Source organism: Glycine soja, chromosome 8 (genome assembly GCF_004193775.1).
Source record: "Glycine soja cultivar W05 chromosome 8, ASM419377v2, whole genome shotgun sequence".
Taxonomy (NCBI): Eukaryota; Viridiplantae; Streptophyta; class Magnoliopsida; order Fabales; family Fabaceae; genus Glycine; species Glycine soja.
In genome coordinates, this window is record NC_041009.1 from 1748199 (window position 1) to 1863816 (window position 115618).

The window sequence follows — 115618 nt, forward strand, 5'->3', positions numbered from 1 at the left end:
AACTCTCTTCTTTAACTTCTTCAATTAAAAAGATATATAAATTAAAATTCAATTCAAACTAGACCTTATTTTGAGTCTATTCATTTGCACGTATTACATTACAAACTAGTGAATGAAACTTTGAGTTAAGTTGAGTGGACTTAAATATAGTTTCACATGCCTATGAATCAGAACTATGACCAAAAGAAAAACTCTGTTTTGAATACAACAGAATGGCAGCATAACTGTAAAAGAAACAATCGTAGTTCATCAATATTAAAATAAATACAGTATAAAATTCCTACCGACGCATGGTTTATATTAGACCTTAGAATGATGCATGATTGGTCTCATCATCTTATGATTCACCAGAGGTGAGAGAAGAGACAATGAGATGAGTACGCGATGAGTTATTTATTAGTCAATACTTAGCCATTATTAGTAGAATGCTCAACCTGCAGATGGAGCCACGCAAGCACCTACCCCACAGGAGGATTGTAAAAGAATTTCCGTGCCTGTGATGAATTTCTCTAATAAAAATTTGAATTTTATTGTGATAATAAGTATTAATCTTTAATTTCATTTTATTGTATGAGTTTCAATTATTTTATTAAAAATATTAAAATTGTTACATTTAAATTTTATACCTTAAAAAAGATCAAACTTACATGATACTCTCGTATTAAACAATGTCATATAAACATTTTTTATATTTACATTTTACAACACAAACATAATAAAAAATATTTTATATTAAATTTTTTACAGATAATCTTTTGGTTTAGGAATTTAATGGTAAGGATATAGAAAAAGATTGATACAGATTTTTTTTTTAATAATCACGCGTTGCATTTATTGCCTCTTTGAATAAAAATAAAATTAATATATTTTTTTATTTCAAAATGAATAATTAAGTCATTATTATTATTTATTTTGTTAAACTAATTTTAAGTATTGTTGTAAGAAAAAAACCTATTTTGAGTATTTTATTAGGTTATAAAGCCATATGTCGAACGTGGGACCGTTCAATGATATTGCATTAAACAAACCATTACAACGGATTGTAGATTGAAGGTTGTAAAATCATATGATATGTTTGGTTTAGACTTTTATAGAAATAATCTCTAAAGCCAGCGTTAAAGAAACTCACATTAAAGCTTATCATTAAAAATTTATTTGTATTTAAAAACAGAGAAAAAAATATTCAGCTTCTTTAAGCTTTAGTCTCTTTGCAAATAAACACCATAAACTTTAATTTTATTCCATTTAATCCTTAAAGTTTATCACTTTGCAAATAAACACCATAAACTTTTATTTTGTTTCAAACAATCCTTAAATTTGACCTCTTTAACACCCAGGTACCTAAATTTTAATTTCATCTCAATTAAATTGAAGTTAAATTACTAATGAAAAAAAATATCAACTGATTATTTATTTAATCTCAACTATTTATTAATTTTATTTTTATAAATCACTTTTTTCAAACACTAAAAGATATATATATATTCTAAATTCATATTCCTTATTATATTTTAAATATGGAAAAACGAGTTGTACAAAATAAATGAATGATTAACATTTAAGATAAATTAAATAGAAGTTTTTTTTTTTTTGTAAAAGGGTAACTTTTATAGACAAATTAAAATAAAATTAAAATTTAAGCTGCCTATTTTTTTAAAAAACAAAGTTAAAAGTTTAAATTTCCATCATAATAAATATAAATTTTATGATGTCTATCTATAAAGGAGGTAAAGTTGAAGGATTAATTGGGACAAAATTAAAGTTCAGGCTAGGCTGTTTGTTTAAAAAAAAAAAATCCATCCATCTCTAAATAAGTATCACATTTAAAAAATTTATTTTAAAATATATTTTATCTTAATTTTTTAATGTAATATTAATAATCTTTTTTTACTAATACTTCTATTAAATTTCACTTTAATTTTTAAATTTAACACTAATATTATTCTCTTATGTCTATTTAATAATAATAGTTTTATAAAATTATTATTATTATTTTATCATATTATGAATATTAATTTTTCTTGATTTATGTAACTTAGGAGAATATTTATTTTGGAATAGAAAGAGTACAGTTTAGGAAAGTTTAATCTTCTTTTCCCAAAAACATATTTTGAGAATAATTTAAAAATAGACTTTATATATATATATATATATATATTTGAGAATTCAAATTCAGATTATAAGTGTTCGTCAAAGGAGTTTAGCATAATTGATTTATCAAAGTGTATGAATTATTATACATCTGTGATCTTATTTTTAATTCTCAGAAGTCAATTACAAAAAATTGGGATAACAAACTATAATGATTATATTTATCATTTTTTAAAGAAAAATTTAACTTTTCATTAACTTGAAGTTTTAATTTTTATAATCAAAATATAGGAATCATTATCAATAAATTTGAAAATTCAATTACAAATTCGAATTACACCGTCAAATGAAGAATTACTTTCGAGAGTGAAAGTATATGTGTCAATTATAGATAGGTTCAAATAACATGTGTTTTTTTTTTAAATATATAAATAACATTTTTTTTAGGTGAGAAATAACATGTGTTATTATATAGTGTTTTATAAACATTTGATTCAATTACAAACAAAATTTTTAATCATTATAATAATGTTATAAAAAAACATTACAATGATATTTTATTGGGTCACAAACCAAAATTTAATCACTATCAATACATTATAATGATAATAGTTACATTTGGCGTTTCGCAAATCTACAATTTTATTAATTTAGTTTCTATAACTGAAATTTTGGAAGCATTTATAATTATTTAAAAGAAATAACTCGGTTTTGTATTCTTTTTAATATTTTTATCCCAACTATTAGATCCCATTACATCATTTTATGTTAAAATAGATCACTACATAAAAAAAAAATTGTACATATACGGTTAATTTCCAATTTCAACCCAGACACAAAATGCCTATTTTGCACTGGTTAAGAATAAATTTGAGAATTTAAGCACGGAATCGAATTACACTTATCAAATCAAGTGTTGCTTTTAAGGATGGAAGTATACTTGTGTCAATTACACATGTGTGGATAACATGTGTCATTATACAGTGTTCTGTTCTGTGAGCATTTGTTTCAGTTACAAACCATAATCATTAATGATAACGATTAAATTTGTCCTTTCACAAACCTTCAATTTCAATTTCTGTAACTGAAATTCTTGAAATTAATGAGTTCTCAATAGCTTCCTTCAAATACATTTGAATGCATTAAAAAACATTTAAATGTTGAATTTTAAAATTATTTTCAAGTGAAATTTTAGTAAAAGACCAAATAATTTATTTGATTAGTTTAGATTTTAGTTTTTTATGTTTTAAAAAAAATCAAAATAATTATTTTGTGGGAACAATGAAACTAAGGGATTGATGATTAAAAAACACTAAAAAATATAAGTTTTTTTTTCTTCCCTTCATCTTCCTCTTCCCTCATTTCATCTCCAACTTAATAACATACAATAAAAATCTTCAAATTCATAATACCAATCACACTCACAATCCAAAACAAGAACACATAATTTAAAAAATAAGAATGAATGGTCTTAAAATGGTAAAAAATTAATTCAAAACAAAATTTTTAATTTTCTCAATTAGGATTCAATTTAATTTTTGACCTTATTCTTTGTCACTATTTTCTTTGTCGACAAGGTCCAACTCCTAATGTACTTAACATCCTTACACTCCCAATTGTATGCAAGGAGTACTTTAAACCCATAAAATCTTCCAAATGAAATGGGAGGAGAGAGAAAGACGAAGAAAAGAAAAGTGTGATCACACCTAAACTATATAATTGAAAGACAATGCTCAAATAGAGCATGAGAAAAATAAAATATGTAAGACAGTGTTCAAATAAACTATATAATTGAATTCAATTCTAACGACTGAGTTAAGTCTAAACTTAGAATTTAAAATTCTAAGATGATATGTGGAAAGAGAATTATTACTTTGATTTGGGTTTTTAAAATTTAGGATTATGATTTCTAGTGTGAGAATCTTCATGAAAGACATTGATGAATGTGAAAAATACCAGGTGGATGTTCTTAGTAAATTAATAATAAATTTTCTAAAAGATTGCTTCTTTTTCTTTTTCATCAACGTTTGCTTTTTTCTTTAATATAGATGCTCTTAGTAAATTAATAATAACTCAAAGTCTATTTATGAATGGTCCTAAATCGATAATTAAAAAACTGCGAAGTAACAGGTGGAGAATCTTGTCCTGTCGTCAAAACTTATTAGTATCAGTCGGTCAAATGGATCTACGAAGCAACAACAACAATGGACACTTTTCTTAGTTAGCCTCTTCATTTCATTTTATTTTTCTTTCCTCAAAAAGACTCAACACACCCCTGTTCCATGCTCACTTGTGTTTCTCTTCAAAAATGAGGATGGATTATTGGAAGCAAAAGTTTCCTTTCAACCACAGAAACCTCTTCCTCAAGTTGCTCCTCACAATCTTCTTCCTAGGCCTCGCTTTCCGTATTCTCTTTTTCCACTCCCTGTCCCCTCAGATTTCTTCTGTTTTGGAATCCCCGTTTCCTGAGAAAGTGACATTACCCGAAGAACCTCAGACTTCACCTGTTCCGGAAGAAGAACCTGTTCCCGTTGTTGGGTTCTTATCCCCCCCCCCCCCCCCCCCCCCCCATACACAAAAATATACCCACGTGCGTTTTAGATCTGTATTCCAGAAATGTTGTTGTGGATTTTGTTTCTCATCATAGGCTAAGTACCACATGAAGTTGAATGGTTTTCCATGTTACATAGATGAGCTTAATTTTTATGTACTTTAGTCTAATTTTAACTAATTATTACGCCAATTTAATATTAGATGGAAAAAAAGTCCATTTGACTGCTTGGATCATCTAGCATGAGGTTGTTCCATATTAAATTTGCGTTAAATATTTTGTGAGAAAGCTGCATTGCCCATATTAAATTATGCATAGATTAGTTGGATTGTGGGTTAGGAATGTGAATGTATGGTTCTGAGTTCTGACTCAATTGAATGCAGAGAAATGTGATTACTTTAATGGGGATTGGGTCCCGAATCCATCGGGTCCAGTTTACAATAATGACAGCTGTGACCTCATTGAATCTCATCAAAATTGCTTGAAGAATGGGAGGCCTGACAGAGACTTTCTGTATTGGAGGTGGGCTCCCAGGGAGTGTGATTTGCCTCAGTTTGATCCACACAGGTTTCTCAACTTGATGCGGAACAAAGCCTGGGCAGTCATTGGAGATTCCATTTCTCGCAACCATGCGCAATCGCTGGTCTGCATTCTTTCCAAGGTATGCCTTCACATGATATGAATGGTTCTCTGCTTGCTGACATGAAAAGTTCGTCATTTTTTTCATGATGAACAAAGCCGGTTGTTAGGCACAAATGTTGTTTTCCTTTCTGTAAGATCTTTGTGAATGTTTCTATGAGGATCAGACAACTGCCTTTTGTACTTATGTATTTGGACCAGATTTTGTTTTTGGTTTCAATGCCCAAACCTTGGGGGTTTATTTACTTTTAACAATATAGTCAAGAGTATGTTGCTGTTTGTGCGAGAAACCATTTGTTTAGATGCGCTTGTTTGTGTAAGCATATGACGGAGTAGGCCTACATACTTAGTTGTTATATGTTTATCAGGGTACAACTGTGTTTGTCACTTGATTTGTTTCCTTATCAAATTTAACAGTCACCACTGCAAAATTGTATGACAACATTTTGAAGCATAATGTATTTCAGAAATTATGATGGCCTACATATACTGTTGTTACTCTAAGGAACCATTGGAAGAGGAGTGATTCACTTGAATTATTTTTTCCTTCAGGTGGAAAAACCTGTCTTAGTCTACCATGACGAGGAATACAAGTGCAAAAGATGGAACTTTCCCTCATACAACTTCAGTTTGTCAGTTATTTGGTCACCATTCCTTGTGGAAGCTGCTATTTTTGAAGACATAAATGGTGTTTCGAGTTCTGAAGTGGATCTACATCTTGACAGACTGGATAGCAAATGGGCAGATCAGTACCTCGACTTTGATTACATTATTGTTTCAACTGGGAAATGGTTTCTCAAGTCTGCAATCTACTATGAGAATGAAACTATATTGGGTTGCCACTCCTGTCCTAAGAGGAACCTGACAGAGCTGGGTTTTAACTTTGCTTATCGGAAAGCCTTGAAATTAGTGATGAACTTCATAGTGACTTCCAATCACAAAGGGTTGATTTTTTTTAGGACATTCACACCGGATCATTTTGAGAACGGGGAATGGTTTAGTGGGGGAACCTGCAACAGAACAGCACCAATTAAAGAAGGTGAAATGGAAATGAAATATTTGAACAAGATGCTTCGTGAAATTGAGTTAGAGGAGTTTGGAAAGGCAGCTTCTGAAGCTTCAAAAAATGGGGTAAATTTTAAGCTTGTGGATTTTGCTTCACTTTCACAGTTGAGACCTGATGGGCATCCTGGTCCATATAGGCAATTTCATCCATTTGAAAAGGATCAAAATGCTAATGTTCAGAATGATTGTTTGCATTGGTGCTTACCTGGGCCAATAGACTCTTGGAATGATATAATAATGGAGATGGTTGTCAATGGGTAAGAAAAAGAAAATCAGTTATATGCCCCATACAGTTGTGAATATTGAGTGAAATTGTTACTCTCTGTATACCATGATTCTTGATATTCATATTCATACGGACGGACAATGGAGATTGGAGGCAAATAAATTAAATGTAGCAGAAAGGATTCTAAATATCAGTTTACAGCTAATTTTGATATGGAAATGCATGGGCTTGAAAATCTGTTTTTGGTGCGAGTGTAACCGGCCATCCATGGTTATTTAAGGCAACTATAGTCTATAGTTCTATCTTTTTCCATTTTCTTGCAATATATTTGAGAGTTGTGTTGTTGTCTTACACAGTTAAAAAAAAAAATTCAATTAGTTTTAAGGGTGGTTGGATAAGATAAAATGCCAGGGATTATTTATACTTAATTCAATGAATATGTTAAAATTATCCACTAGATGATTTTATGTTGGCTGGCAAATTTTGTGTGCAATTTTATTTTGTCTTGAGCCTGACACGAATGTTTGAGCATATATAGTTCAACATTCCAACAAGTGGAAATATTGCAAAAATAAAGGGGTCAATATGCTATAAATTTATCGTCGCATTTTCCTTACGTATAACCTTTACTATGTACGTGTTTGGTTTCGCCTGTAAGAGGAAAGCGTATACAAGGGACATAAAAATCAGAAGCTATTTTTACTTTATTTTTTGGATTAAGGAGGGTAGAAGACCAAAGAGATTATTACAAAAATCAGAAATTGTTTATATAAGCTTTTATGCTAAATGTGAAAATGGTGCAATTTTGAAATCAAAGGAAGATAGTTAAGGCATTGAAAGAATAAAGTTTTTTTTTTTAGTGTAAAAGTTAAAAAAAGGGTAAAAAATCAGAAAAAAAGATAATTTTATGTATCTTAATAAAAAAAATATTTTAATTTTTTTAACAGGTGTTTTTTTAAAATACTGATTAAGATTTGTCTGTATCTAAACACCCGCTGTATTTGAATGACTGTTACTCAATTTCTGACTCTTTGGAGAAGAAATTAACTTTGTTTTTATTTTATTTTTCTCTCTTAAACAGTGATGTACCGTTTTTTTATTATTATAACCATAACCGGTGACACAGTTGTGCTGAAGTAGCCAGAGAGGGGAAGGGGCAGCAGGAGAAAACCCCATCAACGAACGAGGGCAACATCTTAGCCTCATCTGATAAGGGACAAGTTCCGTCAAAGAAACAAGAAGACTCCAAAAAGCAGTAATCTTTCGAAAAAAAAATTGCTTGAGATGCAGGGAATGCTTCAGCAGATGCGGCGTCTTGAGAAGGAGAAGACTGAAGTGCTCTTGAAGGCCGAAGACGATGTTCTCAAGCAAAAGGATGAAGAGCTCAAAAACCGTGGGCGTGAGCAAGAGAATCTTCAGACTGAGCTGAAAAAATTGCAAAATTTGCAGGAGTTTAAACCTACCATGGTATTGGTGAGTTCACTTCATATTGCATATGGATGTTTTTGTTTTTATCATGCTTTTAAATTGTGTTGAGGGCAATTGGGGGCCTATGAACCTTGCTGACTATGCTACGCTCCGTTCGCATCACGTTCAGTTGCTTAAGAGCTAATGAATGCGGAGTAACAGTTGATTCTTACTCTAACAACTAAGTAAACTAAAACACCTTGGAATGCTCGTGCATCCTTACAAGATAAATCCGTAAAGGTCCAAGCAAGTTAGACATGCGTCCACAATTGTGTGGTTGTGTTTCCTTCTCTTTTTGTGTAGAATTTGCCTGTGTTAAAAGAGAATGAACAAAACAAGGATAAGAAGAAAAAAGGGTGCTCTACCTTACATTTTGTGGATGAAAGACCAATGGAATTAGGTAAAAGCTGGAAATGTCTGATTTTAGTTCCCCAGGTTTCAATTGTACCCATTGTGTTTCTCAGGTGTCACAATTGTGTGATTTTGTTCCTCTGTCAATTGGAACTTGTTGAAGTGACATTGACATGTCTGAGGGAGCTAAAATGGCACGCAATTGCGATACATGGAGGACTCAATTGATGCAATTGGAACCCAATGGACTAAAATTGCACTTTTGCGATACTTGGGGATCCAATTGGCACAATTGGAACTGACAGACTAAAATTGCACGATCCCAATAATCAAAAGTGTAATTAAGCCTATAATTAATAGTTTGATAAATCAATAGTAATAAATTGTTATTAATAAATGAAAGCCTATATATGCATCTGAAGCTAAAAAACAATGGTCTTCAATTCTTAATTAAACACTGTGAAATAACTGGTGGAGAATTTTGTCCTGTCATCCAAACTATTAATCAGTCGGTCACACGGATCTAGGAAGCAATGGACTACTTCACTTTACCCCGTCTTGTTAGCTTCTTCATTTTTTTGCTCAAAAAGACTCAACAACCCCGTTCCATGCTCAGTATTTCTGACTTGTGTTTGTCCAAGCACTGAGCCAGATACAGAACCAACCAAAAACAAAGAAAATGAGGATGGATTATTTGAAGCAAAAGTTTCCCTTCAACCACAAAAATTTCTTTCTCAAGTCGCTTCTCACAATCTTCTTCCTAGGCCTCGCTTTCTGCATCCTCTTCTATCACTCCCTGTCCCCCCTGATTTCCCCAGTTTTGGAATCCCCATTTCCTGAGAAAGTGACATTACCAGAACCTCAAAACCCACCTCAGACTTCAACTGTTCTAGAACATGTTCCCGAACTACTACCTGTTCCACAACACCCAACTATTCTGGAACATGCTCCCGAACTACTACCTGTTCCAGAACCCCCAACTATTCTGGAACATGCTCCCGAAACTGAAGATCAACTATCTCCCACAGACTCAAGTGAGTGTTGGGTTCTTACCTTTTAACCCCTTTATACAACAAAAATATATGCACATGCATTTGGCTCTGCAATCCTGCAATGCTGTTGTGGATTTTGTTTCTCAACATAGGTTGTAGTACTGTATGTAGCTGAATGGTTATGTATGTTACATAGATGAGTTTGAGTTTTTGTACTTGGAGCCTAATATCAGCTAATTAGAATTTTGATATATCTTTTAAAATAATTATTACATCAATTTATAATCAGATTAAATTGTACCACTGAGTGCATGAATCAATTGACATGTGGTTTGTAACAAAAAATTATATGAAAATGTACATTTTAGTTAAATTCTACGTAAATTAATTGTATTGTGGGTTAGGGATGTGAATGTAAGGTTCTAATTTGAACTTAATTGAATGCAGAGAAATGTGATTACTTTAGTGGGGATTGGGTCCCGAACCCTTCGGGTCCGGCTTACACTAATGAAAGCTGTGACCTCATTGTATCTCATCAAAATTGCTTGAAGAATGGGAGGCCTGATACAGAGTTTCTGTATTGGAGGTGGGCTCCAAGAGATTGTGATTTGCCTCAGTTTGATCCAGAAAGGTTTCTCAACATGATGTGGAACAGAGCCTGGGCACTTGTTGGTGATTCCATTTCACTCAACCATGTGCAATCGCTGCTCTGCATTCTTGCCAAGGTATGTCTTCAGTCTTCACACACAATGAATGGTTCTGCTTACTACTGACTTGAAAAGTTTGTTATTGTTTTCTTTATTCCATGATGGAGAAAGTCAGTCGTTAGGCACAAGTGTTGCTTCCCTTTTTGTCTGATCTTTGTGAATGTTTGTATGAGGTTCAGAGAAGTTGCCATTTTGTACTTATGTTTTCTTGCTGATTATGTGTTGGAGCAGATCTTGCTTTCTTGGTTCCAATGCCAAATGTTGGAGGTTGGTGTATTTACTTTGAACAATAAAATCATGTAGCTGTTCAAGTGAGAAAGCTTTTATTTAGCTGCACTTGTTTGTGTAAACAAATAATAGAATAGGCCAAAGTACTTGGTAGTTAGTTATATGTTTATCAATTACTCTCGGGAACCATTGGAAGAGGAGTGATTCACTTGAACTCTTTTGTCCTTCAGGTGGAACAACCTGTCTTATTCTACTATAACAAGGAAAACAGGTGCAAAAGCTGGCGTTTTCCCTCATACAACTTCAGTATGTCACTTATTTGGTCACCATTCCTTGTGGAAGCTGCTATTTTTGAAGACGAAAATGGTGTTTCAAGTTCTAATGTTGAGCTACATCTCGACAAACTGGATAGTAAATGGACTGATCAGTACCTTGACTTTGATTACATTATTTTTTCAACTGGGAAATGGTTTCTCAAATCTGCAATCTACTATGAGAATGACACCATATTGGGCTGCCACTTCTGTCCTAAGAGGAACCTGACAGAGCTGGGGTTTAACCTGGCTTATCGGAAAGCCTTGAAATTAGTGATGAACTTCATAGTGTCTTCAAATCACAAAGGGGTGATTTTTTTCCGGACATTCACACCTGATCATTTTGAAAATATGGAGTGGTTTAATGGGGGAACTTGCAATAGAACGGCACCAATTAAAGAAGGTGAGATGGAAATGAAATATTTGAGCAAGATGCTCCGTGACGTTGAGTTAGATGAGGTTGGAAAGGCAGCTTCTGAAGCTTCAAAAAATGGGGTGAATTTGAAGCTTGTGGATATTGCTCCACTTTCACTATTGAGACCTGATGGGCATCCTGGTCCATACAGGCAATTTCATCCATTTGAAGAGGACCAAAATGCTTCTAAAGTACAGAATGATTGTTTGCATTGGTGCTTACCTGGGCCTATTGACTCTTGGAATGATATAATAATGGATATGATTGTCAATGAGTAAGAAAAAAGATACTGTAATCAGTTAAATGCTCCATACAGTTGTGAATATTGAGTGCATTGTTACTCTATATACTGTGTGTGATTCTTGACATTCATATTCATACAGAAGGACAATGGAAATTGGAGGCAAATAAATTGAATGTATAAGTATTTTTTCTTCAATAAATAATAAGTTATCCTCGAGAGACGAGTTCAGTTGGTGGAATTTTATGTTGGCTGGCGTATTGCGTGTGCAATTGTTTTTTTTTACTACACGAACGACTGCTTGAGACTTGAGCCGTTGATCATTTATTTATTTATTTGATGACATCGGTTTAGCATTTAAGTGTAAAGCAGTTGACACACTGAATTTATGGAAAAATATTTGGATTCAATCCTCATATAATATACTCTTAAAAATAAGGAAAGAGCCATAGATGTGACCTCAAACTGAAAACATATGCAAGGAACATAAAATTAAAAAAGCTATTTGAGTTTTTACATTAAATGTGAAAATTTCAATCAAAGTGGCATGCTTCCGTCTCGACTCTCGATTATAAGAAAAAATATGTTTATGTTTTTATACCGAATATTTTTATGGTTATTAAAAAGTTAGTTAATACTATTTAATGACGTTAATCTCATTTAAGAAATATTTATATTTCTTAATAATCCTTCATCGTAACTTATATTAAAAATAGAAAAGGATGATTGGAAACACAACTTTAATTAAATGAAGAGTATTTATGAAATAATATATCAAATAAGATAAAATTTGCTTAAGATAAAAAAGAAGATGTGATTTATTTTAATGACTACTAATTTGTGTAGCAAAGAAATTCCCTTTGTTTTTTTTTCGTTAACAGCCCATTCATTTCAAAACCAAACAGTAATTAGTTTTTCATTTTTATTATTATTATTAGGCTTAAATATACTTTTGATTATGTAATATATATATTTTTATTAGGCTTATATTTTTTTCAAATGATCCTTATAAATTTTATTTTTCCTACTTTAAGAAAAAATATTTTATAATAAAATAACAAGGGCTAAAATAAAAGAAATAAATTTTACAAGAACTATTTTAAATAAATAATTTTATATGAAACAAAACATAAAAGTAGTATATTACATTAACCATAAATATATTTAAGCAATATTATTATTATTATTATTTTCCATAATGGTTCAAAATTACCCGTTAATGCTTACTAGTAATTCTGTGGATCTTCAGAAATTCAAAATCGCCTGTACATGGTAAAAAAAATGATCGTGTATCTCTTCTCAGTCTCACCAACGGTCAAATAATAAAAGAAGCCAAGAGTCGCACGCACCCCTCCCTCTTTCAAATTTAAAAAATCCGACCGTTGCTCCAATCTCCTATAAAAGGCTCCTCTTTTATACACAAACAAATACACACTGACTCACTGTTCTAATTCATTTCTGAAATAGAATTCCGTTATTCTCTCTCTCTCTCTCTTGTTTCATCGATGGGTGGCACAGTTGTTGCTGAAGTACCCACAAAGAGGGGAAGGGGCAGAAGGGCCCTGAAGGAGAAAACCCCATCAACGAACGATGCTAACATCATCATAGCCACACCAATTTCGCCATCATCCGAAAAGGCGGCACAAGTTGTTCCCTCAAAGAAAAAACAAGATTCAAAGAAGCAGCAATCTTTCGAAAAAGAATTGCTGGAGATGCAGGAAATGCTGCAGCAGATGCGCCTCGAGAAGGAGAAGACCGAAGAGCTCTTGAAGGTCAAGGACGAGGCTCTCAAGCTGAAGGAAGAAGAGCTTGAAAACCGTGGCCGGGAGCAAGAGAAGCTTCAGACCGAGCTCAAAAAATTGCAGAAGTTGAAGGAGTTTAAACCTACCATGGTGAGTTCACTTCATCTAGCTTATGGATCTTTTCAGTTTTATCATCGCGATCTTTGATATTGTGGAAAATAGGCAATTGGGGCCTATGGTCGCAGAGATCCCAAAAACCCTTGACCCAAATTGTGATTGTTTACTGTTTTTTAAAATCTTTTCTTTTAATCATTTTCTTGTGCTTTTATTTTTATTTATGTGGGTGTTTCTTTCTCTCTCTTTTTTTTGGTAGAATTTGCCTGTGTTGAAAGATAATGAAGAAAAGAAGGATAAGAAGAAGAAGGGGTGCTCTGAGAAGAAACGGCCTTCTCCACCTTACATTTTGTGGATGAAAGACCAATGGAATGAGGTAAAAACAGGAAATCATTTGGGATAATTCATTCAATTTTTCTTATTTTCTCTCTTTATTTTGTTGGTTTAAGCTCAATGTTTTTTATGTATTGATGGCTTGGTGCAGATCAAGAAAGCGAACCCAGAGGCTGAATTTAAGGAAATTTCAACCATGCTAGGTGCTAAATGGAAGACTGTTAGTGCAGAAGAGAAGAAGCCTTATGAGGGGATATACCATGCGGAGAAAGAAGCTTATTTGCAGGTGATTGCAAAGGAAAAACGTGAAACTGAGGCAATGAGGTTGTTGGAAGACGAGCAGAAGCAGAGGACTGCGATGGAATTGCTTGAACAGTACATGCAATTCAAACAAGAGGCAGAAAAAGATGGCAAGAAGAACAAGTAAGTTACATATACCTCCCTTTGGACCATTCTTCTTTCTTGTGTGGTTATTGATGTTTTTTATACATGTTCACAGGAAAGAGAAGGATCCATTGAAACCAAAGCACCCCATGTCAGCTTATTTCTTGTTCACTAATGATAGGCGAGCAGCTCTTGCTGCCGAGAACAAGAATTTCTTGGAGGTAATTGCGTGCCACCCTTGTTTGTGAATTGTGATCTTAGAGTTCATTAATCATGATTGAAGAACACATATAAAGGGTTGATTGTTTAAATTCAGGTTCCAAAAATCACATCCGAAGAGTGGAAAAACATGACAGAAGAACAAAAAAGACCCTATGAAGAGGTATGCTTCTTTGGTCTATCAATTATCATTGAGTCATTTAGAGGCATAACTTATTATGTAACTCTCAGATGGCAAAGAAAAATAAGGAGCAATATGCCCTAGAAATGGAGGCTTATAAACAGAAGAAAGATGAGGAGGCTGCCCATTTCATGAAGGAAGAGGAGGAGCAGATGAAACTTCAAAAACAAGAAGCATTGCAACTGCTTAAGAAGAAGGAGAAAACTGAAAATATAATCAAGGTTTTTTCTTCTCTATCAATTGTTCTAGTCCTTTTGTTTTACATTCCAGTACTTTAGTTGATGCTAATCCACCCAAGCAATGTTGCAGAAAACAAAACAGAACCGTCAGAAGAAGAAACAGAACAAGGATGACAAGAATTCTGATCCAAACAGGCCTAAGAAGCCTGCATCCTCATTCATCTTATTCAGGTGAATTTCAAATTAAGTAACATGAAATTGGAAGTATAGTGACAATCTAACAAGTCAAAGCTTTATTCCGTGCAGCAAAGAAGCAAGGAAAACTTTACAGGAGGAGCGACCAGGAATCAGCACCTCAACCCTTAATGCACTTGTTTCATTGAAGTGGAAGGTTAGTGTTGGTTGCATCTTTAACTTGTTGTTTTGCTTAATTCAACCATATTTCATCTTTAACTTGTGTGATGCAATTTGGCTATTAGGAACTGAGCGAGGAAGATAGACAATTCTGGAATGGCCAAGCATCAAAAGCAATGGATGCATACAAGAAGGAATTGGAGGAATACAACAAATCCCTTGCTGCAACTGCATGCCAGGAGCAGAAAACCGAATAATAATTAATTGAAAAGGAAGAAAAAAACCCCTTGTGCGCATGTTCAAAATTATATTGAATATGCTATCTTCAAAATTTAGTCCTCATTAATGGCTTTCATGTAGTTGTAATTTTTTACGCAAATTCTCTTCATGCAGTTTTTATTAATCTTGAATTTGGCCATTTTTTTTAGTCTTATCTCCTTCGTGTTGTTCAATGCCTGATTTTTATTTTTTTTTTCATTTTCATTTGTTAACTAACAGGGGGGGTCCCTGTGGCATCTCTCTGGTTTTAAAAAATAAAATATATTTGAATTTTTCAGGAAAAGAGAGTATATAAATTTTATTACTTAGGAGAAGAAAGAACATTATGAGAGTATAATTTTCTAAAAAGATGAGTTTTTTTTTTCATAATCAAAATTAATTAAAGGATAGATGTACAACAGAAAACAAGATAGACAAATTGATATGGTGGGCACATTAAAAAAAAAACTAAATAACAAAATGAAAAATATTACAAGACGAGAGTTAAATCATGTTAGTTTTTTTTTAAAAATGACTTTCTGACATATATATATATGGGATTATATAACTCAGGATTTATTGTTGTTCTAGTTTATTAAAAGGCAAAAGTGATTTAAATGTGATTTTTTTTTTGTTCAAGATGGTTATAATGTGTTTACAAACCCATCTATTGTACACATTAAACATTTTTTTTACAGACATTAAAATTATGTTTGGATAGATGACAAAGAAAAAATGATTATAAATAACAATAAAAAATATTGCGAGAAGAAGAATATCATTTCACGTATTGAAAAGGAGGAGGGAAGAAAACGACAATGGAATACTAGCAACATCTGTTTCTTATATTTTATTATAAACTCATACAAGACTATATTCCTGCATCCTCTTTAAAACTAATTAGCATTAATTACTTGTTCTTTGCTCTCTGACCACCCACGTGGAATACTTTTGTCAACGCAACTCATTTTGTGATAATGATAGACGACGACGGAGCCTAATAAATACAGTGTTACCTCATAAATGTAATCAATACAGTGCCTTAATTGGCTTTTATGGCGACCTTTTTTTTTTTTTTTTTTTTTTTTTAGGTCAAACTGGTGAGACATGTGTTAGAGCATCCCAGCTGAGATCTATTGGGCTGGGCCTAGCCAGAGGCCTAAATCCGGAACAACTTTGATCTCCTTGATTTATCTTTTAGGCTTATGAGTAGCCAGTAGTTGTTTGAGGAGTTGCTTCATTGTGGAATTCAAAGGTAATCAGATGCTGCATGTCTTAATTACGTAACATGAAACATGAAACATATGATATATCACTTAACCACCGCAATTGTTGGACCAACGATACTAACCCTGCCGTACGCGTTAAGGGTCATGTCGTCACCTTCTACTCTTACTTCCTCGTGTCCAAAGTGTGATTGATTACTATTACTATGCTAAAGCATGGTTACGTTCTTTACTTGCTTTGTGTCACCGCACAAACAATAATATTTTCTTGCTTTTTAAATTTCCTATTTTCAGTTCCACTTAAATTGTATGTCTCTCCTTTTCCTTAGCTTTTATGGAGCGTTTCTCTTTCTTCATTAACTCTCTTGTTCAATTCTTCTTCTTTTTTTATGAAAATTTCTTAGATTTTTTTATTTAAATAATTAGAGGCTTGTGACAAATTCGGAATGCAAAATGATTTTAAAGGTTCAAAGGTAGCAAGCAAATCTGCAAATGTGAGTAAATGTGAAAGATTTTATAGCAAGTGAGATTAAAGTTTCATAGATCGATAATTTTTTTTAAAAAACTTGTAATTTTGTGTGAAATATGATATTTTAATTGATAGTTTTATGTATAAAAGGTTAATTACACCTTTTCGTTTTGAAAATTTTCTTTTTATCAGATTTCTCTTCTTCTTTCTTATATGTCTTTCTTGATTTCCTCATCTCTTTTCTAATTTAAATTAATTTCCTACTCTATTTTTCAATCTCACTTGATTTTCTCTTATTTCTTTTTTTTTTAATGGTCTGAACTTTGAACCTAAAATCATACATACTCCTCTAAATCCTGACCACTAGGTCAACCCTAGTGGTTTTTTTTTATTTTCTCTAATTTCTTATGATAAATTATTCTTATCTTTTTTCATTATATATAAATTTATCTATTTTAACTCGTATACTGATTTAAATTATTTAAATAAACATTAAATTTTATTGAAACCATTTAATATATATTTACTTTATATGATATGGATAATTTTCACTTTTTATGATAAACAATTACAACTATAAGTTGGATTTGACGCATGTAATGTACGAGAGCAAAAATACTAGTGTTAAATAAATTTGTTTATGAAAAATTAATAGTTTTAATAGCATCTACATGATTACTTAAATGATTTAGTCTAAAATTTATGAGTCTTACAATGTCACAAATTTAAAAATTTTACAAAAAAATTTACTCCAAATGAATTAAGCAACACTTATTTATATAAATAACTCACTTGAGTAACACATTATCAAGTCATATTCTTCAATAGTAAAAATTTATTAAGTAACATTGCTTAATTTTAAGCCACTTATGAAAGACCCCTATTGGAGATGCTATGAGAGAATAACTGTTTTATAAAATAAAATAAAAAAGAGAGAAATAACTGTAATAATTGAAAATTAAAAAACTTAAATATAATAAGAAAAACTAAGAAACTAAATTTAAATAAAAAATCATTTAGAGACTGAAGTCGATATAAACTATAACAGCACCCAAAAGTTTAATCAAATCTTTTTATATTATTTATTTTTTGAAAACAATATATATTTTCAAACCAACTACCTTGGAATTGAGCTTGCTTCTATCTATTTAGTATTTTCTAAGGGCTTTTTCTTTTTCTTTTTTATTTGGCGCAGAAATTTCGGGCTTTATCTGCCTAATTTACTTTGATAACTTATGCTCACAAATTATATGTGGCCCATATTTGTGCACCAATCCTCATATTGTTTGGTAAGATATTTATCTTTTGGATCATATTGAAATTTTCATTGTTATAAAATTGACTTTTAAAAATAATTATTATATGTCTTTTACAATAATTTTGAATGTCTTTAAAATTATTATTGTGGACAGTTAAATTTTTTCACAATAATTTCAAAACTTTCTTAAAAAATATATTTTTAGGTGATTTTTCAAAAAAGTATCTTAAAATATTTACTTACTAATATGATTTTTGAAGAACTGTTTTAGAAAAGTTATAATCACAAGTATAAAATTATAAACGAATTTTGTTTCACAAATTTGTACATATATAAATTCTAATGAGATCACGCTTATATAGGTATCACATATGTGGAAAAATTTCTATACCTAAATATGTGTAATGACATCATGGACAAAATAAAAATTATAATGACATCGACTAAATTTTACATAAAGCATAAGAAATTTTGAATTCAGTAATAAAGTGGAAAATCAAGCTTATGCATGGCTAATAGACCCTGCTAATTAGCATACACTAATATTCAGAAGTTAACAAAACTCAAACAAATCAAGAGCCTGTTAGCTACGTACAAATTAAGAAGATCCCAGCTAGTATGACAAACTGCTACAATCAATTAGTTTTATATATTATTAATATTTAACATCAATGCTAATATTTTAATATAAATATAAATGTAAATTTTCTAACATCAATGCTAATATTTTAATATAAATATAAATGTAAATATTCTAACATGTGTTATCCTGTATTAGTAACTAATGTGTCTTCGAAACGCATTAGTTAATTCACCAAGTAGGAAAAAAATTAAACATTAATAAACAAGAGAAAGATCAAGAACAATATTTACATTACCTTCCGTTTTGTGCAACTTATTATTATAATACCTGTACTATTTTTATAAACAAAATTGATCAAAACAGATAGAGCAGACTGATTATCATGTCTTTTGTCGAAGAAAAATGTCAAAAGAGACAAGAGTGAAATATAAAATGTAATACCTGTAACAAAGTACGACATTTCCTTCTTTGGACCTGAATGAAAGAAGTAACAAGAAATTAAAATGTATGCCAAATTTGTTTAATAGAAATTACAAGAAAGTTCAATCACCAACACCACAAACAAAAAAAATCTAGTACTTTTAGGTATAGGAATCCCAAAACAATGTAGTATAGCAAAAACTTTGATAGAGTTGAAGAAATAACATTCATGAAAATCCCAACGATTTATGATAGTTGATAAAGATATACCCCAAAGAGGGAAAAAGGTATTCATAACTTCATAAATCATTGTTTATCTCACTTTTTTTTTTCTTTATCTACTAGTTTGAATTATAATCAGATTGATTAGAGAATCTCCAACTAACCCCGCCTATTTATATCATCCATTGTGATTTCTATTAATTAATGATACAAGAATTATAATTTCTTCTTCTAAAATATAAACTACAAATTGATTTATTTAATTTGCTTTACTCTTTGGAAATTATAATAACAAAAAAGAAACAATAAGAAGCAGTGAATACAAGTTATTCATTAAAGAATTGAGTTGTGGTGGGTGAACAAGAGTGAACTCAAATGTTTTTTTTAGCACATTTCAAAGCTTGAATTGCTAGAGTGAACAAGAGTTTCTCTCACTTATACCTGGACATTTTGCCACAACTTTTAAGAAAAATAATTGTATTAATATTCTCTTTTACGTCGGTTCTAAATCAAAGTGATTGTAGAAATAGACAAGGCTTCAAAGAGAATTACATATGTACTCTCACACTCTCTCTATTCCCACCAGTTAACTATCAATAACAAAAACTGACGCATGCCCTACATGTTTATATTTATCCTATTATGCTTAACATTCACCCGCTAATAATCTATTTGATTGAAATAAGTGAAAATCCTATCCTCCTCCTCACATATATAGAGGGCCATGATACACTGACACCATAAAATAAAGTCAGCAATAATGCTCATAAGCAACTTAAATTTAAATGTTTGATAAAAAAAGGCACTATAAAAAGCATATATTTTATTACTTATTACATCTTTATTATAACAATCATGACTATTCTATTATCATAATCTGTGAATCGACTAACGAATGTTCTTTTTTAATTTAACTTATGATATCAAATTCAAGTTTTAAGTATATAATTACATTAAATACTCTAAAAAAGTCTTACAGCCATGTAATGTGGTCTCCATAAAAAATATATTATTTTTTTTCTTTTAAATTAATTTTTTTCTCCACATGATTATTATTATGTTATGGTATTAATGGGCTTTAAACAGTTTCAAATAATATCAGGTCCAGTAAAGTCTGCGTTGGGTTACTTCTGGTTTCTACATGTCATACCTTCGTCTAGTGTAAAATCATACTTTCTCGTTTAAAATAAACTAAAGTTGAACTTGAATCTTCATTGGGGATTTTAGTTTATGATGTTGATGGTTGGTTAGAGCAAAGGGACTGTCACGTCTCGAACCTGGGACCGATAATGGTATTGCAACAAGCAAACCATTACACCAGGCTGTAGACAGCCATTAGGGATTTTAGTTTGAATATATTGTGAAACGTTTAGGATAAAACTTTTTGAATTTAAGATATTATGTCAATATATTATTTCAAGAGTAAAAGGTTATGCAATAAATAATAAGAATTACATATCTAATCACAACAACTCATTATGTAAGATAAATTTATTAATTTATAAAAAAATAATCCAAACGATGATTATAATTAATGGACGACTGTAAAATTATTTTACAGTGAATAGAAATTAAACTCTTATTTCAATTCTTTATTATTAGCCAACCTTAATGGATTATATTTCTAATTATGTTGTGATTACAAACTTTAATTAATGTTACCTCAATTAAAATGGAAAAAAATATGTTTAAGGCTTAAATAAAAAATTAAAACTAAATTAGAACAAGCTTGTCATATATAATTATTTGTAATTGAATGATAGTATTAAAAAAACCTATATAAATATACTTTTTTCACAAGTTTAATTTTGCTTGTTTTACATTCTCATTTAATAAAAATAAAATAAAATTGCCGGTTATATATGCACACAGTAGTATTTTAAGTCGTTAAAATCTGAAAAATCAATTTAATAAATAAAATTTAAATCGTGGTGACATTCTTTTAATTAACATATAATATCCAATAGTTAATTCTTGTCGTGGATCTTGTTTTGTCTTATATTATACAAACTTATCTAATCCCTAGTCAAACTTCCTATTAAAATTCCAATTTCACAGTTGTCCAGATTACCCATATATATATATACTTTTCCATGCATGGCATATTTATCACGAGTAGATCAGCCACTTCCAACTGTCTCTATCCGAAAAGTGCGAATGTGTACACCTGGAAACTCATAACTGCGTTTTGCATATCTTTCCACATGGTTTTAGGTTATTGCGTATTCTAGCTTCTTAAGTCGTTAACCTGTACATTTCAGGTTTCAATTCCACAAAACTGCTGGTAATCTTAATTAAAAAAAAGTAGAACGGTTATTAGTTTTTTTTGCAAGTCAAAAGATTTAATTAAAATTAAGTGAGAGCATGAAACGGTTATTAGTTAAAGTTTCTATATTAATTTTATGCATTTTTAGTTGATCAAAACTAAATAATTCAATGAAAGATCCAAAAAGTTAAGCAACGTATTAATTTTAAAGAAACTAAATTATTAATATTTATATATTAATTTTAATGCATTCAGAGACAAACTAATTTTAGCAAACAGTTCGAAGCAATTATCACACAGGTGTCGAACAGGTTGTGTTTCAAAACAACGAACAAAAGAAATATAACTATGGGAAACGCAAATACTTAAATTTGTCGAGGTTTTATATATTAGCAAGACAACCGCGTCCACACGATTATTTATTTATTTATTTATTTTTATAATTGAGTATTAATTTAATTAACTGGTGGATTAAGTTAACTCATTCCATTAATTAATCCATGGTTGAATATCATGGCACTTATAGCCAAGTATGTACTAGAACGTGTGAATGCGATATGACATGATTCAAGATTTTCAAGGGGCCGCTTTTATTCCACGTCCCGCTGTCCCACTACATTCTCATTTATTCATATCTATATTATTAATTGATTTCAATCCACTTAACTATTACGCCATCGTTTTTTTTTTTTTAACTTTTCTAGAATAGAAGCTTACCTGTAGTTTAATATATGATTATTGCCCAATGTAGAGCAGGTAACAGTGAAATTGAAAAAAATAAAATAAAAAGTATCCTCACGGATTTAATGGTAATGGGGTCAACATCCGCGAAACCCACTCTTTCCATGTCACAACCGCGTTTGATCCTTCACCAACCATCACATAAAAGTGGTCAAACGTCACTCTCTCTAAACCCTCTTCTCTATTTACTCATCTATATCTTCTATCCATCCCTCTCAAACCTCCTCCTATATACTACGTAGAATCCAACACAACACTCACGAAAATTAAGAAAACACTGCTATATTAATATCTTCACAACGTAACCTTGATCTCCACAACATGGAGAAATCGAGAGAAGAAAAGCTTAGCCAAGTTTGGGATTGTGGCAGCACCCTTTATGATTCCTACGAGCTCAACTCCTTCAAACGCCAATTAAACACGGCAATAGCGAATTCCCCGAGCAATAGAAGAACCCTTTCCATGTCTCATTTACCCGAACGTTGTCTCTCATCACTACAATCACAGCCACAGCCACCCATGTCCAACAACAACAAGTCTTTCAAGATCTCTCGAACCTTCCAGAAACTCCTTCGATTTGTTTTCAAGTCCAGCAACAAATTAAGGATTTCTAGCACCCGTAATACTACTAGTAACAATATTAGTACTTTCCAAGTGGCAGAGAAATATGCCAATGACCGTTTATACGTTGTTTATGATAAATCTGAACCGGTTCTCTCCACAATTCCCGAACTTCCAGAGTTTGAGGTGGGTGTGCTTTCGCCGGATATCACTTCCTTCGTCAGAAAGTCGTCGTCGGAGCGGTTTATGGCCACCACTGCTATCGGTATTTCGTGTGCTTAACACAATTGCCTCAGTCTTTAGATGATGATAATTATTATTATTTCACTGTCATAACGTAGAAATTAGCGTATGTGTATAGTTGGTTTATGCTTTTGTTATAAGTTTCAAATTGGATGATTCACGATGTAATTGTTTAACTTTTATTTTACAAGGCAGCGTTGAATCCTGGGATCGCGTACAACTTGGACGTTTATGTGAATTATCATTATTATTAATAAAAGCGAAAAAGATTTATAAGCGTACACTATAATTAGGATTCGAAGTCAACTACCTAGGAGACGCGTTTATTAAGTGTTTATACACATGCGCCTGCAAAAGAATTCAAAATCAAAAAGTTGTTAGTTTGTCATTTTGTTTTTTTTTTTCCTAAAGGTAGTTGATTTGAGAGAGTAATCTTCATATTTTTATAATGGCAATAGTTAGTGTTAAGAAATTGAATTTATGATTTTCGTACGAATGGTATTAGCTGAAAGCAAACCTGCCGCAAATAGAATTTTTTTATACTGATTACTGATTAGTATATGTTTTATTAAAGAATGCATTATCTTCTTAGATGTTTTTATTAAATTAAGAATGAACTGTGTTATTAATTTATTTATGAAATATTTTAAATGTATATCCCATTTTGCAATGTATGTAGGTAAAACCTAAAAGAAAGAGAAAGAGAGACTAGGCATCAAAAAAAGAGAAAGAGAGACTAAATTTTCAGGGCTGGAAAAAGGGCAAAATTCATATATTTTTAAAAGTTTGAGAATTAAATTTATCAATTTGAAAGTATATGAACCAAAATCAAGTTTGGTTAAGAGTTTAGGGAGAAAAAAAAAACATATTTTTTCTAAAAAAAGTAAACTAAAAAGGTGTGTTATTACTTTTCACAAAATCTTTTTTAAATGTGTTCGTGAATGAATTACATTATTGAAATATGCAAGCAATATCGGATTTTACATTTAAACCCGAAAAAGATGAAAATCAATGTGCAGCATGGGCCCTTGTGGCTTTGTCAATGGGACCCTTAACAATTATAAAAACTGGACCCAGAAAGCAATAGCACATGCATGCTAATTTTATGAAGAAAGATAAGGTGTGCCAATCAAGGGAGTCCGGTCCATCTTGTTGTAGGTTGAATCAAATATTCAAATGTGAGTTAATTTACAACAAGTCAAACAAAACTCGAAAACTGCCAATATTTAATGTAGTTTCCGGATTTGGAGTAGTATTTTGATTGCCCCGTTAGTTTACATTTTATTTAATTAAAAAACTAAAATAATGATTTATTTGATTAATTTATATTTAAGCAACTTTCTAAATCAATATTTATATTGTAAGCAAATTAGTAATTATAATATTTTAGATTTGCAGCATGTAATCTAATCAACCAGCATTCTAAATAATTGTAACCTTTTTCAAATGAAGGATAGCCCAATAGAGCAGTTAGTAAATGGGCCAGCCCGTTTGGATAACAGGTTGAGAAGTTGAACGGTCCCAATGTTGCATGCATCAAGCAGAAGCAAGAGATGATGAGATAGAATAGAAGAGAGTTGAGTTTGAGTGAACAAGCCTTCCCCTCGTGTCCCTCCAACAACAAGATTTCTGCATCATCATTGACTCCCAGAGCATCGCTCCTCAGCTCTTCGCCTTTTCCTTGTTTCCCTACATGGGATTCTTGTACTTCATTACCAAGTCCAAGACTGCTCCAAACCTCACCATCTTCGGCTTCTCCTTTTGGTTGCCTTTGTTGGAGCCACTAGTCACTCTCTCTATCTCTTTGCTCCATTTATTTTTATCACTTGCTTTAACTTATAAACGTTGCTGATTTTCTGTGTTTTGAACCTTGTACAATTAAACAGTACCAGCTGGAATTTATGGTGAGTTAATTTGTTGAAAATGATGTTTAATTTGATGATAAATTTAAAGAAGATGGATGGATGTTTGATTTTTGTTTTTATGTTACACAGCGAAGGTGCATTATGGGACTTCTTTGTCCAACGTGGTGGGGCTGAGTCACTCCTCACTCTCACTAACTTGTTCATTGTCTTGGGTCTCAGAGAGGCTCTCAGAAAAGCTCAAAATTCACAAGATCAAAATGCTTCCACTCCTAACTCAGTCTTGGACGAGTAGAACAACAACAACAAGAATCCTAGGATGCAGATTTCATGTTACAAGCCATTCTATTGTCACTTTGTCACTATCATTATATATTTGTATCATTTCAGGCTCTGGGGCTGCTGTAAATAAATATGGATATTTGTGTAACTAAGTCATCAATTGGAATGAAATTACAGAGTTTTGGCCAGCGTATCCAATTTTGATGTGTAATTTTTTATCTGCTCCCTTTAATGCCCTTCTACTAAAGACGTGTCTTGTAGGTTGTACCAATGCAAATTTGCAGAAACTATTTTATTTGAAAGTGCATACTGCTAATTGCTAACACGGAGCCAAAATTGCAATTCTGATATTGACTACAAGGACGTTCATAAGTGCTGCAGTTGCTCATTCTTTATTCTACAATTCTACTGCTGTCTGAAATTGTCCCGTTTTATGAAGACTACATTCTTATAGTATTCCATTTATAGTGCAATCAGCACAAAAATCCTGGGGTATTGAAAGGGAAATTTGGATCAATTTCCACCGGATCAAGTGAGAAATTGAAATCAGGAATTGGAGAATTGGTTGCTGATGTGTTGGTGGAAATGATCTCATTGATATCGGATTTCGAATGTGACCTGTTGTAGATCCCATCAAACTCATTCATCTGGAAAGTTGGAGATGGGAAATAATTTGATTCTGGTGTTGTTGGGGATAACAGGTGTGTTTGGTATAGGTCGCTTAAGAAGGAGTCATTCTCCAGGGCCAAAGGAATCAAGCTGTGGTTGTCTTGTTTCATGCATCCAAATGAAGTGGAAGGGAAAGTGAAAGCATATGCCATATCTCCATTGTCCAGATTATCTGTGTTGACAGACAAGATACTTCTGAACTTTGCAAGGCTTTCTTGTGATGCCTGTGCATGGTGAATGTCAATGTTATGACTGTGTGCTGGTTTCTCATGTTTTTCTGGTGACTTGGGTGGCAGAACGGCATTGTTTCCCTGAGAACAGGTATGATTTCCTCTGTAAGTTATGTCAAACATTGTGGGATCTTCATCTGATCTCTGCACTTGCTTTGTTGCCCAACAGCCCTGAGTGCTGCGGAAGGTGCACCTATAGTAACTTCTGCAAATTGTCACAATGAGTCGTTAATTAGAAGCTGGCCAAGGTGAAGGCAATTTTATCCTTAAGAAAACTTGTAATTCTTTTTAAAGCAGGACCGAGGGAAGTTCTCTCACCTGGGATATTTGGCTCCAAGGATGTCTTTCTGACCATATTTTCTCCAGTTGTAACCATCTTCATGTGGTCCTTCAAGACCACTCTCACAGCTCACTCTTACACGATCCATCCATTTGGGCGTTATCTTTCTGAAAGCAATTAAAAAAGAAACACAAATACAAGTTAGGAGCTATAGTATAACCAGTTACCAGACATAGCTGATGTTTATGTGCCAGGAAACAGCTACCAAGTCTGTTCAGTAATATTCACCTTTTCTTTGAATTATGGTGATCCTTGATGGCCCCATGAACGTCCTCGCGCAGAGGACTTCCATGGACAGATAATGGGGACTCGGGTAGCAAAGTTGGTGTTGCTTGATTCATGCCCTGCAACTCGGAAGTTGATGCATTGCTGCATCTTAGAATCAGTAGAGCCTTTTCGTAAGAAGATAATATCCTCTGCAGAAGCAGATCTCTTGTGTCAACTGAATACGGCAACTTCAAGTCAGCCTTCAACTTCCTTGCTACCTCCATCCCCTGAATTAGCTCATTGATGAGTGTGTTCCGCTCCCAGCTCAAGTCACTCTCCATTTTTGTCTTGTTTTATAATATTGCCAAAATGGTCGTAGATGATGCTCTTCTCTGGAAGCAATAGTTTCGTTTTCTGCTGAAGAAAATTACGAGAACCTTGGAGTGGTGAGGTATAGTAAACAATGAACATGGACTTAGCCAGAACGAGACTTGAAATTTCAAATGGATTTCTTAGGATTGAGTGGTTTGTGGTAGAAGAGAGCGAATTAGGCTAGTGAAAGGTAAGGTGTGTTTTTTGCTGAATGAAGGCCATGTATTTAAAGGGTGGCAAATGAGGAGTTAGTGTTGGAGGGTTGAAAGTCCAAGTTTGACTGAGATGTGCGAGTTTTTCAGCTAAGACCGGTATTTGATGAGTGAATAGTGTGATGAATAAGAAAGCTGACCGAGTCCACTTCAAATGATAGGGTCCATGATCCTGCGAGGCATCATTTAATTTGAAGGCTTCAAATGAATTTTCAAACCTCACTCCGCGTGATCGCTTTGGTCCCTTAAGAGAAAGAGAAACCAAGAAACATAGAAGACTGCTTACGTGACATTGTTCTTTTCATCTACCCAATTTCTTCGTTCATCTTCGCCTAAGTGGCCAAGTCAACTTAAAATAAATAGATAGTTCCATGCTCTCTACTGTTTCTCACCTTGGAGGGTTGTCGCCTTCTGCACTCTTCATATCTGAGGAAAGTTAAGTCTGAAAAACAACATTTGACGGATGAGTTATTTTAACAGACATTTAATTTCTTTTAAATACTACTAAAACAATACTGTTTTTAGAAGTGTGTTAGTACACATATACACACCACAATAAATAAATAAAGCACTCTGATTTATTCATGAACTGTATTATTATTCTCTTAAAAAATTAATTGTATTATTATTGAAAATCATTGACTTGTATTATAATTACTTTAAAAAATTATATCATGAGCATTAATTAATAGATAGAGTAAATTTTTATTCGGATTATGTATCAAAATTAAACTCTCGCTATATACGATTTGACATAAATAATGGTAAAATGAGTAACCTTTGATGAGAAAATTAATTGTTTATATGAATTATTCACTGTAAGAAGGAGTCTAGTATATAGGGAGGAAGTGGGAGATTTCTCTTTACATACAGTACTCTAGTTCTCTTAGTTGTGTTAACCCTTTTGAGTGCTCTCCCAAAGAGTTTGGTTTTTGTTTTTGTATTAAAAAAACACAACTATTTGATTAATCAATATCTAATAATTTAAAAATGACTCAAATCATTTATGCTCTTATCTTAAAATTGGACAAGAATCTAAAACAGAGGTGACTGATCCAAATCTCTGTTATCATGTAAGTAGGCTTAAAGCATGGTGGACAATTAGTTAGCATGAATTTCAACTAAACGGACAACGATTAACATAATTTACTTCGAGTGCACTGCGTTTCAAGTTTTTTTTGGGTATTTAATTTTATTGTTAAATTTTCGAAACTTACTGCTGTTTTCACACCAATGCCTTTTTTTATATATAGCCAATGCATTATTTCTTTCTTTGTGTTACCAAAAGTCAACATTTGAATGCTTCATTATAATTGTCTTCTTTGAATAAAAGGAGATATTTTAGCCGCCAAACTCATCATTGCTTTTCCACCTTGGCTTTACTTTTATTTTGAAGGAAGAAACTTATATTATATCAAGATGGATAATAGGGTCAGTACAAGAGTTAGGATATCTTCGTCAGCTATTTCTAAAATTTTATTTAATATAAAAGCCGCAGTTATGTACACATATCAAAATTTGAGCCATTGGAAACTGCCGGGGATCTCTACTCTCCACTTTAATATATACGTAGCTGTAGATGCATGATCCATCATCGTGATACACAATTATGTAAAAAGGAAAGAAACTTTATAATGCTAGTTATCACTAAGGTGGAAACCTATCACGAAAAAAGAAACACTAAGGTGGAAATAGATTAGACAATTTGGTACAGGTTGACAGTCTAATTTACATATGTTCTGATTTGGCTCTTAACTTGTTTATTATATAAAACCACTTTCTAAAAAGTATGATTAAGTCTGTAAAAAAAAGGTTTGCTACAAGTAGATTAGATTTAGACTTCATCTTTTTAATGAAAATCAGACTTATCATAATCTAACTTGATTTAACTTAATTTTATTCTTATCCAACAACATCGAATGATTAATATAAGAGTAATTACATCATGACTCGTCCATCTCATAAATTATAGTTGAGTATATCAACTCATTAAGTGTGTGCATGTTTGGATGAATTTGTAAATAATTTTGAATAAAATTATTTTTAAAAAATTGGTTTTGGTTAAACTTTATTTTGAAATTAACTTATTTATGTTCATATATTTTTTTGTAAAAGCAATTTCGTTGTAATTTTTTATTTAACACAATTTATTTTTCAACATTTTCAACCAAACTAAAGATATATTGGAAGCAAAATCTAACAATAATTAAAAAAATCGTGTCATCAATTTTGATATTTCCCTCGTTGCAAACGCAGATTCCAATATTCATTTCCTTTTATAAAGAATCAGAAAATACAATAAAAAGAAAATTTTAAAATATATTATGGATGCTCATCTCAATACTCTAGTCTATTTTGACGATCTTCTGAACGAAATTAATTTGGTATATATTCACTGGGCAAAAATGCCAAAAATAAAAAAAGAAGGTGATGACACTATAGAATATGATACAAAGATAATAGTGATATATACATATTCTTGGTTCCATTAAGAAAAAGGAGATTCCAAGTTTGTTGATTGATGGAACGGTAGTAAGTAGTAAGTCTCGTGTCTTATGAATGTCTTCCTATATATAAGGGCTTTCGTCTCAAACCTTGGAAACAAACTAAGCAACACACACACTTGAATTTATCAGCATGGCCTCCGTTCAGTGCCACAAAAGCTGCCAACAGAAAAGCCAGAACGCCTCGTTTGGGCAGAAGGTTTCAGACTTCTTCAAAGGGCATCGACATAATTAATAGCCACAGCTCCAATGATTCCACCAAAACCCACACCACACAAACCAAAGTGGTTTCCCAATCAGGGTCAAGCCACTTAACCACCAAAACTCGAACACAATGAATTGGGATAACTTCAATAACTGATCTAAATTTAGTTATACAACAACTAACAAATGACAACAGCTTTCCAAGTTGAAAATTTACTTTTGACTATATCTACAAGGTATTGAAAATCCTTAGGTCTTTCAATTTTATTCATAATGGAAACTCCAAAATATTTTCCTTAGGGAAAAGTTTTCCTTAAAGCCAAATATGAAACCAAAAATATGCTTTGTGGTAGAGTTAACATTTTTAGACTACACTATTGTGTTTGTCTTTTAGCTTTCAAAAATTATTTTATAAAATTACTTTCAAAAACTAATTTTTAGACTATAGAAGTGATGGAAAATGTGAAAGTGTAAGGGAAAACATGAATAGTAAAAATTTAAAATAGAAAGCTAAAACAACTTAAAATATGTTTTGATTTTCTGATTTTGTTGTCTTCTGGCCCAGAGATATCGTCGTGAGTTCACCCAAACTTAATGAGAACATATCATCAAATTAATCTAAAATATTTTACATTAACATGTGTCACAGTTAGAGAATGCAAAATAATCATACCCATAGTCGATAAATAACCAATGGAGTTGTAAACATATATCATGACTCATACATTAATTACTTTAATTTTGTTAGCTTTTCAACAATCGATTTTTTTTATATAAATTTATTTACAAGAAAGATCAAGCAAATAAGAGGCTTAGCTTCAATGTCAAAGTGATAAGAAGCCTAAAACAGAAAGATATGTTTAACGGCTTCTAATCAATAATGGAGATTATGATTCTAATAATACAAATAGAAAACTTACGGAGTCATTTTTAATTACAAAGTTTATAATTCTCAATATATTAGATGTATTTATAAACAACTTTTGAGATAACGAATACTTAACAGACGAGAGAAAAAAATAATAGCCAATATGCCATGAGTTGTTCACCAGAAACAAAAATGCCATCTCGGCTTTCCATAGCTTTTCTTTTTCTTAAATTCTTGGTCCACAAATTGAGTGGGAACTTAATCAGCATGTCTGTGCCATCTATGGTGCTAACGCCATGAAACTAGGTTCTCTCAATTTATTTTTTGATATGTTGTGGAAGGACGCAGAGAATAAGTTCCGTTTTCTGTTTCTTGATAAAATATGGTAAGACTACTTTTATTCAGACCATATTTCAAGAAAGCATAATTGAAATTGTTATTTTATTTCTCCACTACAGAGGGAGGGGAGGAGCCTCACCATGCCAATAAAAGGCCCTTAATAAGCTACCATGCATGCAGCTGCAAGGAAACAAACAAATCACAACTAAGCAACACAAACTATTGCAATGGCTTCTGTTCAGTGTGAGAAACCCAACACCACAGTTGAAGTTAGCCAACCAAAAAGCCATCACAAACCCAATACTGCAATTGAAGTATGCCAACCCAAAACCCAACACAGCTCGTTCGGCCAAAAATTATCTGAGATAACTAGCAAGGCTTTCAAAGGGCGTCATGGCAGCAACCAAAATCAACTTCAATACTATAGCCAAACTCAGGTTGAGTCCCAAGGCCACAATGGCACCAAAACAGAGGCTCACTACTATGGCCAAACTCAGACCCAAAATGACAAAAAACATGGGGTCTCCAAAACCCAGATCACAGTTACTGTCGTCCAAGCACAAATTACCCACACCGAGAAGAAGGACCCTTATCCTTATGATACCACTACAACATGCTTTGGGGCTCATGCAAAGAAGAATGGAGAGCTCAACAACAATAAGAAGGATATGAACTTGTTCCGGAGGATTAAGAATGGCTTATCCCGCCATAATAACAATGAAGGAGGCAACAGCAGCAGCAGTGATAGCGAAAGTGATGATGAGAAGTGCCCAAAGACAAAGGTAACTAAGGGCACTTATATGCACAGGAGTACAAGTCTATTTTTAAAAATCATCACATGGAAACGAAAATATTTTACATTAAATGCTTGCATGTTGGGTTAGAACAAGATTTTGTTTGTTTCATTGCTAAGTCTTGACTTCTCTGTTTACGTCTGCAGAAAGGAGGAAACTGCAAGCAGGACGCAACTAAGACAAAGCCAGTTTAACTGACGGAAAGAACATCGCCACAAAGTGTGTTTACGATTTCATCTGTTCTTGTACCCAAATAGTTGGGAAAAATAAATTCCAATATTTCACTTGGCTGTGAGTATCTTATGATAAATAATATATTTTGAAGTTTACCTACATTTACTGGTCTGTTCAACAACAGGATCTTATAGTACCTTTGTTGCCTAGTCTGTTTGGATTGAAGTTTGAAAAATTGTTTGAGTAAACTTGATTTTGCAAAATTGATTTTAGTTAAATTTTAAGTGAACCAATTTATGTTTAGGAAAATTTATCATTTAAAATAACACTTTTAAAAGTACAATTGTTAATATGGGTGCATAAATATTGTTTTAAGTTATAGAATAATATTCAATTATGAGGATATTTTTTATCAATGTACCTCCAACTGGATTTTTCTTCACTGCAAAAGCAACAAGAATATTGTTTTTGCGGTGAGACAACAGAACCTTGGTTTTCACTTTTCATGCAAAATCAATTTTGCTCCAAAATTACTTATAAAACTTCGTACCCCATTGCCCGGAGGCTCTTCGCTATGCGAAGGTATGGGGGAGGGATGTTGTACGCGGCCTTACCCTTGCATATGCAAAGAGACTGTTTCCGGATTCGAACCCATGAAACAAATTTCAAAGCACGGTCATGGCGTGAATTGTGATTCTCTAAGATGAAAATGCCTATCCAAACTGGCGCAAACACTGATATATAAAACTGCATTTAGTTAAACTAACAGTCATCGCCATATGTTAATCAATTCTGTCAGCAAGGAATTAATATATGTCTATTCCACTAAAAATCCCCAAAAGTATAGTTACCGCCTGCCAACAAGGCCAAGATTAACACCATGCAAGATACAACAATTCTTATATACAAACCTTGATACGCTAAAGAATTCAGGGGCATTTTTCATCCTTCAAGAGACCTGGAAATGAAAGCAGCAATAGCCAGCACAGCAACATCTTCAACTTCATCTTAGGTGGAATTGTTTGCTTGCAGGTGCTTCTTACCAATCTTGAAAGAGTGGTCACCACCATCGATGACATGCAGCTCATTGGGTGCTTTCATCTTCTTCCGAGTGGTTTCTAACTTCTCAAGTGGACAGAGACCATCCTTGCTGCCCTGCGCAAGACACACATAAACAAACACAAGGATAGAATTAAACACATAACACAAGCAATTTATGTGTTATTACCCATACTGATAGAATATGAAAAATTTGACAGGTCATTCAATATATCAAGAGTATGAAACGGCAGAATTGTGACTATAAGACTATACCTGCAATACCACAATGGTTAATGACAAATTAGAAAAGAAAAAACTACCTGTACAAACATTGTAGGAACTGTTAGCTGTAACAGTGTTTCATCTCTAACTGCACCATTGCTTCCCTGCAATATTGGCAACTAAAAGAATGTGATTCTTAGTTATTTAAAATTTGTACTTTAGTTGTAATGACATCTCTGTTTTACCAAAACACTCACAGGAAACCAATGCACCAAATATAATGTCTTAAATGTTGCATGCCAACAATGCTCAAACAGAAAACTGAGCATCACAAGTGCAGATGATACAGCCAGCCAGGAAGGAATGAAAAGGAAAATATTCAAAGGAGTGGCATAATAAAGTGGATTATTGGATTAAGATGATTAGTATCAAAATTATTATTGGATTCAGAGCTCCACACTAATTTATATTTCTCCTCATCAATTTTGTATAAATTCTTTCCAAGGACGACAACTTCATCAACTAAGTGGGCAAATTAAGATGGCCAGCGGAAGGCCAAAATAACAAAGGAAGCAAAATGCTTAAGAAGGGAGCACATTTAAAAAAGACTAGAAATTTGTGATTAAACTATAATCACTAACAAAAGGGATAAGTGGCTTTTGAATTATCGAGAAAATAAAAATTAGGCAAGGAGTATAGTATACCCTATGATAGGCAAATAGTTGGAAATCTTCTTCAGTACACCTACTACCCCAAGGTAAAAGGAGCAAAAAAAAAAACATATGCAATCAGTTTATCCCGTAGTTCAAAGATTGGCATGAAAATCAAACCTTTAATGGGTAGCCCAAGCATACTACAGCAGAAACATTAATGTCTTTCATGCTAGCCACCATGCAGCCAACTCTACAACAAAATAAACGCAAGATACATCATGTCATAAATATCTTGATACTAATAAACTGAATTAGGGCTTCCTCAGCGCAACATACATATGACCTGTTAGAATATCCAGAATATATTATAGAATATCTCTTATGATTAGTTTCCTTAATTTTTCTAGTTTTCATATTCCCTGATATATCATGATTTGTATCATTATTTGGTTAGGATTGATTACAACAAATAAGGCTTAGTGCTTTAGATTTTATGAACAACACCATCACATTGTAGCACATTACAGTACTCAAGTACATATTATCCAAAGTCTCTATTATCACCTTTGCCTCCTCAATTCATAAAACCCATAATTCCAACATATCCAAATATTAAAAAAAAAAAAGGAATGCCTACCTTGAACCCATTGATTTGCCTGCAAGTATCAGGGGATGACCAGGGTACTTAGTTGCAGTTTCCTTGACAAAATTTGAGTGAAACTCCACCAGTTTTTCCGCCTTAGGAGGGGCCTTCTTTTTCGCAGACATGTCTAGCGAATGACAAACCCATTAAATTCACTTCCGAGTTAAAACAACACAATTATCTCGAGGTTCACACAACTAGAGATCATGTACTTTTTAAAAAATAAAATGAAAATGAAAAATGGAATACAAGGGATATAGTTAGAAACAAACTCACAAGGATAGTCAAAAGTGACAACATCGACAGCGCGCAGTGCCTCCTTTATCATGTTCTTCCATCTATAAAAAAATAAAAAATAGAGACAATGAAGCCTATAACAAGATTTAACCCATTTTGTAGTTTTAAAATAAAATCCATGTAATTGTATGGATATTACCTTTGCATCCAATCAGAAGAGGAAGGAGCACCGGCACCGTGAGCGAAGATCACAACCGGTGACAACGTTGAAGCTTCAGTCTCGCCGTCTTTGCTCTCACGACGCCGTTTTGCAGGTGGTAACGAATCCATGCCTTCGGAATAGAGAAACCCCCCAATCAAAACCCTATCCCGCTAAATTTCGCTGCACACACTATTAAATTCTAATTTTCGCGCCAAATGTAGGGACAGACATGAGAATGCATTGTTCACCTTCTCTTTTTGGAATTTGGAATTTTTTTTAACAATATAAAATCAATTTAAATTAACTATATTAAACATGTACATTAAAAACATATTAAAATGTCCTATCATTTGAAATCGGATTGATTCAAATTTATTATAATTTTCTATCATATTTTTTTAAGTATTAAAATTAAGACGAGTTTAGGGTGAGAAAGGCAAACATGTTCCTCACCATGGATATTTTTAAAAAACCGTTAGATTTTTTTAGTTCTCATGATGGCTTAAATGTTTTTTCTTTTTTCCTTTACTTTAAGCACTTTTTTTTAAGAGTTTCAAAATTACATGTGATTGGTAAATAACTGTTTTTTCTCTTTTCATTAATTAAATTCAAAAACACACCTTCATTGGATTTTCTTTTTCTGTTTATAAAATATCGTGCTTAATGTATTTGTAAAAAAAAACACTGTAATTAATTTGAAATTCACGTGGCTTAAAACAAAAGCACTATAACAAAGTTGGAAATTGTTACTCCATCTATTCATTAAAATTAAGAAAAATAATTAATTTAGTTAATAACAATAAATTTATTTTAAATATATATATTTTTTCAATTATCCTTATAGTAATACTCTTTTTTTTAATTGTTTGTGAATACATTAATTTTTTTTACTGAGAGATATTTTATTTTAAAAATAATTAATACAACAAACATTTTAGATGAATCTTATAAATAAAAACTGAAAAAATAAATGGTATATGGATTGGTTGTTGATGAAGACTTGAAAATTAAATAGTCATGCAGAGTGATTTATGTCAATGCACACGGTTTCCCTTTTTTTAATTTATAATTTATATTTTTCCCGGGGATAAATCCAAAAAAATTATACCAAAGCATCCTATAATGAGTCCTTAGGGCTACCACGTTTCTGGTTCTGTACATGTTTTTTTTTTTGTGTGTGTGTGTGTGTCTTAGCGTTATTAATTAACCAAAGCGCATAAATTACACTTGAAATTAAGAAGACTTTGGAGACACTTGGACTTACGAAAGCAAGGGGCGAGCCATAAAGCAAAAGACAGGAAAAAGGGACAAGACACAAGGAATTAATGCATGCTAATGGGATTAAAGATAACGCTGAGATGCCATTGAGGCATGCAAGCTGCTATATTCGATCTGTGTTACTGCTCGATCTTCATGATTGCTAAAGGCCATCCTGTTAATTATTCTAACCAAGTCATCATGCTCGAGATCGACGGCGTGAATTATATCTTAAAAACATTTTTTTTAATTAGCCAAAAAAATATATTATTGATGTACAGTGAGATATAAGGTATATCACCTGCAGAAATCGAAAACCAGGCCAGTACCCCCGATAAGATATATATACATATGTACATGCATGCATGTTTTCTTTAATTTGTAAAATATATTTTTCCCCATGCGTCCAATTAATTTGAGCAATTGATATCGTAACCTCTACGATTTGGAGATCCTCTTGTGAAGCAATATCTTGCCACAAAACAAGATATGGAGACCCCACATAATAAAAGTCAACGACATTTTAAGGCAGCTTCTACTCTGTGCAGAGTGTATAAAAAGGGCTTGTGTTATATGGACCCTCTTCAAGGAATTAATTAACACAAGCCAAGCCAAATCAAGTGATAATCAATGAAGGGGTTGATTGTTCACTCTCCCTCAAGGGCTTCTCGCTTTAACATCCAAGAACAAGACTAGAGGCCCTTGGGGAGGAGTAAATAAGCTGTTCCTTATATATATATATATATATATATATAACACAAAGAAGTTCATCTTGTTTCTCACCTTCATAATCATTACCAAAGTTGGCTTCATTTCCAAACCCTTTTTTAGTTTCTTTCTGAGCCCAACGTTGGGTTTTTATGCGGCCAATTTTTAGCGTGCATTGCTGATCAATCACCCTTGGTGAGATTGGATACATAATGGGAGGTTGGGTTCATATCCATTTTGCCACGTTAAAAATCTGTCTCATATTTTAGTTTTCTCAATTTTTTAATTATGGATACTCAACAAAGTTGACCCGATGAGGTTAAGCGCGCTCTCTCTTGCTCAAACTTATTAGCCTAATTAACATCTAAGCTAATAAGAATATTGGTTTTTTTTATATTAACTTTCATTATATTTTTACAATTTTTTCTCTCTTCTTAATTCTTATCAAGTTATTTGACATTTTACAAACTATATAGAAGAGTATAAATTATGAAAAAAAATCATTTCAACTAAATATTATTTTATGAAATGAGTTATAAGGTTGATTTAATGTTAAAAAAACGAAAATAAACTTTGTGGATTTGAATTCTCAACTAACAAAAAAATAATAATTAATAATTAATATTTGATCGATAAAAAAAACATTATTCAATAGAAATAGTATAGTTAATTTTTCATATAATATTATGTATTATTTTTTAAAGATAATTTATTATCTTTTTCTATACAATATAGTAACTTGTTTTAGAAGACAAATCACAATATACTTATCTCTTTTCATTATGAGGTCTTACAATGAGTTCAAGATTTTTAGCTCAATTATATATGCTTCTATATAGCAGTGTTTACGGTTTGATTTTAAGAGACAAAAATTCAAATCAATGAAAATGAACTTAATTTTTTTTCAAATCCAAATTAAATCAAATCAATTAAGAGCATATTAGTTGGTTCCCTTAAAAAAACATAACTAGCTGGTTCAGATAATTTTATGTATTTTCATTTTAAAAAATTTGAAGAGTTAATTGATTTTGATAAACACCCTTTTTTTAAAAAGGATGTGCGCAAATCCGTCTTGTCCCAGTAACTCATCTCAGCTGTTCAAAGTTGATTCTAGCTAGTAGGTTTGTGTTTTAGAAATGAAGTTTGATTTATTAACCCAATCTATTTCATTTCTTTTTTTATCTGTTATTAGTTATTAATTTACTCTCTTTTTTTTGTTATTGTTAGTGATGGAAAGAGATTCAAATCAATGACTTTTTTTCTTTTTTCTCCCACTCAATTTTATAATTTCACCTAATCCATCTCTTGACTCGATGAGTTGACTCATTTGTTATTCTTATAATATGAACCTTGTTCTTCCACGAAACAAAAACATAGTTGCCTTGCATGGTGCCTCTCACATTCTCTCTTTCAGTTTGGCAGCTATTGGTTAGATTTTGTTTTCCATCGTTTTCTCCTAGTGTTGCGTGGTACTCACTGATTTTGACTCGTCAACGCTAGCTCTCTTTCAAGTCCCAGTTATGGTTTCCTCTTGACACATTGTTGTTGGTCTTTTACCATCTTGGGACTTTTGAGCCAATGAGTGGGTGTGATGGTTTCGCGTGCCTTTGAATTATTTTGGTTTGCAAATGAATTATTTTGATTATGAGCAATGATATATAAATATTTTATCATTTTAAACATTCTTTTAATATTTTTATTTTTATCTTTTTTTTCCTATCACATTATATAATATTTTGTTCTACGTATTAAATAATAAAATAAGTGTTCATGCAATATTTTGTTGATTATTAGTCATGAAATTAAATGCAATTCTCCTTTTAAGGCTAGGCCTAGCTGCACGCCCTTGTCCCCCTGGTGGATTGTACTTGCCACTTGCTATCTTTTGTGGGGAGGGATTACACGTGGCATGTTTGTGAGAGATGAAAGGGGGCCCTTCCAAGAGTGAATATTTGTGCAGCATTGAACCTGGAAAGAGGACCTACCCTTCAACTTTCTTGTTTGTCTATGAGATTTGAAGGCTGAGAAAAATAAAAATAAATATAAATCATGTTGTGATCCATGCATGTGAATGATCTAACCCGTAGTCGTAGTCCAGGCTTTGTTTCTGAACTTTGCTGAAAACAGGAAGCAAATTATGACACTAGGCCGTACTCTTTTTCTTACCATAACTAGCATTAGCAATATTGGTTGTGTACTTTTGGTGTTTCTGTTCGTTCGATACTACATGTCTTGTATTACCTCCCTACTATGAATGGAATTTGCGACTTTTGAAACATGCTAATTTGTGTAAAACAACACATAAAACGAATAAGAAGTGGAAGAATCTTATCATATTTTATTTGTTTTTTTATCCTTGATTTTTTTTTTATTCATCCCAGTTGTTCATATATTTTTTTAAATTATGATCTAACGGCCATCGTTATTTTGTAATAACTACTAAACATAAAGTTAATATTATATATGTTTGTTTAGCAAATGAGTGGCTGTGGCTCACATGCATATTCGTATGCAAAATGAAAGGCTGTGTTTTCTTAATTTTGACACACATCCGTAATAGAATGATAATACTCGGAGTTATAAGGTCGCAGCCAGGAGAGAGAAAAAAATTAGTGATTCAAATCTCTTTCATTAATAAAAACTAATAAACTAATAAAAAAATGATAACTTATTATGTTGATTTATCTCTCTCTCTCACACACACACACATATATATATATATATATATATTATTTGTTGAGAAAAAAAAATTAAAAACGGTAACACTTTCATGGAGGAAACAAAGGATATCCTTTTATTCGTAATTAAAGCAAACGCATGATATGTTTATTTTATCAATGCATCACAAGTAAATGATACAAGCAAATTTAACATCATATCTATGTGCGCAGCTTTTTCTTATTTACCTGATACTCAACTTATTTTTATTCCATATGCTAAAACCTACAATTTTATTAGTTGTTTTTCACCCACTTAGTGAACTATAGTGGCAAACTTATTTTCTTTTTTATGTTTCATTCCATTTTCAGCTCTCTAAATCCTTTACCTTTATTCAGTTAAACATCTCATTGCATCTAATTAATTTCATTCCATAATAATAATAATATTTATTATTATTATTATTATTATTTATTTTCGTTAAATAAATCCACTCCAGGTCTTGCATATACTGCTCACCGGCATGCAGAGTTGCAGACCTAAAAACATATACGCATAGACAGAAATAGAACAGAAAAAACGACGGATGGCAAATTTTTCCTGCTTGTGTATAATATATGTGGTGATATGATATGATGATGATGGGAAAAATTTTAAACTACACTTTTATAGGTCTGCGTGGTTTTGTATCAAAAGAAGTTGTATGTCTATATGATTACTCAAATGAAATCTATGAGCATGTGTATTTTTTATTTATTTTTTAAGAGACTTTATTGTTGTAGCATGACAGATTGACAGTAAAAATTAAAAATAACTTTATTACAATTATTATTTCGTTAGAGTATCTTAATATATTTGGGCACTGAAGGGCTCATTATATTGGCATTAGAAATGATATTAGAATCAAAAAGTTCAAACCCACTTTCTCCAAGATGCATGACTTTCTTTCGGAGGAAACAAATTTTGAAAGAAATAAAACTCCAATGATTAAATGGGTTTTCCGGTGAGATCCATAATTTATTTTCCTAGACAAGGTGGTCTTCCACCAGTTGATCACGTGTGTTGTAAATCTGATGTTTGCACAAGAGAAAGTTGTTCTCAAAGTATTCTGGCATAGATGATAATCACCAAACTTAGATTATGTGCGTCATCATGCTCAAGATAATATAGTTAAAAACAAAAACACATGATAATCAACACAAATCTACCTTGGTTTCCCTTAATACATTATACATCTTGCCTAGCGAGTTCGCATCTTCGTAGCAAATTACACATATGAGAAACTTCACGAGAACGAAAAGTTAATTAAACAAAATCATGGAAATTTTCTCCTCAAAACATTGGCCTGTTTGAAATATTATTCTATGCTACACTAGACTGGCACTTCATTTTTCTCCACAACCCTCACTCCTTTTGCAGATCTGAGCACATTGGCCTGTTTGAAAATGATTGCATCAAATTAAGACATAAAAGGCAAACATGAATATCGATGCCACATGAGTAATAAATAAATATAATGAGAAACAAGAAAAGAAAAGAATCATATGCATATTACTTGATCCTCGGTAATTTCGACTGCAAAAGCATCAACAATGACCAAAGAAGATGTCTTCTTGTAGGTTCCTGGCTCTAGGGCACTTGCTAAGAGTTCATCATGTTTTCTATCAAGGTACAAATCAAGCTCATGTGTCCCTCTCTCGGTTCTAGCAGCAATTAATAAATTAAAATGAGTACTAATTAATTAAGAAAATGGTATAATAAAACAAATTAAGGAGAACAGACCGATCAGCTCGAAGTCTCCCGTATTCAGGATCATAGTTCATGAAGACAAAGTACGACTCCATTTTTGTGCTCCCCATTAAGAAGAATGCCTCTTTTTCTTTCTTGTTGATTTGATTGGAAGATCTATTATTATCAATGGCAGTTTTCTGTTCCACTGTCTAGCTATTTATACAGCAAAAGGCTGAATGACTTTCCCAACAGAGAAACGATAATAAAGAAAAACAAAATGATAGCTAGGCCCACGTTGGTTTCAATTTTATGTAAGATCTAAGAGGTAACTTTTTCCGTTATGCCCACCGCCAAGGAATTTAATATTTGAACGGACTGATTGAAATTTATTGATTTGTAATTAATAGAAAAACCAAAGATTCTGATTTCGGTGGTGCGCCCCTTAAAGAGAATAGCAAGTTAATTACTTCTTAATACATACGTGCAACATGATGAATTGAAGCACCATGTTCACACTTAGTCATAATCTTGTAAGCGTGCATGGTATTAGTTATTGAAAGGATGAAATAATTAACATTGTGTTCATTGATAATTGTTTTTCCTAAGTAAATTTTGTAATTAAGTCACATATAAATTATCTGATTTTTCCTTTTTTATTGTTTCTTTTTATGGTTAACATTAGGATTTTAACATCATTTAACTTTTTATTGGTAGGTGCTTAAAACTGAAAAATTTATAATGTTTTGGTGGTGTATTTTGTTTTGTAGAAACACAGAAGAAGGCATGAAAGAGAGTTGTAGATCTGGAGAGTCTCGTTTAGCGCATCACACTCGTTCAGCATGCAACCCTCGTTTAGCGCAAAAACGCCACATAGAGAAGCCAAATGTCATGTGAAGGCGCGCTTAGCGCGTAGCCACTTACTCTTCGCTTAGCGCAGAACCTCACTTAGAGTGTAGAATCACAAAAAATAAGATTGTGTTGCGTTTTAAGTAAGGAAAAAGGGAGGGGATGTGGCATTCAGTCCTCCCCACTGAAGAACAGCTAGGGCTCGTCCAAGAAGAGGGAGAATCATCCATTGGGACCCATTTCACTTCCTCTCCACTTCCTTCCACTTTCTTCCACCATCTTCACCCTTTTTGTATTTGTAAGTCTTTCATGATAATGAGAGGTTAAACCACCTATTGTTGGGAGTTTATCAACAAAATACTCTTGATGTAATGATTCTTACTATCCATTTAATGTTATTTCAGTTTCATTGTTTCTTTTCTATGCTTATTTTCATGTTTGTGGCTTGATCATCCATGTTCATGTTATATTTTAGAGTATACGAGTAGATGTAGGTGATAATTGAAATAATATTGAACAGAAAAAAATCATTAACGTTGCATCAAGAGTAGTTTTGGTAGACTAAGCCCCAACATATTCATAATCCTGCATCGATCTGTCACTTCACTGCTCTGGTTTTTTTTTTCTCGCCCTTGTACATGCTAGCTTATTAGTTTAATTTCATGTCAATTTACTCTTAATGTCACATGCCACAAATAGTTGAATCAATTTGTTAATTACTTGAAAATTGGATATACACCAACTCTAACTATAGTCAAAGTTCTTGTGAACTCGACACTCGGGCTTCCGTTTTAAAATATTACTTATACAAATTAGTGCACTTGTCAATGAATTAACATTCATCTGAAATTTGTGACGCGAAGATGTAAGATCTTTAGTGAAAAGGTCTGCATATTGATCAAAGCAGCTAACAAATGTAAACTTACCTAATAATTAAGAGAAACAAACACGCTTAACCACCATAGACAGAAGAAAAAAGGTTTAATCACCTAAAAAGGAAAAAGCAAGATGACTTAACTACCTAAAAAGATAAAGGCAAAAGGATTTAACTACCTAAAAAAGACAGAAAACAAAAAAATGGTTTAACCACCTGAAAGGCAAAAGCAAAACACAAAATGACTTAACCACTCAAAAAACAAAAACAAAATGGTTTAACAACCTAAAAAGGCTTAACCATCTAGAAGTTTTAACTGCTTTAAGGAAATGAGTCATCGTTTTATAATTAGTCAAGGCTAAATTTAATAGGTAAATTGGAAACAATGATTGGTGACCATGAGGAAAATAAAAAAAATATTTTATTCACTATTAATTATTAGTGTAAAAAAATGTATATATAAAAGAAAGGAATAATAAACTTAAAATTATCTATTAAATTATTTATATTTTGAATTTAAAGTATAATATTTCGCAACTAATTATTCTATCAATAGTTTAACATTAGTAAAAGTAAAATAAAAAATAAAAAGATCTCTCACGCGTTTGTGCATGAAAGTCAAAACTTAAGCCTTTATTTTATTAATTATTGACACCAGGTACATGCATATCTTAGCATTGTTTTATTCAAAGTCAAAATATTTTATTCACTATTAATTATGAGTGTAAAAAAATGTATATATAAAAGAAAGGAATAATAAACTTAAAATTATCTATTAAATTATTTATATTTTGAATTTAAAGTATAATATTTCGCAACTAATTATTCTATCAATAGTTTAACATTAGTAAAAGTAAAATAAAAAAATAAAAAGATCTCTCACGCGTTTGTGCATGAAAGTCAAAACTTAATCCTTTATTTTATTAATTATTGACACCAGGTACATGCATATCTTAGCATTGTTTACAATTGAGTAAAAAAAAATAAAAATTGTTCACAATAACCTTATTTTTTTCTCTCACCGTAAATTTTGCATTCTATCACTCTCTTTCTTATCAATCACAGTACTTCGGTGCATCATTGCTCTTTTTTCAGTTTTTTTTTTAAAGAAGGCTCATATCATATAGTCTTACAATCAATAAGTATGGGATCTACTAAAAGAAGTTAGTGGCCCCTCATATTGTAACAACTGAAAAATCGAATCTTTTCTAGAAAAGGCATCCACATCTAATATTTCACCATGACTCAATTAGATCTTGCCTCCAAAGAAAAATATAAATGAAAAAAAAATCTTTCAAAAAAATGGAAAAAGGTAATAAGTGAATGAAAAAGTGATAAATACATTGTTATGAATCAAACTCATGCAATTATAATTAGAATCAATATATTTTGACACCTAAATCCTATTATATATCTAGAGAAAGAATGATAAAGAAAAATATAGATATTATATATGATAAGAAAAATTAAAAATTTAGTTTCCCTATTAATCTCAAATTTGTAATTTTGATCCCATATAATTTAATTCACAAATTTAGTCATCTGTTTTTTGTAATTTCATTATTTCAGTTTCCAACCTTAAAATTAGACGTTGAGGACTGAAATAATGTGATTGTAAAAAACCTGGAGACTAAATTCATGAATTAAATTATAGAGGGATCAAAATCAAATTATGAGACAAATAAGGAGACCAAGTTTACAATTTTACCTATATGATATAATATGATAGAAAAAATATATATAATGAGAAATATTGATTGTTTATAGTGACAAATATAAAATCCAATCCAAGAACACTAAAGAAATCAATGAGGCATCAAAGAGACTGTTTGGTGAACCTTCACTATTGTGGCCTTAATGTGTCTTTGCAATTCCTTGGGTCTTTTTGTTCCCATTAGTATTCCTAGTTAATTAGTTGGGAATTGCTTGGGGCACCCAGCAATTTCCAAAAATGACGATAAAAGAAAACAATTTAAAATATATTTTAATGATTAATTTAGTAATTGGTTAAATTTAACAATGATAAAAAAATTTCATTTAGTCATTAATTAAAAATAATTTATTTCAAAAATATGACCAATTTTTTTCAAAAACAATGGGATAATATTATACATGACAAAACAACTATTATATATAAGAACATTGTTGCAACAAATTTAGAATCAACACATGATAAAACAATTATTATAAAACAACTAATATATAATTAAAATGTTCATGATAATTAAAATGTTTAAAATCCTAAATTGTTCATAAACACGACCAATAGAGCACATAGTTAACATTGGAATCAATGAATTCAAAAACTACTTCCATGTCAGCGGTCAATGACAAGGTCTCGCAAAAATGTTTCCATCTGGCTCCAATTTTAAGTGTCTTCTTGTAATGATTGAACACGAGCCGACATTCTGCAACGTCCTCCAAGTGCAAATGCATCCCGTCTTTATTTTTAAGAAAATAATACATGCTACTTGGAACGTCCTGACAAATAAAGAAATGTTATGTCAACAATTTATGTTATAAAATTTAAAACTTGAAAAATAAAGAAATATTGACAACTAAATTAGGAAGTTACTTATCAAAATGCTATTTTTAAAAACTATTTTTTTTTTAGTGAAATAGTCATACGGATTGTCAATCCGTATGAAAGAATTTATTTTTTTTTTTTAAAAAGTCATACAGATTGGCAATCCGTATGACTATTTCACTAAAAAAAAACAGTTTTAAAGAAAAGTCATAATCTGTATGGCTATTTACTAAAAGTAAAACATTTTTTTTAAAAAAAAAATCATACGGATTGACCATTTGTATGACTATTTCACTAAAAAAATAGTTTTTAAAAAAGTCATACGGATCAACAATCCATATGGTGCATACGAATTGTCAATCCGTATAGCCTTTTCACAAAATAAGCACAGAGCAGACAGAGAACCACAGAACAAGTAGCAATAATGCAAATCAAAACACAAAACAATACATAATACACAGTAAGGCAGAACAAGAACCACAGAAGAAAGAAGATTCACTAACGTCGATGGGAGAACAAGACGCCGCAACAACGAGGAAATGAAGGGGAGGCAGCGAATAAGAGGTCGCAATCGACAGTGGAGAGGCTGCCGGAGAAGAAGAGGCAATGTGGAAATGAAACCACTAAGTGGAGAGGGATCGTTCTCTCAGAGGAAGAAGAAGACGCGTTCTCTTGAGGGAGGAAGAAGAATAAATTTCAGAAATGTACAGTGACTCGTACGAACGAGTCACTGTATTGCTTTTATATTAAAGGGTGAAGGACATTTTTGTCCTTTCACCCACGTTGCTAGGTGCCCCAAGTAACTGCCTAATTAGTTTGTTGTGTTGGGCTTTTAAGGCCTCCTCTGAATAAAAAAAAAAAAAACTCTCCCACTTTTCATTTATTTTTCTCCTAGTTGGGCCACATTTGCGTGTAGGTTCCTATTGATTACAACTCTTATTCTCTTGTTTTTTTTTTCTTACAAAAGATATTCTCCAATTAATATCAAAGATTAATTTTGTTCAAAATATGAAAATCATCAAAATAGTTTTTTTCTCTTTCAATAATTTTTTTTCATATTGTTCAAAAACTAAATATTTGACATGTTTAACGAATCTATCTATTACCTGTGCTGTGTTGAACGTTGTTGGTTATTTCCAACTCAAATGGACCACAGGCATAAGCATCCCATATTCCTTTGCAAAATACCTAGCACTTCATTTTATTTTTTGCTAAAGTATATTTTTGGCTCACTTTAATTTTTTATTCATGATTTTGATCTCTATTTTTTTATGATTTTAGATTTCACATCTTAGAAAACTCACAATTTTAATCTAATTTTTAATGTTGCATAATTTTATTTTTTATATTTTAATTTATTAAATTATTTTTTGATAATACCTTAAAAAATACGTTAATTCAAATTCAATTGGATCAAAATAAAAGAAATAAAATATATATAACATTGAAAATTGGACCCAAATTGTGAAATTTGTAAAATGTGGGATTCAAATTGCGGAAAAAATAAAAAAGATTAAAATCACAAATAAAAAATTAAAAGAAAAACCAAAATTGTAAATTATCTTCTTCTTCTTTTTTTTGTTGAACCCCCGTTTCCTCACTTGGGCTTTATTCCCAATATATTTTCACATCCCCTGCGTTATTTTGTACTCGTTGACAGTGACTAGAAAATCACGTGGAGGAAATTGCTACGCGCACCATTGTTTTGTTTTGTTGGTACACCCGACACAGTATATGTAATTTGCATGAAATATAGATTGTGAGTTCATATAAGGATTCAATTGTGAGTTTTGTGTTATTAATATGAGGTTTTAATTAATTAAATTAATAAGTTAATTATATTATAAAATAATTAATATTATTATATATAGCATTAAAACTTTTAACATATATTTAATACACATGTAAATTTATATAATAAATTTTGTGACAATTAATTTTAATCTAATAATTAATTTATATATGTATATATATAAATTGTAAATAAAAATAATATGTTTAATAAAAATTTATATATATAAAAAAGATATTGTTAATATAAATCTACTAATATATTTTTTGATTTTATTATAATTAATTTTAATCTAATAATATATATTATGATGGGTGTAGCAACAAAATGATGGGCTCGTCATTCCCTGAATCGGAGAAGGAGGAAAACACTCAAGCAAGCCCATTTGACTTATTAAAGTGGAAGGCGGGTCTAAAATTGCGGCAGAACCATGGAGGTTGTGTGTTATGTGTCTGGATGCTTTTGAGGGAAATCACACACACGGCCCCAGAATATCAAACAATTGCAAGGAAAGGAGCACCCAATTGATGCAATTTTGTTCGTTACAGAAACATTGCTTCACTGTTGAATTTTTAGATGAAGATTCACTTGTGTGGGAGTGATATAAAGTTTAGAGTTTAATTTATATGTGTATATATTTTTTGGTAGAGTAAATTATATATACTAGTTTAAAATATTTTAACGTCAATATTTAATAGAAATTCATCCTATTTCACATGATGGTAATAAAATATATATATAAACTCAATTCAGCTTCAAGTGGGCTGGATTGGGCTACACGACTCTAGAACGTTAAAGCAATTCTAGGCTTTTCCCTCTATAGGTCAGATGGTACAGATTTTAATATTTTATAAGGAAATTGTAGTAAAGATGTCTTTAAGTTTTAAGCCATGTTCCAAAGATTATGCACCAAGATGTACATAGACAAATTGGTAAAAACATAAGGAAATAATAGAACGGTATTATTAAAAATAAAATATTTCTGTTTTCTAAAAATATTTTTTTCCAAATTTTATTAGTTATTTTTTAGTTTTAGAGATTTTTTAGATATCATTTGATTTAACATATTATTTTCTGAACTATTTTACTGCATATAGATATTGAGTTTGCAAAATTTTCCATTTTTTCACTTAATTTGTTTGTTTTAGTATTTTTCTAGTAAAGGAAAATGTATTTTTAAGTGTATAATCAGGTTGGAGATAAAAGAATGACAAAACTGTAAAGAGATAAAGGATATGTTTCAAAAGATGGCGGGCAATTTACATGGCGTGACTTAGTATTATCACATGGTAATTGGTAAGTGCGACTTTGAATAATATTTTGGAGGTAAAAAAGTTTAATTTAATCTCTTATAATTTTAAAGTGAGCCAAAATGATTTTTTTTGGAATAATTATTAATTTTGATTTTGGAATATAATTCTTTTTTATTTGAAAAGTAAAACTTATCTCAATAAATTTATTTATATGCAAACTACACAAGTTATGTTAAAACCAAAAAGAATCATAAATGATATAAAAAATGTGAAAATTCGTCTTATGAACGGTAAAAAAAAAAAAATTAATATTAGATTTTTTTTAAATTTTAATTAATTAACCGTGTAAAATTTACAATTTAAGTCCACCAAACTCTAAAGTGAAACACCTGTTTTGTAAAGAGAATTATTCGTACCAAAATGTTCCCCACCAGGCACCAGATAACAAGGCTCTTTTGAACTCATGAATACAAGGTTGCTAAATTTTACTTTATTTTAATAACATTGTTTTTATACAATTCCAGAGTACGTATTTTAATAATCCAAATCAATTATATTTAAGAAAAGTATTAAGGCCGACTTTACTGTTGAGACAAACTCAAGAAATCTGGGAAAATAAAAAATAAAAAAAATTCTGAAAATTAAAACAACACGTGGTTTTCATTTTCACGAGATATAAAAATTCACATGAACAAACGGAATAAAATTGTATTTATGAATTACCTAACACTCTCAACAAATTGTACATAGTTTGTTTAGCAAAAAAAAAAAAAAAACAAGATATTTTATGCAGTGAATGTGTTAGCTAGAGTTGAGGTGGAGCATGGGGGAGGGGGACGAAGGGGCACGTGGCGGGACCCACAAATCACCCTTGATCGCCTCCATCTCACAGCTCTGGCCCACCCTTTAACGTTAATTGCGCTTTACCTGACGGCTACCATCAAAAGAGACATTCTTATCGTTTTTTTTTTTTTTTAATCCTCCATCCTTACTTCGATAAATGATAAATAAAATCTGACAAAAAAAAGTTATTTCCATACAAAATTCGACTCTTAATAAAAACAAGCCAGCATGTTCATTGGTTACATTACATTTTGCTTACGGCTATAAGTCCGCCGATGGAATCCAATCCTTCCTAATTAATAAAAAAAATAAATGTAATGTAACCAATGATTACAAAGAGATAGAGCATATCACTTGCACCTATATGTCTAACTCTTCAAAGAAACCATCACTGTTTTTTTTTTCTTTTCTAAGTGTACTTCTTTCCATAGCTATAACATGTTCTTTGATTTGAGAGATAGCATATGTACAAGAACAACACTCGATCGGGTTCAAATTTTGATTCATGTTATAGGAACTATATATAGAATCTATACTTAGATTTGGAATTCAGGAAATAGGACAATCAAATACCAATTACAAAGAAACAAGTTTTCTAAATATTTTGGAGTGTGTAACACTGTCTTCTTCTTAACCAATGATTTTAATTTAATTAAAATAGAAAATTAAATTTTATTGAGTTGAGAAAAAATAAATTAAAATACTTTGTATGACTTTATGCAACAATTTTCTATGAAAATTTTGATCAAATTAAGACTGAGTTGTACACTCTCAACGTAAATTTATATTAATGAGAATGAGCAAACAGCCTAGCATATTATGAAGACATGAACTAATATTAGTGTGTCATTAATACATTTCCCTAGATCATTAGCACCTAATTCCAAGGTAAATCATTTTCTTGTTTACCGTTTTTGGCAAACCACCCAAAATTGAGCTTGCTTTGCCTGCTGTACTTGTTTAACTCAACTTTTACTTCTTAATCTAGTAGATAATAAAACCCTTTTACCCATAAGATCCAAATATAATGATTTTAGATTTTTTAGGGGTGAAAACTAAAAAATATATTTTAGCAGGACTAAAATCAAAATTTGTTCATTTTATAGAGATTAAAAATAATAATTTGAAATTCTAGAAAAATGAAAACCAAAAAGAAAATAAGAATAAAAAAAAACTTGTTATTTTATAAAGAATAAACATATATTTAAATTAACGTTCAAATATAAATTTAGAAAAACATTTATCTTTTTTTCTGCCACACTTCAGTCACAAGTTTTTTTTTTTTTAATATGTAAGAAGTAAATACGATATCCAAAATTTACGACTCTTCGTGACAGCATGAAGTACAAGTTACTAATTAAGATATCATTGAACCAACATATACCAAGCTTCATGGACTGAACTGTGGCATAAAAAGTGCACCATTTTCGCATAGGCATTGAAGTTTATAATTTATTATTCCAAAAGTTTATTGTAATATTTGTAATGTATTATAAATGATTGTGTCGAGTAGTATTTTAAATTATTTATAGTTCTATGGTCAGTCAATGTTTTTTTTATTCATTTATTTATATTTTTTTACGGTATTTATCATACATAGTTAAAATGCAGGGTAATAAGTACTCCGTCGATCTCATTATAATTAGGGATGAAAAAGTTAAAAATGATTAAGTATTAAATTTAACCTTTGTATAGTTTTAATAGGCAGCATGAATTGATTTCTAAACAATTATTGATAGTACAATAACCTAAAAATAAAAAACAGTATAAAATCTCCATCAATCAATTGGCCTTGTCTGAATTGGCCATAACCGTTTGGCATTAACAAATGAATTGTTTGTGAGTCAACTAATACTGTTTTTGCACAGATGAAATATGGTACTAGTACATAACGAAGATGGAGGAATTCCAGGGCGAAGTTGAAGCTTGATTCCTGAAATTTATTACGGTTAGTGGGGACCTTTGGACGTTAGGATTTTGGAGATTGATTCCTCCTACTACAACCAAGTTAGAATATCTCACAGGATCCTAATCTTTTATGGTCATGGTATGCTATACTCCAAACAATAAAAGCTAAGTAGCAGGTATCCAAAAGTGACCCAACGGGATTCAATTTAGCAGAACGAATACTTTAATTTCTCACAACATGAACGAATTAAGTTTGAATTTTTGTTGAAATAATTATTCATGTTTAATTGTTCAATTAATTAATTTATTAGTTTAACAAGTATAATGTGTAAATTGAACGAATTGATCTATAAGTTCGTCAACCAAATCCATTTAATTCACAACCTCAACAAGCTAATCCATTTAAATAATTAAATAACACCAAATTCGAACTCTCACGGACTACAAGTTAAATGAACTAGAGCTCAGACTAAATTACATATAAGCAGCTTCAGGTTCATCCACAGTGATTATTTTAGTATTGGTTTTTCTTAAGATTTGGAAGACATAGCCCGAAACATTCAAGTTATTATATCTAATAATTTGAAGTATTAGATATGCTTAATTACAATTTGCACTCTTAACATTTTAATTTTTTAAAAATTTTACATACAACAAATTAATTAATTTGATGTATTTTATGACTAACATTTTAAAAAAACACGTAAATATCTTCCGTAGTTTGTTCATTAAATATTCACTAAAGTTAGGATAAAACTCACCGAAAGTTTACTATAAAAAAATGCAATTACAACATGCCACTTTAGTTAATTTTCTGCTTTTTATTGTCTGCTTTTTGTATTAATTTTTAATCAATTGCCATACATATTTCGATCATAGTACTAACATTAAGGTAATAATAATCGTATTAAACAAATTGAAAAACGACGGAGCAACTTATCGTCACTTACAATAATGGAGGGGAACATTATGCACGTAACTCTTACTAACTGGTCCAGCATTTTTTCAACAAAAAAAAAATGGTCCAGCATTCAGACCCAAAATAGAATAAAGAATAAAAGAAAATTCTATTTAATGTAAGTAGCAGAGGCAGACACGAATACAAATTTATTTTATGCGCACTACATAAGGATCAAACAGACAAATATGGAATTCAACAAAAAAAAAAAAATTAAAAAATAGACAAAGATGGGAATTTCTATATAGCAAAAAAAAAAAAAAACAGGGGATGTAAAATTCTTTTACAAATGAAAAAAATAGTACATCTACTAACACTAAATTTTACATTAGTATCTAATTATATATTATTATATATATATGATGTGATTACCTTAAAAAATCATATTTTCTATAACTTTTTATTAGTTTATAATGTATTATTTTTTACACTAACTATGTAGAATTAACCAATTTCAACAATGCTTACATTACAAGTCAAACCGACGAAAAAGGTTTTTTTTTAAAAAAATGTATTGGAACAGCAATGTACTTATGTACCTGATAATAACAAGTATCTAGCAATCTAATTTCACAAACAATTCACAATACATTTACCATATCACAAAACTACATGTTGACATAATTGTTTAACAATCCATAGAACAACACATTTACCAATTTACAGAACTACATGGAAAGAAAACAGAGAGCCAACAAATACAAGTAACAAACACTACAAAAAGCATGTGGAGACGACAACAAATAGTAATGACAGTGAGACCAAACCTGTTCCTGAACGATAACAACATTGCAATGGAAGCAACAAAGCAAACAATGAATGAAGGAATGAGAACAACAACATCCACGAGAACCAGAGCAGCAAAGGCACAAGAAAATGAATATTGGAATGTTTGAGAGTGAAAGTATTTTAGAGGCACATATGGTGATATTTAAATAAAATGACATAAATCCATTGTAGTCTAACCAATATACAAGGAATTGTTTTTTACTACACATTTTTTAACATAGTCTTTTAAACATATTTTATTATTAATTAAAATATTTAGAAATTACAAAATCACGTAAGCTTCACTCTTTATTTAACGAGTCTTACCAGTAGTTTTGTAATTTTTAATGCAAAGTGTGTTAAGAACAACTATATATTATAAAATATGGTATTATTACTTTTCAAGATACAAATCACTTATAATAATTTTTTCATATAAATAAATTTTGACATTAAATCCAAATTCATATACTTAAAAAATACGAGCCCGAGTTATTTAAAATAACTCACGGTGATATATTAATTTATATATACTTCATATTTTGTATAACAGTCATTTTTGTATGTTTCGAAGATATTGCATTAATATTAATATACAAAAAATAGGGATTTTATAAAATAAAATATTCAGGAAAAAAAAAATTAGAACTTTAGGAAATGTAGGGAAAAAAAGCAGAAGAGATTGTATCAAGGATAGAACTTCATTTATATCTCACATTCTACTTTTTCAAATATCTCCAGAAATTTAAAACGAAGGTGAGGGGATAAATGGACCCATTGTCCCCATAAAAGCTCCCAACTTCTATCACTATTGTCTCTATATCGATTTAAGATCTTGATGGGTCCGTGCTTCTTTACAATTTCTTACCTTTGCTGGGTCCAAAGAATTTATATATTTCATGAACCTAATTGTATTTTAATTCTTAAAAAAATAATATAAATTATTTTTTCAAATAATTATTCTTATATAATATGTAAAAATATTATAAAAAATTAAAATTATTCTTTTATTATATTATTTATAAGTTTTCTTTCTTATTGTTTTGGTTTGATTTTGTGTCATTTTCCAATATTTTTCGGTTTTAAATTATTTGTAAATATAAATAAAGTATTAATTTATTTTTTCATAATATCCTAATTTGGCGATACAAATAATTGTACTAGTAAATAGTATACAATTATAATTGCAAAGTGTAGTTAATCATTTATGAAGCAATGTAATGAAAAAAAACATTTATGATAAGAATATCTTTGTCAAATAATGTTATTTTAGTGAAAGGAAAATAATTTTTCATGAAACTTGATGTAACTACTTACTTCCTTAATATAAAATAGAGAATAATAGTGATTATAGTTTGGTAGTTTGTAAATCTTCAAAAAGTTGTTTGTTCCCACGCTGATAATATCCGCATGAGGGGAAAGGCCCACCACACTTTTAACTTTTATGCTGAACCCATGGTTAACTGTTTACATGAGACAGGTTGAAATGAATTCATCATTGTCTTTGCTTGACATAAATTTTTAATAAACTTATTTATTTAAATTTAAATCTAGTTCAATAATATATAGTAAATATGGAACATATTACATAGCATATTGAGTCGGCTCAAATAAATATATCAATCTTAGCATTATATACATGCAGTTAAATTATAAAACTATAGTTAAAGTATATTTTACAATATATTTTTAAAAAATAATATAAATATAATATAATATTATATAGAATGTTATCTATTAAGTATAAAAAAATATTATTAATATATAATTATTTTTAAAAAAATATAAGACATGTGATCAAACTGATTGAAAACCATAACCCTCTATCAGTTGTCCCAATTTTTTTTTTTTGAAGGCTAAGTTGACCCAAAATATAACTCAAACTGATCGAAACCTATAAAGAAAACAACTCGATCCATAAACTACAAAGTGGTGATAATAGTGTTGTTAAGCATAATGGTAGTCCGGGGCAGAGCTTAATAATGATAGAGGGTACGTTGTTTAGGACTAGAAGGTTAAATTGTTTTCCTGAATTGATTTCAAAACTTTAAGTTAAGGATGCATAAAACATACGTCTTCCGTGTCAAAATAATTAATGTTTAAGCTTTTAAAAAGAAAATAAATTGATTGATATTCTCATTTTTCAACACAAGATATTAAAATATCCATTACAAATTTATCTTATGATAAATAATGTTATTTTAGAATACTTAACAATATATTTATTGAAATTAAGAGAGAAAACAAAAATATTTTGATAAAATTATCCCTTAATAAATATTAATTTTCTTAAAATACTTGTTTTACTGGTCTGTATAAAAATATCTCAAATATAAGTTATTTTAGAATCGAGGGAGTTGCTCACATAATCAATCTGTCAACAAGAGAGAAAATTCTGGCTACGCTCCACTGATTAAATTCATATACGTCGCAAAAACCACGTTTATAAATATAGGAATCAAATTCAACAATTTGCTAAGTTGTCACTCATGTTGGACGTCTTGCGAGTATAATAAATTCATACTGTTACGAATTTACGATGCATCATGTCAATATCAGCTCTTTGGAGGTAGGATTAGTACATGATGTTTGGCAGCATATATATCCGTTATGAATTTAGTTTGCAAAATCAAATTTCACTTTGAAAGGATTTCCAACAGAAATTGGTCTACCAAGTGCAATGTTAACGCAATTGATTGGCCAACTAGCTAACCTAGACTCTTCACCTTGATCATATAGTTGCCAAGCGCAACTTGAAATTTTGACTTTTGACGATCTCTAATTTCTGTAAGCTCCCAATTGAAGTCAGTGTAAGACAACTTGGGAATGTGGAAGGCAGCTATACTTAGAAGGAGAAAAAAAAAAGATGTTTTGTCTATATCGTATTGTGTAAAGTCAGGAGCAAGTGCCAAAATTTCCAAAAGGTGACCTAACGCACTCAACAAAAGATAAAGAAAGAAAATACTCTAGACTTAAATTTGGGGACACGATGTTAGGGTATGAACCAACAGTGAATTTTTCCTCTAGCAAAACAAGGAAGGATCTCTTTGTCTGATTTATGAAGTCATGGAGTACTATGTACAAACCCTTTAAAGTTGTTTCAAATTTGTTCTTTTACTGACCTTGAGAATGCAAGCAACGTGCGGCCTCATTGAAGATCGTATGTAAATCCCTGTTTGGTAAGATTAATAAAAGTGAGTGATTATTTTTTTTAAAAAAAGTTGAACGATGCCCATGTCTATCTTTTAACTCAATTGATAACTGATAAAGCTAATTGAACGGTAGTATTTAGTATTTATAGTAATTGCACGATCATTAACTCATATCTAATAGTAATGCCATGCATAAAAAAAAAAGGAAAGAGACAATACATGAGAAAATTTTCCTTCCTTGTGAAGTATTTTACATAATTGTATATTATTAATTAAATTAAAATAATTTTGTGTGACATTATATCTTCATCCGCGTATTAGTTAGAAAAAGAAATGAAAATCAATATTCAAGAAAAAAACTTTCTTGGCATATACTAAAACGTTGGACAACGGGCACTCAACGGTGGGAATTGTCGCTGAACTCAGTCATTCCGGAAACTTGCCTCTTTGACTTACGTATGACGTGTCAAAATCGTTTGTCACTCCATTTTTTTATGCTGATTGAAACTTTTAAAAAAGTACGAGTAAAAAAAATAAAAAATTAAAGACTGAGAAAAAGTTCATGGAGAGAGAGTGTGAGTGTGTGAAAGAGAGATTTTAATATTTTATCTCATTTTCGGCGGAGGCCGTTGATTGCGGTTGGGAATAAAGCGCTCTGACATGGGGACACCATTTACCTATAAAAATCGGTGGGAATTGGTTTTGATCACATACTCCTTCTACATTTTCTCTCTCCATTTTCGTTTTTTAATAAAATTCGGTGTCCTAAATTTTTTAATTAATCAACTAAAATATAAAAAAATTTATTATATAAATCATACAACAATATAAAAAAATATTAATCGTGTAATTTTTATTTTGCAATAAAAAATTTATTTAAATTTATTAATTAAAATGTACTTAAGAGACACCATTTACCTATAAAAGTTAACAACTTCAGTTAACTTTTTTAAATATTTTAAAAAACTCAAAGATCAAAATAAACATTAATTAGGGAAAGCAACCTTAGAGTATTATTTAATGGAATTCTTGAACTCAAAAATTCATATTCAAAAACTTTTATTTTTTTATACCATTTGAGAGAACATAAAGATTTTATTATTTTTATTTTGTTTAAATAAAATTTAAGAACCTAAATTAAATTCTCCCACTCCAATAAAAAATAGTAAAAATTATTATATCATATGTAACATCAAAATAATTTAAACACCCAAAATATATTTTTTCACTGTGCTCTTAATGACTAGTGATTCAACTGAAGTTATAGCGGTAAAGTAAGTTTAAAGTAAATTATTCTCTTAAACTGAAATTGATTTGATAGAAAATCCATTTTGTACGTTTGCAAGAATTCATTTTTTACTCCTTTAAAGCAGTGCACTTTATAGAATTTTTTTTATCAGTGAACTTTAAAAAATAAAATACAATAATAACTACTACTATTATTTAAAAAATTACTCCGTAACAGTTAAAATTGTAATCAATTTTACATTTTCTTGTATAAATATATGGATTTGATTTTATTATATTTTTTTAATGATAAAGTATTTCCAAAAAGAAAAAGTTGTAGGATGAAATATTGAATTGACGGTGATTGTCAACAGTCCTCTCCAGTATGACAATGCCCAAATCAAAATATTTGACATTGCTGCAATTCGATTTGTTTAAAACACAATTCACTTCTTTCATTGTGCTAAGAGTTTTATAAAATATAAAATTTCCCGAATTTAGTAAAAAAATGATTATACGTGTGCAAACACAATTATTCTTAAATTTGTTTAGTTAATTTTTACCTGGGATGCTGTCGGTGGCAATAGAGAACTAATTTCAGATACGAAAATAAAATAGCTATAAGTGTCGGTTGTGGGGCATTTGAATCCTGGGTACAGGTCCTTCACCTGCGATGATGTTCAGAGAGAAACCATATGGACGCAGATGAAGCTTCACCGTTGCGATGTTGCGAATCAATTATTTAGTTCACAGTTAGTTGTACAACTACTTCAATTTCGTTGTTAGTTGTTCCCATTACATGTGACTCAAGCGCGTACAATCTCTTCTCTGATTAATTTTACATCTTATTAGTACTCTCATTTTGACTCTTACTACAAACACGTTTTCTTTTGTAAGAATATAAAAAGATGGAATATGAGATTACTGAAATGAATTATCACATGCATGTGTCAGGAAGAATGCTAGCTAGCTATTGTTCCGTTGAATTGTAGATTAATGTCTATGATTAATGTTTTTTTTTTTCATTTGCAGTGATGCAATATTGAAACCCGTCCACAACCTTTTTCAAAAATCACACTAGTAATTCTCAAATCATCCAAACATGCTCGTTACTCAATTTTTAAAGTGAAGATTTCCACTAGGAAAAAAATACAGTATCAGTAATTTAATGAAGCAATAAGCTAAAAACATCCGCGCAATAGGAAGCAGAGCTTTTTCTTTGTTAGTTTACGGATAAATCATTAAACAAGGAGAGTAATGAATAATTAAATAGCATGGGGCCTGGGCTACGGCACGTAAATCACGGAGGGGCTCCTTTTCCACGTATAGAACAAGGAACAATCAAATTGAAAGAACATGGGGGTTCCATTGAAACCAAACATTGCAGGCGAGAAGTTAATAACGCTGGGAGATGGGAATCGTTGCCGGTCAAACATTGTTGACACTTTTGCAGTAACTAAACCAATGGTAAGTCATGTGGCTCTTGCCTTGTTGTGGACCATATAAAAGAGGGTTTCGGGTTATTCATAAATGTTACCCACCTTGGTTAAAGCATTTGAAAAGGAATGGATGAGTAGATCACTCGGGGAGTAATTAATTAACTGACTATAAAAATACTACTCCTACTACTATATTAGAATGTGTCTATTTAAGAAATTACTGATGACAGAGTTATTTTCCCTCTCCCCTGTGTATCTTATTTAAGAATAGTTCCATGACAGATTTCCCTTCTAAAGTTACACGTGTTGACATGGTTGTGTTTTAGAGTGGTTGCATTTTCTACCAAAACAGAATTAATGAAACATTTGTATTTTGTTGAATTCAAAATGCTGGTGCTCAATTGCTAGGTTATTAGCAAGTATTATTGTGTACTCTGAGATATGTGGTGTGACCTTGAAATAGACTTCCTCTAATCACTCTAATTTTGCCCCCATAAATAATTTCTTTTATGAAAAGTGTTTAGTTATTGCTTGCCAGTATCTATTTTTTTTTTTTACAGTTGCTTGCCAGTATCTAATTGCACAACAATTTCAAGAAATGTTTTAAACAAATAACAAATAATTTGACTAGAAATCGTCTTAAAATTTGAAAAGCATATTAGGAAATAAAATAATGCCAAAGTCACAATTGATCACATACTATTCTGGCTCAATCTACATTCAGTAAGTCAAACCATTTTTTAATTTCCCCCCATATTTTATTACTCTATGAGTGAGCAGTAAATTTAATTTCAACCAAAGCAGATACTTTTAAACCTCACCGACCTCCATTATGTAAGCCCACATGCCATTGTCCCATTCTCATATCATCAGGAACGTCTGAATTGCAATTTGCAGCCACTTCAAAATCCAAAAAAAAAAATAATAGTACCAGCAAAACAAATAATAACTTAATTTACATTTTTTTTTAATTGAATGACTGTCAATTTCTGAGTTCTTGATACCTTCCTTTTTCCCACCCCTCCATAATATATAGAGCCTCGAGCTCCTCAGTTTCCAATCCCCGTACTCTCTCTCTCTCTCCCTTTTCTTGAAACTTCCCTCTTTCCTTTAAGGATTCCCTCCTAATTTGGTGGGATTATCCCTCATCAGCATTGCCATTCCCTGTTTCACTCACCACATTGAAGACATGGAAAAGCTTATTCGCATGTTCCCTTTGCTCCTTGTTCTTCTTCTGTGCCCCAATTTTGCCTTTGCTGGCCATGACTACGGCCAAGCTCTTAGCAAGAGCCTTCTGTTCTTTGAAGCTCAGAGATCTGGTTACCTTCCCCACAACCAGAGGGTCACATGGAGAGCACATTCTGGTTTGCAAGATGGCAAAGCAAGCGGGGTAAGTTTAAGAACTCTTTTACTTTAGTTTACTCACCCAAATTCTTTCTAGTCCTAGTTTTCATGTTGATGTTAAATTATGCAGGTGGATCTAGTTGGAGGGTACTATGATGCAGGGGACAATGTGAAGTTCGGGTTACCCATGGCGTTTACCGTTACGATGATGTCGTGGAGCATCATTGAATACGGCAAACAAATGGCTGCTAGTGGTGAACTTGGTCACGCCATGGAAGCCGTTAAGTGGGGTACGGACTACTTCATCAAAGCGCACCCTCAAGCCAATGTTCTCTATGGAGAGGTACCTTATTTTCTTATTTTAATTTTAATACAATGTTTTATTCCTAGTTGAATTTAGATGCTATTACACCAAGTAGTAATTTATTTATGAATAAAGAATGTCGTTGGTGTTGTGACAATTAGGTGGGAGATGGGAACACTGACCATTACTGTTGGCAAAGACCAGAGGACATGACAACCGACCGTCATGCCTACAAGGTCGATCCGAGCAATCCCGGTTCCGATCTCGCCGGAGAAACCGCCGCCGCAATGGCCGCCGCATCCATAGTTTTCAGACGCTCTAACCCTGCCTATGCCGGCGAACTTCTCCGCCATGCCTACCAGGTACTACACTGGCTACTAGCTTTTACACTTTAGTATTATTTATTTAATATAATAATTATTGTGTGATAATGAGATGGGCGCATTGTAGTGTAGAAAGTGGACAAACAGTGAAGCGTGGTGCGCATGAATTGTTTGTTCGGAACGGCATGTGTTAGTGAAACGGTTGGAGTTAATAGGCAGTTACACTTTTATGGCTCTTTTGTCAGAGTCGTTATTGCGAGCGACCAAACTTGGGCCTCGTAGGTTACACCGCCATATTTATGCAATAGCCCAAAACTTTGCTCCAAAAATAAATAAATATATATAATAAAGCCTAATCTTTCTTTTGATAACCAAAACCTAATCCCTTTGCCCAACTAGTATAATATGAAGTAAGCATAATTTCAGTAAATTATTTTTATAATTTTCTGTGATTTTTTATTATTAAGAAAATGCTTTTACTTTTTTCAACTTGTCCTTTTCTCTTTAAATTATTGTTCAATAATTAATTTTTTTCTTTTCAAAATGAAAATTATTAATGGCATTTATTTTCAAGAAAAAATAATTTAGTCTTGTAAAAAAGTTTGATTTCTTTAATCCTTTAGAGTTTTCTAAAACGACACTTGTTTCAAATCAAGAAAATATTCGTAGGTGGAACTGTGGAAGTGAAACAGTTTTTTATTTTATTTTTTAAATGAAATTAAAGTATACTATTTATAATCTCATACAATTGTATTTTCTTTAAAGTATACTAAAGGTAAAGTTTATAACTATTTTGTTCTAATACATTTCCGGAATGCTACGTAATATTTGTGTCCTAAAAAAGCAATGAAATGAAGACAGTATCTAATCTAGCATTTTTGGGACCCATCAAAATGCTTTTTGTACACTTCTTAATTTCCCCCCAGCTTTTTATTTAGTCTCCCTTAATCTTGCTTTGTTGAGCAAGAGTTCACCCTATATTCTTTTTTCTTATAATAACTAAAGAAGCGTGAATGGATTCTTTTTATGACAAAAGTGAAATTTGTTTATTAAAATCAATTCACCTACTGAGCTTTTTAGTCCATATCCTATCTCTAACAATATCTTTTCTTTCTTTATTTTATTTTTATCACCCTATTAATGATAATAGTAGTAACAGTGGTCCTAAAATAAAGTTAGTTGTTATGTCTAAATGGGAACATGGACAAGAAAGAAGTGTGGCCAGGTCTCTCATGGGTTGCCGAAGGGGCACACATGCCCTTTTGTCACGGTATAGCCTTACCCTTTAGATCGTACAAATTGATCTTTTGTAGCCCCAGTTGATCGTAACCTTCCCCTCGAAATGGATTCACATCACACAAATGAAACTTCGTTATTGCCATTATGCCTATCACGTGGGTACAGTGTCGGTGCTATTTTTGGGTGAAATAACACTTTATTTGTTCGATATGTACTTTTACTATACGACCACTGCGGGCGTTCAGCTACCATCTATGTGTACTGGGTCTTCAAAATAAAATTAAAAAAATAATCAAAATATTGTATTTGGGTTTTTACTAGTAAGGGTTACATTGGACCTCTATTTTGTGCTACCTTAACCTTATACTTTACTCTTTGACCACGTTTTCTGTTTTCTGTCACTGTTTGTGATTGGTGAAAAACATGTTGTATTTAATTATTCATTTATTAGAGTTGGAGTGATGAAGATAGGATGCTTCTGAAATTCCGATCTCAATAAGGTCCTTAAGTAAAAAATACTACTGTCGTCACAGATCTGAATCTGGTCCCCTCTGGTATCGTGTAGTACTAGTATTTTAGTTGCATCTAATAAATGAGGATACCCAAGAAGTTGATTTAATAAATGTTCACCAACTTAACATAAGGTTAATTAATTGATTCATTTATTGAGAATAATGGTACTCGATTGACTTTACTCCATTCTTTTTCTACCCGGACCTGCTCAACTGACTCTCTCTGGGGTTGTTCAATTTCAGCTATTTGATTTTGCTGACAAATACAGAGGCAAATATGACAGCAGCATCACGGTTGCCCAAAAGTATTACAGATCCATCAGTGGTTACAATGTAAGTTTTTGTTGTTTAATTATGTTTATTTCACCCCTTTCTGTTAAAATTGAGCAAATACAAAACTTTCCCATTTGGAAAAATGAATTAATGTGCATACGGCATGCCTAAATTAAAAATAAAAAAATCAATTGCAAATGAAAGGAAACAAAAGTAACAATTAATTGAGGGTTGGTAATTGAACGTGCAGGATGAATTGCTCTGGGCTGCTGCTTGGTTGTATCAAGCATCTAACAACCAGTATTACTTGGATTACCTTGGAAGAAATGGTGATTCCATGGGTGGAACTGGTTGGAGCATGACTGAATTTGGTTGGGATGTCAAGTATGCTGGTGTTCAGACATTAGTTGCCAAGGTAACACCAATGATTTTTAATCTTATCAATAATTAATGAAAAAGTAAAAAACAAACATAAGTTAGCTTCTTTTGTGTATATTATTATATCAAACATTAGTGACCAAGTAGCTTTCCTTGTTTCTTCCTTGCAGTTCCTGATGCAAGGCAAATCTGGGCATCATGCTCCAGTTTTCGAGAGATACCAGCAGAAGGCTGAAACTTTCATGTGTTCATGCCTTGGGAAGAGTAGTCGCAATGTTCAGAAGACTCCTGGTGGCCTCATCTTCCGCCAGAGATGGAACAACATGCAGTTTGTCACAAGTGCCTCATTTTTAGCCACTGTCTACTCTGACTACCTTGCTTCATCTGGTAGAAACCTGAGATGCAGTTCAGGGAATGTCCCCCCTGCTGAGCTTCTCTCCCTTGCAAAGTCTCAGGTACTGAAAAATTGTCTCTATTTTTAAGTTTTAGTTCATATAAGAGAAAATGGGCACAATTATAAGGACCAAGTGAATAGTTTAACCTACTTTCAATTGAACTTTTTCATTCTGTAAAATCTATCAGCAGGATCTAAGTACTTGACATGTTAAATCTTCAGGTGGACTACCTTCTTGGGGACAACCCAAGAGCTACTAGTTACATGGTGGGCTATGGAAGCAACTTCCCACAAAGGGTTCATCACAGAGGTTCATCCATTGTTTCCATCAAGGTTAACCCTTCATTTGTCAGCTGCCGTGGAGGTTATGCTACATGGTTTAGCAGCAAAAGGAGCGACCCCAACCTGCTCACTGGTGCTCTTGTTGGTGGACCTGATGCATATGATGACTTTGCTGATGAAAGAGATAACTATGAGCAGACAGAGCCAGCAACATATAACAATGCTCCTCTTATTGGTATTCTGGCAAGACTAGGTGGAGGTCATGGTGGCTATAACCAGCTTCTTCCAGGTATTGTCATCATTATTCTTGCTTTATGTCCCTCTCGTTAAAACTCTTGCAGTGATGATAATATACTAATCAGCTTTAATTTCTTCCTTGCAGTTGTTGTTCCAGCTCCTAAGCCTGCTGTTACCAAGCCTCAACCAACCCCCAGTCCCAAGACAACTCCTTCTCCAGGTACTTTTTTGGCTAGTCACTTCACTTGCACATTCTTTATTGATCAAGTTAATTACCTGAGAAATACTTGAAACTAAAATGATATGTATGCTTTGATCAAAATCTAACTGAGGAATTTCTCTTTCAGCTTCATGGTCAGGCCCAATTTCCATTGAACAGAAAAGGACCACCTCATGGGTTGCCAATGGAAAAACTTATTACAGATACTCAACAGTCGTGACTAACAAATCTAACAAGAGTCTCAATTCTCTCAATCTTTCAATATCCAAGCTTTATGGTCCAATCTGGGGTGTCACAAAGTCAGGTGATTCATACACATTCCCATCATGGCTCAGCTCATTATCAGCTGGCAAAAGCCTTGAATTTGTCTACATCCATTCTGCTTCTCCAGCAGATGTCTCCGTGGCGAACTACGTGTTGGCCTGAAAGTGGCATGGGAATGGTTTACTGCTTTCTTGTGTAAGACTGTGTAGCCATACAAATGTGCAGCGAGGGGAGTGTCTTTACGTTTTTCCTTCTATAATTTGGTGTCAAATCTTCTTCTTCTTCTTCTTCCCTTGTGTATTTTGCATTTCAGTAGGTTAGATCAAAATAGGTAGATTATATAAGATGGAAGGACCGGAGCAGAAAGGAGTGAAGAGACAAAAGGCAGAGCTCATCCTCTTTCTTCTCCGCTTTACAACTTATATACAGTGAGTGATACAAGACAGGTAGTGAAACAGTGTTGTTGAGAAGTTAAAAAAAAAAAGGTGAACTTCTCAATATTTCAGAGAAGAGTCATCACTTGTATTTTTCAACAGCTTTGGATGTCTTTTCTGTGTTTGATGTTGTAAGCTTTGCAGCATTTTGTAATCTCTACAGAGAAACAGTTTGTGCTATATAGTATTATGTTTTTGTGCTGTGCAATGCTAATTTGGTTATTTCAAGTTTATGATTGTTTAATTCAGTGGTTAAAAAATTTCCAGCCTAGGTCCAACGAAGATGGTGATGTGTGAATCTAAATTTAAATATTATTTATATTCTACTCAAAGAATAATGTTAAATGCAAGTGCAGCACTCTAACATAGCCCTAAAAATGGGTGGCAAAAAATTCTTTGGCTGTGTATAAACTATAAAAAAAATAGTAGTCACTCACATGTTATATCCTATCACATGTTATTCTTTAGACACATCCAGGGTTTAGATTCTGTAAGTGGTCATGGTCAATAGTAAAAGAAATACTTTCCTAAAATTAACAATATCATTATGTTGTCTTTATATTTTTCCATATCCTAAAATATTTTCACAAGGTGAAAAAAAAAAAACACGTGAGAAAAAACTAAAAAGTCACTTTCAAATTAAGATTGGTCTTGCAACAAAATGTGTCAAAATCCCCCTTCAAAATAGGCAAATCACAGTTGAAAACACAAGACCAATCTTGGAAGAACAACTGAAACCAATTTGCAACAGGCGCACGATCATACAAATAAAAGGACAACTTGGGGATTTTAATAAAAAAGCTAGGCGACATATTTTTCTGATATGGAACTTCTCTCCTATTCTTTGAGATTTGTGATGTGTGGCAACATCAACTTGGAGTAACCTGCATCTCATCTCATATTTCTGATAAAATTTTCCATTATCAAATGATAATCCTTCCTTATCTAGTTATGCTCCACGAGACTAACTAGGAAGCAATTGATAATTCTCCTTGGATAAGTTTGGAGCCTAGATTCTTGTGTTAAGTTTTGGCTCTCTTTATCAGTAAAATTTCTTTTGCAGGTAAAAAAAAAAAGTTTGGAGTCTAGATTTAAGGATTGGGAAATTTTGCTCCATTGATTACATTTTTTCCCTTTGTTCATTACGAGAGATCTCTAATCCTCCTAATTCCATGTGTTTTTTTTCCTCTTCATCTAAATGCTTTTTTTTTTCTTTTATATATAAAAAAAGATTCAAAACCAAAAAAAGAAGGATAGTATGACGTGTGAACAGGATTGATCAAATTTTAACAAGAGCGTACCATATCATTGAAGGATATGAGAGCACAAGTCACCACTCGTAGGAAACCTTCCACGTGTCTAGATAGAGGTGCTGCTCCAGACAAAATTATACGTACATTACCCCCCTAAACCTTGCTTTACCTGATCAAGTTACAAAAAGAATATATTAGTCAGCAATTTCGCTACACTTGCTGTTCCTAACAAGGCAGAGGGGAATAATTAAAATTAATGAAGTTTCACCACCTTATTAAATACAATTCTGTCAAATAGTGGAGATGCCTCAACATGATTTTGCCCTTTAGTCATGTTATGCAACTTGCTAAAAAAAAATCAATATTTATCAGAATATTGTAAGGCCCGGCGAGGGATAACAACAATTTTGGTATATAACCAATAATAATATAAATGACCTTTTTGTGTGAATTGATTTGATTGACATAGGATAGGAACACACGTATACAGTACTGTAAGTTTTACAGGGTATGTCATGATTTGGCCTAGATAGCAATGACATACAGAAACATATATGGTACTTAATATGAGTAGGCGAAATTGAACACTGTCTGTTTCATAAAGCTCCCTGAAGAAATCTTTTGGGTCAAACATGTATATCAGATTGAGATTGAGAATTTTTTAATTCAAAAAGAGAAAGGGAAAAGACTACTCCAATAACTAAAAAATAATTTAAAGAGTTGTTTTGTGTCCTTCCTGAAATCATATTTTGATTATCAGCAGTTTTAAACATCACATTATTTTAGAAAGATCAATAACTGTAACAATGACAAAAGCTTACCATTGTACACTCTATCGAGCACACGGGGAACCGCAACAAAAATGGTTGGCCTTAGCTCTCCAATATCTTCCAGTAACACTGACATCCTGCAGCCATTGCACAAATTGTGTTCACATTAATGTCAAGTACAAATTTGACTATTCTTGGGATAAAGTCAAATCGAAAGCTTGATAATCATATCAGGCTTTCATTCGGAAATGAAAGATTTGGCACATTTACTCACTCCACTCCAAAAACCTATTGAGGCACCATGCATTATCATTGCCTCCTCAATGACCCTAGCAAAGATATGTGCAAGAGGAAGGTATGATAGGTATACATCTTTTTCATTCAACTGCAAGCAGGAAAAAGGAGGGTAAGTCAAAGAGAGGATAGCAAAATATTCATTATCCTAAAACTGAAAACATTTCTAGAGACTAGAGCTCTCAAAATACCAACACTAGCTTACTTTTTCATTACAACTCTTCAGCAATTGCTGAATCCCAGCTAAGAGTGTAATAATGCTTTCGTTGGTTATCAACACTCCCTTGGGATCACCTGTAGTTCCACTCGTATACATTATTGTACACACATCACTTTTCTTTTTAACAGGAAGATCAAAACTCTGATTATGACCCTGCTCTAGACATAAAAAACTGGAATGAGTAATTGAGTATTGAGAAATGAAACCAGTAAATATCCATAAACACATTGCTTTTCTTGGCCTTTTCTGAGCTGAAAGATAGAAAATTTATCCGTTTACTTTGAGAAATTTTTTTCTGTTCTTATTTCTTCTTTCCAATTTTAATAATTACAGAACTGTTATCCTATTTTTAATCTGTGTCCTGCTATAGAAAATTTGTACAGGAAGCAGAGAAAACAAAAACAGGAAACGTTTCTCAAAGTAAACATGCCCTAAATGTGCATATGTAAGTACGGAATTGAACTGAATTTCCCACTTACAAGGAAACGTTGGATAGAGATAGGAATATATCATTAATATTATTTTCTTATGGGGTGTGCGTGTGTGTGTTAAGAGTTATTGCAGACGCTGCAAAGTAATTATAGAAGGAGTATATTTTCAGTGAACTTTTACAACTAATAATAAGAGAAAGAGTAATAATGTGTCAAATGAATAACGCACCACTTGCAAAAATTCATCTCATGAATACATTGCCAATCCAAACTTTTCAACTTCTTGCTTTTGTTCAGGAGTAACCTTTCCAAAGCTCACAAGTGCTACAAAATTAATTAATAAATAAATTAAGGTAATTGCTTCTTTCCAAATACATGAATATTTTAGGAACGAATGGAGAGAATCAATGAAACATACTCTTTAGATATTTTCCTGCATTTGGAAATGTCTTCAATAGCTGAAAAGTTTCAATACCAAATATATAAATAACACTGACTATTAACACAAAATTGTATTGCACAATTCTTAGTCCTTCCGAGGTCCTAACAATAATATAACAAATGATTTCAATAGGCGTAAACTTTAGGTATCTTCTTTTCTTCAACAAATGCCATCGAGACCTCTGCATGGTATATAATAAATTCCACAGCCCCATGCATGTTAAAATCCATAATAACTATCATTTGAAAAATATTAGGACTGCAAACGTTCATGGTTAAAGAATCTAAAAAACTTCACTAGTAATTTATAATGGATTATTAATGAGTGTAGAATAGGATGTCTACTTTTCGATATAAACACTTCAAACCTAAAGGACTGTTGAGTGAATAGTTGTGTTAGATATATAAACAAATCATTCATGTTACTTCCCCAAATAGTTAATTTGTTTAGATGATTGGCTTTAGACAATAGTAATGAAGAAGAAAAAAATCAGTTTGTGGTTGAGTCAATCCATCACCTTGATGTAGAAACATGCTAAAGAAGCCTTGCACATACCTAAGGTATCGTATAAGGGAACACGATAAAGTCCTTGAGCATTGCAGGCCTTCAATTATGTTGCAATGTGTCAGAAAATATTGATAAAGCTAGTTTTGCAACATTAAAAATGGCCATCACTAGGTAGTCAAGGATGTCTACCACTTAATGTAGAGCACCAAATAATAGAAACAACAGGCAGACATTCATGGATGAAAGTCATGAAACAACAGACATTTGATAGAAGAATATTTTAACAATACAGTAAAAATAGAAACAATGATAAGCAACATACAATGCGCAAAGAAACAGACAAAGATCATGATATAAATTCAATAAAAATCTCCAAAGATTAATGTTATTAGAAAGAAAATTTATATGGAGAAAATACAACATAGAAGTAAACAAAATCAAACTAAATTGTACCTCCATGTTCATGATCCATTCGGGGCAATTGGCACCATAAATACCACATTTTACACCCTGAAAATAGGCATTATGTAAATTTAAACTTAAATACACAAACTGCAAGAAAAGATACTTATATGAAAAAATAAAAAATCAAAGTGCACTACCAAGCACATCAATGCTGATAGAAAATAAAATAAAAAAAAAAACAGGTGAACAGCACATTAATGTACTGAGAATCCAAAATATTGGAGTAACATACTTGCAGTCACATCTATCACTTTCTTTTTTTCTTCTTTATTTTATTTCTGCGTCTCTCTTCGTACACCCCAAAAATGGAATGGATCTTCATCATTTTCCAATTTTTCCATTCTGTCTTCTTTTTAAAATTAAAAATATACCAATTCTAACGTAGGAAACATTTTGTGTAGGGATGCTAAAAAATACTAGTTATAAAAAAATACGTATAATTATAACTAGTTTTATATAATTAGTTATATAAAATAGGTATAAAACTATAATTAATTTTACGGTTATAAGTATTTTAAATAATTTATTTTTATTTAAAAATTAGCTGTAGTTATAAAACTATAACTAATTTTATAGAAATGAGTACTTTAAATAATTTATTTTTATTGGTGCAGCGGTAAAGTTGTGTCTTGGTGACCATGTTGGTCATGGGTTCGAATCCGGAGCTTCTTTGCATATGCAAGATAAGGCTGCGTACAACATCCCTCACGCATACCTTCAATGTGTGCATTGTGGTTTTTATTTATTTATTTATCTATAGAAATTTAAGATAGATATTGGGATTTTATAATAACTTAAAGATCTGAGTTAGATTGATTAATAAAGTGTGCATTGTGTTGTGTTATATCATACTATACTTAGTTATAAATCAAAGGAAGAAAATAAGATAACATTGATGAATTGTACATGAAAGAAAATTTTGGATCATCCTTCTTATCTTTAATTACTCGATAATTTCTACAAACACAAATTTCACTTTTTATAGGCTCGTTGTTGATGTTTATACTGATCAATCATAGAATAAAAATTCTGATTCAGTCCAATTAAGCTTCCTTCCTATGAACCTGGAAGTTCTTCTGGGATACAAGGAAATAATTCAGTTCCATAGCTAAAGATTCGAACTAACAATCTAAAAGATTCTGGAGCATCGATAGGTTTAGGTATTGTTCCTCCAATGATCGTAGTCCCGAGTACTTCTTGATGAGTTTTAATATGATCATATTTATAAGTAAGCATATCTTGTAACTGAAAATATCCCAGCGGGTGTTAAGACCTTGAATGGGAGGAGGAAGGGGATCATGGGCGAAAATGCTGCGGTAGACAGGGCCAATGGGTGGCTTTCCTTCTCTGGCCTCTGTGGCTTTCTCCACCTTAACGATGAACCTCTTTTCTGCCATCCCAATCGAGTGGACCCTTTCTTGCTTCTGCTTTTGGTCTTTCTCTCTTCTCTTCTGAATTGTAACCTTAATTAATTAAAACTTACGCGAAAGACAGTTTTGATTGGTCAACCATTTCAGATCACTATACAATTTTTTCTCGGCTAACTAGCTAGTTAGTTAGTTACTCATTTCCATATATTATTTCTCTCTTATTTTACTTTCCTTTTCTATTCTTTAATTTCTTAACTACTAAACTAATTTTTTTAGACATAAATTATAGGAAGAGTTTAATTTTTTATGTATGTAAGAAATTTTAGATAACTTTTAATAATAATAATAATAATAATAATAATAATAATAATAATAATAACAACAAGAAATACTTATTAAAATAATTTTTTGCAATTAGGAAGGCTAAAAAAAACAAGTTTTTTAAAAAATACCTATACCTAGTTTTATATGGCTAGTTATATAAAAGTAGGGATAAAATTATAACCAATTTTATAGTTATAGATATTTCAAATAACTTATTTTTATTTAAAAACTAGTCATAGTTATAAAACTATAACTAATTTTAATTTTATAGAAATAGGTATTTCAAATAATTTATTTTTGTTCATCCATAACTAGTTATATAATTAGTTTATTTATAACTAGTTATATACCCATATTTTAAAAATAATAATTAGTTATATCAAATTATACTCATTTTAAAAATTAGTTATAATTATGGTTATAATATTCATTTGTAATTTAGTTATTTATTAGATATGGTTATAGTTATATAAATATCATTATGAACATTCCTTGTTGCTATTTAGATTTTTTATTGTACGTATTCATTCATAAATGTTTTGTTCATAAAAAAATCATTAACCAAAATAAACCTAAACAAAGGAAGTTGTTATATTTAAATTGCTTATCTTATTTCCAATCTTAATAAAAAAAATGTATATAAGTAAAAAGTTATGAGGACCAAAAATGTTTATCGACTAATAGTAAGAAATGAATCTTTTGAGACATAAATTTGTCTCCAAATGAAGAAATGGAACCTTAGTCTACAACCTTAAGAGACCTAATTATTTACCAACATTGTTGATAATTTGTTTTTAAAATGATAACATTATCTCTCTTAATTGTTTTTTAAAATAGTGTATTTAATTATAGAAGAATTAAGAAATTAACAAGCAGAGAAAAAGGCAGGCGTTTATTTATGCTTCAAAAAAGTTCAAGGATACAATACGACGTCAGATGCAATTGACGTTGGGTATGGGTATGGTGTGTTCTCGCAAAAAAAAAGGTCTAAATGCAAAAATTCTTTATAAAAAAAAGTGATTAATCACTTAATGTACAATTATCATATCGGACCAGTATCACCAATTCCCCATGTCAATACTTCCTTAATATTTTCCAGAAAATAGAAAAGGGGCAAAATTGAAATACGATCTTTATAAAGATAATAAACAAGGGACCACCTTGATTATTATTAGATTTTATAAATGATTTTTATGATGTTGAACAATTTTATTTTTGTTACGACATCGCTTTATTGCCGCCATCATATACCGATATTTTTAAGCAGAGAATGTTAATAAATGTTTCAGAAAACTTCTGTCAAGAAATTATAAGTGTATTTTTTTTCAAAAAAAAAAAGTACAACACTTCATATGACTAATATTCCTTATCGTAATTTTTTAAAATAAATTATTTAACTTATTAGCTAAAACTCGTGAAAGACATCTTATTTTCAATTCTGAATCACCTTTTCTATTATAGGATGAACAAATGATCCTCAACTCTTTTCAAAAAGCCAATTGACCCATTTTGAAGTATTGGCAATTGTCACACATTGTCTTCACCCGACTGATAAAAGATAAAAACAATGCAATTCCTATTAAAATATATTAACGGTACCAATCTCAAATTCTCAATCGCGCTTATTTATGGCTTCTAGAGTTCATTCTGACAAATAATTTATTCCAAAAACTCACTGAGCAGTTGTTATAGAAAACCCAAGGCATGAGGGAAAGAATCAGTTGGCACCATAAATCCACTTCTCTGCATTGCTAGTGAAACTAACCAACTCCTCTGGCTTAAACCACAACTTAATCTCATCCTTGGCAGTTTCTGGACCATCACTCCCATGGATGATGTTTCTGCATGCATGGACAACAATAATCAAATTGTGATCACCAAATAATGGACAATTCATTATGTAAAGAGAAACGAAACTAGCACGTTTCTTTGGTAAACAATTATAACATGTTTGGAACCAGTTAAGAAGTAAGAAATTACATTTTGGATGTGAAAATTATAACTATAAACATCTCAGTAAACGTAAAAAACCACATCTTGTAACCAAACATGCTATTAGTTACCTTCCAACAACAACAGCAAGATCACCCCTAATGGTTCCAGGTTCTGATTTCTGTGGATCTGTGGCTCCAATTAGCTTTCGGCCATAGGAAATAACTCCCTGTCCTTCCCACACCTATGATATCAATTTTTGGAAACAAGAAAAAAAGACAGATTAGGGACACTGGCTTGTTGGATTCCTAAGTCAGTGGTTGAGTCATTTATATTTTCTAACCATTGCAATAACAGGGCCAGAGCTTAGAAAATCACACAGCCCATCGAAGAAGGGTCTTTCTTTCAGGTCGTGATAGTGCCTTTGGGCAAATTCCTTTTTAGGAATCACTACTTTAATTCCCACAAGCTTGTACCCTTTCCGCTCAAAACGAGATATAATCTCAGAAATCTGAAATAAAGAGAAAACAAATGGTGAGAAAAACCTGAACAAAACCTCAGACAGGGAAGTGGGAGAGAAATTATTAAATAGTCTTGTCCATGATTCAACTAATATATGTGTTACACATAGTTGAGTTTTTTAATTTAAAAAAGAATTAATAACAAATCATTAGGTATCATCATGTGGAGATTAGTTGAGACTTGAAAATATAAGGACCCTATGTAATAATTTATCATAGTGGGGACCATATTGCAACATGTGCAGACAATTTGCACTAGCATGTTCCCATTGTTTCACAAACAAATGATAAAGAAGTGCAAGAAATGAAGTTTTCACTTTACCAGGCCTCTCTGCACTCCATCAGGCTTAATGGCAATGAAAGTGCGCTCCAGCTGGGTAAGAAAAAGCAGACACATGGTATGGTATGGTTTGCACGTTATAATCGTGTCAAGGAAAAACAGCACGCAAGCAAGGAAATGCAGCAGTTAGGGAAATATCAAGCGTACCTCAGCTGCCTGCACCTCCTGATCTTGGAACATGTAAGCTACGAGACAAAACAAATCAAATCAAATTAGCAGCAGATTGAAAATATCTGGTTAAAGGACGCACAGTGTAATAGTATTTTATTTTGTGTAACATCGAGAAACCACCGACAAATATAGCAAATCGTTGAGACTTTGTTCAAACTTCAAAGTTAACTAACTGGTGTAAACTACTATGATATTAAAATACTAATGTATATATTATAATCAATGCAATCTTGTAGGAGGACTGATACACACGGCAAAGGCAAACAGAATGAAAAAATGGTTTTGGTTTTTCCAAGTGATTTATGATTTATCTGTTAAAATGTTATACAGTTCATGGTGGAGATCAAGGAATCTGTGTCAATTGTTAAAAACTAACAGGATTGGATTGAAAATGAAAAGAATAAGCAAGGATTGATTACTTTAGAGGCTAGCTTGATTGAAGTTTTGAAAAAGTTTAAAACGTAGGGGATATTAAGGGAAGTAATAATCCAAAAACTTAACCTGATCCCCAGACAGAGACAGCAATGGACAAGGCTCCTCTTCACTTTACAATAAAAACGCATATGACGAAACAAACAAGGATGTATTGGTGAAAATTAGTTTAGTTAAATCTGATGAAACTAAACAGTAGTGGAAAAAGTGAATGTAATTGTTTCAACAGTGTTATTATTATTGAGTATTGAGGAAACCTGCGGCAGGAAGAGCAAGAGCTCCTGAAATCCATGATGATGATGATGATGAAGAAGCGGATCCATTTCCAGAACCGTTCTTTCCGTAAAAAAGAGGCACTTTGCTGCTCAATGAAACAGCCGCAGCAGCCCCAAGCGCACGTCCGTCTGTAAAAGTGATTATTATTCTTAATTTGTCATAATCTCAATCAAGAAAAACCAACCACATTTACATTTACAATTGGTTACTCCTGAATCCTCATCCTTACGAGAACCAAAACAAAATATATTAAATCCAAGCAAAGAAATCAAGTTTATGTTCTGTGTGTGTGGATAACCAGATCAAGATTTATTTTTATCATGACGGTAGGGTTACAAAGAAAGGTAATTACGAGAGTGAAAACGAGAGGATAGAAGGGACCTCGCGGCTCTGGAAGCAGATTTGCAAACCTGTGAGGCCATCTTCTTGGCTCAGTGGCAGAGAGAGCGGAGAGTGAAGGAACAACTATTATCGGTTCTTTTAACTCACTTTACTGCTGTGCTCAAACCTAACCTAGGCGCTCACATTTAATATTAAACATATGCATTATTTTAGAGCTATTTTTTTATCAATAAAAATAAAGACAGTAAACTCATTATTAAGAAAATATTTTATCATCATATCATATTATTACTGAATAAATGCTTTTTTATTTTAACCCAAAAATTTAAGGTAATGATGTAAGATGTCGTTATCTTTATATATATGAGACAGATTGAGAAATATCTATGATTTATGATATTATGATCCGGAAAAAAAATATTATCAATAAATACAAAAATATAATAAAATAATCAAATCATTTACATGTTTGTATGAAATTATTTTGCACAAGTAATATATATATATATATAAATTAAACTCTAAGTATTATTGCAAGGCCTACTTTACAAATGAAAAGCGAATTCATACGGCTCTATGCTTTTGATCCCCACAGCTCCGCGGCTTCCTTAACAACCCATGCAACCCACGGGTTCAAATAAAAAATTTACACCGGATGAGACACTTTCTAATAATTTTGTATTGAGGCGATATTGTCATGATCCGAATTGATTTTGTAATATAATCACATGTTTTATTAGTATATTGGATACCTCGATAACAATTGCAAAAGCAATCAAATCACTTAAGTACTTCCAATGTTCGAAACGATGATGTAGTAATGATAAGCTTCATGATGAGACACTTCCAATAATTAAAAATAAAAAATAAAACACACACACACACAAACAAGTTTGGCACTCTATCAAATGTCAAAATAGAAGCGTAAACAAAAGCTTAATTAGGTTAAAGGTGAGAAAAGAGGGATAAAGGTCGGGAACAATTCTCCTTTATAGATTCGTCTGTCATGGAAAATCATTACGAAACTTCCCCTCTTGTCCAATACTTTACGTGGCAATGCTTGATTTGGACAATAAGAACCAATGCCATTTCCAGTTGGTGGAGGAGGAGCTGAGACAAGGCACTATATATTATATATATTGCCAAAAAGAAAGAAAAGAAGTTCTTAGGGGAGTCTCTAAAAGTTTACTAATTAAGGATTAAATGACTGCGTGGTTACTGTGTTAGCCAGTTAAGTAAATTATAGAAATAATGACCCCACGAAAAGGAAAGACACGGATCAAGTTCAAGTCGCTTCGCTTGTGAACTTCACATGATATGCAACACAATAATAATAACAAATACAATGAATCCGCTGGCTCTAAGCTTGTGCTGTACAAAATAACTGCTCACCTCTTAAAATGCCTACTATCTTCCTCCCTAAAGGGGAAAGAACAAGTTCGGATGTGAAACACAAGCCAGAAATATCCCTCTCAGTAAGCTAAAAGGCAGCACTCCCTTCAGATTTGATTTTTAGTTTTTGCACCCGTGCTTTTCCTAATGGAAGAATTTGATATAATGACCAACTCAAATATATAATTTTTTAGCATAAGTATCAATTAACAACTTAATGTGATTATTTACGTGAACTCTACATGACTTGGTTCTTGTGAATAAGATGTCTTGTGTTGCATTTATTTCATGGATGATCAAGTTGTTCTAATGAAAGTAAACTAGAATATGACATTCTTTAGAGTAGTACAAGTTTAAAAAGATAATCCTAAGCATTATTTCTTTATTGGTAGTACTATAAGAGGGGCAAAAAAACCATCTCCTAATCGACTGGTCTACGAGAGAAAGAGATGTCATGGTGCCACATCCAGTTGATATACGGTCAAAGCATTCTAATATTTTTGGATTTGTTGAGTTGGCTTTTGGAGGTGAAGAATGAAGATAGACAGGCTTAATTCATTCTCAATTCTAAAATGGCTTCAGAGCCTCTCATATTTTTCTTCATTTTTATTTCAATAAGCGGGGAGGGGGGGAGGGGGGGTATGTCTTTCCCGTGACACATGAATGAAAATTATTTTGTAACCCAACTATCAACTTTTACTCCCACTCCCACTTCTTCATCCCATTATTTGAATTTTGAAAAATATTAAATCTAATTTACTCGCATGTAACGAATGTTATTCACGGGAATGAAATCTTCTATCTTGAAACAAACACCTCAAATGGTTCCCGTTTCATATGTTCCTTAACTACTGCTTTCCCATTGGTTACTGGTTGGATGGTGATTTACAAATTGTACCTATGCCTATGGCAACAAAAAAGGGTGCTAGGGCATTGCAGATTACAACAGATTAGGTCTACAAACCCTCCACAAATGTAGGCAAAATGTGATCTCCTATCTGTCCTTCCTTTTCTGACAGTTACAAGAGCTTTCCAGGTCCAGATTGCCCTGTCTTTTCAAAAGATATACAAGGCCTCTTTTAGTTTCTCAGCCATCAACCACGCTCAGTACACCAAAGTTATATGCCTACAGTACAATTTAAAGCTTATCAGAATCTCCCCTGGAAGATAATGAAATTTAGACATTAAGAATTCATTTTTCATGCTTCTTATATAGATATCCCAACTCTAGTTTACATACATATAGAAAGGTCACAAAAATTGCAAGGTTTAAAAAAGGGGTAGTTCAAGTCCCGGTTTGAGCCAAAAGTGACAAATAAATTGGCAGTCTTTATTAACTTACTGAAAACATTTCAAGACATTCGTGAGTATGTCGTATTTACGAAGTAGCTTAGATTTACAAGCCACTTAAACTCACCAAACAAGGTGTAATTATGTTACATCTCAATCGAACCATTGGGAACTGATGTATCAGATTCCAGTTTGCAGTCAGCTTTACAAAATGTATCAGATTCCAATTTGCAGTCACTTTGTAAAGCCGATAACCAAGAGTCCACCTGAAAGAAGAATGATGGAGGTAAACTGCATCATTTGACATGAATACATGATGACATGTGTGATTGAATACAGACTGTCTTTAGAAGTTGATCATAACTGTATCAGGGATGTAAATTGCTTAAAATCTGTTCAGACTGTAAAACTGAAATATAATAAATAATGACTACTATCAAATTATCTTAACTTGGACACACCTGTATTTTAGAATTGCTTGAGCACTCATAGCGCAATCCATGACGAGTTAAAATATAAAAGGCATATTGAATTTCACCATCTTCTCGCTTAAAACATGGTAATCTTCCAACTTCAACAATATCAGATAGAAGGGTTGAGTCCTGGGGGCTTAGGTCTGCAATTTTTTCCCTTAATCAGCAAGCATGCAATGATGCATTGTAAATGAAAGTCAATCATCTGAAAGCTTGAGAATAAAATAAATTTGATTGAGCTAACCATGTGCAATTTTCTTTTCAAAGACATTAAATAAACTTAGGCATTTACCAAATAGCTTAAGCATTTTGGAGAGTTAGTTGAGCATGATATGGGCCTCCCTGACAAAGCTATCAAAAATAAATTCCCTGCTTCTCCTACTCCTCTATTTTAATTTAATTGGTTGAGCCTGTGGCTTGTCCAGCCCTTGACATAAAAGGGAATTTTAAAAAATATTGATAAAAAGAATTCCTGGACCTTCTAATAGCTTAAGCTTTTGGGGTGTTGATTCTTGACAGCTCAAAATTCAAACAAACATCATCTAGACATCTTTAACAATATGGTGATGAAGCCTCACTATAAGCTGCAGATTTGAAAGAAAAAATGCTAAATCACAAACTTGAAGCAAGTACTGGAAGAGGTACTATCCAATGGAGAGAAGGAATGTTCCATAATTGCGAGGAATTTATTAAAAAATTGTTGAAAAGGAATTCCACACAAATATGGCGATTAAGAGGTTTCCAATATTTACATTTCTCATTCACCCACATTGAAAAAAGCACAAAAGTAATTTATCTACAGGAAAAAAAAATGCTCAGCCCAGTAAATTTTGATGTTCTAATTAGTATTATCATGTTCACTGAAAAAATGAAAAATAGTCTCATATTTGGTTAGATAGAATAATTTTGAAGGAATGGGATTGGGAATGGAATATTCATTTTCATGTGTTTGGTGTGGATGGAATGAAAAAAAGACTCCATTCCCTTTTATGTTTGGTATGTTATATTCCCTCTGTCCCAAAATAATCCCAAAATAAGTGTCGCATTAGAAAAAAAAATTGTCCCAAAATAGGTGTTATGTTAACTTTTCGATGTAATATTAATTTTTTTCCACTAATACCCTTAATAAGTGTCACTTTAATTTTTCAACGAAATTAATGATAAGGTTAGTTTTGTCAAATTATTACTCTTTTCTTTCATCTATTTATTAGCTTTTCTTGATTTGTATAAAACAACTTAGGAAGACACTTATTTTGGGAAGGAGGGAGTAATTGATTAGAAAATACAAAAAAAAAAAATTTATGATTTTTTAAGTTAAATAATCTTGTCTTGGCCAATTGGCCCAATTTGAACAAAATAAACTTTTGGGTTGACAAACAAGTCAGCATGTGCTATATTTTGGGTCCTAAATAACTAAAATTGGCCTGAAAGCTTTTTAGAGCTGAACGTGCTGGGTAGATTTCTCCTTTTTATTTACATCTATGTTTTAGTAAAATGAAATAGAAATCCCATCACTTTTGTGATGAAATACCAATTCCTACAAGCTGTCAATTCACAAGAATTATCCTGACTAAAACAGCTGAATTGCTGCATGCTAGCAAATTCATGTGAGTTGTATCAAGTACATGTATATCCTACCGCTGGATTTACATTCATGCATTTTAACACCAGCATAAAAATGTTAGTAACAAACAAGCATATTAAAAAATAATATGACCTCAGCAGATGAATTGACATGTCTGTATATATTCAAAGAATAGAGAGGTGTCGAAGAAGAATGTGAAACAAAGAGCAGAGATTTACTGCTCTAGATTTGCCTACATTAATATTAAAGCAAAAAATGAGAACTACAACTTGTAGGAAGGAACACAACTAACTGCATTACCTGTACACAACAAATATAAAAATATACATGCTCCATGGAGAATGACAAAACGAGGAAGCCAATCATCTACTTCAGTATCATCTAAAGGTGGAGGTTCTCCTGGTAGTGTTGCCCATCTCTGCATAGAAAGACCCAAAGCAAATGAGAGTTCAGCTTGTTATGTGAAATAAATAATAAAGCTCAAACTAATGAACCATAAACTGGTGTAGGGCGGGCAATCAGTACAGTTCGAATGTATAAATATCCAGATAGACGAGCAGACCGCAAAACTTCATCAATATGTTCCAACCTGTGTTAATTGTTAAACAAAATTATTTTAATAAATCATTATTTGAGGAAAAACACATCAATTCTCAATGTAGCAATTTCCACTCCATATAAGACTAGAGAGTAGCTATCTCTTACACACCAGTAAGAATCACTTGTAAGGAGAGAAATGGAGAACAATTAAAGTAAAAGGAATTCCTCATTTTATTCTTAATACTCAAACATTCGCAGATATCTAGACTTCAATACTAATGCGAGCATCTACACTCCTACTGTGCAGCTTCTATCAATGACATCAGTATATTAAGATGATACAAGAATAGTAACCTAAAGAAAACTGCTAATTAGTAAGCAATTATAATACATCATGACAACAAAGCCATTAATATTCCAAAGTTGAGGATCACATCACTCACTGAGCTTTCAAGTGAGCTTCCCTCTCCTCTATATCAGCAAGCTCCAATCGAAGTGACTCTAACTCTGCAGCTGTTAGCTCAACCTACAGGACATAAATTTTTGTTGGTAGGATATAACAGAACCTTCACCAATGACAAAAGATGCACAGCATAAAAGCTGCTCAAATCAGACCTTTTCCTGACCTCCAGTATTGGAACCCCATGACAGCCGCCGTGGAGTAAACAAGTTTAACATGAAAGCCCTCCTTAATTTTCTTCGAGTCCGTTGATGGCACGAGGACCTAAACTAAGCTAGATTGAGTGACTTATTTCAAATAAATTGAAAGTCTCTTAATAACTGTTTTCATTGTTGTTTTCTTTTATTCCTTTTTAACCAGGAAACAATACCTTGGAGATTGATCAGTTCCAGGTTCTGTAATAGATGATGTTCTGCTCTCAGGAGATTCTATACTTGATGTTGGAACTTGAAAATGATCAGGGATGAATTTTAATTTTGCAGGACCATCATCCATGACATTGACCTTCTACAAGAAGAAAGGATGACAATAATGATAAGTGTGAAGGACGGTTTATCCTGAAACAGTAACAACACCAAATGTTAAAACAGCATTGTCGGCATGACTTCCTTAACTATGTCATACATTTCTAACCAGTTTCGTACTTTTCCCCAATATGCAGCCCAAGGTCATTTCAGCAAAGCATAGGAATATGACATGGGTGCTACCCTCAAGAACAACGGTTCGGGAACACACATATTACATCATCCACATCTACTCTTTACCCTCCAAAGATTCTTGTCAAACACAAGCTAACAATAATACAATATAAGCAAATTGTTATACCAGATTACCAGCCAAAACCAGCAAGTCTGCAACATTTGCGGTTAAACTACTAAAATTGAAGAGAAAAAGTCTGTTCCGTTGACTTAACATCAGAAGATCATAAGGAAAATGCTGACGGCCAATCACATAAAGTAAGCCAGTTCTAGAGATGATATCCGACGGACTCATCACTGCATTGGTTTGGCAGCTGTCTTTTTCCATTGTTTCCCCCCATCTCAAGGTAAAAGAAGCAAGTCTTCTATGAAGATCAAGCTACAAAGCAAGTTAATTAAGACAACAGCTCCAGCTTAGTATTTCACTGGTACTTGGTTAATTATGCATTACTCCAAAGTCCAAAGTAACCAGCATAATGAATAGTACGTACTTATTATGTTTCTTTAAAAGGAGAAAAAAAACAAGGATCAGAGAAACAAAAAAAAAAACTGAGATGCTCACCTAAGTAGTGTGAGGAAAAGAAGAGTTCACCAACTCTAATGGTCCACGTGATTAAACAAAGTCCAAACCTAAACAATAGAACCCAGTTGGAAAAAGTTTGGTAGTAGGAAAATAAAACAATCTGAAAACAAAGAAGAAGAGTGAAAATCGAGAGTATTAACTTAATCAATAACACATATTTCATGAATTAGCAACCCTAACATCCAGACTGAGCGAGGATCGTAAGATAAAGTCATCATTTAGAGGGGAAAAGGAAGCTCTAAACTCTTGAATAAAATAAAAGGCACGACAGCTACAAGTTACAAGTTCCAGCGAAGACGGCATATTATTATAAGTGAAATTTAAGAATAGAGAAAAGAGCGAAAGAGTTGCATACCAGGAAGAGGAGAGAGAGAATTATGGATTATATAAGGGTAGCTGGGAATGAACACTTTCCTTTGTGGAAATAGAAAGTGACTCAAAGCCCAAGAGGAAGAAGACGCGGGTGTTTGGTTCGGTATAGCACTTCACTTTATAACTCTTGTCTTACGGTTATACTCTAGTGGACAAAATATACACATTTACCCATCCTTTTCCCCACACCCAAACAGTCACCATCTATTATGTCCTTCACATCTCGACTCGATCAAAACAAAATCCGTATTTTTTTTAATTAATTAAAAAAAACATAAATTCCTGCTACGCTATTAGATTTGAGATAGTAGTGAGGTATTTGTCTAGTTTATAGAATGCCATAAATTTTAATTTCTATATAAATCCTTTTTTTCAAGCAGTGTTGCGGTGGTGACAGTGTCTAACTAGAAGCATAAATTTTTATTTGGCTTTTTAAACTGCTGTCACTTATATGTCTAGATAAATACTGCACATGTTTTTAAAATTAAATTTAACAAATTCTAATAGTTTGGTTTCTGCAGTGTATTAAGTGCTTAATAATATTATTAAGTACGTGCAATATCAGATTTTATAATAATTATTTTAAAAATTATACTGGGTATTTTTAATTAGTTAATACTAGTATAAATGAAAGTGTATGAAAATTGAATTTTCAGGAAATTTTTTTCACGTAGAAACTTGTTGAACAAGAAATGCAAAATTTTGTTTGTTTCATTGTATAATACACGAGGAGACACAGATGCGAGTTTTCAAGAGACAAGGTGCATGCATTGCTTTGCTTCCCGCGTTTGTGCATAAATTTTCTTATGTGTGCTTGTCAGCTCTCACATTTGTTCGTAAATAACAACTCTAATTGTCTTCACGATCTTGCATTCCCCACCTTCTGGGACCTCTTACCTTCTTCAATCACTTTCAAAGGTTTGAACTTTACAAATGTCTCTATCTGGGCCTGCTTGATTCATTCCACTTGTTCATTATTCTTCATAACATGGAATATTGTGCTTTTTATGGTTATTGTGATATAAGATAGCAATAGTATCCATTGATTGATTTGTTTGAAATTGATTGTGGTATGGTAAAGTTTCTGATGTGTGCAAATCTATGAGAATAAGAAAGCAATAGTATTCATTGATTGGTTTGTTTGAAATTGATTGTGATACGGTGAAGTTTCTCATATTTGAAATTGTTGGAGTACAAGTCTGAAATACAGTCTCGCATCTTATAGAAAAAACCTATAAGCATGAGTTTCAAGGTTTTGGATTAAAATATGATGTCAAACTCACTTTGATTGTTTCATTAAGGTTTTGGGTTAAAATGGGGACACATAATGCCTTCTCCAGATGAATCAGGAAGTTGTCAAGGTGATCTTAGACTGTAAGAAAAATATATGGAAGAACCCAGAATTGTTTGAGGTTGTTGAGGAATACTTTGATAAAGCCTGCAGACTCTAGATTTTTGTACTGCATTAGACAAATGCCTGAAGCGAGCTAGGGATAACCAATTGCTTATTATTGTGGCCCTTCAACAGTTCGAAGAGGAAACCGGGTTGGGAAAGAAACGCTATACAAGGACATTACAGGAACTGAAGAATTTTAAGGCAGCTGGTGACCCTTTTCACCAAAGAATTCTTCCAAATGTATCAATCTGTTTACAATCAGCAGCTACTCATGTTTGAGAAGTTGCGAGTACGACAAAGCAAACTTGATAAGAAAGTAAAACGAATCTATTCATGGAGGAAGGTCTCAAGTATGATATTTGTGGCTACAGTTGCTGCTGTGTTGATCTGCTCAGTCGTGGCTGCAGCAATTGCTACTCCAGATGTTGCAGCTGCTCTAGCTGCTGTTACTGCAACCCCAATTGGTTCAATGGGAAAGTGGATTGACTCCTTGTTGAACAACTATGAAAATGCCATGAAAGAACCAAAGGAAGTAACCTTCTCTATGCAAGTTGGCACCTATGTTGCTATAAAGGACATGGAAAACATTTGGGTTCTCGTTGATCGGCTGGAAGTTGAGATTGAGTCTCTATTGCACAATGTGGAATTTGCCATTGAGGAAGCTGTGAAGGTTGCAATAGAGGAGATCCAGAAGAAGTTGGGGAGTTTTTATGAAGAATGTTGAAGATTTAGGAGTACAAGCTGATACATGCAGCCGAGACATTATAAGGGCTAGGACCGTGGTTCTACAAAAAATCATAAAGCTTCCCCACACCTGAAGATGTTATTTTGTATTGTCAACCTGTTTCCAGTAATTGTTGGTTCTGGGAGAATTCATCTGTTCTGTTCCTGTTTCTGATGAAATTTTATGATTTTCAATTATCATTGAATCATGAAAACTTGGGTTTATGTTGTAAATAATAGGAAATTACTGACTTGTAGTCCTTACGTATGTGTAGGAAGCTAAAACTTATTCTTTTAAGACAATAGAGTACCAATGCATGTATTTGTTATTTTGTGAGAGATAATATTTGTGTTTAGCATCTTGTTTGTTGGTAGAACTATTATTCGAGTCTTAATATAAATTGACATGATGCTTTATTGCTTTTGTGGCTTACTTGGGACATGAAGTAAAGCTACTTACAATCAAAATACACCCCAAAACATCTTTTTTCATAAGCTGTTGACTGAAGAATCAGTCTGCGGAGCCAACTGAGGCATGCTAATGACACATTCTCGGACACTTTTTGCCACAATTTTTTTTATTATTAATTGAAACTTACTAAAAATTATAAAGTTATGAGTTACTTCATTAAATAACGAATGAGACTTACATCATCTTGTAAGTTTCAAATATAATTTTTACTTAATAGTATAGAATGTGTTTAAAATAGAGTTAGAAGCATGTTGCTAGCGTTTCTTTTCATCTGCTATCAAATGATTTGCACCACTCTTAATTATGTGAATGGCATTGCTAAAATTTAAAGGGAGGAAGTCTTCCATTTCCAGCTTATGGGAACCTAGTTATTTTTCTAACAAGTTTTGACATGCTATGCCAGTACCATAACTGTTTTGGATTCTGATTGATTTGATTTACAAAATGTACTAGGAGTTATCATCTGAAGGCATTGACTATTGCCAAATGTAGATAAAATTTGCCTGTAACGAATTCTTCTCAGAACCAGCATTTTTAAAGTAGTATCTTTCTTCCCTTCCAGGCAATGGTGGTGTTTTTTTTTTTTTCATGAAACATCCTTGTATATTCCACCTATTTTTCTAGTTAACATTTAAAAGTAGAGTAAATTATGCCGACACTCTTGGAAGTTTCACCAAGTATGAACCGGTCTGAAGCAATTTTATAATTATTTAACTATTTATTATATATTTTTATCTTATAAAACATGTTATTTGATTCTTTTATTTTAGTTTAAATTTTTACTTAACTTATTTTTCTAGTAATTTTACATTAGTTTGCTATCATGTATAACATATTCATCCAAAAAGAAATTGACAAAGTTCAATAACAACATACATGAATAAGGGAGGAGAGAGGGAAATACAATACTTTCAAGTCCTTATTAGCTACTAGAGACCAAATGAACTTCAATGTGGTTGAATTTCCTGCATGAAATTTGAATTATAACTCAAATACTGAAGAAGGTGATTACGCAATGATAAGATTGAGTTGTTCAATGCTGGTGAAGTAGCCCACACAGGAGTGGGTGACACTGGTTAGTTTGTGAATGTTTGCACATAGTTTTAGTTTCAACTACTCATCTTTTCTTCTCTGAAATAAATGTAGAAATGCAGTTACAAGGTGCATGTTAAATAATTTTTTTTTTCTTGACTTTTAACAAAATTCAACTTTTCCTTAACCGATTCTTATAGACAAGGACACCTTGTAAAAATGTAGATAAAATAGCACCTATAAATATAATTACCACTTTAAATAGTACCTAATCATCTCAATCTACACTTTATATATAAATTAGAGTATACTAGGAGAGTGAGATTTACATTAAAATACTAGTTAATTAAATCTCTCCAATAGTGATACACATGCACCAGCGCGTGCGTGTATATATATATATATATATATATATATTCAAAAATTTATTAGAATGTTTCATTTTTTATTGAAAATGGTTAAACAATATATTTTCAATTTCTGAAAAAAAAAAATCAAACATATCTTGTGATTTAAGAAAAATGAGAATGAAAACTACTTTTTAAAAAATAAACATAGAAAATAAAAAAAAAATCCTTAACAGTGACTAGCTAGCCTGTCTTTGATCATTAGATTTTTTATATTATATATATAATAATTTTGTAAATAAACATTACAGCAAATTCAGTATTATTAAAGATATAAACTATAAATTTATTTGTAAATTATTCATTTTTTATCAATAACTCAAAATAAGTTAAGTAATTACGAGAAACTATTTACATAAATTATTCATTAATAAACATACAAATATAATTTTATTATTCAAAATTTTATATAAAAATTTTGTAATGTTTTTAAAATAGTTAAATATACATTTTTTGAGTATTTTATTTTCTGAAAATAGAAAATAAAAACTTAAATCAAACATATTTTCTTGATTATTTAAAAATAATGAGAATGAAAACTATTTTAAAATACTTAGAAAATAGAAAATGTCTCCAAACATAGTTAAACCACATATCGTAGGAACTGAACATTAATTAACATAGTTTCACAGAAAAACCAAAGCAAAGAGAAAGGTTATCCACAGTCTCTTATGCTTTTTCTAGTTTGTTTCTTGATCTGAGAAAGAAATATTAACAATAATTTTGAGTGAGAGAGAAATTAGAGTCAGACAAGTTAACGGTAATTGTGAATGTCAAATGTCACACAACAAAGAAAAGAAAGAAATAATGTAGTAAAGAGGAGGATACTTAGAGTGCTTGTTGAGGAAGAGAAGAAATGATAGCTACTAGTGAGTAAAAAAAACTTCGATAAAACCTAAAAAAAAAAAAAAAGAGTGAGAGAGCATATGTTTAGGGTTAGTCTTGAGATTTTTTGTGTCAAGATAATTTTTTCCATCTTTTAAACCATAAGAATAATTAATAATTCGTATAAAATTATTTAAAACAAAACAAAATTATTTCATCTATCTTGTGATATAGTATATCACAAATATAAGGAAAACAATTATATTTTTATTCTTCCTTTATTTCTGTTTGTTCTAAGTTTTATTTTCATAAGTAATTTTTTTAATATAATATTTTTCTAAGTTTTCTTAATGTGATGGCAAGTTGGGATTCAAATTTTCATTTCCAACAAACTGTTTCAATTTTTTATAACTTCAATTTATTTATTTTTTTATGTTTAATTTTTATACATTTATCAATTAAAAATTATTCTAAGTATAAATTTTAAAATAAATATTACAACTATATACAAAAATATTACAAAATTCAAGAGTCTTACTATATATAATAATAGTTTTTTTTATTAATGATAATTTTAAAAAATCTTTAATTTGTCAATATATTCTAATTAATTAATTTATTATTATTATTATTATTTTATTTTCAATGACAACAATAAAATTTAAATCTAATGTAAAATATCAAATTCATCACCATTAATAAATTTGCAATTTATATTTTGGCACAAGCTTTATTAATAAAAAAAATTATATGAATATGCAAACTTTTTTTCAATGATTAAAATTAATCATTTATAATTATTAAGACTTCATAGGATTTTCTTGTTAATTCTCAACATTTTTCTAGGGCATTAATTCTAAGCTTTAAAGTATTAAAAAATATAAGCATCGATTCTAAGTTTTTTTTTGTTAATTCTTCTAAGCGTTAAAATTAAAAAAAATCATATTTAATTTTATAACATTTTATTTTATAATTATTTAATTTTTATATTAAAATTTAAATTCAACTTAAACAAATCATTCATCACTTATTCAATTAAACTAGTTTGATAATGGAAACAATAAATATTACTGATGAATATAATAATAATAATAATAATAATAATAATAATAATAATAATAATAATAATAATAATGACAAAGTAATATGACGGGTTGTATGTTGTGTTGATTGGAAACATCAACAATAGACTGAGATTTACACTGTTCATTTTTTACAAGAAATGCGATGAAAGTGGCTAAATGGGTGAAAAATGAGAAATGTGTAACTTTTGTTCCTTTGAGAAAAAAGAGACATCGAAACAAATGTTAAAAAATATTTTTTAAACGGTACCCTCTGCACACCCGCACAGGCTCAATTCTATTATGGTCTCTCACTTATTTGAATATGTATATGTAGCCAAAATTTACATGACTTAGAAGCAACTTCAATTTTGTCCAATCAAATTTGATTTTTGCTATAAAAAACGCATGGGTTGGTTTTTATATTTGATTTTTTATTTGTTAACTGTTTTCTTATTTTTTTAAAAATTGTTTTTATATTTTTGTATTTTTAATTTTCTATACTTATGTTTTGTTTAAACTGAAAAATATTATTTTGCGTATGTTGTTGATTGTTTTTCAATATTTTATGTTTTATTATTTTTTTAAAAGTTGAAATCATTTCTATTTTTATTTTATTTGATTATCAAAATACATAATTAAAATTATAAAAAAATATTTAACCAACAAGTTGAATTGAACTAAAATATTTAAATTATAAAATAAATATAAAATTATAAACAATAGAACAAAATATTTAAATTAAAAATAATACAATAAAAATTTAAAAATATAAATAATATGATATAAACTTAAAATTTTTGGTTTGAGCCTACTGGGTTTCCAAACTTATTTAGGTAAATAATTTTTATTTTATATAATTTGTGTAATTTTTAATATTTTTTTTGTATTTTTTAGGTAAAAAAAGTCTAAATTTTTCTAAAAATACTTTTAGGAGAAAAAAATTCAAAAATGAAATAAATTTTTTTATAAGTTAAAATGAGTTTTTCATTAGTTAATCATTAAGTAATTTATAAATATTCTCTCATCTTTTAGAGAAATTATATGAAATTTTTTTCATATATTAATTAATTAAAAACTCATTTTAATTTATTAAAAAATTCATCTTATTTTTTTCCTCATCTTCTTCTCTTGGAAGTACGAAATTTACTCAAATATGGCAATCACATGGACTTATTCTCAGCTTAATTTCAATCAAAACCGCGTTGCATAATTTCTCTATGACTTATTTTTCGTATCACTTTCTATGATGCCGTGATATGATATTCACAGAGGCTGAATAAGAAAGCAATGGAAAATCAGTCAACATGATGACATTTTTTCAAGTAAAAAGCAGAACTTAACCGTGTAAATGAGTTAAGAATAGTTTTTAATTTTCAACACGCCATTGTTTGGATTGTTTGACCAACTTCCACTTTTCCACTTTATGTGTCTTAGGTTTCGGTAATGCTGTGGTTGCGAAATAAAACTAACCATTACCTTTTCTAAATGCTCCTTTTGTTGCATACCCAAGTTTTAAATTTAAAGCTAAAATATATTTTTAGTTCTATGTTTTTTATTATATTTAGTTTGATTTTTAATTTTTTAAAGTTTCATTTAACCATTTATGTTTTTAAAGTAAGTTAAAATAATCATTTTGAAATAATGATTATTTTTTATTTTAGAACATAATTTTAAATCTATTTTAACGGACTTGAGATCCCATTAAATTTATGTACATGAAAATTATAGATTTGTTCAAACTAAACATAGTCATAAAAATAGTGAAAATTGATTGACAAATAAGTCTCATGAATACCTAAAAAAATTACATTAGATTTTTAAAAATTTTCTTTTGTGGTTGGATTAACTTTTTATGTAATTTTCTCATGCTTATGATCGTTTTTAGTTCAAATATTGGTTTGGTTATATAAATTTGATGTAACCGAGTTTAATGAGATAAATTTCACATATATATATATATATATAATTAGTAAGAAAAATGTTTAAAATAGTGTGCGAATATAAAAAATAATCATTGTTTTAGAACAAGATTGAATTAAATTTTTTTAATAAATAAAGGACCAGACTAAATATAATTGAAAATATAAAAATATTTTAGCCTAATTTTAATAATAGTTCCTCTATAATCGAGTGTGTAGAACCTAGATGCATAATTTTCTTTTTAAATTTGTTACTTGTATTGGTATATAATAAGATGTAACAAATTATAGTTTCTTTCTTAGAAGCACTTGCAATTTACTATTGTCTTCAATGGTATTCCCTCCAAGTTGCCTCCCAAGGTACATGATCATCTATGATACTCAGCACTAAACAGTTAATTTGATAACTCAATTGTCTTTGTCACTGATGCCATCACACAAGACTTACAAGATAAATTAAGTTGGACAAGTCTTTCACGATAACTAATCAAGCAACTGGGGAGAGGTGACTTCGAAGGTATAGCTTAAAGCTTCATACTCCATATGTGCATTACAAGATTGTCTCAAATGGACATTGCCACATAGGTCACTTTCTTGAACTGGTCACAGGCTGCAGGGGTGGCCCATGTGTCTGTTCAGCTCACAAGTGAAATACCAATAAAGCCCTCAACCTATATGTATAATGACTCTTTCAACAACGAGAATATAGTCTTTTGAGGTTTAGTAGTACGTAGATGCACACAAAAGGGAAGCAAAAGTTCCCTGGTATTTCAATAGAATAAAAACAAAGGTTGAGGGAGCATCTAATAATTTGACATTCAATCACTTGAATCTTGACTAATAGATTTCTAGTCGTGAATAATTTCTTGGGTTGATGCCCAGGTCTCTCATTGGCTAACAAAATTTCCAAGGTAACTTAACACCTTTTACTATTATTTTTCTTTGTTTGCTCCCGTGGACACTCCAACGCATGTGCTTCTCAACCATACCAAAATATTAGTATAAATTCACTCTTTCCCAGCCATTTTGCTCAAGACTAACCAACCACTCCTTCCCAGTGTCTAATCCTCCTTCCTTGATACAACTCATAACTCTTTTTTTTTTTTTTCTTAATTAAGATGATTCGGACCATATTTGCTTGCCTCAATGGAAAAGCATCACATAAAAAATCTAAAGTAGAGCCACTGGAAGTCACAAAACCTGTTTATAGAGATGAGTTAACCAAAAAACAAAGGCCAAGGAAGGCAGGGAAGAAAACTGTCCGGTTTGCAGAATCAGAACCTACCATTTTGGGAGAAGATGGTGAGAAGGAGTTTGAGAAAACAAGAAGTGTTAGTGGTAATGAAGTGGGAGAAAAAGAAGGGATAAGAGTGAGGATTAAATTGACAAAAGAAGAAGCTGCACGGTTCCTATCAAAATGCAACAGAGGAGTTCTTGAATTCGAGGATGTTGCTCGTGAGCTTGTGTTGATCCCAGTTAATCGAGTTAGCATTGTGTCCGATGGCACAATCAATTTGTAGTAGTATTGCAAAGCTTCTTCATTGGGATGATTACAATCCTTCTCTTTCTAGCTTCTACAATGATTACCATTTATTTTGTACAAATTAAAAGCATCATATATTAAGAGAATTATTGTCTTTTTAATAATATTAATGTCGAGGTAGAGAATTAAGCACAAGGATGAATAGAAAGTAGACACACATTCTGTTTAGAAAAGCAGCTTAATTTAAAGTAACCTGCAATCACATGAGAAAATGGCCTACAAATTCTACATGATCAATAGAGCAGCTACGCAAGTTATAGGAAATTATCCTAATTCGTGTGTCATCTTGGCACCATACTTTGTTTATGGGATCAATGGGCTCACCCACCCTATAGAATCTTTAAGTCCTTCAATACGAGGACTCTCGACATAAGGTGTATCACGGGACCAAAACCATGAGTCATTCCACACATTAATTTTTTCATACCATCTCCCAGTCACCATCTAATGCATTGAAGCATCAAACTACTTATTTCTGTTGCTTTCTTCCAATGTGGGAAGGAAATTTCTGTATAGTGGGACTTAAAATTTTTTTTCAAATATTTTCATGCTACTTCATCTCTATCAAAAAAAAAAAAAAACAATTTTTACTCTCTTTCAATTTGTTGATATAACCTTATCCCTCCTTTTATATATAAATAAATATAAAGGATACTATAGAAGTAACTCATAATAAAGTTTATTTTTTAATAAATATTTATATATTAAATTTATTAATTCAACCATGACATATTTTGATATTAACTCAATGATCACACACTAAATTTTAGGCAAATCAAATATTTGTACCAGATCTCCGCAAGGCAGCCAGTGGCACAGGCGTAACCAATGGCTACTCAGTAACAAAAGAACACATTCATAGCTGGTTCTTCGCAAGAACCATCTCAGCTAAATACACAGGCCAATATGCTGAGTCCGAAATCAAAACAATGTATAGTTTCTGCTATGAACCTAAGGAGGGGGAAGCCATGTGTTTGAGATAAGCAATCAGAATTGTCTTTTGAAAGGGACAGTCTTGAGACTGATTGCAAATCTCTGTACGATGAAAATGTCGTTAAAGGACTAAGGAGCACTCATGACATGAGAATTGGAAAGGGAAAATGGTTTTAAAATGTTTATTAGTAGTTCCACTTCAGTTAAGGATTTTAACTTAAAACTTAAATGGAAGGAACTGTATTTCATTTGTAAGTCCCACATTGATAGACAGTGTTGCACACTGCACAGCTATGTCCCACGTCGGCCACAACTTTACTCTACTTCACTAGAAAGTCCCGCATCATATATTGTAGCTGTCATTTATAACCTAGACAGGGATGTTTTGGTTATTTCAAGCTACTCTACGACTGTTCCAAGGTTTTTATAACCTAAAGGATTGAACTGGAACAACCATTGATTTTCTGACGTTTTTTTTTGTAGGTTTTATTGATTTAGGAACATTTTTTTTCTGACTGTTCCATGGTTTCCTGTGTTTTAGACCAACTGGGACCTATTTTAGGCCACAATTAGCAACTGACTTTACCTAGTTTGGGCATTCTGAGTTTGATTAAACTGAAATTTGGTAGACATGTTCTTTTTGGGGTACTTGAAGTATGTTTGCAGCTTGGGTCCCAAAATTATTACAAATGTGGAGTTGGTGCAAGTCAAGTCACTACTTAAGTTATTGGTGCTTAGGCTAGCATTTAAGATTATGGTTTCAATAGCATAACAATTTTTTTTCCAAGCAAAATAGAATATGAGCTCTGTATATGTTATTAACACAATCTATATAACTTGAGCTTTATGTTACAAAGAAACAGTAACATACTCACATGCTCTGTAATCTGTATATTATGGCATGTAGTGCAACGGGTAATGTATCATCAAGCTTAAAAACTGATTTGAAGGGGTGCGCCAGGCCCATGCAGTAGTGCACCGCATGAGCGACAAATGAAAGCCACAGTAGCAACATATCAAAGATGAATTTGATAAGAGATAATACACTTAATATTAGCCCAAAGGCTGAGAAAGGTATGCTTTGACCATAGTACTACTGATAATTTTACAGATGAGTCTGAATGAAAAGGGACAGCATCACAACATATCAAGACTTGGTCTAAATTGAGTTACACTAGTTCTTTTGACCTCAAATTTGGAATTCAAACTTTGTTTGGTAATACAAAATTGTAGGAGAAAATCATGGTTTAAAAACTCACTCCAATTGGTATTTCTGCAAGTTAGTTCCTTAGAATCTCTGTGGGCCACAATTAGCTACTGGATTTACCCAATTTCAGCATTTGAGCATTTCGAGATTGATTAAACGGAATTTCTGTTGTAGACAAGTTCTTTTTGGGGTACTTGAAGTATGTTTGCAGGTTGGTCCCAAAAATATGACAAATTAATGAGGAGTTGGTGCAAGTTAGTACACAAGATGTGGATGTGTTGGTTATCCTTTTAAAACTAAGGTTTCAATACAAGAACCATATATGAACTTAGTCCCTTATATTATTAACATGATCTATGACTCTTCAAAGGAACTTTATGCTAGTTTAGAAATGGTCACATACATGTTCGATGTATTTACATAGTTACATAATATGACATACCTAAGAACCCATTAGAGAGAATTTTAAAAAGCGAAACTAGGCATGATCACATAAAGATTCAATAATCATGAGTTCAAAATGTCGCCAAAGAATTTCGTTGCTTTACTTATTTTATGTTAATTTGATTGTATGTTTATTTCTCCTTCTTTTATGTTAATTTAATTTTAGGTTTAAATATATTTTCAGTTTTGACAATTTAGTTTTTTTTTTCGTTTTTGTAAAATTATTTTCTTTGTTTTTAATCCTTAAAAATTATGTTTATTTTGTTTTATTTGTCTTTAAAACATTTTAGATCAAATTTTTCACTATTTGAAGTACTTTAAGGAATGTTGTCATTTAATGACTTTTAACTCTCTTTTAATCATTAATATAATTAAGCTGAATTAATTTCACTAAATCATTTAGGAATTTTCAAATAGGACTCTAAATTAAAAATATATAATTAATTTTTTATCATGTTAACTCTTTTAATTGAGTCAGTGAAATTTTTAAACTGTTATAAATTATCATTTTTAGTGGTTTCGAGCGGTTACAAACTAATCTCAGAGACATATCTTTTGAGTTTATGAACTAAATTAAAAAATATTAGTTTAAGGACCTACTTACTTTTTAAAAAAAATAATTGAAGGATGAAGTAAGTAATTTAACTTATAATTATACATAATAAAACAAGATAAAAATTGTTTACCGTGGGCCGTGGCCCAAATATACAAATAGCCTAGTTTGGTGGATTGAAATGATTTGATACAAACCAAACCCAAATTATAAAGGACATGTCAAGATAGCAAAATCGGTCGCAGCATTTTGCTTTTGCTTTTGCTGCACTATTTAAGGTTCATTTGATTTAATTAATCGCCAACCACAAGCTGGAAAAAATTACAAAACATTCTTAATTTCTCAAAGAAAGTTCCTGCTTTATCGTTTGACCAATTTCTAACTAAGAAGCTCTACACTATTATGCATTTTGCAAGTTCCCTCTTATTGCCACCATTCCAATAAGGTCTTTGCATCTCGTGTTCAATTTTAGTGATAGATTTTGACTATGATAGTCTCAAATCGACATTACGATGAAGACAACCAAAGTTGTACCTTTTGGTTTCCACTTTCCCTCATGGTGATATAAGTTTGGAGATTCATAAGCACATGCTGAGGGAGAATAAGGAACAAGATCGAGCAAGATTGTTCAGGAATAAGAACAAATCCTTCTCACGGACGATATCAATGTTCTACACTAACCTAAGTTATAAATAGATACTTTGTGAGTATTATGATCTGTCAAAATCGGGGGTGTCTTGGTGTCGGAGGGATGGAAAAAAAAAATCAGTGGGGCAAAAAAAATAGTATATAATATTTTAATTGAAAAAAAAATATTATAAGTTTTTACCAAAATCCAAATTGCCTAAATATTTAGAATTTACATATACAATTGGGTTGTTTGTATCACTGAATTGTTGTATATGTTTAATATTAGAGAGATAATGGTAAAAATTAGAATGCTAAAATTAATATTAATTTATTATTTTTTATCTCTTATAATAACTTTTTATATTAATATAAAAAAAGTTTTTTTATAGGGGGGGGGGGGGGGGGGTAACACCTAATTTTTTTATAGGGAAAATTATTATTTTTATTAAATATGTATAAAAAAAATATCATCTTGAGGGGCAATTGCCCCATCTCTACATTTGTCACTGCTTGGTGTCATTAATGGTAAGGGTGTCATTAATGGTAAGGGTGTCACCTTTTATAGGCTAGTATAACATATATACTACTATTTGCCTTATCAGAGGTAAATTGTTTTTTTTTTTTTCAGAAAGAGAATTATGAAATTTTATTAATAATCAAACGAGTAATACAATTAAGAACATGATTAAAAAACGGGATACAAGTGAAAGATAGGACTGTTCTAAATAAAACATGAGCTACATCATTGTTTTGTCTCCTCAAGAAACCCAACTTAAAGGTTTGATTGCCGGCCAATATCTGTTTGCACTCGCAGATGAGAAATCCTACTTCAGATTCATCAGAATTATTGAGCTTCACTTTATCAGAGATAAGTTATTTACGTGATAAGGTAATTATTTGATGTTTATGAACAATGACACACAACTGTCGATTGGCGCCTTGCGATTAACTAAGCAGTTTTTTTTAAACTTAATTATGCAGTTTTTTTAAGGGAATTATGCAGTTATTGTGTAGCTTATTTCCTCACTTTTGTGAGCTCTAATGACATATTGCTGGGTGTTGTTTGGTGAGTGGATAGACTCAATGAGTTATGACAATTTATGTTTTATGAGATTATAAATAAATATATATAGATATATATTAATTTTATTTTGTACAAATTTTTTTAACTAAATCATTCCTTTATATATTTTAACTATAGTTTTTATATACTCCCGTTTAAAACATGTATAATTTTTTTATGAAATAAAAATATTATTATTATTACTGAATTTAAAAAGTTAGTGGAATTTCCTCTGCAGTCCTTGCGCCTAGGTAGGCTGTTTAATAAAGTTTAATTTGCTTATAAAAAAAAAGTTGGTGGAATGCGTGAATAGTCTAACTAATATGATTAGACAACTCCTTTAAATTAGCTTAACTTTACTAGTCAAAAGGATCAATCAATCAGACGAGTTGCTGTGTCAATTTGGGGGTGACAAGAAGATTCATTTTGCTTGTGTATTTTACCATAAAAATATCATAAATCTTGTCTTATAAGTTTAATGAGTAGTTTAAGTTTTTTCGTACAAACACACCGCAAAGGGGGTTTACACTTACATGTAGCTGAAGTGTGAACCAGTGAATCCTATCGCAGCTTTGTGGTCAGAAGCAGCTCCAGCAGCATTTTCTCTTTTGTCTCTTGCTATTAGTCAATTACGTACGGGACCATTTCAATGAGAATGCCACGCAAGTACGCTTGCTATTCTGTTTTCCGAATTGACCATTGTTGACAATTGTAGCACATTAAAAAAATGATAATAATACATAATTTATTTTTTATTTTAAATATTCTATCGATATTTTCCTTTAAAAAAAAATTGACTTGGGAGCTTCCATTTCTATTTCTCTCTTGGTTGGTTACTTGTTCGAATGCATCACAAATAAAGAAACCCACCTCACCCACCCCCAACTCAATATACACTTTCCACTCTTAATTATTCCCCTGCCCACCCTCTCAAAACCAAAACCAAAACCAATGGCTCCCTCAGCCATATTAGTATGTGGTTTTTGCATCTTCCTTTTCCATCTCCAAAGCACAAGAGGGAACAAACAGGTTAACTGCAACAGGTTGCGATGCGGCGATATAGATATTGAGTTCCCTTTCGGTTTGAGAGGATCCAACCAAGACCGTCGCTGCAGGTATTACCCAATTCAAAGCTTCCAACTTTCGTGTCTGGACCAAACACAAACCATTCTCACCCTCCCAGGCTTCGGTAACTTAACCGTGAAAAGCATCGATTACGAAACCCAAAGCATCCGAGTCAACGACCCAGCAGGGTGTCTCCCGAAACGGTTCTTACACAAGTGGAACCTTTCGGATGATTCACCTTTTGCTTTAAACCCATTGATTTATGGAACAATTCCGTTTAACCTCACTTTCCTACGATGCCCCTCCAACGTGACGGACTCGTCTCAATTCCCGTCAGTGCCAATTTCGTGCCTGAGCGATAAAAGCAACTACTCGACCATAGTTTCGTGGTCACAACCTATTATATCATCACCCTTGTTGTCTCAACAGTGCGAGGTCATGTTTCGGGCTCTTGTCCCTCTGCCGGTGTTGGACACGCCCATGTTGCCATTTTGGCCTGATCTCAACACCGACCTTGATTTGGTGTGGACCCAACCCAATTGTAGGGACTGTTCACTTAGTGGCCAACTTTGTGGCTTCTCCAAGGACAAAACTAAAACCCCTCAAGTTCGGTGTTTCGCTAGGGACTCCACCAAAGGTATGTTGCGTCTTCTTTTTTTTTTTTTTCCTATTGTGCACTCTAATAATTAATTTGCTCTTCAATTTTCGTTCTGGGTGGCTATGGTTAGTTCCCAACAACATGCGACGTTGATGTTTTTATCTGATGGTTGAGGTTGTTTGTCTAATCTGTGGTTTGGTCGGTAACGGGTGGCCTTTCACGATTGGGGAAACAAATAAGCATCGCTTTTTCAACTTCAGGTTTAATACCAAACTTAAGAAAATGAATGAATATGGCTTGGCTGTGCTTGAACTTGAAGTTGACACTGTATAGGAAATAAAAGTAATAACCGCGTTCGTACTTTAGATTTTAGAAGAAACATTTTAATTAAGAAAAAATATTTTTGGACGAGATAAGAGATTGATAAACTAGTACTAAGTAGTAATTATATGTGATAAGAAAATAGAGTTAGAGGAAAAAAATGAAAAATATTAATGGGTATGTGTTATATTATTGGAGTGTCCAAATATGAATATTCTTTGATTAAATAAGGAAAATGTCCAGTGAGAACGAGTGGATTTTCTTTTTTGTTGCCAAACTTTGACTAAGGAAATTTTTTTCATGGGAGTGAGGGAACCAGTTTGATCAAAGTGCAGTAATATATTATGAGAAAATGGGTATTTAGTATTTACTAGATCTTCCGTCTCGGCGGGGTTATGACCGTGTCAGGTTTTTCTTTCGTTTTTTTTAAGAGGCGAGCGGTTAGGTAATATATATGACTTTCAATGAAACGGAAAATGGACTAGACTAGAGGCATCATTTTCTTAAAATAATAAAATTGGGGCACTTGGCACACGCACTCAGGGATAGTGATTGAATAATAGAACTCTAGAACTAGAAGCATGATTCATGATTAGTTGAACAACTAGAAGAAATATTAGAGATGTGTTATATTATTAGTAAATTGTCTAGGTTATTGTGTTTGACATGTTACATAATCCATACCACAGGTCTTTCAAGAAGTGGGAAATATGGGTTAGCAATAGGAGTGGGAATACCAGGAGTCTTGTGTCTAATTGGGATTTGTTGCTGTATCGGCGGCAAGCTGAGGATGCTAAGGCATGGTGGACGCAGCACAGATGTTCCGGTGAGAAGCGTCCCTTTGGAAATGGGGCTTGACGGAGCCACAATTGAAAAGTATCCCAAAACTCTTATTGGGGAGAGTGGACGCTTATTGAAGCCCAATGACAGCACCTGCGCAATATGCCTCTGTGAATATGAGGCCAAAGAAACCTTGAGGAGCATACCCCAATGTAACCATTATTATCACGCACATTGCATAGACCACTGGCTCAAATTGAATGCCACCTGTCCCTTGTGCAGGAATTCGCCCACAGCTTCTCTTTTTTCCTTCTCTCCCACTTCCTCATTGGCCTAGGGGAAGAGGCCAAGAGACTTATCGTGTTTCTCTACATTTTTTAAATTATCAAAAAACACAGTTAATAAAACAAATCAAAACTTAATGTGACTTTTTCAAAAATTAAAAATTTAGGAAATGATTTAAAGGTCAAATAATCTAATGAAAATAAAAAATGCTTAGTGAGTGGTTATTTAAGTTTGGTTAATTGGTCAATTTTAATCTGTATAATTAAAGAAAATTAATTATTTTTATTATTTTAATATTATTAATAATAAAAATAAAATGATTTAAAAATATGAAGACTAAAAATAATTACACAAAATTATATCCCTTGTTATATATACTTGATGTAGTGGTGGTATCTGTGTTACAGGCATTACCTTTTATTTATTTATTTTTCTTCCAAAGATAATAAGGATGATATTATTTGAAACTTATGGACGAAAGGAGTCATAAAAGTATATAAAAACAAATTCAAATTGGCTTTCGAGTTTCAACCTTCAACCAAGCCATAGCGATGGAGAATGAAGTTTAAAAGCAAATTAACTTCAATTAATATGTAACTTACATCTAAGCAACGTTTTATTAATAAATTAATTAATTAATTAAAATAAGGATGTTCCAAGATTTTTTTTTTACTAAATCCGATCTTGAATCGTCTGTGTTAGTAACCTTACATCGAATAATCACCAGCAAAACTATTATCATTTTCTTTAAAACATTTGAAAATTATTGTAAAATTAGTATAAAAGGTTTGTTTTTAGTTTTACAATTATAACTTCTGTGTCTGACTGTATGTTTATTTAATAAACTTTTATTAAATAAGAACTTATTTATAAATTTGATTATTAAGTTTTGGAGAGTCATCTTGAGCCATTTTAGAACAAATGCGTTTTTTAAATAATAGTTTTTACGTTCTTAAAATGGTTTTATTTTAAGATGAATCATTTATTTTGTTTCTCCTAATGATAAAATAAGCATCTATACCTATATATATAAAGAAGATATAATTTTGTATAATTGTTTTTTTTCTCCACATTTTTAGATCATTTCATTCTTATTCTTAATAATATTAAAGTAATAGTAATAATTAATTTTCTTTTATTATGCATTAAAATTGACCTACTAATTAAAATTAGGTAACTATTCACTAACCACTCTCCACCTTCATTTAATCATTCTACCTTTAAATCATTTCTTAAATTTAAAATTTTCCTTTTAACTTACATTAATTTTCCACTACTTTTATACTATTAATTTTTTTATTCTATCTTTTTTTATTAACTATATTTAACTTCTATTTTTTTTATTATTTAAAAATTTAGAAAGGCACGGACTCTCTCTCTTTCCCTAGTCCCGTTTGGATTTTCTGTTTTTTTTATGACGTGGAAATAAGAAAACAGAAAGAAAAGGCAAATAAAAAATTAGCCGTGCATGATAAACAAGATTTTCTGTTTAAGTAACCCCTACGACGAATATAATCACACCAACACTAATATTATGATTTTCTATAAAACATTTAATAATTATTGTGAAATTAAGATAAAAGGTTTGTTCTTAGTTGTACTATATACCTTGTGTCTCCGTATGCATTTTAAATTTAACAATTTAACTAAATATTTATCTGATAAAATTTTGTCAGACGAGAATTTATTTACGAATTTGATTGTTGAGTTCTGGATAGTCATCTGAGCCATTCGAGAACAATTGTGTTTTCTAAATATCAGTTGATACGTTCTTAAATTGGTTTTGTTAGATGAGTGAATTATTTATTTATTTCTTCTATACTATAAATTATGAAATATTTTATTTGAATAGCATCAATAATGGGGGTGTAGCTCATATGGTAGAGCGCTCGCTTCGCATGCGAGAGGCACGGGGTTCGATTCCCCGCACCTCCATATATCCTTTTATTTTGCGAAGCGATCCAAGGCGTTGATGCTGATTCTCAAAGGTTATCCACCAAGACTTAAATTCCTTGGCTTGCCACCTCTCATTCCTCATCTGTCTCGAAACCAATTCAGAGCTATGACTCTAAACCTCTGCACTCCATGCTTCTCTCGCATGCTTCACCACCCTTTTTCTTCTTCTTCTTCTCTCCCCAACACTCACACTCCTTTGCCTTCTCTATTATTTTTCTCCCCTTCCTCACTCCCCAACCCTAACCAATCCACCTTCATAAGCACCAAAGCTTCCGTGAGCGAGAGCCACAATGAAACCTCCGACGACACCGCTGCCAACTTATTTGACCAACAACTCATCCTCCGACTCGCCGCAACCGCCAAAGACGCCGACGAGGCCTTACTAATGATCGCCGACAACTCCTCCCGAAACGACGGCGTCGTTTCCACCTCCGATTGCTGTTCCATTATCTCCGCAGCACTTAACCGCAACAATCCCCAACTCGCTCTCTCCATTTTCTACGCCATGCGCGCCACTTTTCATCAAGGTTATTTTTCTCTGCAGTTCGCGCGCGTTTATTAATTTTTTTTGCTATTTGATAACGCTTGTTTTTTCCTCGGTAGTTGGCGAGAGTGGTCCTTTGGCTGAGAGATGGAAGTGGTCGAGGCCAAATGCAAATGTTTATACATTGTTGATTCAAGGTTTAGCGGCGGTGTTAAGGGTTTCTGACGCTCTCAGGGTTATTAGATATATTTGTGAAATCGGCGTTTCTCCTGGTGAGGAGGTACGCTTCAGCATTTTTAAAATCCTTTGTTACGCATTCGGCATTGTATCGCAAAGATTGGACTTGCCTTTGACGCCAATGCTAATCATTTTGGTCATTGCAGGTTCCGTTTGGGAAGATAGTCAAATGCCCTAGCTGTCGGATAGCTGTTGGTGTTGCACAACCACAACAAGGTATTCAGGTATTCCCCTGCCTATGCCCAATGTTCATTCTATTACTACTTGTGAGTGGTGATTATATGATAGTTTCACAAACATTTCCGTTGCAGATAGTGTCTTGTGCAAAGTGTCGCTACCAATACGAGCTTGTTTCAGGAGACATAGTCAGTATTGAATCAGAAGAAATCAGGTTGGTTAGTCATATCGTTTTCTTACATCTCTTGATACAACAAAAAAAAAAATCCCTTCATAATTTGATTTTGAATTTCCACTAATCCATGTATTTAATATTTGCCATGGGAAGCACCATACATAAGTTGTTCCAGTGTTTGCTCTCCCCTCCCCCTCTTCATTTTGTTGTAACCAATGCTTGTCTTTGTTTTAATACAATATGTATGTGTATGGTGTTGATCATGGAGTATTCACTTTTTCTAAGGATCTCCTCCTGCCGAACGCAGCATGGACATTACCGCATGGGAAAGGGGGTTAAGATACGTGAAACTGATGAAGCAAAGCATTCCTGCTGCTGTTCACTCTATTGTGGTATGCACTCTCCACTCACCTTTTGACATCTGATTATTAGGTTGTCTTCTGATGAATAGTTGTAGTTGAGAGCCTTTAAAAACTTGTGACTAAGTTGATTATTCAGTAGTGAGCATCCAGTGAAACAAGGAATACTTTTGATGCCTAAGCCTTTTCAGACCTCTACTTTTTTATTTTTACAAATTCATGCCGATTGTTCTAGCTAACACTTCATTTTTTGAAGTCTCACATCTATTACCTCTTAACATCTATCCTTCTCCTTTTGTTTAGGTGCAGACCCCTTCTGGTCTGGCTCGCACTCATAGATTTGCAACTGAAACAGTTGATCTGCCAGCTCAAGAAGGTGAAAGGGTAACTGTTGCTGTGGCAGCTCCATCTAATGTGTATCGAAAGGTGGGCCCCTTTAAATTCAGTCCAAGAGCCCCTGATTTCTATCCTGGTGAGGCTATGTGCATAACAAACCACAAGGATGGGCGGGAGTCACTACTGTTAAGAGCCCCAAGAAAAGAAGTAAATTCGTCATTACTCAAACCCTCCCTCATCTTTCCACTTCTTGCTTTGTTGGCCACCGGTGATGTTGCCTCTGGAATTATTGACCCCGGCCTTCCCCAATTGCTGTCAGTTGTTGCAGTTTCAACTCTTGTTGTTGGATCTACAGTGAATACTGTTGTTCTTCCTCAGTTTAATCAGGTATTGGAGTTAATTCATCAATTTTGCCCCCCCATTGAAGGAGGCTCATTTATCTTCCCTTCACTCAATCAATTTGAATTCTCAATAGAACCAATTTTCTGTTGGCAATACCATATAGTTTTGTTTCTCCTATCAAAAACTAACTTGGAAGAGATAGTTGTTTTTTGAGTTGTTACTAGTGGTGATTTTGAATTTTTTCCTATTCATGGACCCAAACAAATGAAACTCCTATTCACAATCATGAATAGTTTGCACTTTGTTTCATTACTGCACATTCTTGAAATCGAATGCAAGAAATAGGGGAAAAAATAAGATTCTTATAATTCCTTTCCTATTATGACTGACTGACCCCTTTATTCACTGCTCACGCATTAATCAATTATGAATGTTCTTATGAAAGATATAATTAGTTCATCTGCATATGTTTATGATTACAGCTTCCACAGAAATCAGTAGAAGTAACTGCGATCAAACAACAGCTTTTATCTCAATATGATGTTCTTCTGTCTCGCATCAATGACCTAAAAGAAGCTGCTGAAAAAGAGGTGTGCTATTTGCATGATTTGTGATTAGCATGATGATACTGACCTTTATTTACTTGTATTTGAAGAACAAAGAGGTTATACCTCCTTTATAAGATTTTTACAGTTTTATCCTAATTTTCCACCCATTTGTAACACAGCAATAATATGTTCTTTTGTAGAAACTACCAAGTTCATCATTCAAGAAGAGGGGAAGCTGTAAGGGTTGAGTTCTGTTTAATAAATGTTGCATTGTTAAAGGCAAAAATTGGAAGGTTTTTAATAATAAGGTCCTGTAACTGACAACCAAACTAAAATAAACCAAGAATTGATAGTATTCATACCTAATCCACTGTGAATTATCCTGCATTTTTTTCATAAATATTGCTCTGTATACTTTCCTTAATATGAAGGAAAGACAGTGTCAATAATGTCATAACTCATATCTGACTCCAATTGGCATGGAAAGTCTAATGCAAAATGCTACATTGTACAAAAGTCAGCCTGATTTAAATGAATGCAGAATAATTTCATAATTGAATTGAAGGATTTAAATTATATACTAGCGACCTAATTATTAGTTGCTGATAGAAGGAACTTACAAACGTTGTTAGTATATTCTGGAAATTATCTGCAGATTAATATTTGTATTTCTCATCCCAGGATGAGAGAGAATCAGATTAATATTTGTATGAAAGTTGTTTTTAAAGATAATAGTTTCTTTTCTCTTCTTCTGTGGAAATATACCGATAGCTTAAGTTTTATAAATTTGATTTATACTTTTGTAGATTTGGATGTTAGCTCGAATGTGCCAACTTGAGAACAAAATTTCAGCTGTTGGAGAACCTGCTTATCGGTGAATTGCTATAACTTAATGTCTATGTTTCTAGAAATAATATTTTTTCCCGTCATAATCATTTATGTTATAATTTCCTTAAGCTTTTTTTGGGTCTTTACTCTTTGTTCTACGTTATAGTCTGAAAATACTATGTCATTTTAATTATACCCAGGACTCGGATAAGTAAAGTCAAAAGGGTTCGCGAGAGCCTGCAAAACTCCCTCAGGGGACGGATTGAATTGATTGAAAGCTATGCTAGGGTATGTTTTCTTTAAAAGTGTGATAGAATATCCTCCCCAGAGAATTAAAAAAAAAAAAAAGAGTTCTCATTGTTGCTTTTGGAATATTTAATTCAGTATAGTGCTCTTTGATCAGATTTCCTCAATGATTGAAATCGAAGTGGAGATGGAGACTGATGTTCTTGCTGCTGAAACTGCTAGTAATATGGTAATACTACTTAACCATATATTCATTTTGGGTGATAATATCTTTCTGTAACAAGTTTTTACTTAGCTGAGGGTCCATGTATTGCAGGATAGTATCAAAGAACAGATAGAGCAAATCATGGAGCTTGAAAATTTGGAGGAGGTTTGTTTGTTTGTTTGTTTTTTCTTTTTCCTATAAATACAAGCCTATTACTTGTGGCCTTGTAGTTGTAGTTATGAATATGGCCTGTGCTTTCTTTCACAAAAGCTCACAAAATAAATCCTCCCAGAATTATCACAATCTTCTTAGGATAGGAAGTATAGAAAGCCTTGCAGTGATACCATTTATATTGTCCATTTTTTTTTTTGGTTTGAATGTCTAACACAGCAATTAAAAATATATTATTTTCCCTCATTCCTCCCTAGTACGGGATTTGGGATTAAACGCCTCAGACGTGCTGACCTGTATGGTAGATGAAAAATGTCATATATTCTGTAGTGACAATCTAATCTAATCAAACTTAAATCAGGGTTGGTCCAGATCAAGACGTTTAATGTGATTGTAACAATTTGGTCCTATTAACATTGGGGGTCTGCACTTTGTTTTGTATCAGTGTTCTCATTTTGCTTTTCCCCGCAGAGATGGAAAATACAAGCAGAAGCAAATGATGAGGCTGAAAGACTTCTTAGTTCCCAGCCCATGCCTTTGGACGAAGTTTAAAGTTGAATGGATGCATCTGATTCGTGTGCTGTATCATTAGGCAAGCTTCACCTCCCAGCTCAATGATCTTTTCAACTGAGCAAAAGAGCAGCATCCAGTCATCTGTGTCTTTTAGCAGGCAAGTTTTGAAATTTTGGTATCTTAGAAGAATCACCATCATGTCACCAGAATATATGATCATCTGTGGCATCTAATGCAAATATTTGTTGCCACTAAAAGCCGCCCACGCAGCTCTCAAAGTAAAGGTAGATAACAGCCCAACGTGGTGTAAATTCGTTGTTAACCATGGTAATATTTTCAGGAACGTTTATCTTGTGAAAACATTATCATTATTTGTTATTATTGTTGCTAATATTTTCTTAATCGTTCCCAAGTCTAGATTGGAAGGCCAACACTTCTAAACCGGTTGTTGTCCATACTATTTGCATTTAGCTTGTATTTTAAAATATATTTTTGAATTTTTTTATAGCATACTTATATTTATAATGATTGAAAAAATGATGGTATTTTATTTGATATTTTGATTCTACTTTAAGTTTTATGTTAATAAAAAGGGAAACCCAAAGTTTGTGTTTTTCTGCGGTTTATTATAGATAAAAGTCAGAAACAATGCGAATCCTTCCGTGGTCTTCAAAATTACGCTTAGGAAAAAAAAATACAAGAGGCAAGAGAAATAAACTAGGCGTCATTTCAACAACAAAAAAGGGGTCATAGCAAAACAAAGTGACAGTCCAACCCAGGTTGAAATACAAATTATTCATTATTCACAATCAATTAGGACCACATTGTTGCTACCTCAACGACACCTATTTATTTTATAAGAAATTATCTAACGAACTTATTTTGAATTTGACAACGTCGATGGGTTGTACACTCAATTATTTTTTTAATAATAATTGAGTCAAAAACACTTGCGTCAAAGTTGAAATTGAAATTTTGTTTGAGTGATAATTACATGACTTAGATTTAAGTTAACAATTGCATAACTTACATTCAAATTCATAATTCCTTAATTAGCAGGTGATCTATGATTCTACGTCAAATCTTCATTGGCATCATAATTTGCCCTCTACATAGAAAGAGAAAAATCTCTCGTTGAACCTTCATGTTAAAAAAAAAAACTAATGCATACAAAGCGTTAAATTCTATGCATAATTAATTATTTATCCTATTTAACTAATCATAATAAATTTTATGTTAATTATGTTATTCCCCATCATTTGAGGTTGGGATAGGATTCCCCAAATTGAACTATTATGATTAACCACCATTGCCTTGGTCAAATTTGTATACAATGATTGTACAGATGATTCTATGTCTTATCAGTCTTCTTTTATTTTGTTTTTTATTCCCTTTCGGGCTGTGCTTGTTCATGCTTTTGTTTTGCTCCCAAGGCTAGATTATCTAGTTCTTCATATTCTGATTCCATGTTCTTGTAGATACTGTGGCACTAGTTCAAGGAGCATAGAAGGTCCTACAACGATAAAGCTAAAAGTTTCAACCTTACCTGAAGGGTTGCCAACTATAATGCGGATAGGGAACTCAAAGGAGAAATTTGGCATATAATTATTGTAGTGACTAATGAGGGCACCTCCAAGGAGATAGAGCCACGACCTAGCTTTATTCAAATCAATAAATGACAAAAATTCAAACGACCAACATGATAAATTATACATCATATTAAATTTGGATTTGCTAGGCGATCATCTAACTTGGCAACTGATAAATTAGCCTCTAGCCTTTTCTTATGATGAAATGTATTATTGGGTTGAGGATCATCCTTATCAAATTGCTATATTGATTGCTACTGATGAACAAATTTTTGCTTGATAAATTATAGCTCCATACATTTCTATTATTTTTTTAATAATAATAGCGTATAAAATAAAATAAAATAAAAATGTATTTACCTATAGTTCAAAAGGAATTGAATTTCATGAGATATTTTAATTTAAATTAAAGACACATATGTATCTTTATTTTGATGCTTTTATATTTTTTATTTTAAGAAAATTAAATGAGTAAAGTTTATGTGATTTTTTTATAAATAAACTGATTAATAAAAATGTATAGTTTTATAAAAATGATTATATAATCTCGTTTCTTTTTATTATCTGACGTACTAATGTCAACTAAAATTATGTAAGGCACATGCAAAGGAAAAAATGAGATTAAAAGTTCATTCAGAAATCCTGAGTTAAGGAACGATGAACACGAAATTCCCAAAAGGCAAAAAAGGTTTGGGCGGTTAGAGGATATTTTATTTGAAGATACAAGCGTGCTGACTTTGAAGGATCAAACTTGTAAAGCCAACATTTAGAGTCAAAGCTGAACATTGATAAATGAATTAAAGATCATAACGAACGCACCAATTAAGTTGATATAGAAGGTGTATGCACAAATTAATTTTTGAATAAATTGTAATAAATGCAACTCATTCTTTTTGCTAAAAAAATTAATCTTCTTCATTCAACTCCACTATCTTTTCTCATAATTTAAGAAACATTTTGATGTATTTTAGTAAACTTATCTAACATCACTAGATAACACATGATGAAATATAATAGTCGGATAAAAAAAATAAGAGAAAAATATAATAAATTTTTATAACATTAAAAGTTTGATATATACTAACTAACTAATATATGTCTGAAGTATGTATTTTAATAAACTTATCTAACATCATTAGATAACACATGATAAAAGAATAATAGTTGGATAAAAATAAGATGATGAGAAAAATATAATAAATATTTATAGTATTTAATGTTTGATATACACTACCTAACAAATATGTGTGTGGATCAAATAATAGTAGGTGCTAAATTACATTTTGACATTATTATTTTTTCATCTGTTTTATTTAATTTAAAAATTAGATCAATTTTAATCATTTATTTATTTTGTCATTATTATTATTGTTATTGTTATTATAACTGTCACCTATATAAGGATATGACGGTGGTAACGATAAAAGTAGATTAAATGAAAGGATTGATATTTATATTAACTTTGAATTTAATAAAAATTGATGTATAGAATTCCAGGCTAAAGTTTAATTTGACACATGGGTTATGTTTGAATAAGTTTTTCCACGAGACCATGTGGAGGAAGAAAATATAAAATAAATTCTCAAATTAATTTGTTTTAGAAAACTTCTCTCACGAGTTAAAAATAACTTATATAAAATAGACATTATTTTTTGGAAAACCTAAATGACTTTAGGTTTATCAAAGAATTGGCTTTAATTTATGCATAAGTTATTTTAATCTAATGGAAAAAAAAAACTTATTTGAATTTTTTTTCTTATATTCTTTTATACGATCTTATTGAAAAACTTATTTAAATAGAGTTTGGTGTCATCGGTGCCATTTATGTATATAAATAACACGTCAAAGGAAAACTTTTTTGAAAACTATAAATATAGATCATTACATTATATATTTGAACGGTTTCGTTTAGTTTTTTTTTTTTTTTTTTTGAAAGAAAGGTCATTTACACAAAACATAAAATTAATATGTGATTAAATGTGGTTTGATTTGAGTGTAACATCGTATCTAAACTAAATCAAGCCAATATTTTATGATTTAATTTAATGATTTTTTAAAAACTTATTAATACAATTGATGACAAAATTTAGTTGATGAGTGAACCAAAGGAAAGTAGTAGATAAGTTAGTTGTTGTAGTATCAGCGTCAGCTAATAGAGTGTTAACTATTGGAGCTTAAACATCGGTCATTGAAGCATTAATTGTTGGAACACCAGTTATTGAAGTATCGACGGGTTTAGAAATAAAAGGGGCCAATTTCAATATTGGTTAACTAAGTCTCAGCTGATGGAGCATTAATATTGTCTATTAAAATATCATATATGAGTACTTGGTTTGGTTGTTTTTTATTTTTATTTTCACTGAAAATAAAAAATGTGATGAAAATGTGTTTGGTTGGATTTCTGTTTTTATTTTCAGTTAAAATATTTTTCTAAACGAACAAAAAATTAGAAACAATAAAATCTCGTTTTTAGTTGAAATCAGTAACCTCATTTTGGATAAAATGATAACGTGGTGGCAAAAAATATAATTTTAAACAAATCTAAAAATACATTTCCTTTTGAAAACGCATTTTCAGTGTTTTTATTTCTTGAAAGTATAAAACAAGAAGTCAAACCAAATATGTTTTCAGAATTCTAATCTTTTAAAAATGAAAATAGTTTTCAGAAAATGAAAATGCAACCCAAATATATCCTTAATTATTGAAGAACTCTGATTGATTTAGCATCAATTAGTTAGAAAATAAACTGTTTATCGTATTAGCCAAATGAAGTGCATGTTTACATTGTGGTTTTGATAAATTCAACCTCTACTTCCAAAAACATTTTTTTTGTCACTTCTATAATGCGTGTTTGAAAGTAAAAAATAAGAAGTTAAATCAAACATGTTTTTAGAATTTTAATTTTTTGAAAATGAAAATAATTTTTAAAAAATTAAAACAGAAAATGAAAATACAACCCAAATACATTCTTAATTATTAGAGAACTCTAATTGATTTATCATCACCTAGTTAGAAGATAAACTGTTTATCGTATTAGTCAAATGAAATGCATGTTTACATTGTGATTTTGATAAATTCAACCTCTACTTTTAAAAACATTTTTTTTGTCACTTCCATAGTGTCTGTTTGGATATTAAAGAGATCTAACTTAATTAATTAAACAAAATGTGTCAATATTATAAAACTTCTTATATTATATTTAATTTTTAAATAAAAAACAATACATGTTTGGACTATTGTTGTGGATCCACATTTAAACGTTTTCCCGCGTCAAAAAGAGTAAAAGAGGCAGAAATAGAAACTACTCTTTGTACCTTTTTCTTCTTTTTATTGTAAAGAAAGATTGCAAGTACCTCTTTTTTTTACTGTTATAGAATTTTTTTTAAATGATTGTTATAGAATTGACAAAACTTACGGACTGCATTTTAGTTATAGTCAGATTAAAATTAAAATTTTATCTTGATAATTCATATTTATTTTTTATATTGCAAATTATTAAATAGAGATTTTTTTTAATTGAAAATAATATTACTATGGTTATATATATATATATATTAAGAAATATTTAATTCATCAAAACCAATAAAAAATAATTAAATTAGTTTATTTTAATTAATAATTTTATAAATTTACTTCTTTTTTAAAAATATTCATATAATAAAATAGTTTAAGTGTAACTATATTTAATGAGGTTATTTGTAATTCAAGGGATAAGTTTTAACGAATGGGTATGACTTATGGTGTTAATAATTAAATGCATCCACATCTATAAATAAGTGGACATTTCAACAACAAAAAAACTTCACAATAAGAGTATTGAAAAATTACTAATAATTAATACATTTAAAAGTCTTCTTATATTTTTTATAATTAAAAAAGAAACATTTCCATTTGTTTTTTATATGAAGAATCACAAATAAAGGGGAGCAAAAAATATATACAAACTATTGTATCTATTTTAGTTAATTTCTATATTTTTTATTAATGGAAAAACTCATTTGAATATCGAGTAAGTAAGTTTTTTTAATATTTTTTTAAACGCTAACTTCTAATTTTTATTTTTTATATTTTTTTCACTTTTATCCTTGATATATTTATTTATTTTCTTTGTTTTTTTTTTTAAAATCATAATATTATTTTATGTCATTTTATATTTTTTAATTATTTTAACAATTAATTTTATTGAACACTTCTAATTTAATAAATTAATTTTTTATCTTTCAATTATCAACTTTCAGCTAACTGTTTAGATTACAACTAATTTTTCCCGTTAGTTTAACCAAACATAACTTAAGTTTTAATTTTTAATTTTTTAAGAATTCCTATGCTCGTGAATTGGTCAATTTCGTCACTCTCTCTCTCTCTATATATATATATATAAGAAGCTGCAGTAACATGAAATCACAAAGTGAAATTCATAATATTGTATTTATTTATATAAAGAATAGAATAAATATAAAACATATGGTAAAATAATCAAAACTCTGATGTTATAGATAAAGAGTCACAATTTACTTAATCAATGCTGGTTATATATTGAATATAATAGAGATATTTTATGTTTGGGGAAAAAACGTAGCAAATGTATATACTTGAATTTTTTTTTTACCAAATATATACATGAACTTTCGGGACTAATAAAACACACACTATCAATTTCAGGACTATATAACGTATGAACTCAAATAAACTCATATTCTAGCTAGTAAACCCTCTAAACAAAAGCTAGTAAATAAATTATACGTTCATTATTAATTTGATAAAACTCAATTTATCATTATTAATATTATTAAATTTATATCATACGAAACTCAATTTCTAATTATTTTAAGGCTAACTATTAACAGAACTAATTTGAAGTTAGTTCAAAATTTTACTAATTAGTTAACTCGGTAATTTGGATTTCTAAACTAAATTAGTTGAACTTAGTTAAATTAAAAGATAATAAAATAATGGAGTTAAACCTAAGTAAAGTACAGCTCCAAAATCAAAGTCATTAAATAATGGAGTTGAGCCTAAGTTAAGCACAGCTCCACTTGTTTGATTTACACATTTTAAGCGCTGCAGATCCATTGTACAAAGTCGAAAGTCAATATGCATGCTTATCTTATAATTTTTTTTCCTATCAAAATGAATTATTTTGTAAAAATACAAAATCAGTGTTTTACAAAATTCTTTATCTGTTTTGGGTGATTTATTTGCTTAAATATTTAGCGTTAGTTTGACTGGTAGTAAATTTAATAAAAATGTGACAAAATTTAATCATTCACATGTGTCACCTACCGAAAGATAAATAAAAAACACACACTTTAATAATTAGTTTCGCAAAATAATTCATTTTGATTAAAAAAAAGTACTTATGTCAATTGGTTTATTGAATTTTGATAGACGAAGAAAAATTGCAATATAAAAAGGACGTAATAATTAACCTGTAAATTAAATAAATGTTATACAACAATATTTTATTTTTGTCTTGGTTAGAGGTCATACTTTTGTTTTATTTTTAGGTTAGAAGTTATAAATGTTCTTCAAATCATTGGATTAAAGACTAATATGCTTGTGATAGGTGATTGTCCTTGCCAAAGAGAATTTTATACATGCATGAGATTAAAACAATTATGTTTTATTAAGAATAACTCTCATTCAACAAAGAAAAATCCTATTTAGTACCAAAAAAATACGAAAAAGAGTTAGAATTTTTTTAAATGACACTAATGAATTATCCGATTCTTAAAGTACAATAATGCTCGAAAGAATTAAAAAAAGAATACAATATACAATCAAAATAGTGATAATAATATGAAAATTGTAACAACTAATGCCATAATTGCATTTTTATAATAGCTACTGAAGCATCAAACAAAAACTCCAACCAGAGAGTGTAACTGTCATTAGCATTTATTATTAAGCCAATCATTAACTAAAAAATACTATCCCTACAAAAGAAAGAATCAAACTCACAAAAAAGAAGTAGAAAATCATTAGACAATCGTAAATCGTAATGACTGCTGTGGAAAGAATAGGAAAAACAAAAGACAAAATCCGAACCAAACACACATTGGAATTCCACGTGGATGACCTGGAAGAAGAAAATAAAATAAAAATATTCTAAATAAAAGATTATAACGTGATATTTTCCGCTATATAAACCAAAGTAGTAAGTTAGGACTTGATTATGAACGTGTCAGTCACAGAAATCTCGTCTTCTCCGAAAACGTCCTGCGCGTAACAAACTCTTATATAACAACACCCTTCTTTTTCTCTTTTCAGTTTACGTTTACGTTTACGCATTCACTCGCTTATATCGTCTTCCTCCGTTTTTTTCTTTCTCGTGAAACGCTTCTTCCAACTATGCCTGCCCCATTGATTCTGGTTACTGGCGGAGCCGGTTACATCGGTAGCCACACCATCCTTCAGCTTCTCTTCGGCGGTTACCATGTCTTCGCCGTCGACAACTTCGACAATTCTTCCGAAACCGCCATCAACAGAGTCAAGGAACTCGCCGGAGAATTAGCAAATAACCTTTCCTTTTGCAAGGTTTGCCGCTTCAACCGTTTTCTCATAAAAAATAATCAAGAAAAACTTTGTTTTTGATTGGTTGCACGGCCCTCAAAATTGGTTGATTTTGTGTTTTTTTATTGTTTGATTTGGGTTTAAGAACTGTTTTTTCGATTTTCGGTGCTTCGGATTTGTGTAGTAATACTATATTTTACGGGGCTTATTCCGCCTTGTAAATTGTGGTGGGCCCCACCGACAGGTAAAAGCAGCAAAAGTGTTGCGCTTCGCTTTATTCCATAGTTTTTAAACAGACGGTGACAGGTTCGAATCATGTGTGTTTCATAATCATATGAAGCTCTGCCGGTTTCACAATTAACCCGACAAGTACATAATGTACTTTTTGATGTGATGTGAGTTTAAGATCCAAATCCAATATTGTTTAGTTGCTTTCCATGATGTCTAGTTTCGTTTCCAATTAGAATTGTATTTGTATGTTTTTTTTTTCTCCTTCTCAAGTCCAATTGATGCTTCTGTTCTGTTTAGTTGCGGACTCTGGTTTAGATTATTTATACAAGTACTGCACTTTAGCTACAATCACTTTATTGTGGTGATGATTAACTCTTCATTATATTTTTCTTGCTGCAGCTTGACTTGCGGGACAGAGCTGCCCTCGAGAAAATATTTTCAACCGTAAAGTAAGGATTAGGCAGAAATTTTTTATAATAATTGAAAAAACAAAGAAAAAAGTATTGTTCTTTTCTTTGTCGGTGCGTCTTGTTTTCTTGTACTAGTTTGTAAGTTGTAACTCTGTCTTTTTTCCTGCAGGTTTGATGCCGTCATACATTTTGCTGGGCTTAAAGCAGTGGGTGAAAGCGTGAAGAAACCACTGCTCTACTTTGACAACAATTTGATAGGGACAATCGTTCTATTTGAAGTCATGGCTGCCCACGGATGCAAGAAGGTATATTCAT

General features: G+C 31.5%; 15 protein-coding genes, 1 long non-coding RNA gene, 1 other non-coding gene and 3 pseudogenes across 30 annotated transcripts in view; 13 read left to right on the plus strand and 7 right to left on the minus strand.

Annotated features, from left to right (window-relative positions):
- Nucleotides 1–4399: 4399 nt before the first annotated feature.
- LOC114424722 (protein trichome birefringence-like 23) lies at nt 4400–7029 on the plus strand. Its single transcript, XM_028391566.1, has 4 exons — nt 4400–4629; nt 4739–4743; nt 5005–5303; nt 5834–7029. The coding sequence occupies exons 1-4, from the start codon at nt 4400–4402 to the stop codon at nt 6605–6607; spliced, it is 1308 nt and encodes a 435-aa protein (XP_028247367.1). The 3' UTR covers nt 6608–7029.
- Nucleotides 7030–8800: 1771 nt separating this feature from the next.
- Nucleotides 8801–11506, plus strand: LOC114423291 (protein trichome birefringence-like 23). The gene is made up of 4 exons (XM_028389993.1): nt 8801–9424; nt 9830–10107; nt 10321–10356; nt 10548–11506. Exons 1-4 carry the CDS (start codon nt 9070–9072, stop codon nt 11322–11324), a joined length of 1446 nt encoding a protein of 481 aa, XP_028245794.1. The 5' UTR covers nt 8801–9069; the 3' UTR covers nt 11325–11506.
- A 1194-nt stretch (nt 11507–12700) lies between these two features.
- On the plus strand, nt 12701–15226 carry LOC114421069 (high mobility group B protein 6-like). Its single transcript, XM_028386848.1, has 9 exons — nt 12701–13179; nt 13403–13519; nt 13628–13899; nt 13976–14081; nt 14177–14242; nt 14311–14481; nt 14570–14670; nt 14746–14830; nt 14919–15226. Exons 1-9 carry the CDS (start codon nt 12793–12795, stop codon nt 15048–15050), a joined length of 1437 nt encoding a protein of 478 aa, XP_028242649.1. The 5' UTR covers nt 12701–12792; the 3' UTR covers nt 15051–15226.
- A 7183-nt stretch (nt 15227–22409) lies between these two features.
- LOC114421072 lies at nt 22410–23321 on the plus strand. The gene has a single exon (XM_028386850.1). It carries the CDS (start codon nt 22558–22560, stop codon nt 23077–23079), a length of 522 nt encoding a protein of 173 aa, XP_028242651.1. The 5' UTR covers nt 22410–22557; the 3' UTR covers nt 23080–23321.
- Nucleotides 23322–24454: 1133 nt separating this feature from the next.
- On the plus strand, nt 24455–25377 carry LOC114421073. The gene is made up of 2 exons (XR_003668482.1): nt 24455–24944; nt 25035–25377. It is a non-coding gene; the product is annotated as an uncharacterized LOC114421073 (long non-coding RNA).
- On the minus strand, nt 25310–27216 carry LOC114421071 (probable WRKY transcription factor 41). The gene is made up of 3 exons (XM_028386849.1): nt 26652–27216; nt 26402–26530; nt 25310–26288 (listed from the first exon to the last, which is right to left on the minus strand). The coding sequence occupies exons 1-3, from the start codon at nt 26969–26971 to the stop codon at nt 25658–25660; spliced, it is 1080 nt and encodes a 359-aa protein (XP_028242650.1). The 5' UTR covers nt 26972–27216; the 3' UTR covers nt 25310–25657.
- A 4034-nt stretch (nt 27217–31250) lies between these two features.
- On the plus strand, nt 31251–32259 carry LOC114423029. Its single transcript, XM_028389630.1, has 2 exons — nt 31251–31911; nt 32070–32259. Exons 1-2 carry the CDS (start codon nt 31357–31359, stop codon nt 32115–32117), a joined length of 603 nt encoding a protein of 200 aa, XP_028245431.1. The 5' UTR covers nt 31251–31356; the 3' UTR covers nt 32118–32259.
- A 568-nt stretch (nt 32260–32827) lies between these two features.
- Nucleotides 32828–35299, minus strand: LOC114424430 (KAT8 regulatory NSL complex subunit 3). Of its 2 annotated transcripts, none has more exons than XM_028391278.1 (6): nt 35093–35299; nt 34933–34994; nt 34651–34783; nt 34191–34263; nt 33459–33539; nt 32828–33252 (listed from the first exon to the last, which is right to left on the minus strand). In XM_028391278.1, exons 1-6 carry the CDS (start codon nt 35221–35223, stop codon nt 33106–33108), a joined length of 627 nt encoding a protein of 208 aa, XP_028247079.1. In that variant the 5' UTR covers nt 35224–35299; the 3' UTR covers nt 32828–33105. The 2 variants fall into 2 exon arrangements, with proteins under 2 accessions (XP_028247079.1, XP_028247080.1); XM_028391279.1 differs by having other exon boundaries at nt 33459–33524; nt 35093–35295.
- A 5572-nt stretch (nt 35300–40871) lies between these two features.
- Nucleotides 40872–41650, minus strand: LOC114421591 (subtilisin-like protease SBT2.5). The gene is made up of 3 exons (XM_028387601.1): nt 41501–41650; nt 41274–41421; nt 40872–41153 (listed from the first exon to the last, which is right to left on the minus strand). The coding sequence occupies exons 1-3, from the start codon at nt 41575–41577 to the stop codon at nt 41091–41093; spliced, it is 288 nt and encodes a 95-aa protein (XP_028243402.1). The 5' UTR covers nt 41578–41650; the 3' UTR covers nt 40872–41090.
- Nucleotides 41651–60094: 18444 nt separating this feature from the next.
- LOC114421075 (endoglucanase 6-like) lies at nt 60095–65468 on the plus strand. The gene is made up of 9 exons (XM_028386853.1): nt 60095–60426; nt 60511–60723; nt 60846–61046; nt 63002–63091; nt 63282–63446; nt 63580–63864; nt 64026–64374; nt 64468–64542; nt 64670–65468. Exons 1-9 carry the CDS (start codon nt 60226–60228, stop codon nt 64966–64968), a joined length of 1878 nt encoding a protein of 625 aa, XP_028242654.1. The 5' UTR covers nt 60095–60225; the 3' UTR covers nt 64969–65468.
- A 609-nt stretch (nt 65469–66077) lies between these two features.
- On the minus strand, nt 66078–71019 carry LOC114424723 (annotated as a pseudogene).
- A 1731-nt stretch (nt 71020–72750) lies between these two features.
- Nucleotides 72751–75506, minus strand: LOC114421079 (nucleoside diphosphate kinase 3-like). The gene is made up of 7 exons (XM_028386867.1): nt 75341–75506; nt 74970–75116; nt 74257–74294; nt 74092–74142; nt 73592–73759; nt 73380–73492; nt 72751–73157 (listed from the first exon to the last, which is right to left on the minus strand). Exons 1-7 carry the CDS (start codon nt 75408–75410, stop codon nt 73034–73036), a joined length of 711 nt encoding a protein of 236 aa, XP_028242668.1. The 5' UTR covers nt 75411–75506; the 3' UTR covers nt 72751–73033.
- A 1949-nt stretch (nt 75507–77455) lies between these two features.
- Nucleotides 77456–82863, minus strand: LOC114421077. 11 transcript variants are annotated; one of them, XM_028386855.1, is made up of 11 exons: nt 82707–82863; nt 82331–82398; nt 81896–82147; nt 81441–81577; nt 81226–81334; nt 81054–81136; nt 80596–80659; nt 80371–80488; nt 78474–78628; nt 78140–78278; nt 77456–77848 (listed from the first exon to the last, which is right to left on the minus strand). In XM_028386855.1, exons 3-10 carry the CDS (start codon nt 82094–82096, stop codon nt 78159–78161), a joined length of 987 nt encoding a protein of 328 aa, XP_028242656.1. In that variant the 5' UTR covers nt 82097–82147; nt 82331–82398; nt 82707–82863; the 3' UTR covers nt 77456–77848; nt 78140–78158. The 11 variants fall into 11 exon arrangements, with proteins under 11 accessions (XP_028242656.1, XP_028242657.1, XP_028242662.1 ...); XM_028386856.1 differs by lacking the exon at nt 82707–82863 and adding an exon at nt 82492–82694; XM_028386861.1 differs by lacking the exon at nt 81896–82147 and having other exon boundaries at nt 82707–82862.
- A 1188-nt stretch (nt 82864–84051) lies between these two features.
- On the plus strand, nt 84052–84940 carry LOC114424724 (annotated as a pseudogene).
- A 6739-nt stretch (nt 84941–91679) lies between these two features.
- Nucleotides 91680–92081, plus strand: LOC114424725. Its single transcript, XM_028391567.1, has one exon. It carries the CDS (start codon nt 91680–91682, stop codon nt 92079–92081), a length of 402 nt encoding a protein of 133 aa, XP_028247368.1.
- Nucleotides 92082–93984: 1903 nt separating this feature from the next.
- On the minus strand, nt 93985–94115 carry LOC114424839 (annotated as a pseudogene).
- Nucleotides 94116–97759: 3644 nt separating this feature from the next.
- On the plus strand, nt 97760–100125 carry LOC114422075 (putative RING-H2 finger protein ATL21B). Its single transcript, XM_028388267.1, has 2 exons — nt 97760–98636; nt 99608–100125. Exons 1-2 carry the CDS (start codon nt 97886–97888, stop codon nt 100033–100035), a joined length of 1179 nt encoding a protein of 392 aa, XP_028244068.1. The 5' UTR covers nt 97760–97885; the 3' UTR covers nt 100036–100125.
- Nucleotides 100126–101845: 1720 nt separating this feature from the next.
- On the plus strand, nt 101846–101918 carry TRNAA-CGC. The gene has a single exon. It is a non-coding gene; the product is annotated as a tRNA-Ala (tRNA).
- An 80-nt stretch (nt 101919–101998) lies between these two features.
- On the plus strand, nt 101999–107097 carry LOC114421080. 3 transcript variants are annotated; one of them, XM_028386868.1, is made up of 12 exons: nt 102001–102466; nt 102543–102703; nt 102807–102884; nt 102972–103051; nt 103320–103404; nt 103675–104094; nt 104532–104639; nt 105404–105471; nt 105626–105713; nt 105829–105900; nt 105988–106041; nt 106519–107097. In XM_028386868.1, exons 1-12 carry the CDS (start codon nt 102046–102048, stop codon nt 106597–106599), a joined length of 1716 nt encoding a protein of 571 aa, XP_028242669.1. In that variant the 5' UTR covers nt 102001–102045; the 3' UTR covers nt 106600–107097. The 3 variants fall into 3 exon arrangements, 1 of the variants encoding a protein (XP_028242669.1); XR_003668483.1 differs by lacking the exon at nt 106519–107097 and having other exon boundaries at nt 101999–102466; nt 105810–105900; nt 105988–106039; XR_003668484.1 differs by lacking the exons at nt 105988–106041; nt 106519–107097 and adding an exon at nt 104798–104834 and having other exon boundaries at nt 101999–102466; nt 105829–105883.
- Nucleotides 107098–114327: 7230 nt separating this feature from the next.
- The window catches only part of LOC114422968 (UDP-glucose 4-epimerase GEPI48-like), a 4039-nt gene continuing 2748 nt past the window's right edge, over nt 114328–115618 (plus strand). Inside the window, exons 1-3 of the mRNA XM_028389543.1 lie at nt 114328–114686; nt 115293–115342; nt 115473–115608. Of these exons, the coding sequence (XP_028245344.1) occupies nt 114501–114686; nt 115293–115342; nt 115473–115608 (372 nt within the window). The 5' untranslated portion in view covers nt 114328–114500. The remainder of the gene's footprint in view (nt 114687–115292; nt 115343–115472; nt 115609–115618) is intronic.

Excerpts from the sequence above, each read along its gene's own strand:
- LOC114424722 (XM_028391566.1), top strand. The coding sequence starts at position 4,400 with ATGAGGATGGATTATTGGAAGCAAAAGTTTCCTTTCAACCACAGAAAC. Across the intron at positions 5,304-5,833 it reads TGGTCTGCATTCTTTCCAAG|GTGGAAAAACCTGTCTTAGT; the intron begins GTATGCCTTCAC and ends TTTTTCCTTCAG.
- LOC114423291 (XM_028389993.1), top strand. The coding sequence starts at position 9,070 with ATGAGGATGGATTATTTGAAGCAAAAGTTTCCCTTCAACCACAAAAAT. Across the intron at positions 9,425-9,829 it reads ACTATCTCCCACAGACTCAA|AGAAATGTGATTACTTTAGT; the intron begins GTGAGTGTTGGG and ends AATTGAATGCAG. Across the intron at positions 10,108-10,320 it reads TGCTCTGCATTCTTGCCAAG|ATCTTGCTTTCTTGGTTCCA; the intron begins GTATGTCTTCAG and ends GTGTTGGAGCAG.
- LOC114421069 (XM_028386848.1), top strand. The coding sequence starts at position 12,793 with ATGGGTGGCACAGTTGTTGCTGAAGTACCCACAAAGAGGGGAAGGGGC. Across the intron at positions 14,671-14,745 it reads TCCTCATTCATCTTATTCAG|CAAAGAAGCAAGGAAAACTT; the intron begins GTGAATTTCAAA and ends TATTCCGTGCAG. Across the intron at positions 14,831-14,918 it reads TTGTTTCATTGAAGTGGAAG|GAACTGAGCGAGGAAGATAG; the intron begins GTTAGTGTTGGT and ends TTTGGCTATTAG.
- LOC114421072 (XM_028386850.1), top strand. The coding sequence starts at position 22,558 with ATGGAGAAATCGAGAGAAGAAAAGCTTAGCCAAGTTTGGGATTGTGGC.
- LOC114421071 (XM_028386849.1), bottom strand. The coding sequence starts at position 26,971 with ATGGAGAGTGACTTGAGCTGGGAGCGGAACACACTCATCAATGAGCTA. Across the intron at positions 26,531-26,651 it reads CACCATAATTCAAAGAAAAG|AAAGATAACGCCCAAATGGA; the intron begins GTGAATATTACT and ends AATTGCTTTCAG. Across the intron at positions 26,289-26,401 it reads CTTGGAGCCAAATATCCCAG|AAGTTACTATAGGTGCACCT; the intron begins GTGAGAGAACTT and ends GACAATTTGCAG.
- LOC114423029 (XM_028389630.1), top strand. The coding sequence starts at position 31,357 with ATGGCTTCTGTTCAGTGTGAGAAACCCAACACCACAGTTGAAGTTAGC. Across the intron at positions 31,912-32,069 it reads AGAAGTGCCCAAAGACAAAG|AAAGGAGGAAACTGCAAGCA; the intron begins GTAACTAAGGGC and ends TTACGTCTGCAG.
- LOC114424430 (XM_028391278.1), bottom strand. The coding sequence starts at position 35,223 with ATGGATTCGTTACCACCTGCAAAACGGCGTCGTGAGAGCAAAGACGGC. Across the intron at positions 34,995-35,092 it reads TCTTCTGATTGGATGCAAAG|ATGGAAGAACATGATAAAGG; the intron begins GTAATATCCATA and ends ATTTTTTTATAG. Across the intron at positions 34,784-34,932 it reads TGTCACTTTTGACTATCCTT|ACATGTCTGCGAAAAAGAAG; the intron begins GTGAGTTTGTTT and ends GTCATTCGCTAG.
- LOC114421591 (XM_028387601.1), bottom strand. The coding sequence starts at position 41,577 with ATGGGGAGCACAAAAATGGAGTCGTACTTTGTCTTCATGAACTATGAT. Across the intron at positions 41,422-41,500 it reads GGGAGACTTCGAGCTGATCG|AACCGAGAGAGGGACACATG; the intron begins GTCTGTTCTCCT and ends AATTGCTGCTAG. Across the intron at positions 41,154-41,273 it reads TCGAAATTACCGAGGATCAA|GCCAATGTGCTCAGATCTGC; the intron begins GTAATATGCATA and ends ATTTTCAAACAG.
- LOC114421075 (XM_028386853.1), top strand. The coding sequence starts at position 60,226 with ATGGAAAAGCTTATTCGCATGTTCCCTTTGCTCCTTGTTCTTCTTCTG. Across the intron at positions 63,865-64,025 it reads TCTCCCTTGCAAAGTCTCAG|GTGGACTACCTTCTTGGGGA; the intron begins GTACTGAAAAAT and ends TTAAATCTTCAG. Across the intron at positions 64,375-64,467 it reads CTATAACCAGCTTCTTCCAG|TTGTTGTTCCAGCTCCTAAG; the intron begins GTATTGTCATCA and ends TCTTCCTTGCAG.
- LOC114421079 (XM_028386867.1), bottom strand. The coding sequence starts at position 75,410 with ATGGCCTCACAGGTTTGCAAATCTGCTTCCAGAGCCGCGAGGTCCCTT. Across the intron at positions 75,117-75,340 it reads ATCCTCTCGTTTTCACTCTC|ACGGACGTGCGCTTGGGGCT; the intron begins GTAATTACCTTT and ends TCACTTTTACAG. Across the intron at positions 73,158-73,379 it reads CTTGCTGTTGTTGTTGGAAG|AAACATCATCCATGGGAGTG; the intron begins GTAACTAATAGC and ends CCATGCATGCAG.
- LOC114421077 (XM_028386855.1), bottom strand. The coding sequence starts at position 82,096 with ATGGAAAAAGACAGCTGCCAAACCAATGCAGTGATGAGTCCGTCGGAT. Across the intron at positions 81,137-81,225 it reads ATACTGGAGGTCAGGAAAAG|GTTGAGCTAACAGCTGCAGA; the intron begins GTCTGATTTGAG and ends TATGTCCTGTAG. Across the intron at positions 78,629-80,370 it reads TTTATATTTGTTGTGTACAG|ACCTAAGCCCCCAGGACTCA; the intron begins GTAATGCAGTTA and ends AAAAAATTGCAG.
- LOC114424725 (XM_028391567.1), top strand. The coding sequence starts at position 91,680 with ATGATTCGGACCATATTTGCTTGCCTCAATGGAAAAGCATCACATAAA.
- LOC114422075 (XM_028388267.1), top strand. The coding sequence starts at position 97,886 with ATGGCTCCCTCAGCCATATTAGTATGTGGTTTTTGCATCTTCCTTTTC. Across the intron at positions 98,637-99,607 it reads CGCTAGGGACTCCACCAAAG|GTCTTTCAAGAAGTGGGAAA; the intron begins GTATGTTGCGTC and ends TCCATACCACAG.
- LOC114421080 (XM_028386868.1), top strand. The coding sequence starts at position 102,046 with ATGACTCTAAACCTCTGCACTCCATGCTTCTCTCGCATGCTTCACCAC. Across the intron at positions 102,467-102,542 it reads GCGCGCCACTTTTCATCAAG|TTGGCGAGAGTGGTCCTTTG; the intron begins GTTATTTTTCTC and ends TTTCCTCGGTAG. Across the intron at positions 104,095-104,531 it reads TTCTTCCTCAGTTTAATCAG|CTTCCACAGAAATCAGTAGA; the intron begins GTATTGGAGTTA and ends TTATGATTACAG.